We start from the raw sequence: 144,179 nt of genomic DNA, 5'->3' as shown, positions 1-144,179 counted from the left end.
GGTAACCCCGTCGAGCACATGCTCGATGGCGGCTCGTTGGAAAGGCATGGTGCCCTCCCAACACCCCCCACCAACCAAGCCGGAGTGAGGGCGCACACTCCCCGCGCCGCCGCCGCTGTTGTTGTTGTTGCTGTTGCTGTTGTTGCTGAACCGTGAGGAAGAGCTGCGGGGAGGTATTGGGAGGTCCTAAACTTCCTAACGGTGCCATACAATCACATTCTGGTGCAACGAAGAGTCAGAATTAATGGAAACGAGTCCTTAACTGACATAGACTAAGAATAACTAGCAAGATGTCCTATAGTTGTCTACGTGAGATGCGGTGGACCTGGATGCGACATTTAATGGGGGAAATAGGGGAAGGTCGGGTCTACAGAGTGTTGTTTACAGAAAATGGGACTAGGTAATGGGGGATTGGGGATAGTTGGGAAGTATGGAGGAAATAGGGGAATATTTACAAGCGGATATGGATGGATGCCAATCTCATATCCGCAACATTGCACCCATCTCTACCTCAGGGCGTCCCGACCCGATAAATTTTTACTTACTTTAGTGTGGCACTCAGATGTAGTTCCCTCTACTATTAACTCAACCCTGAGTGCGACAGTTTTACAGATGTTCACAAATGAGTAAATATGTCCCCCTGCGACGTTGCACCCTTCTCCTCACAGAAACACACCCACAGGATAACCGAATCGCGGAAAGAATCCTCAAACTAAACATACAGCCGGTAGGGAGCATCATTTACACAAGACTACACTGATATTTACACTACGATCCAGGACCTGTTCTTTGAGGAACACATGCAGATGTTATGCATAGAGAGAGCACGCATGCCAGCATCGATACACCAACCCACGAGTGCCCTGTGGCCTTACGGCCTTTAATAATGTGCAGAGCACCCCATCCAAGCACCAAAAGCACCACCCCATACACACAGTCAGCACCATCCGGTGCACCAATAAAGTGTTCATAGTCACCGGTGGTGTCGCAGCCGGCCGATGTTCTGCCGCTGGTCTTGCCTTCTCTTGGCCTTCTGGCTTCTTTAGGAATAAAGAAAGGCGCCAACCGCGTCCATTTCTAAATTGTGGCCGTCAGGGGGGCCAACTATAAGTGGTTCACCTGTATGGCATAGGTGCCACGTTGACCCAGAGGTCCATCAACGGGTGGTGCTTGCCCGCAAAAGAACTGCGGTCCATTGTGGGCGGCCACAAAAATTGCGGTCCATATGGTGTATCGATCCAGGCAGCAAGCAGCGAAAGTACAGGCCCACAACTGCGGAGCCAGCACCTCTCTCTCCTCTCTCTCTCTGCCCCAAAGCCAGATCCTCGGAGGTGGGAGACAAAAGAAACAAGTGAGTAAGGTGGTAAGGGCGCAAAAGTGCACGCAATACAAGGTAATGCACACTGGGGGCACATGGGAACCAGGTGAGACAGGTACGTTCCTACCGTACACACCCCCCCCCCCCCAACCAGGTAACCTACATTGCCCCTCCCTTACCCCTTACTGTATCCACAAAACACAACACTACCCATAAACATCTACTTTACACCTCAACAAACGTCCCTACTGTCTTCCCCGTTCCTCCCATAAACCAAATTCGTCTTCTCTCCCTCCTAACCAATCAAATTTGCCATTTCCAACTCAACATCAAAATTTGCCATCTCCAATTCAACATCAAAATTTGCCATCACCAATTCATCATCAGTCCCTCCTAAGGAGGGAGAGATGGAATCACCCCAATGTCTCATCCACGTCGTGATGCGTCTCACAAATCCACACAGCAATTCTCCTTTCCTGCAACACAAAACAAAGGAACACAGGTGTGGAGTCATCATCATCACCTCAGGTAAGTGGCTGCGTATGGTGCGACAGGTTCATCAATCCTAACTATTTCCTAAATGACTTTAACAACTTTACATTACCCGGGGTCTTTCCCTGCCAATCCATTGGCCAACTTACACTCTGGGTTCTAAAAACCAATTCCCATTGACCAAACTGTGGTGCTTCTCAATTTGGGGTCTCACTCCCCCGATTCATCTCCCGGTGCCCTCGCACAATTTCTGGGCTGTGACGTGTAGGCACTAACGGCTCCCAGAGCCCACCTGCGGCCTCACCTGGCCGACATCCTCACAGTGGTGGAGTGCCCAAACCAACTACACACACTAACAGGCTACACGCCCAGCCATTTCCACAACACTAATGCACCCATCCACCATACCATTCTGCAACCGCACCACAAATGCCAATATCCAACCACAATTTACCTATACCCTCTACCTAACACTTACACTACCCGCCCCGGGTACTCGTGAAAGGGGTCCACTCTTCCCCCATCCACACCTTCGCACCATGCACACCACTCCGTACCACTTACTCCAACTCTCTCCACACCACTCATTCCAATACTCCATGTATTCCACACACGTGTACTTGCACACCTGTGCTCTCATACTTGGTGCCGCCTGCACCCTTCTCTCCCCCAAGCGCATTCGCGCTGATCCACACACTCACTACTCATACACTGCTCCACACACCTGTCCAGTTCTCACACAGCATCATCTCATCTAACTACTCCCCTCTGAAACTTGCGCTTCCCAGTCGTCCCTTTAAACTATTGCGCTCCCTCGTCATTATCATCCACACTAAACTACCTGCGTCCCCACTACAGGTATCCTTGTCACTAACTAACCTTAACGTTACCTAATGTCATCTTCTAGGTCCCTACACACAATATCCTAACCCACCCGGGCTAGTTTTCACTGCCATACACCCCATAATCTATAGCGCATTTGCCCCCGCTCATGGGAAGGGTGGCAGGGATGCCACCCTTACCCACCGGGCCCATCGCTCATCAATTCCCCAGTCCTCTGGCACTAATAAGCCCCGCTTATTCAGAAGTACTGGGTCCCGCCTCGGCATCTAAAGCCGAGGCAATCCACGGGGGCGCCTGCTCGCCGGTGTAAGGCCTTATCCGGTCGGCGTGGACGATCCGAGGGAGGGCTCGTGGCCCCATTTTGATTTTTACTACCACGTCACAGACTTGCGACAGGACGACCCCCGGGCCTTGCCAGGGAGAGGTGAGTTTCGGGCACCTACCCTTCCTCCTCCGGGGATTGAAGAACCAAATCTTCATCCCCGGAGTGTACTGACTCCCCTGGCTCCGGTGGTCGTACCTGCGCTTCATCTTTTCCCCCGCCAGATGGAGTTGGCGGCGGGCGAAGGCATGGACTAGCTCCATGCCTTCCTCTAGGTGACGTGCGTACCCCTCCCTCGGCGGGTTAACCACTGTCTCTGGCACGGGACCGCATAGCAAGTCGGCGGGAGCCCGTAACTCCCGCCCATACATAAGCAACGCTGGACTGCATGCGGTGGCCCCGTGCTGGCTGGTTCGGTAGGCCATGAGCAAATAAGGGAGATGTTCATCCCAGTCATCCTGACGGGTGGCGGTGAACAGTGCCAGTTGTTGGATTAAAGTTCGGTTGAATCTTTCCACCATCCCGTCAGATTGAGGTCTTAAAGGCGTTGTTCTTGTTTTCCGAATTGACAGGAGACTGCACACATCTTTTAGCAATTTGCTCTCAAAATTTCGTCCCTGGTCGGTGTGCAACTCCTGTGGAATCCCATGCCGGCACACAAATCCTTCCACGAAGGCCTGCGCTACCACCCCTGCTTCTTGGTTGGGGAGGGCGTAGGCCTCCGGCGACTTGGTGAAGTAGTCCATCACAACGAGGATGTACTTATTACCTAGGCGGGTGCGGGGTAGTGGGCCTAGGATATCCATGGCTACCCGCTCTAGGGGGGCCCCCACCTGGTGTAATTGAAGGGGGGCCCTCATCCTCCGTGCTGGTCCCTTTTTGGCAGTACAGGCGTCGCATCTCCGACACCAGTCCTGTATGTCGCGCCCCATATTCACCCAATAAAACCTCCGGCGTACCTGCGATGTCGTCTTTGTCCTGCCCAAATGGCCGCCGGGGTGGGTACCATGCACCTGTTGCAATATATCGGTCTTAAATTTATTTGGGACTACCACCAGCCAGGAAGTTTTATCAGAGGGAACCTCCACCCACTTGCGATACAAGATGTTATCTTTCAATTCCAGGGTTTTCCACTGAGCCCAATATGCCTTGGTCTGTGCCCCGAGGGGGGTGACCTCTTCCCCATTAGGTCTTTGCCCCAATCTCACCCATTCGTGCACCGGCCCCAGTACGGGGTCCTCCCGCTGGGCCGCGCTCCAAGCCAAAGTTCCGAATTCCTCATCTGCGGTTAGTGGCAAAATTGGCCCTCTCACCCGGGTTGCCCGGACGACGAGAATCGGGGCAGAATCGCCCAATTGCTCCCTCTCCTCGTGTCTCGCACAAAATTTACAGTTTTCCCCCAGACAAGGACGCCGAGAGAGTGCGTCCGCATTACCATGGGCCTTCCCGGCCCTATGGGCCACATCAAAATCGTACTGCTGCAACTTTTCCAACCACCTTGCAATTTGGCCCTCCGGTTCTTTGAACCGAAGGAGCCATTGCAAGGAGGAATGGTCAGTTCTAACCAAAAATTTCCGCCCGTACAGGCACGTGTGGAAATGGTTCATGGCAGCCAGCATAGCCAATAACTCTTTGCGAGTGACACAATAATTTCGCTCGGGCCTACTTAAGGCCCGACTATAGTAACCAATCACTCTCTCCACGCCCTCCTGTGTCTGAGACAAAACTGCGCCCAATCCTTCCTGGCTCGCATCCGTGTCCAGGGTAAATGCCCCGTTGCTAGTGGGGTAAGCTAGAAGGGGTGCGGATGTTAGACACCCCTTCAATTTTTGGAAGGCCTCGTGGCACTCCCGTGTCCAATTAAATCGCGTCCCCTTCTCCGTAAGCCGGTGGAGGGGACGGGCCAACTCCGCAAATTTCGCCACAAAGCGCCGGTAGTAGGAGCAGAGTCCCAAAAATCCCCGCACCTCTTTGATGGTACGTGGTGCGGGCCACTCCTCTACCGCTTTAATTTTGTCTGGGTCCGTTTTTACCCCGTCGCAACCGATGACGTGGCCTAAATAGGCCACCTCCTTGGCAAACAAGGTGCACTTACTCGGGTTCAGCTTCAACCCTGCCTGTCTGAGGCACCCGAACACCTGGTCCAAATTAGCTACTGCCTGGGGGAACGTTTTGGCATGTACTAGGACGTCATCCAGGTACACCAGGCATGATTGCCATGGCATGCCGCCTAGTACATGTTCCATCAATCTTTCAAAGGTGGCGGGGGCGTTACACAAACCAAACGGCATCACAGTAAACTGATACAGTCCCTTACCTGTGGAGAATGCCGTTTTCTCCTTCCCTGCCCTATCCATCTCCACCTGCCAATACCCACTCTTGAGGTCCAAAGTTGAGAACCAATTTGAGCCCGCAACGGCATTGAGGGTGTCATCAATCCTTGGCAGGGGATATGAGTCCTTGAGTGTCACATTGTTTAGCTGGCGATAGTCCACGCAGAACCGCGTGGTCCCATCCTTCTTTTTGACCAGCACAACAGGTGACATCGAAGGACTTCCCGAGGGCTCGATCACGCCTGCGTCGAGCATTTTTTCAACCTGCTCGTCAGCTTCCGCCCTCTTGCTCCAAGGGAGCCGTCGGGCGGCCTGACGAATAGGCCGGGCCTCACCGGTGTGGATCTGATGTTTCACCAGGCCCGTACGTCCAATATCCTCGGTGGACAGGGAGAAGAGGTCCAAATGGGACCCAACCAGTTTGTGTAAGGCCTCCCTCTGGGTACCTCCCAATTCTACGCTACTACGATTTACCATCTCGCAAATGGGATCGGGCCAATTCCTACTTCTTATTGAAGGCTCCCCCCGGGGCCGGCTCGGCTGGACGTTCTCGCCCCTCACTGTCGCGACTTCCTCAACTGGGGTGCAGCCAGCTACCCTCGTGCCCCTTACTATAGTGCGTGGTTCTGTACTTATATTTATTACTCGGACGGCCACTACCGGTCCGTCCGTTTTTACAAGGGTGCAGCCCATGATTAAACCCGGTATGGACTGCGCTGCCACCGGTTCGACCAGGCCGCAGGACTCCTGCCATGTTGGGCGAGCTGCCCACCGGGCCGGCACTATCGCCTCGGCCCTTGGGGGATTGGTCACGGCCTCGGAAGCCTCCAGCTCCGCTCTCTCGGCCGTGCTCACTCCCCCTAACGGCAGCTCTTCTACTCCCACCTGCAGGATCCCCCGGCACAAGTCGATTTTACAACCGCTGGCAGTCAACAAATCCAACCCTATTAAGCATGGGTCGCACACCTCCACCACCCAAACATCTATCTCCCTCCTTACCGACCCTAACTTGAGGGTCACAGAACCACGCCCTATGATCGGGGCCGTTACCCCGGTAGCAAGTTGCAAACTATAATTTTGCAGGCGCTGGATCTTATCCCAGCCACCTGCGCTCGAATCAAGGACCACAGGGCTGATGATCGTGGCGCTAGCTCCTGTGTCCACTACGGCGTCTACCCCCACGCCGGCAATTTTGCATCTGATTGTCAGGCTACCGGTTCCAATCTGGCCACAATAAATGACCTGTCGCGTCAATGAGGGCTCTCCTCCATCCTCTTCTGCCGAACACCGCCCTACGTGCCCGACACCTTCTAGTTTCCCGGGGTCTGGCGGGTGGGGTGTCTGGGGTCGGCTAACCCGCTCCCCCCTGGGTGGAGTTGAGGACCTCAACCGCCGGGGATCATCCCGGCGCGTGGCTCGACAGTGCCGCGCCAGGTGACCCAGACGGTTGCAAGTATAGCACCTCACCTGATAAGGTGCTTGTCTCCGGAATTCCAAATTTCCCCCCCTGAAGGTCCGAATTGGATTACCCGCTCGTGGTCCACCGCGGGCCACCTCCGGGGCCGCCTGCCATGGTCCAGGTCCCGCCAGGCGCTGGTCCACCAGCCTCCGGACCATGCCCGCCAGGTCAGGACTCACGTCGGGGGCGGGCCCCCTAAGGGGTCCGCCCTCCATCGGGGGTCCCACCTGGCGGACCGCCATTGCGTGACGCTCGCTCCCCCGGGCCAGGGGCCTCGCTGCTTCCCAACGGGCTGCAGCGTCAGCCGCCTGGCTCAGAGTCTGCGGGCGCCACATGGCGAGCTGTTGCCGGAGCTCAATATCCGGGAGGGCCTGGATAAAATGGTCCAGCGCCAGGCTTTCCCGGGAATCCGCTGCCATGCTAGCATGTGCGATCCCCACTGCGCGGCGAATGTCGTGGGCAAGTTCCCCGATGGCTTCCTGGGGCTTGCGTTTTCGCAGCGCGAGCTGAGCTTTAACAAGCTTGCTCTGCTGTTCAATGCCGAATCGATTAATTAGGGCGTCGCGGAGGGCTGGCAGGGTGAGAGCACCCGGTGGTAATGCCGTCAGCACCTCCGCCGCCGCGCCACGCAATGCGGCCACCAGGTGTACTCCACCTTCGTCCTCACCCCAACCGTTGCCCTTACACACACAGTCAAACTGCGCCAGGTACGCGCGTAGATCACTCTTGCCGTCATACGGCGCGAGTGGGACCTTGTGGGACCACCTCGTATGCGAGTCGTTGCCCGCCTGCCGGACCCCATGCGTCGCCCCTTGCGGGGTCAGCGCGGGGCCGAACCGGCCGGGCCCCCACAGTACATTACCCCCAAGGGGCTCCCGTGCCTCCCCTGTCCCTCTAAAAACTACCCCTGTTGGTGTCGATGCATGGGTCACACTTCCGCAACCCACTACCCATTCCATACCACCACAACCTTGCTCACTCACACCTCGCACCTCTCCCATCACCGGACCCTCTCGCTCGCACCCTCGTTCCATACCCTCCGGACCAGCCATACACCTCACTCTTGGCCTCACGAACATCCGGGTCTATCTCGACCCCCAAGCTTATTAAATCACCTGGCACATCATACGCACGACCATATTGGTCACCACTTACACCGGGTCCTCTTTCTCTTCGCTTCTCCTCCATCACCTGCGAATCCCTCATCCGGTTAATGAGCACATCATCACGATCCGAACACAGACTTTGGACCAATTATTTTACTTCCTCCTTTATCTCTTTCTTATCCTCTCTCCGTCGCTTCTTAATTTCGCTCACCCCTTCTTCCACTTCTTCTAATTTCTGCTTCACCTCCTTCATCTCCTCGTGTGCCCCCTTAAGTTCTTCCTCTAACTCCACCTTATTTTTTTCTATGTGCTCCCGCACCTCCCGCTCTTTAACCTCCATCACCTCTACCACCTTGTTCATTTTCCTCGTCAGGTCCTCATGTACCGTCTGACACTCTTTTTTAATTACCCCTACGTCCTTTTTCATCTCCTTCTGTGTCGATTTTAAACCCTCTATTTCCGCTGTGTTCTTCTTTACCTGGTCCCCCAACTCCTTTTGTCCCACTGTCAGTTGTTCTACTCCCAGCGTCAACTCCTCTATACCACCTTGCAATTTTACAGTCCCCTTTCTCACCTCCTTCTCCATGCGCTCCTTACAGTGCCTCACCTCCTCGCGCACTCCTCCGACCTCCTCACTCACACCTCTTCTGATCTCCTCTCCCATCACTTGCATCTCCTGCCCAGATGCCACCCTCATCTGCTCCATTTCCTCCCTGTGAGCATCCAATTTAGTTTCTACCCCCATTCTGACCCCCTCTATCTGCTGCCCCATTTTTTAAACTTCCCTTTCCGCTTGGTCCCTCATGTCCCTCAATTTGCCTTCCATACTGTTTTCTAACCCCTCTAACCCCTTTTGCATCCCTTCCATTTGATTCTCTTGAGCGGCCATTCTGTTTTCTACCCCCGTTAACTCATGTTTCACCCCTTCTATTTGATTCTCTTGAGCGGCCATTCTGTTTTCTACCCCCATTAACCCATTCTTTACCTCTTTTATCCCATTGTCTAACGCCTCACCGGTACCCCTCGCTTCGTCCCTCATTACCCCCAATTGCTCACTCTGAGCATCCATCCGGTTCCCCATTACCCCCATCATTCTGCTTTCCATTTCTTCGGTATTCTTGTCCATAAGGGCCTTCATTTGTATAAAAAAAAGGTTCAAATCCACCAACGGCGCTGCTACGGTCGCGGGCGCGGCAAAATTTGGTGTCGCTACACCCACGTGCGCGAGGACGCCACTTTGCGCGCCTGAAGCCTCATGCGCGAGGACGCCATTTTGTGAACCTGCCGCCCTCACTGCTTCGCTCTCCTCTTGTCCCTCAATTTGGTCCTGGATCGACCCTGCCTCACTCTCCTCTACTGGAACCCAGCCGTCTTGATCTGCCATAGCGCGACTTTCAAAATTCGGGTTTTTATTTTAAAACAAAACAAATTTCACACTGCTTGTAATTTTGAGCGCGTTAAGCGCGCTTCGGGTCCAATCTCACTCCTCGACACCAATTGTTACGGACACGGCTTAAGGTGTTATGATGGGCCGAGCGGAATGGCCGCCGTGTTCGCACAGTTTACCCGATTACCCCCAACAACTCCATTCCTCTTCCCTCAGATCGGCAGTCTGCTGCCTCCTCACTCTCTGAAGACCTGGACAAAATCACAGACTGGTCAAACAAGTGGAACATGTCTTTCAATCCTGACAAATCTCACACTCTTACTATGTCTCTCCGAAAAGATCGACTGGACAACCCTCCCATCTACTTTCTCAACAATCCTCTCCAAGAAGTTCTGTCGCTCAAGATTTTGGGTCTCACTATCTGCCATGATCTTTCTTGGGAAAACCACATTTCCAAGCTGGCCTCCAAAGCCAGTCGCCGACTGGGCATCCTCCGTCGTGCGAAGTCCTTCCTCGGCACACCTGAGCTCCTCACCACATACAAGGCTTTCATCCGCAGCTCAATGGAATACTGTTCTCCCCTATGGGCCGGTGCTCCTGCCTCACACCTAGCTCGGCTTCACGCTGTTGAAACCAAAGCTTTCAGAATTATTGGAATCTCCCGCGATGAAGCTATCTCTGAGGGCCTTTCACTCACTCACCGCAGGCAGGTAGGTGGTCTTTCTGTCTTCTACCGACTCCTCTCCGGCCTTGCACCCCCAGCTCTCTCTGTGCTCTGTCCCCCAAATATTCCTACAGGTCGCACAAGATCTGCCAGCAACCCTCTGATGGTTAAACTGCCGAAATCTCGGCTCTCTGCTCACCTTCACTCTTTCATTCCTCTTTTCTCCCGCCTCTGGAACAAACTCCCTCACTCCCTTCAATCCCACTCCTCCCTCCAGGTCTTTAAAACAGCTGTTCACCACCATCTCTTATCTTCCCCCATCCAAAACCTTGATCTTTTCTACCCCCGCTAATTCACCCCAGATCCACCTTGTTTGAAATTCCAACTTCTTTCCTGGAAGTCCTGGCAGTGTCCATATGTTTTATACCTCTCCCACCGCCCCCTTCCCACGCCCCCCCCCCCCCCCATAGCCCTCGCCCTCTCTCAGATCTCTCGATGTCTCCATGTCTCTCGGTCCCTGCTCTCAAATGTTGTGTTTGTGTCCTTCCCCTCTCTCCTCATCTTGTCTACCGCTCCCTATGTTATATGTTTTATGTGTCGGTTTGTCTTTCTGTGTGATTAATGTTCGCTCTTTCACGAGCCTCGATCTTGTATACAAAAAAAAAAAAAAAAAAAAAAAAAAAAAAAAACTCACCCGATTCCACCCGACGTTGACCAAGTCGCGCTATGCTAAATCAATGGTTTGGAAAGGACACAACGACTGGGACAAATGAAACGACACAAGGGGTACAGTTCTCAAGACCTCCGGAGGAGGATATAATTGGTGGTGGAGAAAAGGGGTAGATTACAAGGTATGAGGTAAAGCACAGAAGAGATAGGCACTTAGACACAATCTTATCTATCCCAGACAGACCACAGACAAACGGAACAAGACTGACTTACACAGGGATTGATGGCAGGGAAGGACAGGCAGTCGATAGCACAAGGTGCACCTTGGCTCAGGGGCAGAATCAAACACGGTCCGGTCCAGAGATGCGGGGAGGGATTGCAGCGCTCGGAGGTGGCGTCCTTCTCTCTCCAAGCTGAGGGCGCATCTGACGTCACCTCCCTCTTCCTGCGCATGCTCAGCGGGGAGTGACACGCCCTCGGCTCGTTGGCTCCGCCCCAGATGGGATCGGTCCGCCGCTTCTATTGGGTGCGGGGGGTTACCGGGCTCCGCCCTTGACGAGGAGCTGACAGCGAGCCCCTACTTGGTAACCCCATCGAGCACATGCTCGATGGCGGCTCGTTGGAAAGGCATGGTGCCCTCCCAACACCCCCCACCAACCAAGCCGGAGTGAGGGCGCACACTCCCCGCGCCGCCGCCGCTGTTGTTGTTGTTGCTGTTGCTGTTGTTGCTGAACCGTGAGGAAGACCTGCGGGGAGGTATTGGGAGGTCCTAAACTTCCTAACGGTGCCATACAATCACATTCTGGTGCAACGAAGAGTCAGAATTAATGGAAACGAGTCCTTAACTGACATAGACTAAGAATAACTAGCAAGATGTCCTATAGTTGTCTACGTGAGATGCGGTGGACCTGGATGCGACATTTAATGGGGGAAATAGGGGAAGGTCGGGTCTACAGAGTGTTGTTTACAGAAAATGGGACTAGGGAATGGGGGATTGGGGATAGTTGGGAAGTATGGAGGAAATAGGGGAATATTTACAAGCGGATATGGATGGATGCCAATCTCATATCTGCAACAATATATATATATATATATAATTATATATATATATATATATATATATATATATATATATATATATATATGTGTGTATATATATATATACAGACTTGGCATTTAATAAGGAATTTTTTTTTTTCTTGACTTGGGTTTACTTTCTGAACTCACTATATCAATCTGGTGAGTTTATTTTACCCTTCGGTGATGTCTTTGTTGAAAGAACCATGTCACTGATTGTCTTTCGCAGCAAGAAGTCAATAACAGGATTATATCACAGGTGGCGTGACAAAATGTACGGACAGGTACATTTGACAATTGGCTTCACAATCGGGTATATAAGGGTTGTTGCGTTCTGTATTAGTGGAAAACAACTGCTGCACGTCTACAAAAGTTATTGCCGCTTCCTCTGGAGATGGTCCGTCAACTTGACAATGCTGTTTGTCATGGAGTGGTGGCTTTACGAAATTCTGGCGTGAAACAGCATGCTATTGCTCGGCAGTATGGCATCACTCAAGGTCAGGTGTCAAACATCCTGAAACGAAATGCTCAGAGGGGTGTCCCTACTCCAATACCGAGGCCAGGACGTCCACGCAGAACCACAAGGAGAGATGATCGCCAGCTGTACCGGTTAGTCTGCAATGGCCGTACCAAGTCAGCTAATCGGCTTAGGGCTGAGTGGCAGCAACTGACAAATGTGCCTGTATCCAGAAGGCGAGTCAACCAACGACTGGTTCAAGCAGGCTATCGTGCCTGGCGTCCCCTGAGTAAGCCACGCCTGACCAGACAACACAGCCAGCGCCGATTGCAGTGGGGCAGAGAGCACCGTCAATGGCAGTGAGGACAATGGATCCACGTGACCTTCAGTGATGAGTCTAGATTTCTGGTCTATCGTCAAGATGGCCACGTCCGAGTGCACAGACAAGTGCATGAAGCCCACAACGAAGATTGTATCATGCCAAGAGTCCAAGCTGGAGGTGGTGGGGTGACCGTTTGGGCTGCTTTTCATGCAGGGGGCAAAACTGACCTGGTTGTTCTGAATGGAAACCTGAACCAGTTCAAGTACAGGGTCATTCTCGAAGAAACATTGCTTCCATTTGCTCGTGCAGCCTTTCGAGGAAACTTTGTCTTCCAAGATGACAATGCACGGCCTCATCATGCTCGCATGATCCAACACTTTCTTGCTGACCGTGGTGTAGAGCATATGGAGTGGCCTGCCGTGTCCCCTGATATGAATCCGATAGAGAACTTGTGGGCAGAATTAACGCGTCAAATCGACAACTTGGACCAGCAGCCTCCCTCTGTGCGTGAATTGCAGCAGACTATTGTCACTGCATGGCAAGCGATTCCTGTCCAAACCTTGGCAAATCTCTTGAACAGCATGCCTCGACGTGTACGTGCTCTCCTGAATGCTCGTGGGGGTTACACGAAGTACTGAACTGTAATTTTACTGTCCGTAATCCCAGTCATAATTTAGCTTTTGTTTTTGTTGAAAAAAAATTTGGCTAATGTGTAAAATAAAGAGATACTTCTGGAAAACGTACAGAAGTTTAACACAGTACTGTCCGTGAATTGAGTTCGATATCAGTTTACATCACTTTCAAGGATCAATTTATTTGCTTCGAATTGTCAAATGTGTTTTTTGTTTCTTTTAAAGGTCACATTAACACAATCTAGAATAATTTCAACATAATTCCAATGAACTTTTGGTTCTAAGTCATCTCGAAATGTAAGTTCACCCCCGCAAAAAAAAATTCCATATTAAATGCCAAGTCTGTATATATATATATATATATATATATATATATATATATATATATATATATATATATATATTTGTGGATATGAGAATCGTGTTTTTTTTTATTGTGTCGTAAATGGTAAAATATCACCCTCCTTCCTCCAGTTGTGTGTAAAGGTCAAAAGGGCGTCAGTTAGTTAGGTCATATACAATCACGTTAGCCAATCATAGATTTCCTCCTTGTTGGTAGTTTATTTCCTTATTCTATGTAGGTTAAGGCTGTGTCTTCCATTAATTGACACTCCATTGCACCGAATCAAATAAGAATAGCTCCCCTTCAATAATTACATTTCCCAGCCCAAACTCCCTCTCTGGGTAAAGCAGCTTCACAAGCGTGGGGTGCGCGCCCTCTCATTTCGCTGCAAATAGCGAATATGTGCTCCGTGCTCTGTTTGAGCAGGAGGGGCGGGGTCGCCGGGAACAGGCAAGCCCAGGGCGCGCCACGAGGGGCGGGGCTGTTCAGCCCCATGCCCAACTAAGGGAACAAGCCCGTAGCTCGCCACGAGGGCGCGCCGTTCGGCACCATGTCCAAATAAGGAGGCAAGCCCGTGGCATTGCCATTTAAGGTCACAGAGCACGGGGGGAGGGCGGTACCGAAACCGACGAGGGCGTGTCACACCCGCGCTTGAGGATGATATATGCGTGCGAAGATCGCGCAAGAGAGAGATGAGTGAGGGAGCCCCACGAGCAGTTCTGCAGAGGGAGTTCTGAAGTGAGAGTTCTGTGAAGGGAGTTGCTTGAAGGTTCATGAGAGGTGGATAAAGTAGGGACAAGGTCGGTGAGAAGGGTATGAACGAGAGGCGTGATCTAGCAAGACTGAGAGAGAGAGACGTGAGGGGGTGCCTGTATTGCGGCAATAGGCCGATACCCTCTAGGCCCTATTGCCGGTCGGTGAGACGCGAGGCTGTGTTTGCCGGGTTTTCGCCTCGACCCCAAAGCGTGGATCGCAGCGCGCGCTTGGAGCCGGACCTCAACGCCTACCATCTGCCTGGACCCTCCTCTGCCGTCCCAAACCATCCCTGCCTTTCCATCCTTTTGTCTACGTGAGTTTGTTCTGTGTGTCTTGTCCCTGGGAATAAGTTAAGCTTGTATAGTTAAGCTAGAAATTGCACTGTGTCCTTCTGGTCCGTCCCCCTTTCTACATTATTTTATTATCCTTCCTTCTTCCTTGGTTTCTTTCATTGTGTAAATAGTAATAATAAATAATAGTCGTATTTCCAACCTTTTGCCTTCGTCTTCTTCTTCTTCACATCCGTCGTCTTTGTCTTTTCCCCATTGAATACCTGTGGTACGATTTGGCCAACGTTTAAGGAATCGGGTCTAGTCATTGTTAATGGTTTGGGCCGCGGCTGCCATCCGCTCAGCAAATTACCATCTTATCCGCGGTCGCGAACGAAGCTGCTCACCGGCCTTTCCGGAGGTCGCGGTGCAGCTTCAGGGACCACGTCGGTCAGTAACAAGCGAGGGGACTAATCCCCCCTCAAAGGGGAACCATAGGCCGACGTTGGGTTCCGTAACAATTAGTGTCTGGGAGTGAGATACGGACCTGAAGCGCTTCGCGCGCTCAAATTACGAGTGGCCCGAAATTTTGTTTTATAAAATCCCAAATTGAGTCGTGCCATGGATGGTCAAGATGATCGGATGCCGGTGGGGGAATTAGAAGAGGGGTTAGGGGTAACCCAGGACCACAGGGAGGAAATGGAGGAGGGGAACAATGGTGAAGTGGTTGAGGAGGTATCAGGTGCACAAAATAGCGCCCTCGCGCACGTGGTTGGAGAGGTGCAAAATGGCGCCTCACACGAGCGCGTGGTAGCCGAGCCCGCTGTACCAGCGGGCTTTAACATGCAGCCGTTTAACATGCAGCAGTTCATGACACAATGCCTGGCGTACATGACCGAGCAGAGTGAAGAAAGGAATAAATTTAGCAGGGAAATGAAAGAAATGGAAAGCAGAATGAGGGACGAAGCGCGGGGTACCAGTGAGCAATTGAGAGACGGGTTAAATAATATGGGAAATAAATTTGAGGGATTCGGAAGCGGATTAGGGGACAAACTGGGGGGCATGGTTGGCCAAGCCAAAGAAATTAATGAGGAGTTGGCGAGGGGGCAAGCCGCATATGAGGTAAGGGAAGCGGAGAGGGACAGGGACCGCAGGTTGGGCGAGGGGGTCACATCGGTGCATGACGAGGTAATGCGGGTCGAGGAGCACTGGTTGGGCGAAGTGGAGAAAAGCGCGGGTAAAATGACGGGTATAGAGATCGCGACCCGGGGTATGGGGCAGCCGGCGACCGCTGAGGTAGGAGAGAAAATTTTATTAAAGCCAGCGGTCGTCGAGGTGAATAAAGAAAAAGAAATAATGTATATCGTTAAAATTGAAGAGACGACGGAGGTAGCCCAGGAATCGGAGGAAGGAATGGAAATTGCTCAAAGTCCATGCTCACATCACGATGCTGTGCTTAAAAATCCTTATAAATATTTGCAGGTGTTGGTGCAGGGAGGACGAAGAACCATGAAGGTGAGACGGGCTGTATATGGTGCCGGGAGATTTTGTAAGAGGGGGTTTGGCGCGAAGAGAATTGTCGCTCGATTGGGGTCAATATGGCACCCGGGCGTTGGTGAAGGGTCCCGTGTGGGTGGAAATGGCGCGCTTGTGGAAAAAAAGTGTGCAACGGAGAATGAGTTGGTGGTGGCGCGAGTGCGAGAGAGCACATCGGAGCGTGAGTGTGAAACCGAGTGTGAGCGAGAATGCAGGTCGGGGTGTTCGGGGTGTACGGAGTGTGACACAGGGAGTGAAAGCGATACGGAGTGTACGTGCGAGGGCGAGTGTGACACGGAGAGTAAAGTGGTGGTGGAACGTGTGCGAGGAAGCACACCTGAGTTGATGGTGGCGCGAGTGCGAGAGAGCACATCGGAGCGCGAGTGTGAAACCGAGTGCGAGCGAGAATGCACGTCGGGGTGTACGGAGTGCGACAAAGAGAGTGAGTTGGTGGTGGCGCGAGTGTGGGAGAGCCCATCGGAGCGCGAGAGTGGGTGGATGCAAGAGTGCACGCCCATGGTGAGTGGTACGGAGTACGTACCGAGTGAGGAGAGTGCGCAAGAAGGTGCGCGGGAGGTGTGGTGTGTAACAGGGAGTGCATTGGTGGAATGGACGGTGTGTGTGGAATGTACGGACGGCGTTGGAACGCCGGGCTTTGTGAGTGTGAAACGGGTCGCGTGGTGTGAGCATGCAAGTGAAGCATCGACGTTGACCGGGTTAGCAGTTAGGGCGACGGATAGCAGGCGCTCGGTGCGCGGAGCGCTTTGTTGGATGCGAAGCCTCGTGCGGATCGATGCTGCGTCGCCCCGCTTCGGAGCGTCGCGCACGATTCGGGCCTGGCCCCTCCCCGCATGGTCGAGTCCGGGCCTTGTCGGGCGAGGCGACCGGTGCGGTTCAAGGGCGAGTAGGAGGAAGCGGGACGGTGCCCCCTGGTGGGGACGGGGTTCCGACCGGGCGAGCCTCGGTCATCGGGCCCGGGACCGCAAGGTACCGCGCCGAGATGGTGTGTGGAATCTTGGCCCGACCAAACCACCTCCTCTGAACCGAAAGCCGGACGGATTCAACCTGCAGGCGACCAAACCACCCGCGTTCATTGCTCGGCTGTGCGAAGCCGGGCTTTGGGAATGTAACGATGCACCGAGGCTCAAGTTTAATGAACGGTGATGATGATAGTGTTTTTGACCCGAAATTTAGAAAAGTGAATAGAATTGGCAGTGATTGGAAATTTTTTGATTTGCAAGAATTGGATGAACAAAATTGATAGTGGTAGTGAGAGATGCCCGATGTGGTGGGATGGCAACTTTGCCATCTCTCACAGCGGGGGCAAAGGAGCACTAGTTATGGGGTTTATGGCAGTGAAAACTAGCCCGGGAGGGTTAGGATATAGTGTGTAGGGACCTAGAGATTGACCATAGGTAACGTTAAGGTTAGGTAGCAACATTGAACCGGTAGTGGGGACATAGAGAGGGTAGTTGGATGATAATGACGAGGGAGCGCAATAATGTAAGGGGCGACGGGGAAGCGCGAGTTTTAGCAGGGACCAGGTAGATTAGATGATGCCGTGTGAGTGTTGGAGGTGTATTCAGAAGTGTATTGTGAAAAGTGTATGAGTGAGTGTTGATATCGAGCAAATGAGGAATTGCTAGGCAATGCTCGGGAGAGATGTGTGTGTGACCGTGGGAGAATTTGGGTGCCTGAGGCAATGGTGTTTGAGAATCGAAGGTGTATGGAGCGTGGAAGTGTATGGAGCAGTGAGTGAGGAGCGATTGAGATTGCACAGGTGTGCAACTGAACAGGTGTATGGAGCAGTGTATGAGTGAGTGATGGTGATGTGTGCTGTGTTGACCAAATGGTCCAGGAAGGAAGGAGGGTGCAGGTGGCACCAGGTGAGATTGCACAGGTGTGCAACTGCAGGTGTATGGAGAATGGTTGTGTGGATTACATGGAGTGTGGAATATATGGAGTATGGAATGGATGGCCGTGGAGTGAGTATGGTGGAAACTGTGGAGTGGAGTGGATGGTGCGAAGGTGTGGATGGGGGAAAGGAGGATGGACCCCATCACGAATACCCGGGGAGGGTAGTCTAAGAGTTAGGTAGAGGGTACAGGTAAATTGTGGTTGGATATTGGCATCTGTGGTGTGTGGTGGAAGAATGATGGTTGAATGGGTGCATTAGTGTCGTGGAAATGGCTGGGCGTGTAGCCTGTTAGTGTGTGTAGTTGGTTTGGGCACTCCACCACTGTGAGGATGTCGGCCAGGTGAGGCCGCAGGTGGGCTCTGGGAGCCGGTAGAGTTGTGGATGGGGCCCGAGGATCCGGAGGACGGACCCGGGTAGCCCAGTGCCAGAGGGCACCGAGGGGTGACAGAGCCAGGAGGGGCCTTTCCCAGTTAGATAGGTTAGGGTGAGGAGCTAGGTAAGCTCGGGTGGCAACTACAGTGGTGGAGGTGTGCAGGTGGGTAGACCTGCTGGGAGAGCTACACGACCCAGTCCTGAAATTGTGCAAGGGCACAGGGAGTTGAATCGGGGGAGTGAGACCCCAAATTGAGGAAGCACCACAGTTTGGTCAATGGGAATTTGGTTCTTAAAACCGCATAGAGTAAGATGTCCAATGGTTTTGCAGGGAAAGACCCCGGGTAGTGTTAAGTGTATTAAAGTCATTTAGAGGATAGTTAGGATGGAAATCTCCTCGCACCATTTACATCCACTCACCTGAGGTGACGTACCTCCACACCATGCCAGGTTGTTTTTGCTATTTTTATTGTGCAAATGTTTGGAATGTGAGACGCATCATGACGTGGGTGTGACATTGTGCTTTGTTGTTCCATCTCTTCCTCCTTATGAGGATTGATAATGAATTGGGTGATGGCAAATTTTGAAGTAGTGGGAGTAAAGACGAATTTGGTGTAGGGGAAATATGGGGAAAACATGACGATAGCGACGAATTTGTAATGTGTAGATTTTGTACATATGGGGTAAGGGCAAGGGTAGTGTAGGTCACATGTGGGGGGGGGGGGCGTACGGTAGGGACGAGCTTTTCTCCGCTCCGTCTCCATACGCACCTCGCCTTGCATTGCCTTTATTGATGTGTACCCTTGTGACCCTACCCCTCGCTCACCTGTCTTTCCCCCCCCCCCCCCGTCTCCCCGTCTCCCACACGAGGACTGTGCGCCACTGGGCGCCGAGAGGAGCGTGCGTGAGTCCGCCATTGTGCGCCCGAAACTCTCGCAACCACAGCTGTCTGCATCGATGCACCACCTTATGGAACACATGTCTGTGGCTGAGCACCACTCATGGACCCCATGGGTTGGGGCATGGCCTCTCTGCTGGAACCGGCCATGAAGGCCCGACATCTTGCTGGCGGACCTTGATCACAGGGCACCGGTGCCACACAGGTGAACCATACATAGTCGGCCCCCTGTGGGCCATAAATAAAAGCAATGGACACGTTTTGAGCACTTTTATTATGTCCAAATAGGCCGCCAGCAAAGAAGATGACAACAACTGGAAGAACCATAGCCAGCAGAGGGAGCCGAAGAGGAAGACCAGCACCAGGGTTTGTTGGGTTCATTTTTTATTTAATAACTGTGGTGACTGTGCACCGATTGGTGCTTGATGGTGTTTTGGTGCGTTTTTGGGTGCTTCATGGTGCGTCGATGCAGAGCAGACTGTCTCCCCCCCAGAAAGAACAATCACAGGTCCTGGGTTACGTTTGGTAAATAAAATAGCGTCGTTGTAAATAATACTTCCCCATCGTAAATGTATAGTTTGAAGACAATTCCGCAATTCGGTTAGCTGTGGGCATGAGTCTGTTAGGCAGGGTGCAATGGAGCAGCGGGACATATTTATTTGTGTTTTAAAACTGTCACACTCAGGGTCAGGTTAAATGTAGAGGGAACTACACCTACGTGCCACACTAAAAGTAAAGGTAATAGGCCCGGGACGTGCCTAAGAGGAGGAGGGTGCAGTGTTGTGGATATGAGAATTGTGTTTTTTTGATTGTGTAGTAAATGGTAAAATATCACCCTCCTTCCTCCAGTTGTGTGTAAAGGTCAAAAGGGCGTCCCTTAGTTAGGTCATTTACAATCACGTTAGCCAATCATAGATTTCCTCCTTGTTGGTAGTTTATTTCCTTATTCTATGTAGGTTAAGGCTGTGTCTTCAATTAATTGACACTCCATTGCACCGAATCAAATAAGAATAGCTCCCCTTCAATAATTACATTTCCCAGCCCAAACTCCCTCTCTGGGTAAAGCAGCTTCACAAGCGTGGGGTGCGCGCCCTCTCATTTCGCTGCAAATAGCGAATATGTGCTCCGTGCTCTGTTTGAACAGGAGGGGCGGGGTCGCCGGGAAGAGGCAAGCCCAGGGCGCGCCACGAGGGACGGGGCTGTTCAGCCCCATGCCCAAATAAGGGAACAAGCCCGTAGCTCGCCACGAGGGGTGCGCCGTTCGGCGCCATGTCCAAATAAGTAGGCAAGCCCGTGGCATTGCCATATAAGGTCACAGAGCACGGGGGGAGGGCGGTACCGAAACCGACGAGGGCGTGTCACACCCGCGCTTGAGGATGATATATGCATGCGAAGATCGCGCAAGAGAGAGATGAGTGAGGGAGCCCCACGAGCAGTTCTGCAGAGGGAGTTCTGAAGTGAGAGTTCTGTGAAGGGAGTTGCTTGAAGGTTCATAGAGTTGGACAAAGTAGGTACAAGGTCGGTGAGAAGGCACGAACGAGAGGCGTGATCTAGCAAGACTGAGAGAGAGAGAGGCGTGAGGGGGTGCCTGTATTGCGGCAATAGGCCGATACCCTCTAGGCCCTATTGCCGGTCGGTGAGACGCAAGGCTGTGTTTGCCGGGTTTTCGCCTCAACCCCAAAGCGTGGATCGGAGCGCTCGCTTGGAGCCGGACCTCGACGCCTACCATCTGCCTGGACCCTCCTCTGCCGTCCCAAACCATCCCTGCCTTTCCATCCTTTTGTGTACGTGAGTTTATTCTGTGTGTCTTGTCCCTGGGAATAAGTTAAGCTTGTATAGTTAAGCTAGAAATTGCGCTGTGTCCTTCTGGTCCGTCCCCTTTTCTACATTATTTTATTATCCTTCCTTCTTCCTTGGTTTCTTTCATTGTGTAAATAGTAATAATAAATAACAGTCGTATTTCCAACCTTTTGCCTTCGTCTTCTTCTTCTTCACATCCGTCGTCTTTGTCTTTTCCCCATTGAATACCTGTGGCACGATTTGGCCAACGTTTAAGGAATCGGGTCTAGTCATTGTTAACGGTTCGGGCCGCGGCTGCCATCCGCTCGGCAAATTACCATCTTATCCGCGGTCGCGAACGAAGCTGCTCACCGGCCTTTCCGGAGGTCGCGGTGCAGCTTCAGGGACCACGTCGGTCAGTAACAAGTGAGGGGACTAATCCCCCCTCAAAGGGGAACCATAGGCCGACGTTGGGTTCCGTAACAATATATATATATATATATATATATATATATATATATATATATATATATATTGTTACGGAACCCAACGTCAGGTTTGTTACTGTATATATATATATATATATTGTTAATATATATATATTAACTGTTACTGTAAATATATATATTATTAACTTCGTCAATATATTGTTACTGTAAATATATATATATATATATATATATATATATATATATATATATATATATATATATATATATATATATATATATATATATATATATATATACATATATATATATATATATATATATATATATATATATATATATATATATATATATATATATATATATATATATATATATATATATATATATATATATATATACAGTTATATATATATATATATATATATATATATATATATATATATATATATATATATATATATATATATATATATACAGTTATATATATATATATACAGTTATATATATATATATATATATATATATATATATATATATATATATATATATATATATATATATATATATAATATTCTGTCGTGCGGACACTCTCAGTTAAGACAGAGCGTCCACGGATGGATTCGAGCTTAATGAGGCGTTTCCAATTGATGGCAGATCATACATGAGACGGAATGAAGAATGCCGCTTACCTTCACGGTCCGATGTCTTCAACCTGAAAATCAATAAATCAAACCAAAACGTATTTAAAATGTACAACGAGAAATATTTATTACGGACCCGATAACAAAGGTTGCGACAGAAGAACTAAAAGCGAGGTGGGGATCCCACTCACAGACTTCATATACAAAACAATGGGAGAATGAATCAAAGGAACCGTTGTTTGCGCATCTGTGCTTATCTGTCTGGATGTGGTGTCCGTCAGGAATTGTCTGGTTGTGCAGCTCTTTCGTCCAATGCAGCTCCGGTTGGCACGAACTGCCTGGTCATTGGCGTGGAGCGACCCTCGGCGCATCTGTTCGTCAGCGCTCCAACCGCAAACCTCACTCGTCGTTGGTATGCGAACGCAGGGGAAGAGAATCGTCGACGCTGGTCTCCCCACCAAAGTCCAAAGGCAAGAACAGGTCCAGCATGAAGGGACAGTCCAGAGCAAGACACAAAGGGAAGAGAGAAGCGGAGGCGAAGACAGGCAGAGGCAAAGAGAGAAAATGTCGGTCAGCGAGTGTTTTTTACTGATCGTCTTCTGACGTCACTCTCTATCTCTCCCAATCAGTGCGTCGTTTACTCGTCACCTTTCGCGACTTTTTTCATCACCGACGCTTCTCCTCCAACTAGTGCATAGCTTGTTGGTAGTTCGTTTGCACCCTCTGCACTGATTGGCCGAGTGTCTTTTGTATCACGTCATTGTGTGGCGCGTTCTCCATCCTCCCTGCTCTCCAATCGGTGCTCCGGTTGTTGCTCGCCCCTCCCCCTCCCATCAACCACAAGCCTCCCTGGGCATCTCTCTCAGCCCGCCTGGTCAATGTTTGATCGCCATGGTGTACCACTGCGTGGCCGCTGACTGTTGTTTTTTCTGGTCAGTCTTATCGTCTTGTGGCAGAGGGGGAATTAATTACTCCCACCAGGGAGTAATGCATCCGATCATGTCCGTCCGTGTGTGTGTGTGTGTGTGTGTGTGTGTGTGTGTGTGTGTGTGTGTGTGTGTGCGCGTGCGTGCGTATGTGTGTTCGTATGTTCGTGTGTTTGTGAACAAGATATCTGGAAAAGTTCTGAACGGATTTGGATGAAAGTTGGTGGGATGATTGCCCTTGGGATAAGGAAGAAGGGATTAGTTTTTGGTGAAGCTCAGGATATTATTCTGGATCCAGGAATTTTTTGAAAGATTTTTTACCATTGGAAGATAGGGCTCAGCAGCGGCCACCCACGGCGGGAGTATGCGCTCTACTGAGTGGCATTCTAGTTAATGTGCTAATAGGCCTATCTAATGTGTGTGATGTGCTGCCATACGGTACAAAGGAATGATCACCAGGTCTGACAAACAGGGGAATTAGCTTTGTCCCTGCAACTATTTAAACACGATCATCCTTGTATGATCACAGGTACACACTTGATCCGACAAACCGCCTAAACACAGAACTTGTTATATCGAGATTGTTCTAACTCGACAGACGAAGCATGATACCTTAGCAGATCTACCTAAATCTATATATGCCCTACTCACCAACATAACAATACATGCTATTTTTTGGAAAAATAAGTACATATTTACAGGATGCAATCTGGTGTCTAACAGATCACACAATCGGATCAAACTATCATTAATTTTTTTACAAATGATGAAATAATAATAAATAATAAATGTGGAAATATTTCATAAAAGATTAAGATCCACACCAAATAGTTATAACTATTATATTACAGAAATTCACTCTTAGAAGCCTGGTGATGGCTTCACGGTTAAGGTTGTTGGCTTATCATCTTAAACCCCTGAATTCAAGCGCCCATCATGCCAAAAGTAACACCAGGTCGGTTGATTCAGCTTGTCATCCTTCGGAGGTCGGGAAAATGACTACCAGCTCGGGGAAAAAAGTGAGCCATTTGAGTATCCTGTCTTTGAGTGTTTGAGTAGTGACCTGTGCAGGATTATGTCCCCTAGCCATTGAAAATGCCTTGGCTGCCTTATGTGCCTGATGGCACAAGGAGGACCATCCATCCAATTCCCTCTCCGGAATTACAGTCGGGCAGTAAAACTGTGAAACTCAAAAACAGTCAACATTTTCATTGATTCATTTTGATTAAATGGCTAAATGCAACACTCAATATATGAATGATCGTTTTAAGGCCTTTTTTCCCCGCTAGAGCAGGGGTTAGCCTTGCGGGCCCCTAATCCTCATGGTTCCCTTTTTGAGGCAATGTTTTTTTTATGGCCGGATGCCCTTCCTGACGCCAACCCTTAGTCGCCTCTGACGATGCGCAGGGATACGGTGTACCGATTCTACAGACTTGGCATTTAATATGGAATAATTTTTTTTCTTGACTTGGGTTTACTTTCTGAACTCAGTATATCAATCTGGTGAGTTTCTTTTACGCTTTGGTGATTTCTTTGTTAAAAGAACCATGTCACTGATTGTCTGTCACAGCAAGAAGTCAATAACAGGATTATATCACAGGTGGTGTGACAAAATGTACGGACAGGTACATTTGACGATTGGCTTCACAATCGGGTATATAAGGGTTGTTGCGTTCTGTATTAGTGGAAATTCAACTGCTGCACGTCTACAAAAGTTATTGCCTCTTCCCCTGGAGATGGTCCGTCAACATGACAATGCTATTTGTCATTTAATGGTGGCTTTACGAAATTCCGGCATGAAACAGCGTGCTATTGCTTGGCAGTATGGCATCACTCAAAGTCAGGTGTCAAAGATCCTGAAACGAAATGCTCAGAGGGGTGTGCGTACTCTAATACCGAGGCCAAGACGTCCCCACAGAACCACAAGGAGGGATGATCGCCAGCTGCACCGGTTAGTCCGCAATGGTCGTACCAAGTCAGCTAATCGGCTTAGGGCTGAGTGGCAGCAACTGACAAATGTGCCTGTATCCAGAAGACTAGTCGACCAACGACTGGTTCAAGCAGGCTATCGTGCCAGGCGTCCCCTGAGAAAGCCACGTCTGACCAGACAACACCGCCAGCGCTGATTGCAGTGGGCCAGAGAGCACCGTCAATGGCAGCCAGGACACTGGAATCACGTGATCTTCAGTGACGAGTCTAGATTTCTGGTCTATCGTCAAGATGGCCGCGTCCGAGTGCGCAGTCAAGTGCATGAAGCCTACAACGAAGATTGTATAGTGCCAAGAGTCCGAGCTGGAGGTGGTGGGGTGACCGTTTGGGCTGCTTTTCATGCAGGGGGCAAAACTGACCTGCTTGTTCTGAATGGAAACCTGAACCAATTCAAGCACAGGGCCATTCTGGAAGAAGCATTGCTTCCATTTGTTCGTGCAGCCTTTCGAGGAAACTTTGTCTTCCAAGATGACAATGCACGGCCTCATCGTGCTCGCATGATCCAACACTTTCTTGCTGACCGTGGTGTAGAGCATATGGAGTGGCCTGCCATGTCCCCGGATATGAATCCGATAGAGAACTTGTGGGCAGAATTAACGGGTCAAATCGACAACTTGGACCAGCAGCCTGCCTCTGTGCGTGAATTGCAGCAGGCTATTGTAACTGCATGGCAAGCGATTCCTGTCCAAACCTTGGCAAATCTCGTGAACAGCATGCCTCAACGTGTATGTGCTCTCCTGGATGCTCATGGGGGTTACACGAAGTACTGAACTGTAATTTTACTGTCCGTAATCCCAGTCGTAATTTAACTTTTGTTTTTGTTAAAAAAATTTTTGGCTAATGTGCAAAATAAAGAGATACTTCTGGAAAACGCACAGTGTTTAACACAGTACTGTCCATGAATTGAGTTCCATATCAGTTTACATAACTTTCAAGGATCAATTTATTTGCTTCGAAATGTCAAATGTGGTTTTTGTTTCTTTTAAAGGTCACATTAACAAAATCTGGAATAATTTCAACATAATTCCAATGAACTTTTGGTTCTAAGACATCTTGAAAAGTAAGTTCACTCCCACAAAAAAAATATTCCATATTAAGTGCCAAGTCTGTATATATACAGTATATTTCGAAATATTTATGATGAATTTTCCAGTGATCCTTAATCTGTATTTTCTCATTTGCATAGACTTAGATGGTCTGATTTAATGCCAAATTCCATATTAAATGCCAAGTCTGTAAATCGGGGTACACACCGGGATCATTCATCCCAGCAAGCTGGTACTCAATTTGCCGACCTCAGAAGGATGGCAGGCTCAGTCAACCCCCCGGCGTAAATTCACCGATCGACCGGGATTCGAACTCAGGATCCTAAGATCCAACACTCAAAATGTAGTACTATTTTAGAAGAAACTGCGCCATTCAAACATTTCAACTGTTTGAGTCCAAAATTATTTGACGACCAGCATTAAGGGTTGGGGCCCTTAAAGTAAGTTGAGTAAAGCATTGAGGTAGCATATTTATGGTTTCTGTTCCAAATCTTCACACTTGTAGATTCAAAATTCCAATCCTGTCTATCTAACCAAGTGACACTCAAGCCAGGATGATTCAAATATAATAGGACAAAGCACAGCATCAGAGATGATACTGAAAGTGTCTTATGCCTCAAAACTTGACCTCAAACATCTCAGTGTCGCAGGTTACTTTCGAGCAAGTGGTAATGGCTTCACGCCACTTATGCATGGTTCATCCAGCCATGCACTATACTTGATGCCTTGCCTCATCATGCCGTCAGAATTACAAGCCTTCAAATATGAGCTGCTGGATGCGAACAAACATTGTGTCGATAGGCTGTTCAATCTATTGAAATGAGCTTGTGAGCAGGCCTCAACATTGTGCCAATGCGTTTTTGTTGATTCACTGTGTCAAATTGTGCTGTGAGGATTTTTTTTTTTTTGTATACATAATCGAGGCTTGTGAAAGAGCTAACATTTATCACACAAACAAACCAAACAGACAAACAAACAAAGTATATAAAAAGGAAAGCGGTAGATAAGATGGGGAGAGAAGGGGAAGCACATAAACACAACATTTGAGAGCAGGGACATCTGGAATGTGTGGGAGGGAGAGGGCTTGGGGGGAGGCGGCATGGGAAGGGGGGGGGGGGGTGGGAGAAGTGTAACACAAGGACACCAAGGACTTCCAGGAAAGAAGTTGGTATTTCAAAAAAGTGGATTTGGGGTGAAATTAGCGGGGGTAGAAAAGATCAAGGTTTTGGGGGAAGATAAGAGATAGTGGTGAATAGCTGTTTTAAAGACCTGGAGGGAGGAGTGGGATTGAAGTGAGCGAGTTTGTTCCAGAGGTGGGAGAAAAGAGGAATGAAGGAGTGAAGGTGGGCAGAGAGTCCTGATTTTGGCAGTTTAACCATAAGATGGTTGCAGGCAGATCTTGTGCGACCTGTATGAATATTTGGTGGGACAGAGCCCAGAGAGAGCTGGAGGAGCAAGGCCGTAGAGGACTCGGTAGAAGACAGAAAGACCACCAACCTGCCTGTGGTGAGTAAGTGAAAGGCCCTCGGAGGTAGCTTCATCACGGGAGATTCCAATGATTGAGATTCTGAACGCTTTGGTTTCAACAGCGTGAAGACGAGCTAGGTGTGAGGCAGGAGCACCAGCCCCTAGGAGATTCGAACCTTTTGTCAATGATCACTGCCCAGAGGAGAGTGGGAGAGTAAGATTAGTTCATTTACTATTCACTCAGTCATTACTACCACCATCTTGCTATGTTGCTCAGATTTGTTTGCTTGCTTCCGCTCACTCAATCCAATATTTCGCTCTGTGCCCACATTCTGTCTTCTACTCTTGCACTCACACTCTCCCTTCTCCCCTCGTTTTATTTTTACAGTTCTTATTTCTCCAGCTCTGGCCTCCTGCTCCTTTTGAAAAGTTGAGTTTGTCCTCCAAATATGGTTCTTTACAACCGGGTATTTGCCACACTCTCTTCCCTGGTTTTGATTAGTCACACCTTTGAGTTCACACAGACGCCTTGTGTATCCACAGATGCTTGTATTAACCAATCGCACATGAAGGTGGGTTGGAGGTTAAACTTCAACCCAGTCTGTTTCTAAATATGCAAGCACATTACCATACATATAATGAACTACAAATAAGTTTTGCAAATCAAAAGATTTTTTAATTGCATGAAACACGAAAACATAATAATCTTTTCAAAACATTAAAACAAATATTACAATACAATTTTAAATGATGCATTTTGTGTGCCTCATTATACTAATTAAAAATTCATTTTGAATCATTACAGCTGCAACAGTTTTTTGTTACAATGCCTTCAAACATATTGGCTGCCTAACTTCAAGATAAGAATTCCCTAATGGGAATATTCAGTTGCATTTAAAATATATGCAAATGTATTTGAGCACAATGTCATTTGCTACCCCCACATGATTTAATAGTGCAACACACAATGTAAAACATTTCTACACAATGATTCGGTGGAAATTTTTGCAAGAGAAAGGACAAGAGGGAGGAAGTGATAATGGCAGTTCTTGTTACTAAATATTTTATGAAAAAATCATATACAGGGTGAGTAATAAGCAATGTCCAAATGGGAATTTTTATCTGTTGGTTATGTTGTGTATGTTTCAGATAACTAATAGAGATGGCTCACCATATGAGGTATAAACCATCAGAAAAAGTGCAACTTTTGTGGGGCTATTGAAAGATGCCTAATAACTTTAGATGAGCTTCAACACAATGTGCGTACACAATATGCAGCAATCACACCACAAATCCTCCAGAACGTGAGAGCACAATTGGAACACCTCTTGTAAGATTTGTAAAATTTATTTTTTATTTTGCCTGCAGAAAAAAGCAGAGAATTTCCATGATGTAGGTCTCAACTAATCAAAGATTATTTGCTCAAATAAAATAATTTTCAGGCTATTCACAACAAGTTTTATCTAAATATAAGTCCATGATCAAAAGGCAAGCCCTCCCCAAATAAACACTCAATTCGCTAAAGAAAATAATCTACAAATAATGGAAACTTTTAATTTCTCCACAAACTTTGTGATGTTTTGAAGGGTTACAGTCTTAAATATTGAATATTTCTTAAATCTCATTTCTTAAGTCTTAAATAGTCTTAAATATTTATAAATATTGTATATTGAATATTTCTTAAATATTGAATAGTATTCTTAAATATTTAGTTTTAAATATTGTCACGCGATTGCCCTCGGTTAATACGGTGGGATCACGGATGGCCAAACGAACTTTAATGGAAGCGTTTATTCAATGACGGATTTGACTATGCTAGCATGGGAGGAAGAAGGAAAAGGAAGAAGCGGAGAGCTCTTACCTGACGCGTCCCGAGCAGTCTTCAACCCTGCAAATTAAGGAATCAAACCAAAACGGGGTTTTGAATAGAAAGGGAAAATATTACAAGGGTTTATTCAAAATAAATATCAGGACAGGGAAACGCGACGATAAGAACTAAATCCTAAATCGGGATCCCGCACACCTCACTTCACATACAAGACAAGGGAAATCAGTAAATAAAAGAATCGTTGTTTGTGCGTTTGTGGATGCGAGCTTATCTGCGTCTGGCAGTGTGAGGGGTCATCTGGCTCGAGCGCGTCATCCGATGCAGCTCTGGCTGGTGCGAACTGCCTGGCCCTCGGCGCACCCGCTCGTCAGCGCTCCAACGCAAACCTCACTCGTCGTTCGTCGTTCGCACACCAATGCAAGGAAGAGAATCAACGGCGTTCCTTCTCTCCACCATCTTCTGAACTGCTCATTCCTTCACCAGGTCCGAAGCAAGAGAAGGCCAAATGGAAAGGGACAGTCAGGAGCAAGAGGCCAAGGGAAGAAAAGTGAGGGAAGAGAGCAAAGAAACAAAATGCCGGCGAGCGAGTCGTTCTTGTCACGCCCGGTCTCACGTCAGCCCTTTCTCTCTCCCAACCAGTGCCTCCTTTCTTTGTGGTCTTTCGCACGTTCTGACATCACCGGTGCTTGTACGTCCATCAGCGACCTGCTTCTAAGTAATCGTTTTGCGCCTTCCGCACTGATTGACCCGAATGTTCGCGCCTTCCGCACTGATTGGCCGATGTGTCAACGGTCGGTGGCCAAGGTGTCAATAGTCAGTGGCCAATCAGTGTGCCGCTCCTTTAACTTTCTTACCCTCCAATCACGGGGAAACTTTTTGTCCCTTCCCCGACCAATTACACGTTCTCCTGGGCGTGGCTCCAGCCTGCCTGGCATGATGTATGTTGGCGTACTGCGTGGCTGCTGCCTGTTGGCTCTTCCAAAGTCATTGTGGCGGCAGGGGAATTATTGAATGTGTGGTGCGCTAATGGGCCTATCTAATGTCCATGGGATGTCTTGCCATAAGGGACACTGGGATGCTCACAGAGAGAACGACACACAAGGGAATTTTACCCATAATCCCTGCACTAATTAGCATGCCCCGCCCCCTCATAACAGGGACAAAGATACAGCTTGATCCGACATTCCGGCGACAGAACTTATTACAGGTGAGGTTCCCTATCACGACAGCCGGACACCTACCTATGCAGATCTACCTGGATCTAGATATTCCACTACCCCTAATTCATAACAATATTGTTGACATTCACCAGTTCCAATCCAAATTTGAAATTACTTTACGATTACTTGAGAAACCATCTCAAGCTTCATGCCCCTGTGCAGTATTCAAAATTTACTTTCTTGTCAAAGATGGTACCAATTACAAAATGTAACAAGAAAAAGAGCAATCAGAGATTGCAAACCCTCGCGAGGATGTATTTTCAGTGGTTTTTAAGGCTTTTGTGTTGAAAAAAATATGGGGGCCGCACCACGTGATCGATGACGTCATCATTAATTTTTTTTTCTCCACCAATTTATGCCTACATCCGCTCTAGAAATTTCATCTTGATCGGATGAAGTTTTGTACATGTCGAATTATGACGTCATAATTGAGGCACCTATGACATCATCATTAGCATATTTTATTCCCCATGGAGAGTTCTTTACAATGAGCCATGTCTCAGTTGTTTATATTCAGTGCTTTCGGAGATATAGAGGGGCAAATTTTTTCGGTTTTTCCAAGATGGCGGCCGAACCACGTGACCGATGACGTCATCATTATATACTTTTTCTCCACCAATTTATGCCTACATGACGCTCAAGAAATTGCATCTTGATAGGATGAATTTTTTAACTTGTCGAATTATGACGTCATAATGGAGGCACCAATGACATCATCATTAACATATTTTATTCCCCATGGAGAGTTCTTTTCAATGAGCCCTGTCTCAATTTTTAGCCGCGTCGCAGACGCTGCTCATAGAGTGCCCTCTGCTGTTGTTGTTCTTCTTCTTCTTCTTCTGCTTCTTCTTCTTGTTCTTGCAGAGAAGACAAAACCTCAAAGCTCCACCCATTCTGGGAACCATAGCTCCACCCATTGTGGGAGAGGCTTCATATAAACAAATATCCACCATTTTATTAACTCGCATAGCTTTGAGGCCTGTTTGTAGGCCCGTGGTGTCTTCCTCTCTCACACAGTTTTATTTCAAATCAAATTCGATATATCATTTCATTTTTCACAGTCGCTAACATAGTTTTAGACTCGGTTGAAAAAAAACGGGAAGAAAATCCGATGAAAGTTGCCCTTTATAGAACGAAATGAATTCTCAAAGGCCTGTAACTTCAAGTCCATTGAGATATATTTTTTTTAAATTGCGGCATGGTCAGTCATACACCGCCCGAAATAACAGACGGGAAAATGCCGAGATATATTAAAAATTCGTCCATTTGATGACAATCGTTACGATGAAATATTTAATTTATACGTCGTCACAATAATGTGGAGAGAGGAGCATAGCTTCATTCACGTGTCGCCACACACGGGAAATTGCCGAGATATATTTTCACTTTGCACAAAAATAACATCAAGTAATCGAATCAATAGGAATGTCCTGTGCCTATAACATCGACGTTATAGGCACAGCTGCATCTAGGCATTGTGTAACATCGACGTGGCTTTTGTTTTAATTAAAACTTTTTGTACTTGTTCTATTCAGTGCTTTCCGAGATATAGAGGTGCAAATTTTTTGGCTTTTCCAAGATGGCGGCCAAACCACGTGACCCATGACATCATAATTATCATAAAAAAATTATAGAGGTGGAGTTGCACCTATGGTGAAAATTTCCTGTCGATCGGACCATCGGTTGCAGAGAAAATCATATTTATTCTGTGCGGACAAACAGACAAACGGACTCAAATGCAATACGTTCTCCTCAGGCGAGGGTAATAATAATATGAATGAATGAATGATCGTTTTAAGGCCATTTTTCCCCGCTAGAGTGGGGGTTGGCCTTGCAGGCCCCATGACCTCATGGGGCCCTGTTTGAGGCAATGTTTTTATGGCCAGATGCCCTTCCTGACGCCAACCCTTAGTCGCCTCTTGCGATGTGCAGGGATACGGTGTACCTATTCTAGGTCGGGGTACACACCGTGGTCATTAATCCCAGCAAGCTGGTACTTAATTTGCCGACCTCGGAGGGATGAACAGGCTGAGTCAACCACCCTGGATGTTAATTCAGCGATTGACCGGGATTTGAACTCAGGATTCTAGGCATCCCAAGCTAGCGCCCTCACCGCTAAGCCAACACCAGGTTTGTGTGACTAATTATGAGGGTGAAATTTAACCTTTATTGTACAAAACTCAAAACCGCAACACTACCCCTCTCCCTCGTCAGACTCGTCCCCAAGTCGAATCTAACAAAAAAAATGGATTGACCGGTTTTGAGAATGATCTGGAAAATTACTTTTACTTTTACATGTGACATATAGATGTGGTTCCCCCTAACATTTACTCTAACCCGTGTATGCGACAGTTTTAAAACACTAAATATGTACCACCTATTGCGTTGAGTAGCTACTCCAACAGAATCACGCCCACAATTAACCAAATCCGGAATTTGTCAAACTAAACATGTAGCCGGTGGGCAGCATTTTATATACAAGCACAAAAAAACTTAACCTTATTTACACTTCTATGACCCAGGACCTGTCCTTTTTGGGAAGAAGATTGGAGGGGAGAGAAAGCACAGCAAAATACACAAAACACACTCAAACTTTCACATTTGCTGCTTGCTTCTTGCATCTTGCTTCTTGCATCTTCTGTGTGCATATATCAACCGGCTAGCCCCCGGACTGGCATACACGCCATTCCTGCTCTTCAGGGCTAACTAAACTTACAAATCTTCTCTTCCCTAGCACACCATAATAAAAACACACAAATAATTCGTTTACTGTATTTCTCTGCCAGGCAGGGCCAACCCTATGTGGTCCGACTGCGTGACATTGATGCCACTCAAAACAAGTGGTCCAAAGATGCAAGGTGAATTTGCAGCAAGGTACTGCACAGCAGAGGTGTAAGGCCACAAGACCTGTGGTCCATAAGTGTAATATGTGCAGCGAAGAGTTTGTGGCAGCTAGGTGCTGCACGGGTGCAGCAAAGTTACAACACAAGGATATGGCAGCAAAGTGCTTCGCAGTTCGGCTGCACAGATGTAGCAAGGTGCAGCAAGATGCTGCACAGGTCGATGGTGCTGCACAGTTCCACCTCCAAAATGGTCCTGGGGTGGGGGGAGAGACAAAGCACGACCAGCAAAGCGGAAAGGGCACAAAGGTACACAAAAACACAAGGTAATGCAGCGTGAGGGGCGCGGAAGAGCGAGCAGAGCAGGCTCGTCCCTATCCGTCTGTACCGCCCCCCCCCCCCCCCCAACGTCGGCTTACATTACCCTAGCCCTTCCTTGTATTTACAAATTCGTCTCTACGTCTTGTCTCCCATGTCCCCCTCTAATCCAAATTCGTCTCCCAATCCCTCCACGGAAGGAAGGAATGGAACAAACACAATGTCTCATTACGTCATGATGCGTCTTACTACTCAACAGTTCACAAAGCCTTGGTGTGGAGCTTCGTCCTCCTTGGTGAATGACTGTGGATGGCGCGAAGAGATTTCTCTCATCCTAACTACACTACTGACATTTTACTTTTAAACTACCCGGGGTCGTACCCTGCCAATCGGCCTTCTTTAAACTATGTGGTTCTAAAAACCGAATTCCCATTGCCCACTCTGTGGTGCCATCCGAATTTGGGTCTCACTCCCCAATTTTTCTCACTGTGCCCTTGCACAATTTCGGGGCTGGGTCGTGTGGCTCCACTAGCAGGCCCAACTACCTGCGCACCTCCGCCACTGAAGTCGTCACCCGAGCTTACCTGCTCCTGCGACTACCTAAACTGGGGAAGGCCCCTCCTGGCACTTTACCCCCTGATGCCCACAATGGCATTGGGCAACCCGGGTCCTTCCCTTGGATCCTCGGGCCCCCCTCAACAACTCACAACTACCCTAACTGGCTCCCAGAGCCTACCTGCGGCCTCACCTGGCCGACAAACTACCAGTGGCGGAGTGCCTCAATAACCATACGCACCAATTAAACCACTCCCAGACATTCCATATACTCATGCACCCTCCAAAGCACTACTTGGCCACTACCTGCACCACAGGTGTCAATATCCACACAAATTTTGCCTATGCCCTCCATCTGGCTTTACACTACCTCCCCCCCACCCCCGGGCTTTCGCGAATGGGTTGCACTCTTCCCCCATTCAATCCTTCGCACCATGCATTCCACACCTTTTATTTCCACACCAAGCATTCCACACCATTTATTTGCACACCAAGCATTCCACACTGCTTATTCACATACACCATTTATCTCGCACACCTTTAATCTCGCACACCTTTTGGGCTCACACAACTTTTCCTCGCACACCTTTTGTGCTCACACACCTTTTGTCTCGCACACCTCAAACACAATTACTTTTATTCTCAACAACACAACTCCTCACACACAGCATCATCTATATAACTGGTTTTCCCCTAAAACTCGTGCTTCCCCGTCGTCCCATTACACTAAGCACTCCCTTCGTCATTAACAACCATCTAAACTACATACGTCCCCACTATAGTACAGTGTCACTACTTAACTCTCATGTCCCTAAAGCCCTCTAGTTCCGCTAACATTATCCTAGCCCTCCCTCGGCTAGCTTCGGTGCCCCATGGTGGCAACCATCGTTGGCCCCCCATGTGCCTATCACTGCCATCCCCCTAATCTAATGCTCATGGGCCCTGACGTGTGAGGAATGGGCAAACTACCATTCCTCCACATAGGGTACATTATCCTCATCAGTCCGCTACACTTGAGCCTCTCCGTGTGGGAATACATTGTTATGACTCGACCTCGAAAGGCTGAGCGACCCATTCGGTTGGTTTGTCGCCTGTATGGGGTGTCCGTCCGGCATTTTCGAACCAGGGGAGGAGGCATGGATGGGCCGAGGTGCAGGGGCCCATCTCGGCGCGGGGCCTCGCGGTCCCACGCACGATGACCCAACCGCCCATGGTCGGTGCACCGCACTCGCCAAGGTGCGTGGCTCTGAACTCTCATACCTCCCCTTGAACCTCGCCGATTGCCTTTACCGCCACGGCGCGGCACCAACCATACAGGGCGGGGTCCGGCACGGGTCGTGCATGGTGGTCCTTGTGAAACCACAGCACCGCCGATCCCGGCCGGTCCCTGCCGCACACAACTCACTGAGGGCTCACGTCGGCTATCCGTCACGCTAAACGCTTCCCCGGTCGGTGTCGATGCTTGAGCCACGTTCTCACCACTCGCGACCCACTCCGCACTCGCACACCGAGGCGTCCCTGCGCCTCCCATATATTCTGTTACACACTCTTCTTCTACGCACTCAGGTGTGCATTCTTTCTCGCACAACGTACTCGCACATGCACACCTAGGCGCACTCGCACCCCTCACACACTTCATTACGCACTCTTCTTCCGCACACTCTGTAACACTCCCGGGTGTGCACTCCTGCACACACTCTACAACACGCTCTTGTGTGCACTCCTGCACACTCTCTGTAACACCCCCGGGTGTGCACTCCTGCACACCCAATCCTCGCACACTTTTTTTCCCCACTCTCGGGTGTGCACACTCTCGTTGCAATCTCCGTCATTGCACACTCTGGCACACACTTTTCTCGCACACACCCGCGCTCCGGTGCACACTTTTTTCTCACACGCGCGCCAGTCGCCCTCGTACACCGCACAATGGACCTTCCCCGACCGCCCGGGTTTCGTTTCTTTCCGCCAAAGCGCACCAAAACCCTTTTTGTGCCAAACACATTCGCGCCATTAATTCTACTCACCTTGGGGGCCTCTTTTTCTGCCAGCACCTGCAAACTTTCCATTTGGTTAGCAAGCACGACATCACGATGCAAATACAAACTTTGTGCGCATCCCATTACCTTCTCCCGCGATTCATTTCCCATTTCTCCCGTCTCTTCAGCCCCAATTGTTTCTGCAATTTCCATTATTTATTTGACGACCGCCGGCGCGCATAAAAAATTTTCATCCAATTCGGCGACCGTCGGTTCTTTTACACCCCGCGTCGCGATTTCTATACCCCCGGTCAACTTAGCTGCGCTCTGCTCTGCCTCGCTCTCCACGCATTCCTCACACCGCGTCACCTCGTCGTGTCCCATTGTGACCTCTCGCTCAACCTGCGCCCAATGTCCTCCCCCATTTATTTTATTTCCCGGATGTATTTGTCCCCCATTTCCTTCATTTGATTACTTTGAGCATCCATTTGTTTTTCCAATCGATCCGCCTCCAGTCTTATGGATGCCTGTATTTGAGCTAAAAGTTCTTCGAGGTTAATCCCAACTTGCACAGCTGGCCCGGCTTCTGCTGCCACGTGTGAGGCGCCGCCATTTCTACCCCTGCTGCCGCCCCCTCTTCGGCTTCCTCCATTGCCAGCTGTCCCTCTCGGTCCTGGGTTATCAAAATACCTCTACCTCATCTTCTACCCGCACCGGCATTCGACCGCCTTGGCTTGCCATGGTACGAATACAATTTGGCTTTTACTACTAAATTTAAATTTAATCCACTCGTAATTTTGAGTTTGTGAAGCACACTCCAGGTCCAATCCCACTCCCCGACACCAATTGTTACGGCCAATATGTACAATTGGTCTCCAAAATTTTGGTGTCCAAAAATTTTGCCCAGGGTTCCAAATCCCCACTCCTGACTACCAATTGTTACGGCCAATATGTACAATTAGTGTCCAAAATCTTTTCCCAGGGTTCCAAATCCCACTCCTGACTACCAATTGTTACGGTTTTCCACCGCCCTTCTTACCCTTACCAAGGGGGGATTAAGCCCCTTGTTCTTTCTGGGCCGGCGTAACCGATACTTGAAACGCCCCTCCCGGGCAAACGCAAGGTAGGGTTTCGGGATATGCAATATAATTTCGGGATATAATAATAATATGCAACTGATTAAAAAAAAAAGATGTTTAAAAAAAAACATATTAGCCAAACCATGGAGAATTTTTTTAACAAAACGTACATGATGATTGGATGGAAAATGCGGCCGGCATTCCGAAAATTATCTTTTCTGTTGGCATACCCCATGCCAATGGTGTTTTATGTATCAAGAACTAGTAATATGCATCCAAAACGATTCTTGACCATGTGGTGGAACGTCGACCGAGGCCATGAATTTTTTTCTTCTACCCTCACCTTTTCACCATTGTTCGCTCTTAAATTTGCTTTCTCTGCAATCGCTTGAGCAATTGACACAAAGCTTTCAACATAGGAGTGCCCTACCTATGGTTTTTTTTTAAACAAAGTTACATGATTATTGAATGGAAAATGCTGCAGGCATGTGTTGCAGGGTTTTCACGTATCAGGAATAATCGACCTCGCTTCACTCAGCATCGGCCAAAATTTCTGGGTACATTCACAATTTGTTTTCAATGCTTCACCTAAATAATATTATTATTCTTATGTCAATGAATAACACCAATTTATATTTTCTATTGTACTATATTCAATGTCTGGAGGCTGATACTTTTGCCCTTTGTAATCTGACATCTCTCTCACGTTTTCTCTTTCTCTCTCTCTCGCTCTCTCTTATTACACAATTAAAGGTTTGCTATGTGACACTAGCACTCTTCATTCAGAGTATGAGGGAAATGCAATACTTTAATACCACAAAATAGCTTATTATTTTTTGTTGCAGGTCTAAAAGAGCTCTGAATTGTTGGTGTTTTTGTGGTTCTTGGTGGTTGATTTTTGAACTGTGCACCCATTAGTCAGACAGCTGCTGGATGTCACCAACATTGGTCGCTTGACTTCATCCACAACACAAACATAATATGGCCGCCATCTTGGTTTTCTTGTGGGCCAAAGACATCAGGCCTGTAGGCCTCTGCTGATTATACATTGCCTAGGTTTGTTGCGTCAGATTTCCATTGGCTTTGTTTGGGTCAAGTGTTACTGACAAAGCGGACCCAGAAAAATCTAATCATATGTCGAATAAAAATTATTAGTAAGTTTTAATCAAGCACATCAGCATGCATGGTACGTGGCTCCCTAAAAAAATGGTGTTACGTAATTTTTGAACAGCCCCATATTGGGGTTAAACAATCCGTGACCGTGTGACGAATCAGCTCGTTCTGATATAACCATGGCAGAGGTTGTCATGGATGAGAGGTGTTCAGTTAATCTTTGACTAGCACTTTAAATGTGAGTTTACCAATCAGCCCATTATCGCATTTTGTCGAGGTTGTGATCACAGCGCAGTCATTCTTGTTAAATTAAGTATAATACACTACATATCCCAAAGTATGTGGACACCCCTTCTAATTTGTGGATTCAGCTGTTTCAGCCACACCCACTGCTGACAGGCATATAAAATCAGGCATGCAGCCATGCAATCTTCATAGACAAACATTGGCAGTAGAATGGGCCGTACTGAAGAGCTCAGTGACTTTCAACGTGGCACCGTCATAGGATGCCACCTTTCCAACAAGTCAGTTCGTCAAATTTCTGCCCTGCTAGAGCTGCCTCGGTCAACTGTAAGTGCTGTTATTGTGAAGTGGAAACGTCTCGGAGCAACAACAGCTCAGCCGAAAAGTGGTAGGCCACACAAGCTCACAGAACGGGACCGCTGAGTGCTGAAGCATGTAGCGCATAAAAATCGTCTGTCCTCAGTTGCAACACTGACTACCGAGTTCCAAACTGCCTCTGGAAGCAACGACAGCACAACAACTGTTCGTCGGGAGCTTCATGAAATGGGTTTCCATGGCTGAGCAGCCACACACAAGCCTAAGACCACCATGCGAAATGCCAAGCGTCGGCTGGAGTGGTGTAAAGCTCGCCGCCATTGGACTCTGGAGCAGTGAAAACGCATTCTCTAGAGTGATGAATCACGCTTCACCATCTGGCAGTCCGACGGATGAATCTGGGTTTGGCAGATGCCAGGAGAACGCTACCTGCCCGAATGCATAGTGCCAAATATAAAGTTTGGTGGAGGAGGAATAATGGTCTGCGGCTGTTTTTATTGGTTCGGGCTCGGCCCCTTAGTTCTAGTGAAGGGAAAACTTAATGCGACCACATACAATGACATTGTAGATGATTGTGTGCTTCCAACTTTGTGGCAACAGTTTGGGGAAGGCCCTTTCCTGTTTCAGCATGACAATGCCCCCATGCACAAAGTGAAGTCCATACAGAAATGGTTTCTCGAGATCGGTGTGGAAGAACATGATGGGCCTGCACAGAGCTCTGACCTTAACGCGATTGAACACCTTTTGCGGTGAATTGGAACACCGACTGCGAGCCAGGCCTAATCGCCCAACATCAGTGCCCGACCTCGCTCATGCCCTTGTGGCTGAATGGAAGCAAATCCCCACAGCAATGTTCCAACATCTAGTGGAAAGCATTCCCAGAAGAGTGGAGGCTGTTATAGCAGCAAAGGGGGGTACCAACTCCATATTAATGCCCATGATTTTGGAATGAGATGTTCGACGAGCACAAACGGGTGTGATGTTCGGGTGTCCACATACTTTTGGCCATGTAGTGTATATAACGTTCACAGTTGAATACTACCAGATGGGACATCCAAATTAACATCCCTTCTGATGAATGACATACTCAATGATGCACTCTGTCTTGTAAATCACCAGGATCCCTTCTGATGAATGACATACTCACAAATGCACCCTGTCTTGTAAATCACCAGGATAACAAAATGTAGTCATACTCAATCCAATCACAAATCAAATCTAGACTATATAACTCTATAGCTACTACTCATAGTCTTAATACAACTACAATGACTACTACTACTACTTTACTACTACTACTACTACTACTACTACTACTACTACTACTTTAATGGCACCAATTATTCTCAGCAACTTGTGGAAAGCTTCTTCCTGTCATCCCAAAGATTGTTAGTAAATGACGATGAATAAATTACACAGTATTGTTCATTTCAATCACTGACACTTGCATCAAAGTATTTAACCTCATCAGCATGATGGTGGAAGAGATCAAGTGCCCTTATACTATGACCCAATTGCGCTGCATTTCATTGTCTTTCACCAGTACTGATCTTGTTATTCCCGCCAGGGAGTAATGCATTCGCTCGTGTCTGTGTGTGTGTGTGTGTGTGTGTGTGTGTGTGTGTGTGTGTGTGTGTGTGTGTGTGTGTGTGTGTGTGTTCGTGTGTTTGTGAACAAGATATCTGGAAAAGTTCTAAACGGATTTGGATGAAAGTTGGTGGGATGATTGCTCTTGGGATAAGGAAGAATTGATAAGTTTTTGGTGAAGCTCACGATATTATTCCGGATCCAGGAATTTTTTGGGGGATTTTTTTTTCTGTTTTCCTTTAAAAACCATTTTCTCTGCAATAATTGGACCGATTGAGAGCAAATTTTCACCATAGGAGGGAATCGGTCTGTAGAATATTTTAATGGTAATTATGACGTCAAAGGTCACGTGGTTCGGCCGCCATATTGTTTTGAGTGAAAAACACTAAAATCAAATTTTCTCCAAAACGCCTTAACAGATCGAGGCCAAACTTTGCAGGCCCAATCGCATACCCATGACGAACAAACAATTCAGTGAGCATGATGTGATGCATCACATGGTTTCAGAATTATGACGTTTTTAAGCACAAACCTTTAAAACCTAGCTCCTCCCTCATTTGTGATCCAATCGAGGAGAAACTTCACAGATCTGTTCAGCATATCAGTCTACTAAAACATCCTTTTGGAATTTGCGAAAGGTCACGTGGTTTGGCAGACATCGTTAATTAAACGCAAATAATATAAACATTTATATCTCTTTAACCACTTAATTGATCGACGTGAAACTTCATACTGTAGGAGAAGTCATGAGGATTAACAAGTGTGCAAAATTTCAAGATGATTGGATGTACGGTCTGGAAGCTAGAAGTTGTTATTGCGTGAAGAAGAAGAGTCTTCGACTGTGGACGATTAATTATTTATCACATGTACAGACTTGCAGGCATCGTTTGACACAATCTCCCGGGTTAATTTGAACCTCAAATAAAATTATAATTCCAGGTTTGTCAATGGCTGAGGTATATTAACAAACGAATAAAACAGATTTGGCAAAATTCCAACTTTTTTTTTTAAAGATCGCATATTCACCCAGGGTTGAGAGGCTGAAGAAGAAGAAACCTCACATGGGCTTCCCAGACCAATTAAATAATTCTGGTTCTGGCTCTGCAATTTTCAGGTTTATTACTCCCGTGAGGGAGTAATGCATTCGATCGTGTCTGTCCGTGTGTGTGTGTGTGTGTGTGTGTGTTCATATGTTCAAGTGTTCGTGTGTTTGTGAACAAGATATCTGGAAAAGTTCTGAATGGATTTGGATGAATGTTGGTGGGATGATTGCCCTTGGGATAAGGAAGAATTGATTCGTTTTTGGTGAAGCTCAGGATATTATTCCGGATCCAGGAATTTTTTTGGGGAATTGTTTTGGGAAATATTTTTTCTGTTTTACTACATTAAAGCTTTCATTCTTATTCTGAAATGATGTTTTTCTCCTCTAATTCCGAGATATATCAAAATAATTCTCTGACAGTTCGGGCCTACTTTCTTTTTCATTTATTGTTTTGGGGAGAGGGGATGTTAAACAAAATTTATTTTCCAACTAAACCCAGGGCGGGAGTATGCGCTCTACTGAGTGGCGTTCTAATTTCCTATGAGAAACTGAAAACTGCAAGCAATTTTGTTGCACTATGAAAATTTCACACCTGACCAATTGAAAAAAGTTCAAATCATTAAATTTCAAAGGTGCAATTTTTTAATCTAGAGATCAATAATTGCAAGAGAAAATTGGGCATTCCTAAAGTATACAAAAATTCTCTTGTAGAGTATTCCAATATGTGTATTCCAATTATTATTCCTCCATCATACGTGACATTGCACAATTTTGTCCTAAATGATTTGATTTCATACACATTATTGACTACATTGCAATAAAATCATTTTAATAAGATTTTTTATTTTTTATTGCAGCTGTCTAAAACTTTTTCAATTTGTAAGGCATTCTCAGAAGGACCGTTTTATGGGAATGTAATATCCGTGGCGTTTGTGTGTAAAAAGCCTTTAAGGAACATCACACGCCAATAAAAGGGGAGAAAAATTACATCACATTTATTCGATTAGCACGATGCAATCCTCATAATATGTGCATTCAATAAAATGTTGAAATTTTCCAGTAATATAGTCAGGTGCTGGCAAGAAAAGTCTGAGTTTGAGTTCCTGAAGTTTAAGATTGAATTTGAATCAAACACTTCCGAGCCCAAATTTGAACCTGAGTTCTTAAAAAAAACTGTGTGTAGTTAATTTGAATGGACCTGTTTATTTCCATGAAGTACTTGCGCAAATAATTTTGAATTCTCAAATGCAGGAAGACTTCAACATGCAAATATAAATGAGATTGATTGGGTGATGTGACATGCGATCTTGCATCATGGTTTTGTAGTTTTGCAAGCTGTCTGCAAATAAATCATAAAAATGCCAATATGGTACAGGATTCAAAACTACTACAAAAGAGGGGCTCGTGTCTCTGAAAGCTAATGCATGGCCAGCAGACAAGATAAACAATGTCCTTTTGCTCTTATGAAGGCCTAATTATACTCCAAATATCCGTTAAAATAGAGGCAGTGAATGGACGATATCCAATTTTCCCCAAATGGCCATAACCCAGGATCTTGCATCAGCTGGCATGGTAAACCTAGTGAGGGTAGCAAACAACTATGCTGGAAGTATAAAGCACATCTAGACACCCAAGTGCATTAGTCCCCAATAATGAAGCCAGGAAAACAACTTCCAAAGCAAGCCATTGGTGGCAGTCGTGCAGAAGCAAAATAGGTGGTAGTTCAGAGAAGTGTTGCAGATGGATTAGGACACACTGATCAATCACAGCAATCGAGGAGTCTTGTTTAAACACTTTGTGAATATTAGATGAAATAACCTTAATGAAGACTGTAAAGAGAAACAAAAGCATGCCATTGCCTCATAGAACCGAGGTAGGGTTCATAAGTATGTGTGATTGGAACAAACACAAAGAGAACATGCAAAAACAGGGAATTGCATTATTTATTTCAAGAATAGGGCATGTGTCCCAACATCTATTTGGAGAACATTATACCAGGCTGAGATACTTGTGATGATAATACCCTCGTTGAAAATCTGTGACTGGGGTATCATTGGTCCTTGTGAAACGAGATGGGAAGGCAAATGAGAATTCTACAATGCACACGGAATACTGACAACAGGAGGAGAAGGTCAACACTGATACGGAGTGGCATTGGTGTTAAAGCCGAGACAAAACAAGCTTTCTTGACATTTAATCGAAAGTCTTCTGGTATGATGATATGATACCTAAAGTCTCCTGGTATGATCTCCATGATACTAAATGTGAGATGAAAAATCAAAATTGTTGCAGTTACAATTGTACAAGTATCTATTTGAGATTGGAAGTAAGAGCATCTAAGAAGAAAATTCACGAGTTTTATAATGACCTACAGAAAACCAAGCAATACGTTTTGACTCTTCATGTGTTTATTGGTGAAGGAGAAAGAAATAGGCAAAATTTAGATTTGGAGAGGAAAATGAAAGAGAAGAAGCACTATTCAATTTATACTTAAGTAACAATTAGTGATAATGAATACAAAATGACAACAACGAAAGGTGGATTTTGTACTTGCGAAACGCAGATGTGAATTAAGTGTGCCATATAGTAAATAATTTGCGACCAACATTAGATCGGATCATAAGTTAGTGTTGGCAACAAGAAGAACGAGGCTGAGAACAGCTGAAAAAGGTGCCATAACTGTGATCTTTGATCTGGAAAGGTTGAAAGAGCCAGGAAAGAGTATGAATTAGGCATGCAGTAAAAAAAAAAAAATCATTGCTTTTATCAAGAAATAACGATTTTAGCTGTGACTATTAGAGTGTCTGAACAGGTGAGGGGCTCTAAGAGCAAAATGAAAGAACCAAGGTGGATAGATGATACACAGTAGCAAAAATACGTTTAAAAAAAACAAAAACTATCTGGACCTGAACCAAAAACTAATCGGCTTGTTATTGTCATCTAAGCAACTCATCCACCAAGTTTTGTCATAATGTGTCCATATCTTTTTCAAATATCGTGCTTTCTATCGTTTTTGCCCCATCTATCAAAGGTCAAGAATCACGTTAAAAAAATATATACTCGGATCAGGATCTGGGTCCAGATCTTGACTAAAACCAAGAATAGTGTGTGTCCACCCTCAGGAGAGCCAGGAAACAATATCTCTCCGTTCTCAAGACCGAACTCTCTTATCTGTCTCCCTCTTCCAAATCCTGGTGGCGTCTGGTCAAATCCGTTTCTGGTGTTTGTTCCCCCTCCATCCCCTCCCTTACCTCAAACGGCTACACAGCTGACTCCGCACGTGAAAAAGCTGAATGCCTCAACTCTGTGTTTGCCTCTAAATCTTGTGTCCCAAACCCATCCCTCTCTGTACCCACCATACCCAGTCGTACCCTGCTGCTCCTGGACTCCGTGTCCTTTCCTCCTGACAAGGTGGAAAAGTTTCTGTCAACCCTCGACTCTGATTCTGCAACTGGACCCGACGGCATCAGCCCACGGGTCCTAAAATCCTGCTCTGCTGCTCTATCTCACCCTCTCTCTGTTCTCTTCACCCTCTCCTTTGCTCAAGGTCAACTGCCATCTGCTTGGAAATCAGCCAACATCACCGCTTTGCACAAAAAAGGTGCAAAAACAGATCCTAGCAACTACAGACCAATCAGCCTTCTCCCAATTATCAGCAAAGTCATGGAATCCATCATTGCTTCGGATATGAAATCTTTCCTCTTCTCCAATGTCTTGATCTCTGATCATCAATTTGGTTTCAGACCAGGTCACTCTACTCTGGACATGCTGCTTCTGCTGTCTCAACAATGGATGGAGGTCCTCAATGCCAACAGGAAATTAGAGCTGTCTCCCTCGACATATCACGTGCCTTCGACACGGTCTGGCACCCCGCTCTGCTCACCAAACTCTCCTCCTTTGGTATCCATGGAAATCTCCACGCATGGCTGGCGGACTTCCTCTCTAGTCGTCGTCAACGTGTGGCCCTGAATGGGTTTCTCTCATCTCCTCTTCCTGTTCAGGCTGGAGTTCCCCAAGGCAGTGTTCTGGGCCCCGTGCTTTTTCTGGTCTTCATCAATGATCTCTCTGACTCTCTCGAAAATCCTCTCTATCTCTTTGCTGATGACTCCACTCTCTGCCGCTCCATTCCTCTTCCCTCAGATCGGCAGTCTGCTGCCTCCTCACTCTCTGAAGACCTGGACAAAATCACAGACTGGTCAAACAAGTGGAACATGTCTTTCAATCCTGACAAATCTCACACTCTTACTATGTCTCTCCGAAAAGATCGACTGGACAACCCTCCCATCTACTTTCTCAACAATCCTCTCCAAGAAGTTCTGTCGCTCAAGATTTTGGGTCTCACTATCTGCCATGATCTTTCTTGGGAAAACCACATTTCCAAGCTGGCCTCCAAAGCCAGTCGCCGACTGGGCATCCTCCGTCATGCGAAGTCCTTCCTCGGCACACCTGAGCTCCTCACCACATACAAGGCTTTCATCCGCAGCTCAATGGAATACTGTTCTCCCCTATGGACCGGTGCTCCTGCCTCACACCTAGCTCGGCTTCACGCTGTTGAAACCAAAGCTTTCAGAATTATTGGAATCTCCCGCGATGAAGCTAACTCCAGGGGCCTTTCACTCACTCACCGCAGGCAGGTTGGTGGTCTTTCCGTCTTCTACCGACTCCTCTCTGGCCTTGCCCCCCCCCCCCCCAGCTCTCTCTGGGCTCTGTCCCCCAAATATTCCTACAGGTCGCACAAGATCTGCCTGCAACCCTCTTATGGTTAAACTGCCAAAATCAAGACTCTCTGCTCACCTTCAGTCCTTCATTCCTCTTTTCTCCTGCCTCTGGAACAAACTCCCTCACTCTCTTCAATCCCACTCCACCCTCCAGGTCTTTAAAACAGCTGTTCACCACCATCTCTTATCTTCCCTCATCCAAAACCTTGATCGTTTCTACCCTCGCTAATTTCACCCAAAATCCTACACTTTTTTGAAATACCAACTTCTGTCCTGGAAGTCCTTGGTGTCCTTGTGTTTTATACTTCTCCCCACCCCCCCCCCCCCCACCCCCCTTCCCACGCCTCCTCCCCCCAAGCCCTCTCGCTCCCACATATCTCTCTGCTCTCAAATGTTGTGTTTGTGTGCTTCCCCTTCTCTCCCCATCTTGTCTTCCGCTCCCTCTTTTTATATATTTTGTTTGTCTGGTTGATTTGTTTGTGAAATAAATGTTAGCTCTTTCACGAGCCTCGATTTAGTATACAAAAAAAAAAAAAAAAATTTGTGATGAACAGTGATCGTAAATCAATAAATGTGGACAAATTCTGATCATTTACTCGAGATTCACCTATAGAAATGAAAGCCATTCGGCACATAACGTGGACATCGCAGGATGCGTGTCCACGTTATGTGCGGTATTACAACTTCGGTGTCAGCATGACGTGCCGAATATGATAGCTTAAATTTACCTAAACACACATTTTTATTCATGGAGACAAATTATTTTTGCCTCACCAAATGAAAAGCAGTACTTCATGAGAGAAACTCAGTAGAGAACAATATCGGGACGATGTTGATCTTCACAATGGCGCGTAACGCGTCAGGACGAGCCAACCAAGAGAGGCATGAGGAAAATTAAACAGAAAAGCCATGAACTTCTGCACAATATATCGTAAAAATTCATGCAATTTGTTTAGAGTTTTAACAAAACTTTCCTTTCGGTAATAAAGTAGATTCATACTTCTTACCTTGCAGGTCTTTATTCAACTGAAAACATTCAAATACTGGTTAAAGTGAAGAATGATCGGACGACGGCGAGCTCCGCGAGTCGCAATTGTAAACTCGGTTTCACACGTCACGCTAGTGAGGAGACACGGACACGCAGACGAATGCTGAGCTTGCCGGAGAATGATCGTTTGCAAGCGCGCGTAGGCCTATGTGGTCTTATTGTTTTCACCGAGCAGGAAACTTGGTAAACAAGCATGATTTTCCGAAGACGGCGATCTATCGTTCGGATGAGGAGAGAGTGATACGCACGTGACGGGGCTGACACGAAAATTGCGAAGAATTTTATTTGTCCATATTTTTTTTTTCCGATCACAACATTGACCTCCTCTTTTTCTCTTCTTGTTTTCCCACTTATTTTCAATAAATAAGGCCATATTTGGGACGGAAATTTAAGGAAACAATATCAGCCTTGGCTCCCCCATTTTCTCTGTTGCAACGGACACCAAGCGTTATGTGCGAATCTTGTTTTTTCTGGCGGACCTACAACGCATTGGAAACTTGACTGTTGAACACAAAACATGATCAACACATAGTAGTGACATCCAGTTTTATTTTAAAGAGTAACTACATTAAAAATAATCAACAGGAACGACACATGCAATGAGAAAAACATTTTAAAGAGCACAAATGTAACTTTTCTTTTTATTATAAAGGCCATTTTTTGACGTACTTACGTATATTCATATTATAAAAATCATAATTAAAATCATTTGTATTGCTGGTTTCTACAGGTCCACCAAGGTGTCTGCCTTCACATCTGACAATTAGTTTTGTATCTAGGCACCTCATTTTTATTTTCTGGGGGAATTCATGCAAGCATAGTAAAGTGTACCCACTATCTGAGCCATTCATTTCAGATATGAAATCTTTCCTCTTCTCCAATGGCTTGATCTCTGATCATCAATTTGGTTTCAGACTTGGTCACTCTACTCTGGACATGCTGCTTCTGCTTTCTCAACAATGGATGGAGGTTCTCAATGCCAAACAGGAAATTAGAGCTGTCTCCCTTGACATATCACGTGCCTTCGATACGGTCTGGCACCCCACTCTGCTCACCAAATTCTCCTAGTTTGGTAACCATGGAAATCTCCACGCATGGCTGGCACACTTCCTCTCTAGTCGTAGTCAACGTGTGGCCCTGAATGGGTTTCTCTCATGTCCTCTTCCTGTTCAGGCTGGAGTTCCCCAAGGCAGTGTTCTGGGCCCTGTGCTTTTTCTGGTCTTCATCAATGATCTCTCTGACTCTCTTGAAAATCCTCTCTATCTCTTTGATGATGACTCTACTCTCTGTCGATCCATTCCTCATCCCTCAGATCGACAGTCTGCAGCCTCCTCACTCTCTGCAGACCTGGACAAAATCACAGACTGGGCAAACAAGTGGAACATGTCTTTCAATCCTGACAAATCTCACACTCTTATGATGTCTCTCCGAAAAGACCGGCTGGACAACCCTCTCATCCACTTTCTGAATAATCCTCTCCAAGAAGTTGTGTCACTCAAGCTTTTGGGTCTCACTATCTGCCATGAACTATCCTGGGAAAACCACATTTCAAATCTGGCCTCCAAAACCAGTCGCCGACTGGGCATCCTCTGTCGTGTGAAGTCCTTCCTTGGCACACCTGAGCTCCTCACCACATACAAGGCTTTCATCCGCAGCTCAATGGAATACTGCTCTCCCCTCTGGGCTGGTGCTCCTGCCTCACACCTAGCTCGTCTTCACGCTGTTGAAACCAAAGCGTTCAGAATCAATGGAATCTCCCGCGATGAAGCTAACTCCAAGGGCCTTTCACTCACTCATCGCAGGCAGGTTGGTGGTCTTTCCGTCTTCTACCGACTCCTCTCTGGCCTTGCCCCCCAGCTCTCTCTGGGCTCTTTCCCCCAAATATTCCTACTGGTCGCACAAGATCTGCCTGCAACCCTCTTAAGGTTAAACTGCCAAAATCAAGACTCTCTGCTCACCTTCACTCCTTCATCCCTCTTTTCTCCCGCCTCTGGAACAAACTCCCTCACTCTCTTCAATCCGACGCCACCCTCCAGGTCTTTAAAACAGATTTTCACCATCATCTCTTATCTTCGCCCATCCAAAACCTTGATCTTTTCTACCCCCGCTAATTTCACCCCAAATCCACTTTTTTGAAATACCAACTTCAGTCCTGGAAGTCCTTGGTGTCCTTGTATTTTATACTTCTCCCACCCCCCACCCCTTCCCACGTCTCCTCCTCCCAAGCCCTCTCCCTCCCACACATCTCCCTGCTCTCAAATGTTATGTTTGTGTGCTTCCCTTTCTCTCCCCATCTTGTCTTCCGCTCCCTCTTTTTATATATTTTGTTTGTCTGGTTGATTTGTTTATGAAATAAATGTTAGCTCTTTCACGAGCCTCGATTTCAGTATACAAAAGAAGAAAAAAAATTCTCCCCTCTCACCCCTCCTCCTCAAAGCGTCCTCTTCCCCACTTCCTCTCCCTTCCAACTCTTACCTCCATCTCCTCCAACCCTCTTCCTCGCTCTGCCCCCGCCCCTCAAACAACACCTCAACTCATCAGTACCTCATCTAATCACCATCAAACCTTTTGTCCTCCTCATCCTTCCCTTTCTCCTTGCTCTTCTGAAATATCTGACAATTAACAGCTCTCCCTACCTCCTCCTCCTCCTCTCCCTCAACTTATCCTACCCCTCCCTGTCCTGTATCCGATGCTCATCCTTCCTCTTCCTTAACGGTGTGGACCTCAAACATCGGGGGCCTTCGCTCAAACCTGACTGATCTCTCCATACAGGTTGCTTCTGACAAACCAGACTTAATCTGTTCACAGAAACTTTCCTCCTTCAAGATGTCTCTGATTCCTTAATATCTCTCCCTGGATACTCCCTCCTCCGGTAGGATAGACCCGAACCTCGTCCTGGAGGTGGGGTTGCTATCTTTATCAAAAACGCTTCCTCACTCTCCCTGCACTTCCCGATCTCCACCTCACCCCCAGGAGTACCTCTGTCTGCGGTTTCCCCTTTGCTCCCACCTTTTGTTCATATGTGTGTTGCACCGTCCACCAAACAGTGATGACTCTATCTACATCTCACTGTCTGATAACATGGACCAACCTCTATCGACTCATCTCTTCCTCATATGTGGTGATTTCAACTGTCATCATGCTAGCTGTCTGGGTGTGGGTACCTCCCACACCAGCAATAGCACCTCAGCAAAGTACTTCTGCGACCAACGTGGACTCACACAATCTGTCAATTTCCCAATCCAGATCTCAGTCAACGGAGCATCTTCTCTTCTAGACTTGTTTCTGACAAACTTCCCGACAAATGTCTGCTGCTCTTCTTCTGCTCCAATCAGTTCATCTGACCATATGCTTGTTAAAGTGGACATCTCTCTGGTCATTCTCAGAGAGCCTCCTCAGCGTCGACAAGTCTGGCATTTAACTCAGGCTGACTGGCACCGTCTTCAAGCAGCCATCAATCATCTGGACTAGTCTCCCATTTCTACTGCCTCTGACATCAACTCATCCTGGGAATTCTTCCAAAGTAAATTGCTCTTTCTCATGCACAGATTGATCCCATCTCGTCTTCAGTTGTCATACCCTTCCTCCCATCCATGGTACACGGAATCTTGTGGTGAGGCAGTTGCCCTGAAATAACTTGCCATCACCTCCTGGAAGGAAAATCCAATGGAAGGGGAATCTCATTTCCTTTCACAAAGTCTGGAACAAGTGTGTGTCTTCCCTCAGGAGAGCCAGGAAACACTATCTCTCTACTCTCAAGACTGAACTCTCAAACCTGTCTCCCTCTTCCAAATCCTGGTGGCGTCTGGTGAAATCTGTTTCTGGTGTTTGTTTCCCCTCCATCCCCTCCCTTACCTCAAATGGCTACACAGCTGACCCCGCACGTGAAAAAGCTGAATGCCTCAACTCTGTGTTTGCCTCAAAATCTTGTGTCCCAAACCCATCTCTCTCTGTACCCACCGTACCCAGTCGAACCCGGCTGCTCCTGGACTCTGTGTCCTTCTCTCCTGACAAGGTGGAGAAGTTTCTGTCAAACCTCGACTCTGATTCCGCAAATGGACCAGATGGCATCAGCCCACGGGTCCTAAAATCCTGCTCTGCCGCTCTTTCACACCCTCTCTTTTGCTCAAGATCATCTGCCATCAGCTTGGAAATCAGCCAACATTACCGCTTCACACAAAAAGGTGCAAAAACAGATCCTTGCAACTACAGACCAATCAGCCTGCTCCCAATTATCAACAATGTCATGGAATCCATCATTGCTTCAGATATCAAATCCTTCCTCTTCTCCAATGGCTTGATCTTGGATTATCAATTTGGATTCAGACCAGGTCATTATACTCTGGACATGCTGCTTCTGCTGTCTCAACAATGGATGGAGGTCCTCAATGCCAAACAGGAAATCAGAGCTGTCTCCCTTGACATATCACGTGCCTTCGATACGGTCATCCCGCTCTGCTCACCAAACTATCCTCCTATGGTATCCATGGAAATCTCAACACATGGCTTGCGGACTTCCTCATCTGGTCGTAGTCAACTTGTGGCCCTGAATGGATTTCTCTCATCTCCCCTTCCTGTTCAGGCTGGAGAGCCCCAAGGCAGTGTTCTGGGCCCTGTGCTTTTTCTGGTCTTCATCAATGATCTCTCTGACTCTCTGGAAAACCCTCTGTATCTCTTTGCTGATGACTCCACTCTGTGCCGCTCCATTCCTCATCCCTCAGATCGGCAGTTTGCAGCCTCCTCACTCTCTGCAGACCTGGACAAAATCACAGACTGGTCAAACAAGTGGAACATGTCTTTCAATCATGACAAATCTCACACTCGTACTATGTCTCTCCGAAAAGAACGACTGGACAACCCTCCCAGCTACTTTCTCACCAATCCTCTCCAATAAGTTATATCACTCAAGCTCTTGGGTCTCACTATCTGCCATGATCTTTCCTGGGAAAAACACATTTCCAAGCTGGCCTCCAAAGCCAGTTTCCGCCTGGGCATCCTCCGTCGTGCGAAGTCCTTCCTTGGCACACCTGAGCTCTTCACCACATATAAGGCTTTTATCTGCAGCTCAATGGAATACTGTTCTTCCCTCTGGGCTGGTGCTCCTGCCTCACACCTAGCTCGGCTTCACGCTGTTGAAACCAAAGCTTTCAGAATCATTGGAATCTCCCGGGACGAAACTAACTCAGAGGGCCTTTCACTCACTCACCACAGGCAGCTTGGTGATCTTTCTGTCTTCTGCCGACTCCTCTCCGGCTTTGCTCCCCCAGCTCTCTCTGTGCTCTGTCCCCCATATATTCCTACAGGTCGGACAAGATCTGCCAGCAACTCTCTTATCGTTAAACTTCCCATATCAAGACTCTCTATTCACCATCACTCTTGCATTCCTCTTTTCTTCCGCCTCTGGAACAAACTCCCTCACTCTCTTCAATCCCACTCCTCCCTCCAGGTCTTTAAAACAGCTGTTCACCACCATATCTTATCTTCCCCCATCCAAAACCTTGATCTTTTCTACCCCTGTTAATTTCACCCCAGATCTACTTTTTTGAAATACCGACTTCTTTCTTTGAAGTCCGAGCAGTGTCCTTGTGTTTTATACCTCTCCCACCCCCGGCCCCTCCCCCCCTTCCCCCAAGCCCTCTACCTCCCACGGATCTCCAGATGTCCCTGTTCGCTACTGTTTTACGTGTGTGCTTCCCTCTTTCCCCATCTTGTCTCCCGCTCCCTTTATTATGTCTTATGTGTCCAATTGTTATTTTTGTCATTAATGTTAGCTCTTCCCTGAGCTTCGGTCTTGTATACAAAAAAAAAAAAAATACGAAGAATAAACGGTGGAAGAACATTTTGAAGAGCAGTTCAATAAGCAGAATACATTAATATTGAAGAAAAGGATATTTTAGAAGCTTTATTGTACAACCGAGGGAGAGGAGAGGCATCAAGCAGGACAGAAGCACACAGTAAAGGTAACGAATGAAAAATGAATGAATGAATGATCGTTTTAAGGCCATTTTCCCCGCTAGAGCGGGGGTTAGCCTGGTTCCCTGTTTGAGGCAATGTTTTTATGGCCGGATGCCCTTCTTGACGCCAACCCTTGGTCACGCTCTTACGATGCGCAGGGATACGGTGTACCTATTCTAAATCGGGGTACACACCGTGATCATTCATCCCAGCAAGGTGGTACTCAATTTGCCGACCTCGGGAGGCATCAAGCAGGACAGAAGCACACAGTAAAGGTTACAGTACAACAAAATTTACAAACATGTACAAGTGCTCTTCCACAATCTTCAACTTTATCAAAAATGAATCAGAATAGGTGAAAAGATTGATAAATGTGGGATAAACATGGTGAAGAAAGGCATATAACAGAAATAATTTGGATGAAGGAAGATGGAATACTGGTGCAAAACAGAATATGGTGGAAAGACCTCATTCAGCTTCAGCATTGTTGATGACCTGACAGACAGGAATCAAAGAAGAAGAGAAAAGGTACTAATCAGCATAATATTTGTGATTTGAGCCTAACATTTTGGTATCATGATGTAATGTATATACGGTCCTCAAATGATAAAACCAAACAAGCCATCCTCCACCACCAAGATATTGAGAAGTCTTCTCCACATTCGACTCAGGCTGACATTTAAGGAAAATGGTGATACAACCTGATTTTAAATTTCAAACTATAAAATCTGCATCTTCAACACAATGGGTGGCATGACATAAAAATTACATCGTTGAAAATAGATTGTACAGTAGAATGTGCCTTTGACTTAGCATATAAATTTTACTCTCCTCCTGGTACCATAGTCCTTCGCCTTTATCTCGAGTCTCCCGCACTTCCTCCTAATTTCCCCATTTTTCATTAAATATATATACGGAAATCTTCTTGGTGTATGGAATTAAAGGTGTTCAGGATATATTGAAAGGTGTTTCACTTGGTCTTTCAGATAACATGTTGTTAAACCTGAATTAACACCTTTTAAAAGGGCTAGCCTTATGAACAATATTTTATGTTTAAGAGGGGAAAATCTATATTATATAACAGGAGTGTCTGTCCGTCCATCCCTGAACTACTCTATCAGTTTTGGGGCTAGCCTCTCCATACCTGTGGAATGTTTTGGGGTCCCAGCTGGTGTCCTGAGGTGGGTGGGAGGTTTCATAAATTCCACAATACAATTACGATTTTGACTTTCAATCCATACGAAGCTGCACCCTATCTGGATGTAAACACATTCATCGGTTTGGCAGAAACATTCGCTGGTTTGATAATATCTCAATACACTTGCGATTTTGAGTTTCCACCCAAACGACGCTGCTTTTATCCATCTTGGATAATTCCTTACCAACTTCATGGTAAACCGTCTTTGTTGAGGCAACTTTAGAGTTGAGTAACAGCCTAGAAGCAACGGTTCAGTGAAAAGAAAAGGAAGGAAGAATATTGCAATGTGATGTTTGCGACTGATGTTAAAAATTTCATGGACTGCAACAAGAAAAAATAAATCCATCCTTTGAATAAATTAGACCACTACGTATATTTGAAGCGCCGATGGTAAAACAAAAACTGTCATCTTTTGGACATCATGCATGCAGAAAACCAAAGTCTGGAGAAATCAACCATGTTGGGAATGTTTGAGGGAAGAAAAGGGGAAGGCGCAGCCCTTGTATGCACTGGATGTATGGGGTATAGGCTGAAACCATGCTTTATCTACCAGAGCTTTGGGAAGCAGTGCAGGATAGGGATGTTTGGAGAAATCTGATCATGAAGGTCAGCAGAAGTCAGCCACAACTTGACGTTACTGGATAACTATTATTATGCAAACTGTAAGCCTGTTGTTCTTGCTGGGATAGATATTATTTTCTTTCCAACAAATATTGTCACTCATACTTATTGGAGGCCACTGTAACAATAAACGTGAAACTGCATAGGAATGTCTCAAGTTGTTAGACGTAGTGCAAATCTATTAAATACACTGATTCATTAAAAGGCTTCACAGCAATTTTGATCTGTGTATTTATTTCAAATAAATTTGAAAGATCTTCTCTGAAACTTCTGAACTGATCAATACTGAATATCACATTCATATATTGACTGGAGTCCTTCATGTTTGCAAAGGAGAGGGAGAAGAAGAAGGAGCTCTGCTAAGGAAAATGACCAGCAAAAGCCATTCAAAATAGACCATTTTTACCTCCGCCACCGAAGGTAGATGGAGGTTACGTTTTCACCCCTGTCTGTTTGTCTGTATGTTCGTTTGCGAACAAGATATCTCAAAAAGTTGTGGACGCATTCTAACGAAATTTGGCAGAGAGGTAGTGTATGTGACAAGGATGAAATGATTAGATTTTGGTGAACATCCGGATTTGGATCCGGCTAGTATTTTTTAAGTGATTCTTCACCATTGGGAGATAGGGCCAAAACCGACATATAGCAGGATATCTCAAAACGTTATGGACGGATTTGGATGAAACTTGGTGGAGAGGTTAGCAGTGTGACATGACCGAATCGATTCGATTTTGGTGAAGATCTGAATGTGGATTCGGCTACAATAATTATTTAATTTTTTTAAGTGATTCTTCACCATTGAGAGATAGGGCCAAAACCGACATATAATATGATATTTTAAAAAGTTATGGACGAGTTATGACTAAACTTGGTGGAGGAGTTGGTTAGGTGACAAGAACAAGCCGATTAAATTTTAGTTCATAGTCAGGTTCACTATGTCAATAAATTATATTTCGTTCAAAATCATGGTAGATTAGCAAAGCTATACATTTTTGGAAAGGTTATAGCATAAGGAAACTAAAAATCAATGTTTACATTTGAAGAGATACCTGTATGGCGGCCATTTTGGATTTTCAAAATGGCCACTGTCAAATACATATTTTGTTCTATTTCTGCCTCTAATTACCCTAAAAACTTTTTAAAATATACTAAACCTACATTTTCAGGGACAAGGAATCCAATGAAAGTATCAAATGAGTGCTATGGGGAATGGTAAGACACGAATCAAAGGTTTTGAATTGCAAAATACTGTCTTTATATTCGCGATAAGTTGCATAATCAAATACATGTTATCATTTTGTACAAGCAGTTAATAACATCAAAATGTGTCACAATAATTCATATCACCAAACATACACAGGCAGTCAGCAAAATCATATATACACATGCAGTCAGTATAACTTCACATCTACACAGGCAGTCAATGACAAAATATACACAGGCAGTCAATGGCATCAAACATACACGATTACAGAATATGCCATTTAGAGTTCGTCATCACTGTCCTGTGTGTCGTATCCGACAATATAGTCCGCATCGTTTTCACAGTCCGTTCCACACAATCAAAGGTCGGTCAAATTGATTGGCAAATCGAATTGGTCGAATGGTCAAATGGTCGATCGAAGCGATTGGTCGAATGGTCGAATTGGTCGAATGGAATTGGTCGATTGGTCGAATTGGTCGAATTGGTCGAATCGAATTGGTCGGAATTGGCAAATGTAAACATTGATTTTCAGATTTTCCATATAATAACGTTTCCAAAAATGTATAGGTTTGCTAATCTACCATGATTTTGAACGAAAAAACATCGTGAACCTGACTATCAGGTCCGAATCCAGATCCGGCCTATCAGTGGGGAACAAAACACAAACTGTTTAGCCTGGCGGATGTATGCGCTCTACCGAGTGCCGTTCTAGTTCAACATGGGGAAGTCGAAGGATCTTGATGGAGAAAACTGGAATGTGTAGGATATTGGTCAAAGTTATTATGATTTTAACACTTGTGGCTACGTCACATAAATCGTTCCTTCACAACTAAGTAGGCATCCATAAGCAACTGAGATTAATAGCAATTTCAACAAGAAAACCCACTTTTTTATAGGTATATTGTTATGCCTTTTTCAAAAATGCAAAATTTTAAGGTGTCTCATTGTTTTGTCTTCAAAATCTCGGTGTTTCTCTCGGAAAATAAAGTGAGGTGCATGTGTATATCATCATGTACTGTGCTTGTGTCAAGTTCGAATAAAATGGGACATGCATGTCCGATAAATAGTTGGGGACATGATAAAGTAACAAAATGGCCGCCAGTTTGCCATCTTGGATCTGACCTTGAAAGAAAATGACGTCCATATGTAAGCTGCCATTCATTACCTGTATGCCAAGTTTGAAAAACATCGGTAAATGCATGTCCGAGAGATGGTTGAGGACGTGTTCAACATCGGGTTTTTCTACAACTAAAATGGCCGCCAGGCGGCCATCTTTCATCGCGTCGTGAAACAAAATGATGTGCATATGTATGCCCTCATATATTGCCTGTGTCCCAAGTATGAATAAAATACGTCAACACATCTCCGAGATATTGTTGTGGACAGACGGACGGACGAGACCCATCCTTAAGCCCCCATTCGGACTAAGTCGGGACTGGCTAATAATATGTTGTCAGCTACAAGGATATCTCATAGGTTGCATTTGAAGCTCTGTTGTCAGACATGTATTGACACACTGACTAGAAACTCTCACACTATGCACGCTGTGCACTATGCATATATTGCTCTAATCGGCCGGGCAGAACCATGCCAAGTGAAATGATGAAGCTCGTCAGGACAGCTTGGTTCGTGTTGATATATTGAGTGGTTCAGTTCACTCAGTTGGAGGACTGACTGACATGTGCCCTGAATAATTATGGATACTCCAAGTTAATTTACACACTTAAAAATATAGAAAACTACAGCCTTATCTCTCTGAATATCGCCAGATGCTTTAAAACTAATTGCCATGTTTAAACTGCAAAATAAAAGGTGAGCTATTGCTGGCTCCCTGGGCAGGTTCCAATTTCCTTCTCTCAACTACAAGGGAAACTAAATCAGCAGCAGTGCTATCTGCTGCACTCACAGCAATGATGCAACCAGCACAACGCACTGTAAACAGCCAACTCCAATTTTGCTGGTCTATCTCCAAAATGTGGTCACACCTGACGTCCATATGGTCAAATGGTCGATCGAAGCGAAAACATGTTTACAGTCACGTGAAAAAGTAAGTACACCCCATGTAAAGTTTTGACTTTTTCAACATATTTCAACATACAGCTATTTGATCTTCATTTCAACAATATTGACAGATAAAGGTGATATAACATAACAAATATCATGAAACATTTACATTTTGTAGTCCATTGTATAATTTAAATAAACATAAATGCAAATTTCACATGTGGAAAAAGTAAGTACACCCCTACATTTATCACTACTTCAAATACCTAAACTTAGAATCAGTTGCACCAGCTCAGGTGCAAATGATTAGAACATCGTCAGAGAGGATCTTGGAGGAACCTGTCTTATTTAAACCTCAGACATTTAGTTTGGTTTGCTCTTTGTTGTTGAAGTGTGCGGCGTCACCATGCCTAGATCAAAAGAGCTCAATGAGGCCTTCAGAAAGAAGGGTATAGATGCCTACGAGTCTGGGAAGGGATTTAAAAAGATCTCCAAACAATTTGAAATCAATCATTCGACTGTCCGGAAGATCATCTACAAGTGGAGAAGATTCCAAACCACTGCCAACTTGTTCAGGCCAGGCCGCCACAGCAAGTTCAGCCCGAGAGCAGACCGCAAGATGCTGAAAGAAGTCTCTAAGAACCCCAGAATGTCAACACGGGACCTACAGGTAGCTCTTGCCACTGTTGATGTCAAAATGCACGAGTCTACCATTAGAAAGAGGCTGCACAAATTTGATCTACCTGGGAGGTGTGCCAGGAGGAAACCTTTGCTGTCGAGAAAGAACATCAGGGCAAGGCGAAAGTTTGCCAATGAACACCAAGGCAAAGACCAGCACTTCTGGAACAATGTGCTCTGGACAGATGAGTCAAAGGTAGAGCTATTTGGCCACAGTACCAGAAGACATGTTTGGCGAAAACCAAAGACAGCATTTGACCACAAGAACCTGATACCAACTGTAAAGCATGGTGGTGGAAATATTATGGTTTGGGGCAGCTTTGCTGCATCAGGGCCTGGTCAGCTCACCATCATATAATCCACTATGAATTCTTCATTGTACCAGAGGGTACTTGAGGATAATGTGAGGCCATCTGTCGGAAAGTTGAAGCTCAACCGAAGGTGGACCTTGCAACATGACAATGACCCTAAACATACCAGTAAATCCACCAAGGAATGGCTGAAAAGAAAGAAATGGAGGGTTCTGGAATGGCCAGGTCAAAGCCCGGATCTAAATCCCATCGAGATGTTGTGGGGGGGGGGGGGGGGGGGTTGAAACGAGCTGTGCATGCAAAAAACCCCTCAAACATCGCACAGCTGAAAGAATTCTGCATGGAGGAGTGGGCAAAAATTTCTCCCAGTCGATGTCAGAGACTGGTAGACAGTTATAAGAAACGCCTACTTGAGGTTGTTTCTGCCAAAGGCAGGCAATACCACCTATTAGGGCCAAGGGTGTACTTACTTTTTACACCTGCGAAATTTGCATTTATGTTTATTTAAATTATATAATGGACTACAAAATGTAAATGTTTCATGATATTTGTTATATTATATCACCTTTATCTCTCAATATTGTTGAAATGAAGATCAAATAGCTGTATGTTGAAATATGTTGAAAAAGTCAAAACTTTCCATGTGGTGTACTTACTTTTTCACGTGAATGTATTTGGGTTGATCCCACCCTATTGAATGTGATCTTTCAATCTATTAGATTTTTAGCCCACCCTCAGCGCAGCAGCAGATGGGGTTTTGCAATCACGTGTATGTGTGAGGTTGCGGATCCGCCGTTGGGAGAGGTCCTGGGCTGAAAGGGTCGAAAACCTCGAGGCAGAACGGTGCCCAGCTGATGATCCATGCAGTCGGGAAACTAGTCAATTGCTGACAGCTTAAGTTTCTTGCTTTAGGTAGAGAAACTATGTTTTGAGGTTTACAATTTAAATAAAGTTGAATATGGGATGTTGTGAAATTAACATCATTTACAGAAATCCTTTAAATTATTTATATTTAAGTTTAGGAACAACCAATACTGTACAATTAATTAAATGCATTTTGAAATATGTATTGAAAAAGAGAAATAAGAATTGAAAATCATAAGAGATGGAATTGTGAGGAACAAAAATAAAAAAACAAGGTGTGTGTTTGTGTGTGTGTGTGTGTATGTATATCTATATATATATATATATATATATATATATGTGTGTGTGTGTGTGTGTGTGTGTGTGTGTGTGTGTGTGTGTGTGTGTGTGTATATATATATATATATATATATATATATATATGTGTGTGTGTGTGTGTGTGTGTGTGTGTGATCGGGCCGTAACGTTTTCAGCATTTAAATTTTGTCATCAAATTTTCATCAAAGCTTTATCATGATAATACGGAGAAGGTAAATTATTAATTTTATCACAAGGTCAAAGGTCAGCATCACATAAAATCATCAACTTTCATCCCATTGACCTGAAATTTCAATTTACCATTTGGGTTTTGTCATAAAACTTACAACAAAGCTTTGTTTTGATAATATGGAGAGGACAATTTAATAATTTTCTCAAAAGGTCAAAAAGTTAAAGGTTAGTGTCACCTAAAATCATAAATTTTCATCCAATTGACATGAAATTTCAATTTACCATTTGAGTTTTGTTATCAAATTTTCAAGAAAGCTTTATTATGAGAATATGGAGAAAGCAAATTAATAATTTGGTCAAAGAGTCAAAAGGTCAAATGTCAGTGTCACTTAAAATCGCCAATTTTCATCCGATTAACCTAAATTTTAAGAATTTGCATATTGGGCCACTGATTTGGTTTACCTATCAAAAGCTAGAAGCTGATTGTTTTTTTTAGATCAAAAGGTCAAAGGTCAATGTTGCATAAAATTGTCAATTTTTTATGCAAATGACCTGACATTTTAAGAATTTGCATATTGGGTCACAGAATTGGTTCACCTATCAAAAGCTAGAAGCTGATTGTTTTTTTTAGATCAAAAGGTCAAAGGTCAATGTTGCATAAAATTGTCAATTTTTTATTCAAATGACCTGACATTTTAAGAATTTGCATATTGGGCCACTGATTTGGTTCACCTATCAAAAGCTAGAAGCTGATTGTTTTTTTTAGATCAAAAGGTCAAAGGTCAATGTTGCATAAAATTGTCAATTTTTTATGCAAATGACCTGACATTTTAAGAATTTGCATATTGGGTCACAGAATTGGTTCACCAATGAAAAGCTCGAAGCTGATTTAAAAAAAAAATTTTTTTTACATCTAAAGCTCTGTCAAGGCTGCATAAAATCATTAATTTTCATTTTGTATTTTTTAAACCGTTTTCGTTATTTTGAGCACATTGAAGAAGAAGAAGACATCTGTATACAAACGGACGTGGACGGGTTTTGGATTTTCAAATGCTTTCTAGTTGTCATTTTTTCAGTTTCTGCCTCCATTAAACTTCTGAATTATTTATTCCAAGCAATTTCAATTAACGAGACTGCTTGAAATACACAGCATCATTGCATGTGGAAATTTGTGTCCATATCTTTTGTCTGTCTGACAAAGTATGTCCAATTTCCTTCATGCTAAATATACACTTAACCACAAATAAATTAACCAACAACTTTTAACATGTGAGGTCATTATGGATTCCTCGTTCAGAAATTGCTCAAGCATGTGCATGCAAGCATGGCTAATGAGGAAAGAAACCGAATCTGGAAATTGGAAGGGCAAAAAGTAATGTTACGTTTGTCGTAACCTGAATTGATTGATCCTGTAAATGCACATGTAAATTAAATCTTCTATGGAGTCTAGATGTTCGTCTGCACATGGCCATTGCCAATACCCTTTGTAAAATTGACCACCCCTGTGGTCTAAGTTAGTTAAGGAATTGCTCAGCATTACATAACACCAATTGAGTTGGATCATGCCATTAAGATGGTCAAGGGTGGACTCAGACTTTGATTCCAAACTCATCACAGTGTAATTTCTGGGACAATTACAGTACTTATGCTTACCGAAAGATGATGGGGGGACTGAACATGAAAAGTGCTATTGTTTTACAATGGTAAATCATATATGCAAATAATTACCAATAAATAAAAGCTGACCCTATGTACTCTTGCCTCATAATCATCTTTTGACCTCAAATCAAAATTTCTTGAGTACATAGCAATAATATCAAATTTGACTTCACTGTTCCAATACATATGGAGGGCACTGTATGTCACGTTTTGAACAGATAAAATCACCTGTATCAAGGCGTGGTTTGTTGCTATTGTCCTGGAAATTGACACAAGCTTCTTCCATGTCATTTTTTGGAAAACGTATTTTAATAAATATTATATTTCTGATTCCTCAAATTACTTGTGCAATTTTAAGCAGGTCAATAAGACATTTTGTTAAACTACATGGACATTTTGTATTTCATTCAATCATGTGCATCTTTCAGCAGGATGTTTGGGATGGGTGGGAGAGGAGCAGTTGAAGGAGTATCCTCACTGGATGCGTTGTGCTATTGAATGTGTTGTGCTGGTTCATTTCTGTGGTTGTTATTCTGGTGAAGCGGTATTCCCACTGGAGGTTAGGGCAGGAATTTGGCCAAGGTTTCTGAACACAATGGCTTATTCCAGCAAGACGCAGTGACATCTTGAATGTCCACCAGCAAATTCTGGCAGATGGGTCCCCAGCTTAACGTCCCATATCATGTATGTATAACGCAGCCATTGGTGTAATGTGCAGTCTGCAAAGCACCATGATGGCATTTAATAATTGCGTTGGGAATCGAACCCAATTGGCAACTCAAAGGAGAGTACGCTCTACTTCTGGGCTCTACTATGAGCCGATACGTACGTAGGACGTAATGTAGAATATACAGTGCCTTCAGAAAGTATTCACATCCCTTAACTCTTTCATATTTTGTTGTGTTACAGCCCGAATTTAAAATTGAGTTAATTGAGATTTTTTTGTCCTGCATTTTAAATCTATTAAATTGAGATTTTTTTGTCCTGCATTTAAAATCTATTAAATTGAGATTTTTTGTCCTGCATTTAAAAGCTATTAAATTGAGATTTTTTGTCCTGCATTTAAAATCTATTAAATTGAGATTTTTTGTCCTGCATTTAAAATCTATTAAATTGAGATTTTTTGTCCTGCATTTAAAATCGATTAAATTGAGATTTTTTGTCCTGCATTTAAAATCTATTAAATTGAGATTTTTTGTCCTGCATTTAAAATCTATTAAATTGAAATTTTTTGTCCTGCATTTAAAATCTATTAAATTGAAATTTTTTGTCCTGCATTTAAAATCGATTAAATTGAGATTTTTTGTCCTGCATTTAAAATCTATTAAATTGAATTTTTTGTCCTGCATTTAAAATCTATTAAATTGAGATTTTTTGTCCTGCATTTAAAATCTATTAAATTGAAATTTTTTGTCCTGCATTTAAAATCGATTAAATTGAGATTTTTTGTCCTGCATTTAAAATCTATTAAATTGAGATTTTTTGTCCTGCATTTAAAATCTATTAAATTGAGATTTTTTGTCCTGCATTTAAAATCTATTAAATTGAGATTTTTTGTCCTGCATTTAAAATCTATGAAATTGAAATTTTTTGTCCTGCATTTAAAATCGATTAAATTGAGATTTTTTGTCCTGCATTTAAAATCTATTAAATTGAATTTTTTTGTCACAGATCTACACAAAATACCCCATAATGTCAAAGTGAAAACATGTTTTTAGAAATCTTCACAAATTAATTAAAAACTAGAACGGCACTCAGTGGAGAGCATACCCCCGCCAGGTGAACAGTTTACGTTTTGTATCCCAAAGTAGACCAGAAATTCACAATACAGAATCACATTTAATCAAAATCATCCGTCAACAACTTTTTCAGATATCCTGCTGCATATCGTTTTTGACCCGGTCTCAAAATGGTGAAGAATCACTTAATAAAATTAAATAATCCTCATATCCGAATCCATATTCAGATCTTCATCAAAATAGAATCGATTAGTCCTTGTCTCTCACACACAACCTCTCCACCAAGTTTCGGCCAAATCTGTCCACAACTTTTTGTGACATCCTGCTTTGTATAGTTTTTGACCCTATCTCCCAATGGTGAAGAATTACTTAAAAATTAAATAATTGTCATATCCTATCCGAATCCACATTCAGATCTTCACCAAAATTGATTCCAATCGTCCTTGTCAGACACCCGCCCTCTCCACCAAGTTTCGTCCATATCCGTCCGCAACTTTTTGAGATATCCTGCTATGTATCATTTTTGGCCTAAAAATGCACATAATAGAACTTCCCAATGGTGAAGAATTACTTTAAAAATTCTACTAGCCAGATCCGAATCCGGATCTTCACCAAAATCTAATAATGTCGTCCTTGTCACAAACGGTACATCTCTGCCAAATTTCGTCTGGATCTGTCCACAACTTTTTGACATCTTGTTCAAAAACGGACAAACAAACAGACAGGTTTGAAAACATAACATTCATCTACCTTTGGTGGCAGAGGTAATGAAAAGCTGAAATGTCTCGAGTCAACAAGTATTTAAACCCTTTGCTATGACACTCCAAATTGAGCTCAGGTGCATCCAATTTCCTTTGATTATTCTTGAGATGTCTCCATAATCAGATTGGAGTACACCTGTGGCCAATTCAATTAATTTCACGTGATTTAGAAAGAAACACACCTTTCTATATATAAGGTCCCACAGTTGGCAGTGCATGTCAGAGCATAAACTCTACCTTGACGTCCAAGTAACTGTCTGTAGAACTCCGAGATAGAATTGTGAGGAGGCATAGATCTGGGGAAGGGTATAAAACAATTTCTCGAGTGTTGAAAGTTACCAAGAGCACAAGTGAACTCCATTATTAGGAAATGGAAAGAATATAAAGCTCCCAAAGTCTTCCTAGAGCTGGCCGTCTGACCAAACTGAGCAACCGGGCAAGAAGGACCTTGGTCAGGGAAGTGAACAAGAACCCAATGGCCACTCTAACAGAACTACAGAGTTTCTTGGCTGAGATTGGAGAACCTGCTGGAAGGACAACAGTCTCCGCAGCACTTCACACATACAGGCTTTATGGGAGAGGTTTGAAACAGGGAGGGGGGGAGGGGGAGGGGGTAGGGAGAAGGGGAGGGGAAGGGGCAGGTGGGGGGGAGGGAGAGGGGTTTTGAACTTACTGATTCCATCCTTTATTATGCGCACACACAGACAACTCGCGTTTATATATATATATATAGATTATGATTGGTTTTCATACTACAGCTGGGCAATAGAGTAAGGAATTTGGGCTGGTATGCATTTAATTATTGCCATTTTAACATGCAAGTATGGGTAACTGACGTTACGTAACTGACGTTACGCTCCTTTTTGCTAAGTGTTAGGTTAATGTAAGATCATATAATTGAAAAACCCCAAGTAAGTTGTATTTAGAGTCTTAGACCTTTGCACCAGTACAGATAGAACATTAACCAGGGTGCCACAGAAGCTCTTGCCTGGTTAGTGGTTACCTGGTTGTCCAGGGCAAGTAAAAGTTAAATTCAAGCAAGTACTTCTTTCAGCGAAGTAAACTACTTGCCTAATTTGAGTTGAAGTAGAAGTTGGGAGCATGATTCAGAACTGGTCTGAATGGAATTTATCCCAGAATACACATATTTATTATTTGAATATTTCCAACATCAATTTAAAGGTGCTTTTTTCCTTCTTTCTTCAGGTGATTTGTTTATGAAGAACTCACAAAAGAGAAGTGTCGCCATGCATTAACTACTGTTGGAGCTGAAAGCTTTCTCATTATTTTGTCATGATGATAGAAGATCTCATCCTCACTTTCAGGCCACTTCCAATACTTTCCAGCAGGTACCATCACAGATACTTCATATTCAGACTTCACCTTCTTCACATCCCCAGGATAGTGTAAGCCATCGTATTCCACCTCTAACCAGTCGCCAGCTGTAATGTCAGAGGATGGCGTTGATGTGTACCCATCAAAGGTGATGAAGCTGGTTGCTGTCATTCCATCCTTCATTTCCATGTGATGTACCTTCGACATACCTGGAATTTTGTGTGCACTTGAGAACACTTGTTCAAATGGTTCTCTTCGATGTGCAATTTCTTCTTCTGTCAGATGATAGACTGTCACTGTCATGCCCTCTGCAGCTTTTGTGAAGCCAAGAGCATCAACTACAGTGTTCTTGCGAGATTTTACCTTGTTCCAGACAAATCTCTTCACACTTCCACCAATCCCATCGACGACTCCTTTTCCATGGCTGGTTGCAAAGAAATTCCAGTGAATCTTCTTCTTGTGCTTCACTCCAAGAGCTTCCAATGCTGCAGCCATATTGTGATCTTTGAATTGTGAAGATGGTCCATCAGATCAAATTGTTACCCGACTTACAGCAGCAGGGAGATAATCGAGAATCTTATCGATGAAAGGGACTACTGTGTCCTTGGTGTGTGTTAAGTTGTCAGATGCAATGACACTTTTAGTGAATGATCCAGAATGCCAGACTGCTGATGTAAATAATCTCACCTGGCTCTGTCGCCAGTGAGCACTCTGAATTTCATCTTGCTGTATGCAGGTGTAATTCTCTGCAAAATCCACCTGAACGAGAGCATGAGAGGGGTCATAATTTGAAGATTTTGAGCGGTCTTTCATTTCTTTCCAAGCCTGAGACTGACATGTCGGTATGTAGCGGTGCTCCAGAAACTGAGGGGTTAGATCAGCAACATATAGATGTAGTTCATGAGAGGTGCCTTCTTCCACACACTTACTGAGTCTGCCTTGGTCATCTGCTTTCCAGATGTTCCACCTGGTCATGACTGTATCTTTCTTTGTGTAGTGACCCAAGAATCCCCTACCATCTTTACATTGCTCTCAGTTATTCAGTTCTTGGTTGCTTGTGCACAAATTAGGGTCTCAGCAAACTGATTGGAGTAAGAAGGGACACCAGCGTCTACTTTGTGCAACGCTTCTACAGCCATGGAAAAGTTTTCATGATACAAAGGCACACATTATGTGGCAATTTTTTGCTTCGCTTCATGTTTTGTGGGTGCAATTGAGCAAACTTGGTCTTTCCTACTTTGATGTTTGGGTATTCATCCACACACATAGCGTAAGGCTCCTTTACTGAAGAGGTGAGATGCGTAATCTGTTCTTTACTTTTACTTCCATCTTGCTTTCGCACTGTGATTACATACAGTATTTTCTTCCTGGAGCTTGTCTGTTGAGATCTTCTCTCTGATATAAATTCTCAACAAGCTGTATTGTTTCTTGAGGCAATGCACAGGAACTTGTGGAGAGTTCGGAAGTAGAAGGTGTAGGCAATTCATTGTCTGTGAGTTGGGATGAAAATAACTTGCGTATTATTGCCTTTTTGGGACGTGGGGTGTTTGGAAGGCCTCTTTAGGCTCTTTCTACAGCTTTCCACAGGGCTGGCAAGCTTATGTATCCGTGATGTAGTGGAGTTGTGGAATTACGATCGTCAAGATTCATCATTTTTCGAGCTCTACATTTTGCTACTCGTGACTTCCCACCTTCACGTCGTCCTTTCATTTTCTTGGCCTGCAACGCTTTTCGTAGCAGGCTTAACTTCTCCTTCTGTCTTTCTCTCCCACACCTTACTTGCTCTTTATTTCTCTCCTTGTACTCGTCATACTTTCCTTCTTCTTTCAGCTTTTCTCACCATTGTCGCTGTTTTTCTGCATCAGTTAGTGGCATAATTCTGCAATTGAAATAACAGTGAAATTAATTTAAATTCCACAATGTAGAATTCTATTTTTCCCCTATTCATTTAAGAGATAGAATCTAGACTTAAATTTATCAAAAGGAACAAACTGTGGAGAGACATGTAAAAAAATGAAACTGCAGCCTCTGTATTATATCCATGATATCTTCACAATAGTTCTTCACAATAGCTCTTAGTCTTTGAAGTTACGTTTTGAGCTTATAACAATGTCATTTCATGTTCATTCTTTTACATGAAGATTTGAAAAACAGGTACATGAAAATTTAATTCTTAAAGCTCATTGACACATTTTCTAATATACACACAAGAGTGTTGCAAAATTGTTGTGTTTGAAATCTACTTGGACAGTTGTACTTGCAAAGAAAGAATTATCTTACAGAAATACATAAACCTATGACTACCACAGTACCTTTGTGTTCTTCTATCAAACACTGCCAAATTAACAAAAGACTTTTAAAGTTTTACTGTTTAGTCATAAATAATTAACTACAAATGTAAAGTGTTAATGATACATGTGTTTGCTGAGACAATAGCACATGGTGAAAGTGACCCTAGGTTAACCCCAAGGAAGCAATATACTGCCCTCTAGTGATGGAAAGGGTGGGACATTCAAAACCCAACAGATGAAGATCATGGTTTTAATAGTAGGCAAGGAATTTCTGGTAACTGACATTACAGATTGGTAACTGATGCTACGGTAACTGATGTTACACATTTTACTGAGCTCATTTAAACAAAGATAAACCCATGTTCACTCCACATTCAGGCTGGTTTGGGAGGGGATTGACTATAGAGGAAAAATATCAAGTACCATCAAATATGGTACCATCAAAATATCAAGTACCATCAATGGCTGTGTCATAAATAATAAAAAAGTATATTTCTAGTAACTGACGTTACATTAGTACACGTTATATTTCAATATATTTTGTCGCTGTCAAGAAATTGTATCACCTAATTTTTGTTATCTGTTTAATAACCTGTCTCATGAAGAAACTAAAACTCAAACAAGTTACATAATTAGATACACAGTATGGCAGAAATGCAGGTAGCAAGTTGTACATCAATATTATTATTTTGACTTCCAGAATTTTGGCATAATTTGGTGACCATTTTGAAAACAAAAATGGCCGCCTTATGTCTGGTAACTGCTAAATTTGAAACTTCAACTTATACACTATTGATCCATGTCAGGCATTTAAACCAAATGACAACATTAAATTTTTGTAGTGGTGTCACACATTGTATGGAATTGCCCCAAAGCTGATACAGACATGCCCAAAAAGACTCAAACCTGTAATCGCTGCCAAAGGCGCTTCTACAAAGTATTGACTAAAGGAGTTGAATACTTATGTAAATTAGATATTTCTGTATTTCATTTTAAATAAATTTGTAAAGATTTCTAAAAACATGTTTTAGCTTTGTCACTCTGGAGTATTTTGTGAAGATCGATGACAAAAAATTAGCTTTAATCAATTTTAAGGGGAGGCAAGGACAAATAATAATGTTTCGGAGGGGCGGGAGAGAACAAAGATAGGATTGAGACAGATTCGGCAGGGAGAGGTTGAGACTTGCGGAGGCGTAGGGGTTGAGAACTTTTTGTGAGGGAGGGAGGATGAGGAATCGTGGTGAGAGGAGGGGTGGGGGAATGAGTCGAGGGAGTTTGAATGATTGATGTGGGGAGAGGATTGAAACTTTTGGGTTGGGATGGAGAGGTTGAGGACTCAGGGTTTTGGAGAGTGGGTTGATTATTTCGGGTTTGGGATGGGGCTTGATTACTTGGGTTCGTGAAGTGCGGGTGGGAGGGGGGTAAATTGAGGACTTGAAGTCACAATTTACAACGCGTGGATGTTCCATGGATCCCTGCTCGTACTAATACAGTGCCTTCAGAAAGTATTCACACCCCCTTGAATTTTTCACATTTTATTGTGCTACAGCCTGAATTTAATTGTTCACAGAAGCATAAAAATGAACTAGAGCATTGTGACTGTGTCACCAATATGCCTACGCATAGTACCTGCCTGTGATAACGGATAGATGCACTGGTTCACTGTCCTAAAAATAAACAAGTTTGATTTAAATCCCTTCAGCTGTTTTCACCAGATAGGACAGGTTTCACATCGATCGGTGAAGTTGTTTCGGAGAAGGGTTTTTTTATTTATGACTGCTTTCGAGTTAATATGGCTGCCACACGTGACATATGACCTTTAAAATGTACACTCTGCATATGTATGGGTAGAGGATCACGTGTGTGAAGTTTTGTGTTGATCGGATAAGGTTCGTTTTTCTACACAATATGGCTGCCAGACCACGTGACCTACGACGTCGTCATTTTCAAACTATATGCAGCAATGGTGTTAGATGACATATTTAAATTTCGCATCGATCGGGTAAGAAGTTTCAGAGATATAATTATTTAATATTTTCCTTCAATCCAATATGGCTGCAGCACCATGTGACCAATGATGTTTTTGTGATAATCTTTTAATCGCCATGACTAGTCAATGACACACGAAAAATTTCGAGTCAATCAATTTGGTGGTTTGGGAGAAGATGATTTTTTAAGATTTTAGGTTAAATCCAATATTGCTGCCAAACCATGAGACTGATGTCATAAATTTAATATTTCAATACAAATGGGTCATAGATCATGTACTTAACAATTTCAGATTTTTAATATAAGTAATTTGATTAAAACATTTTTGGCTGATGTACCACTTCATCGATGATGTCATCATTATCATGCTTTTGTTCACCATTGGGAGTACTTGACCATGTGCCAAGTTTTAAATTTTTCCAATTTTTCGGTTTCCGAGAAATAATTCATTAATTTTTTTGCGTTTAATCCAATATAGCTGCCATACTACGTGACCTATGACGTCACAATTATCAAAAGAACATTCTGCATGGGTGTCACTCCTACCCTGAAAGTTCCGCATCAATCGGAGATGTGGTTGTTGAGAAAAACGAGGTTTAGCCCATACAGACGGACGGACGGACAACCTGAAAATGTAATGCCTCCGGCCACCTTATGAGGCGGAGACATAAAAAATATTATTCTCGCATTTGTATGAATGATGCATACAAGAATGTTAATGGTGATCGACCATTTTCCTTTCAGCGTTGTGTGTCTTCTAGTAGTTGGAAGGTGGGCCCTCAAGTGGTCTTTCAAGTTTGATCGACTTTAAAACAATAATATCAGCAATCACAACAACATCCCAAATGATCCCACAGCCTTGAGGAATTTTGAATTTGAAAACGGCTCCCGTATATCTGGTCGCACCTTATCGCAGGGATTAACCAATATTTGTCTTCCATAATTACGTCGAAAGGCCATCCCGACCTTCTCAGATAATGCGGGAATCGAAAATACCCACCCTGTACACTATAGCCTCCACCCAAGTGGGGTATATGTTCAGATCGGGTGTGCGCCGCCCTTTATTGGCATCTCTGACGTCATTTTTACGCAAGGGAGAGTACGTCGTTTAATTTGATGCCATTACTTGTGTCGTTTTCTGTTTGCTACACAGAGGTTCCTATTAAACGAGTATCTCTCTGGGTTTCGCATACAAATCAAATGTTTTTTCCACTTGCAGCAGTCGTGCCAAGTAACAATTCCAACGGCAATATTTCTCGTCCTGCGGACATTGGACACACGATGATTCCTGGGCCGCGCGCTCCGCATGCTTCTCGCCTGTTGCGGGAGGGCGGTCTGTTGTGCAGGATCCGATGCCATCTCACTTATTAACAGAGTCCCAAGCGTGTGCGGTTAAATGCTGTTCAGGCCAGTGTAAATTTTATCTGAAATTAGAATTTGTTCACCGTGCTGTGAACGTGAAAAAAAAATGGCGGGGGCGGAGGTGGGTGATATGAGGTGCTGAAACGAGAATGCTCTGGTGCATTAGCTGCTGTCCGGGCTAAGCTTTTTAATAGGGCATTTCCTGGAAGAGGCAGTAATTTAATGTACAATGTCAGAGACAAAAGGGATTGATAATCTTTGGGACAATGGAGGGGATGTGCAGGCCGGGTTCGGGGTTGGGAGCGGGAGGGACATACCCGGCAGTGGTTAAGAATAATAAGTAAATGAAGCGAAACGAGACGACCGAGGAATGAGGGAAAGGGGGGAGCAAATGGTTCGAGCTGCGTCCTGGAGATACGGCCGGTGAGAGGTAAAGTCAAGCGGGCTCGCTCCCAAAGCAAACGGCAAGAGATTAACAACGGAGTGTGTGTGAGTTGGTGCCAGGCTTTGCTTGGGTCTTTGAGCCATTGGCAAGTTAAATGGGCTGGCGTTAATGGTGTTTGCCAAGGGATCACCCTTCCCGGGACCGTACAAAAACAGTCGTAAAGCGGGCATACTGGGCGAAGGAGGGCTGCCAGGGCACTCGCTTGTCCTGCTCCGCAATGCATCACACGCGGTGTGCCCCCTGCAATCGCAGCTTCGCGCACCGAGGAGCGCAACGTTTCAAACGTCACGTGCCCCAGCCAAGGCTTTCGCGTAACAGGAGACATTATTAGGTCACCCGCAGAAAGTAGCATCATGATCAGGTGATTAACCCTACCCCGAATGAAGATGCGCACAATGAACGAAAACGCATTGGGAAATTAGAAAGGTAATCAAAGAGATTGAAACAAGAAAAGTAACAGCGTTTTCGATAGCATCAGCTGGAACTCAAATAGATGGCCGGGAAGGAATTAAGAGAAACAATTGACTGATTCGTCGACCAGAGGAATAATTGGAGAGATAACCCAGGGCGACCTGGAGAGAAACGCTCTCCGTTGTTCATGCGCCATCAATTGGCGAGAGAAGATGCGCAATGATGTCCATGGTTGTTGCGGTTTTTCCTGCAACAAGGAGGGCTAAAGTGCAGGGGGACATTCGTTTCTGATTGTGAACGCAGTGGACAAGGGGCGTACAAGGAAACTGCGCGGTTTGAGGATTCGGAGTCTGTGACAAGGGAGTGGTGGTTCGGTGGTGGAGTGGTATGGGGGAGGCTTGCAGAGACGAGCAATGAACAAATATATTCGGTGCCCTGGTGTGAACGGTTCTCGTCGTTATTTATATAGCTTGTTGGTTCAGATTCCACCTCCAGTTGGTTTCAGTTGCGCGTGTCGGTGAGAATATCAACCTTGTCCCATGGAATCAATTGTCAAAATTTCTCAAACTCACACTTGGAGCTTTTGATTAAAAACTGCGCCATAGGGTACAGCGAGATGTACGTCAAAATCATCCGAAGGCTTATTTCCGACACACGCTAGGGGTTCGGCCGTTAGCAATTCTTCTGCACACCATCAACCGACTTTGGAAAAGACTGTTGAGCAAACTATCAAGCTCACCTTTCTAAGAAGCATGGAATATATCCTGGGATGTTTATGCCTAATGAGCAGCCTGTTCACGATGCTCAGAACCCCACGCTCTATGTGAAATGCTCTAAAAGTAAAAAATTTGCATTTTCTTTTGCGTCTGTCTCTCTCTCTCTCTTTCTCTCTCTCTCTCTCTCTCTCTCTCTCTCTCTCTCTCTCTCTCTCTCTCTCTCTCTCTCTCCTTCTCTCTCCTTCTCTCTCCTTTCTCTCTCTTTCTCTCTCTCTCTCTCTCTCTATTTGCCTCTCTCTGTGTCTTTCTCTGTCTATCTCTCTTTTCACCTCCTCTCTCCACATCATCTCTCCACATCATCGCTGCCCTTCGAGCAATCTTTCCTCTTTTCATTTTCTCTCTAATCTATTTTCTTCAATTCTGGAACCGTTTCTTACTTGGGTGCATCTCTTCGATGCTTCAGTGTCTGGAAAGAACAAAGGAATGCCTGTAGCCATGTGCAGTGTTTGCCATGAGCAATTTCATTTATTTTGGCCTTTTTTTGGCTCTTGCGATTTTTTAATTCTCTCCTTTGTTTTGTGGCGGTTTTATGAAACAAACTGTCTGTGGAGCATCCGTCAAAGCACCAGTGAGTTTGGTACGTGGAGTTGCACATACTGTCAATGCACGCATTGCATTACTGCTGAACAATGTTGCTGTAACACTGTAATCACATCGTTTTTCATCTGACAACCTGCCGGTTCACCAGGTGAGTGCAGACCGTGTCCACGTAGAGGATGAAAATGTGAGCGATTTAATACACCATGTTGGACCTCTCCGATTTAATACTTTCTTAATAGCTCAGGAGTACCAAGCAGTTTAAGTTATAGGCAGAGGAAGAAATCATAACACCAAAATATTGTCGCGCAATTCCGGTTAACACCAGAGTCGCGGATAGCCTAAACGGTCTTATTCGGAGGCAACTACCCAAACACAGGTTCGGCTATATGTCGCGGGGGAGGAAGAAGGAAAATGGAGGCTGCTGCAAAAGCTTACCTTCAGTGCACCGACGTAGCTCCGGTCCTGTAAGGGGTTTAACTCAAGCGGGCACAGGTGTAACAGGGAATAGAAAACAATACAAGGGTTTATTACAAATAAAAGCAAGGACAGCAAAAAGCATGCGCAGGTAACAAATATCCTAATCGGGACGTCCCCACACGACAGATTTCAGAAACGAGACGAAGGGATATGAATTAATAAAAAGAACACGTTTGTTGTGTAATTGGGAAAGGTAATGTAGTGTGCAGTCTTATCTGTCTGTAGTCTCGCATGTACACGGCCCCGCTCGGCCACCACCAGGCCCCGCTCCACGCTCCAATCGTTTGCACACGAGGTAGGCCCCGTTCCAAGCTCCGATCCTCTCGCCTCCCAGGAGGTCCGTGCACCAGGCACCACGCGTCCAACGCAGGCCAGCGAGCTCCACACATGGTCGACCCTCAACTCGAGCATGAACACAGAACGACGAAGAATGGCAAAGGGGGGAAGAGAGCACGAGTCCACTGCACGCCAAGTGCCGCTTCAAGCCAAGTTCAAGCCAACGAAGCAACTCTCACAATTCTCTCCCTGTCCGAACTCCACTGCTGGCCAACTCCTCTGCTTGCCAACTCCTCTCACTCCACTGCGTCCTAATACTCACTGCCAGAAGCAACTGCTCTGAACCAACTACTGCGCAACTCCTCTGCACCAACTGCCGTGCAATTGCTCTCTCGGCGCAAGACCCACTGCCAGACGCAACTGCTCTGAACCAACTCGCTCTCGAAAGTCCTGCCGCCCCTCGTATCACTCCATGGCGGTGACGTCAGCCTTGGCGCGGCACCCAATAAGTGGCCTCCACCGAATCACAGGCCTGTGGTGTGGTCATAGCATGTGGCACTCGAGGTTGATAGGCCTGTCGGAGGTGTAAATGGTGGCGGCCATTATCGGCGGTGTCCTGGCCTGGTTTCCTTTTGCCGGTTCTCTTTCACAGTCGTGTCAGGGAAGGGCGTTATTTAATGTTGTACTAGGGACCTATCTATGGTTTCTACAGGGTATGCATGCCAAAAGGGACAAAGGTTTGGCTAACCAGGTGAGGACACACAGGGGCACTACTCTTTAATCCCTAACTCTACTTAAAAGATGAACCTCCTGGTAGGTTCACAAGTATACATCTTAACCCGACAAACACCTACACATACTAAATTAAAGGTACATAGTGGGTTCTAGCTATCGCAACATCTCGAAGCATGGTACCTATTCAGATCTAGCTGCTCTACATATTGCTCGACCCCGCCAGACATAACAATATATTTTACCTTATGCATTTATTATTATTTAATAATATTTTCCCCATGCAATCATAAGCAAATATGAAACGTGTGAAATGCAAAAATAAAAATACCACCAATGAACCGAAATGATGATTATAGTAAATGTAAAATGAATAAATAATGACAAGAAATATGTCGTGCATAGCACAATACTTACAAAATCCCTAAAACACATTGTTGACCTTTGGTCTATGTTGACCTTTTGGCCAAAGTTGGCCTCCAAAATAATTAGTGGTTGAATTCAGTGGCCTGAAATGCAAATCTTCCTCAAATGTCATCAATCAGATGAAAATTGAGGATTTTAGAAATTTGACAATGTTGTTGACCTTCTACCTATGTTGACCTTTTGACCTTTTGATCTCAATATCAATAGGCTTCTTCCTTTTGGCCAACTCTATAATTTGGTGAAGTTTCAAAAAGATCGGTTTAAAATTGTAACCTGTACTTGATTAACATTCAAAAAGACAGACGGACAAACAGATAGAATGAAAAATCACTCGTATAGCAACACTTGGCAAAAGAGAAACAAAGTAGAATGGCACTCAATAGAGCATCCCATTGACCCCAAAAATAATTAGTGGTTGAATTCAGTGACCTAATATGCAAATTGTCTTCAAATTTTTAGTTAATCGGATGAAATTTGACAAGTTTTAGAATTTTGTCCTTTGTTGACCTTTTCTCCTATGCTGATCTCAAAAATAGTTGGTGGTTGAATTCAGTTGCCTGATATGAAAACCTATTCAAATTTCAAGTCAATCGGATGAAAATTGAGGATTTTCGAAATTTGATAAAAAGTGGTTGACATTTTGGCCTATGTTGACCTTTTGGCCTATGCTGATCTCAAAATAGTTGGTGGTTAAAAAATAGTTGGTGAGCCGATATGTAAATCCTATTCAAATTTAAAGTCAATCGGATGAAAATTGAGGATTTTAGAAATTTGAAAAAAAGTGGTTGACCTATGGCCTATGTTGACCTTTTGATCTCAAACATATATAGGATTTTGTCGGACCACAATCTCTACCGTTTGGTGAAGTTTTGTGAAGATCGGTTTAAAATTGTGACCTGTAGCGAAGTATAAGTGAGCAGACAAAAACATACACACACACACACACACACACACACACACACACACACACACACACACACACACACACACACACACACACACACACACACACACACACACACACATACAACACACACATACAACACACACACACAACACACACACACACACACACACACACACACACACACACACATTCCCACACTTCACAACAACCCCGCTTTCACATTATTATTTTTTTCTCTCCATCAATTTATCACGAGATGATGCTCAAAAAAATTCATCCTGATCGGATGAAGTGTTGTACTTATCGAATTATGACGTCATAATGGAGGCACATATGACATAATTCACAAGGCTTATTCTCCATGGATAGTTCTTTGCAATGAGATATGTCTCAATCTTTTCCACTCAGGGCTTTTGGAGATATAGAGATGTAAAAAATTTCGGTTTTCCCAAGATGACGGCCATACCACGTGACCTGTGATGTCATAATTATCCTTAAAAGCTTATTCATGCCCAGGCGCACCTATGGTGAAAATTTCATGTCAATCTTTGCAATGACTGCAGAGAAAGCGGTTTTAAAAAGAAAATATACCTGAAATTGCAGAGCCAGAATTCTTTATTTGGTCTGAGAAGCCAACGTGAGGTTTCTTCTTCCTCAGCCATTTACAACTCTGTCAAATGCGATCAAGTTAAATAAAAGTCAGAATTTGGCCAAATCTGTTTTAGTCGTTTGTTAATATACCTCAGCTATTGACAAATCTTAAATTATAATTTTATTTGAGGTTAAAATTACCGCGTGAGATCGTGTCCAACGAATGCCTCAGTCTGTACATGTGATAAATAAATTAATCGTCCACAATCGAGACTCTTCTTCTTCACGCTATAACAACGTCTAGCTTCCAGACCGTACATCCAATCATCTTGAAATTTTGCACACTTGCTACTCTTCATGACTTCTACTACAGTATGAAGTTTCACATCGATCAATGAAGCGGTTCAAGAGATATAAATGTTTTGTATTATCTGCGTTTAATTAACGATATCTGGCAACCCTGGTGACCTGTCGCAATTTCCAAAAGGATATTATAGTAGACTGATATGCTGAACACATCTGTGACGTTTTCCCTCGATTGGATCAAAAATGAGGGAGGAGCTAGGTTTTAAAGGTTTATGCTTAAAAACATCATAACTATGAAACCATGTGACGCATGACGTCATGCTCACTGACTTTTTTGTTCGTCATGGGTATGTGATTCTGTCTGCAAAGTTTGGCCTCAATCTGTTCAGGCGTTTTGGAGAAAATTGGATTTTAGTGTTTTTCACTAAAAACAATATGGTGGTCGAACCACGTGACCTGTGACGTCATAATTACCATAAAAATATTATACAGACCGAGTCCCTCCTATGGTGAAAATTTTCTCTCAATCGGTCGTTATTGCAGAGAAAATGTTTTTTAAAGGAAATTACTCATTAAAATGGCAGTAGAATGGCATTAAAATGGCCTGGTAAGAAAAATGTTGTGTTTCTTCTTCTTTCAACAATAAAGACTTCTAGCTTCGAGACCGTACAACCAATCATGTTGAAACTTTAGACACTTGTTCTGCTTGATGAGAGCTACATTGCATTAAAAATTCAAGTCGATCAATGCAGTGGTTCAAGAGTTAGACACTTTTTAGGATTTTCCTTCAATTATTTATTGCGGCCAAACCATGTGACTTATCAAAACGTCTCAAGTATGATTGAAACCTCTCCGCATGGGGAACATTTGTGTAAAGTCTCCACTCGATATCTTCACAAATTATAGAGAAGATAGCATTTTTAGTTTATGCTTAAAAACGTTATAACTCTGAAACTATGTGACACATGACGTCATGATCGGTCGACTTTCTGTTCGTCATGGGTATGTGATTATGCATGCCAAGTTTGGGCTCGATCTGTTCAGGCGTTGCGGAGAAAAAGGGGTTTTCGTGTTTTTCACGAAAAACAATATGGCGGCAGAACCATGTGACGTATGACTTCGAAAAAAATTTCATTCTGAGTTTTTTTTAACTAAGGATCTGGGGGAAAAAAATCATTTTCGTGGGAGCAAAGATGTGTTTCACGAATTCTAACGTCTTCACGTTAGCATTTTTAATATACTAAATAAACATGTTTTTTGTTCCCATTGCAGAGTTCTTTAGAAAGAGCCATTACTCAAATTTTTCCATTGAGCCGTTTCGGAGATATTGAGGGGCAAATTTGAAGGTGTTTTACAAGATGGCGCTCATACCACGTGCCCTATGACGTCATAATTAGCATAAAAAAATTATACGAGCCTAGCCGATCATTTGATGAAAATTTCCTGTCAATCCGACCAACGGTTGCTGAGAAACTTAATTATGAAGTTTTCGGAGGTGCAAAATAGGGTGGAAGAATGATAAGAAAAACTTTGGGAATAATAATAGGTTACTCTCCATGAAAACTAATTAGACCCAGCCAAAGATCGGAACAGCCCTGAACCCCATCCAGCTCGTGTTCGGCCTCTGTCTGCACTTGTCTCAAAAATATATTGGTGATGTTTGGCGACGACAGCTCAGCAATGTACGTACTTAGTGTCGTTGCCTGTTAAACAACTTGTCGCTTGCAAGGCTTAATAAATTTTATATCAGGCTCCCCTTTTTAAACCCTGTTAGTTTTACTGATATTACTCCTACAGGGTTTTCTGACCACTTTTAGCCCTCAGAGCATACTTCGCATTTGTCTTTTAATATTTCTCTTTTAAATGATTCCTTTTTTAAACTATCTTTTAGTGTAGCAGCATAGCAAACCTGTTGTGCATTTTGTGATACAAGCACCAAATTTGGCACAAATGTACATTAATATGTTGCGAACATTTTCAGATATTGGGCCACTTGAAATTCCGTAATTTTCTTTTTCAAATTTTTTCAAATTTCGTAATTTCAAATTTTTCGGGTGACACCGTCACAATTTCGGTCTTCGAGGCCGGCCGATATAGTGGGGCGGCTTAGCCCAAATATTCAAAATAATTGTGCATTTTGTGATACAAGCACCAAATTTGGCACAAATGTACATTAATATGTTGCGAACATTGTGTGGTCAGCAATGAAGACGAGAGTCTGAATTACATGTATGCAAAAGACCTTGTGAACCAGTGAAGCAAATACACGGGTAAGCATGAATTAAATCTAGGGCATGATATAATTTCCATGATGTTTACCTCTACACTCAATGGTGGAAGGAGGTAATGTTTTGATCCCAGCTTGTTTGTATGTCTGTTTGTCTGTTAGTCCACAAAATTCCAGACAAAGCTTGTAGTAGTGGTAGTTGTAGTGGTAGTGGTGATAACAGAAATTGTTATATAGAACTGAACTTATATTATTATTATATGCAGAAAATAACTTCATTTCTATATGCCCTGCAGTGGACAGGTTAATTGGTTTATGCACTGAAGGGGTCACCCTGGTGTGCACTGCTGTGTTCTGTCTCACTGAGTTGTTCAGGTATGATGTACTCAGCACAAGCTTCCGGTCGGCCCGGAGGTGGGGGTGCGGGGCCTGTCACGGAACGTCAAAACAAACGGCCTGCCGGGGCCGCCCAAAAGTCGGGCGTGAGGGGCGCGTCCACTAATGGAACGCCTCTCGCTTCCCAGATCGAGGGCCACGTGGTCAGGAGAACCTCGTCCCTTCCGGTCACACTTTGCCTATCGGCCGGCCTCGAAGACCGAAATTGTGATGGTGTCACCCGAAAAATTTGAAATTACGAAATTTGAAAAAATTTGAAAAAAAAAATTACGGAATTTCAAGTGGCCCAATATCTGAAAATGTTCGCAACATATTAGTGTACATTTGTGCCAAATTTGGTGCTTGTATCACAAAATGCACAATTCTTTTGAATATTTGGGCTAAGCCGCCCCACTATTTTACGAATTTCTGGCTTCGGATTCTAGAATCACGAAATGATTTCACCAATCTTTGCCAATGGTGGGATTATGTAAAAGCACAAATCCGAGTCTTCTGCCAGAAATATAGGAATAATTTCACTAATGTAAAGCAAGCCAGGATATGCATTTTAAAGAAACAAATTCTTGACTTGCAAGAAGATACGACTAACATTGATGAGTATGTACGATGCCATCGGCTTCACGAGAAACAAACCCTACTGAATGTTTTAACTAAAGATGATGCTCTCGGAGTGCTAACACGAATCCGAGTAAAAGGTGTATCCACCATAGAAACTTGTAAAGACTTTTTTAGCTTTGAAAAAGCTGCGAAGTCTAATCGTTCGCTGCCAAGCCTACGTTCAAGTGATGGACAAGTTATTGAAGAGAATGCTCAGTTGAAGTGTTTCATCAGAGACTTTTTAAAGAATGTTTTTACCACAAAGAAAAGTAATGATCAAGAAATGTTTAATTTTACCCAAAATCTACCCCAATTAGAAGGATCACAGCAGCGCTCTCTAGAACAAGATTTTACAGTAAATGAACTTTTAATCGCTGTTAATAGCCATAATGATCATAAAGCACCTGACTTTGATGGTTTACCTGTTGAATTTTACAAAATATTCTGGGACTTGCTCGGTCCGACACTTTTAGATGTTTTTAAGTATCGTTCACAAGTGTTTTTTTACCTCTAAGTTGTCACCGTGCAATTGTGTGCCTTATCCCGAAGAAAGGAGACTTACAGTCTTTACAAAATTGGCGGCCTATCTCTCTGCTTTGTGCGGATTACAAAATTCTTTCCAAAATCCTTGTAAACCGCATAAAGCCCCTTCTTAGTTTTTTAATACACTTTGATCAATCCTTCTGTATTTTTAATCGGTCTATTCATGATAATATTTTTTCGATTCGGGACTTGTGGGATGTCTGTGCTGCACAAAAACAGAATGCTGGCCTGTTTTTACTTGACCAAGAGCAAGCATTTGATACTATTAGCCATGAATATGTTTTTCATACTTTAAAACAGTTTGGTTTTGGGGAAGCCTTTATTTCTCATGTCTCATTGCTGTACAATCATGTTTTTAACATAATTAAAGTCAATAACAATTGATGTGCACCACTAACGGTTGAAAGAGGAGTCCGCCAAGGGTGTCCTTTATCCGGCATTCTCTACTCTATCTGCATTGAACCTCGACTAATTTGCCTTCGTGCCAGCTTACCAGGTTTGCCTGTGATGCCAACCGAAAGGCCAATTGTCACCTCAGCATATGCTGATGATGTGTGTGTTGTGGTGCGTAGCAGTGATGATGTCACCATGCTACTAAACAATTTGGAAAAGTTTTCTTCGGCATGCACAGCTGCAGTAAATTGGAACAAATGCAAAGCTTTATGGATTGGCCATACCCCTGCTGTTGGTTTGTCCTCTCTTCCCAGAGGCTTGCAGTGGGAGAAGGAAGGCATCCATTATCTAGGTGTGTACATTGGCACTCTAGCTTTCATGGCAAAGAACTGGATTCATGCAGTTAATAAAATTGATAACAGACGAGAGAAGTGGAGAGGAATAGTATCTACATTGTCGTACAGAGGACGTGCCTTAGTAATTAATAATGTAGTGGCTTCCTTGTGGCTCAAAATGATTGCTTTGCGCCCTCCTGAAGCACTGTTGTTGACCATCCAGAACAATCTGCTTGATTTATTCTGGGGCGGAAAGCATTGGGTCAAGCCTGAAGTCCTTTACCTTCCATTAGCAGAAGGTGGCCATGGTCTCATTGACATTGTCAGCCGACTCATGACTTTTCGAGTCACCACTGTTCACCGTTTTCTTTTTCTCACTTCGCTGCCATGGTGGTGTGGAAGAGTTCTATTTCTTAATAGAAGAAGAACGGAAGACTCCACTTGTTCTTATATTCGGTTTATTTAACTCAAAGGGAAGGGTAGGGAATTATGAACTGATGCAAGGTAAAATACCATACTAAATGAACTATACTTTAACAAAGCTTTGTTTGGCCGGTCGTGGCATGATCTTCTCCTGTGCCTGTAGATCTTCCTTCATTCCTTCGTCCAGCGCAGCTTCGTGTGTTTCGAAGTCCCACTTTTACCTTTTAATATCAATGTTCACTCCTTATAAGGTAAGGAATGTGCGTCTCCGAGCCGTCTCAGACAGAGACACTCTGGTTCTTCTCTTGGCGCTTTGTGAGACACATCTTAGACAGTTCTTATCAGTTGGGATAATTAAGCACCTTTTACTCTGCCTTTGTAGGTCAATTCTTGACCTGTCCATTGCAAGCCTTTTCTCAAGGGAGGAAAACACATTTTGCCAGAGGAAAGAATATATAAATAATTATATATTCCTCCACACCTACCCAGAGATATATTAAATAATATATATTCCTCCACAATTCCTCATTTTTTTTCTTTTTGTTTAAATTAAACATTAATCTAAACATCAACCTATTTAATATTCGACCCACAAATTTGGTAATCCCATTTTCCCATTCATTAAGGCATTCCCCATCATTCTGGAAGAATATGATCACAAAGCATTTCTCTTTCCATATTAATAATGCAATTCACTTCATTTGCATAAAGCATATAACACTTCACTTTTACCAAAACCCAATAATTTCAATTCACCATTAAAATAATAAAACATCTGCAACATTCGGCAATACGTTTGCTCTAACACAAATGTTGACTTTTTATTAAAAAGAAGGGGCTGATCAGTCGTGTTCGAAATTCAAGTATGAAACATTTTCTTCTGATGTCTTCATAGCACCTACACTATTTTGCATAGGATTTTCCGCTGTTGTGATAGCTGGGCAGAGTCACAAACTGACCCTGCTTTTGCATCTACCATTCTTGCCACTCTTGCTGTGAGCCAAAGTAGATTTGAACAAGGCCTTCATCCAATTGTCGTTGACTTGCCTCCTCACTCATCATGAGTATGGAGCAAGTGTTGATGTGATGTTGGTTTGACCAGCAAGATGTGGAACAGGGATGCCGGATGCATCCGCAATGATGATGTTGGGACCATGGTACTCAAGTTGTCCATGGTCCATACCAGGAGCAACCAGCAGACTTGTGCACAGCTGTTGTGAAGAAAAGGCACAGCCGCTCGCTTGTAGCTCCATGCTGGCTCCCCGGAAGTTGGTGAAGTAATAACACCCGTCACCGCATCCCGTGGAAGTTGCAGGTAAACTGTCGTCGTCCTGCCATTGCTGACGTAATGAATGTAGGTGAACAAAGTAGGCGATCGCCCTTCTTTCATATGTTGCAGTGTGATCGAGGCCAATGATCACATGTCTCCCTTGGTGAAGGGAAGCATCCATCTCCAAGTTACAAAGGAGAATGTCTTCATCATTCTTTGAGAAGGAGGGTGTATGCCAAGATTAACTTCATTTTAGCCACAAATTTCATTTTCGAACTTCTTTCCAGATGTCGTTATCACTCCATTTGAAATGGGACCTGGTCTTTCCTTTACTCAGCCACATTTATATCTGCTCACCACACAGATTGAATCAGATGGGGTACATTGTAACATGAAATCAGTACATTTTAACTAATCATGTATATCTTATAACAGCTTCACACAAATAATATTCAAATCAGGTATATGTTTTATACTACTAAACTAAGAATAACATCCACAATTTCTTTCAGGTTCATATAATTCAAAAATTAAACTCATGTAGTTATTTTAACACTACTCAAAGAAATAAATGCATTATTAGTTGAGTGTATATAAGTAAAATCACAAACAGGATTATCTAATTCCCAACAAATCTTGCAAACAGCAAACTATGCATAATGTCTTATTAGCATAGTCCTTCTCACTTTTTCTTTTAATAATGTAACTTATGGTGATATGAGTTCACTAACTCATAAAACGGACACAATTCACAATGGTTTGTTATGCCCTTATCTTAGCTTTACTGTACTCATTTGCAACATCACTTGATTCAATCTCTTAATCTCAGCATTTATGTTGCCATCAAAGTCTTCCTCTTGTGGTTCCACATGTATGTCCTCATTTGTTGCTTCATATATTTCTGCATGTGGTGCTTCATGCACTATCATAGTATTATTTGTTATCTTATTCAAACCCATCGTTACTAAGGCTTTCAAGCAAGCCACTACTAAACCTATTACCAAGATAACTACTAGTCCAACAAACAAGTATTGGAGTATCTTAGCTGCCACCCATCCGAATGTGTTTTCCAACCATGCAAAGGCACCCCCTTTCACATAATCGTGATATCTTGCTCCCTCTTGTCTGATTGTATCGGCTATGTTATAAATGTCTCCCTAATTATCAGGTATATATGTACAACAATCTGTACCAATCACTGCGCATGTACCTCCTTTTTCTGCTAACAGAATGCCATACGATTTTGTAAGGCCATGGTTCTTGTCGCTGCCAGCTCACTTGTAAGGTTTGTCAATCCACTTGCCGTTTTATTTGCCATTGTTTCTATAGCCAATGCCATTTGCCGTAGCTCATGGCCTGCCTTCCAGGTTCCATAAAATGGAAATACTACCATTCCAACCCATTCTCCCATACTAACAGTTCTTTTCTGCCTAGCATGTAGGATGCGCATTGGTGACTCTGTTAACAAGCGCATGTGTGGAAGTACAAACCCAAGAAAGCACGATCCTGACCATGCCAGTGGGAGATACGCATACGCCTTGTGTCCACATATAAAATATGTATTATTATAGGTCCATGTAGTATCTGTCATCCACGTTCCTTCCCAATCCAAAGATATAATCTTTAAGCTGGTGTCCTTTACTGGGACAAGCAATCTTATATAGCCCAATTCGTAACTATACTGGTGGCAGGTGGAGTTTCCCATAAACTTATTATTCTCCTTGGTTCAATGTCGGACGAAACATAGGAGCCCTTTCATTTGTTGTTGAATAGTTACGGAAGGGGGCATAACTTAATTGTTATATTTAGGCCTATAACTGTCTGCAAATGCCTCACATTAATAACCCCCTTTGTCCCAATCAACATCCCCTAGCATCATCGCCATTGGTAAATAAGGTATTGTTGCTATCAACCTCTGTGGGAAGCGACTACATAATTCATCCCAATCAAAAGGAACTGCCTCCAATGGTACTCCGTTCTCACTAGAATGTGGCATTTATGTGCATATCCAACAATTACTTTAATTTGCTATATCAGCCCTTGTGTGGGCTAAATGTAAAAAAGTTTTTTTTTTTTTTTTTTTTTTTTTTTTTTGTATACAAGATCGAGGCTCGTGAAAGAGCGAACATTAATCACACAGAAAGACAAACCGACACATAAAACATATAACATCGGGAGCGGTAGACAAGATGGGGAGAGAGGGGGAAGGACACAAACACAACATTTGAGAGCAGGGACCGAGAGACATGGAGACATCGAGAGATCTGAGAGAGGGCGAGGGCTTTGGGGGGGGGGGCATGGGAAGGGGGCGGTGGGAGAGGTATAAAACATATGGACACTGCCAGGACTTCCAGGAAAGAAGTTGGAATTTCAAACAAGGTGGATCTGGGGTGAATTAGCGGGGGTAGAAAAGATCAAGGTTTTGGATGGGGGAAGATAAGAGATGGTGGTGAACAGCTGTTTTAAAGACCTGGAGGGAGGAGTGGGATTGAAGGGAGTGAGGGAGTTTGTTCCAGAGGCGGGAGAAAAGAGGAATGAAAGAGTGAAGGTGAGCAGAGAGCCGAGATTTCGGCAGTTTAACCATCAGAGGGTTGCTGGCAGATCTTGTGCGACCTGTAGGAATATTTGGGGGACAGAGCACAGAGAGAGCTGGGGGTGCAAGGCCGGAGAGGAGTCGGTAGAAGACAGAAAGACCACCTACCTGCCTGTGGTGAGTGAGTGAAAGGCCCTCAGAGATAGCTTCATCGTGGGAGATTCCAATAATTCTGAAAGCTTTGGTTTCAACAGCGTGAAGCCGAGCTAGGTGTGAGGCAGGAGCACCGGCCCATAGGGGAGAACAGGGGAGAATTAATCATAGGGGAGAATTAATCCCGTGTAATCCATTGGGTTCTAAAGGTGTGTCCCTATCTTCCATCAAACTTCTCCTTTGTTTATGTCATACTGCATAATCATATATTTGTATGTCGGCCACCAATGTTGCATTTTGTTCTTTCATTACCCCGAAGTAATGCATGCAACACAGAGTCCCCACTACTAGAGACCTCATTCCTAGGATGAATATCAGCATTTTCAAGGAGTATCTGAAGTAGAAGTCTTTGTTTTCCCCTGATTTGTCGCCTTGTCTTGATAAGGTCTTTCCCTTTGTCCCACCTGTATCCATCTGTAAAACATTTAAGCTATCCCTTGTATATGTTCATACCTATAACATAATTATATGTCAATGACCTTCAACATTATATATCAAACTAACAAGCTTCCGAAAGGGTAAATAAAGGAAACCCCTTAATATTTAGCATAAATCTGATTACTTGCCTTACCCTGCTCCCCCTATCTCCCGGGGTCCATATTTGTCTCTATTCTTAGCAACTACCTATGGTCTGTCAATTCGTTCCAAAATACCACAACCAAAGGTTTTAACCAAAGCTCTACCAAACTATTTCCAATGTGAACTCAAAATACTAGTGAAACAATCAATTCAAAGAATTAACTTCAAAGGGTCAACAAATTCATTTTAGAAACAGATCTAATTTCCTTTCTATTGCTATAAGGAAGAACAATAGTTCTTATAAGTCTTTGTAATATCTCATGTAATTTATCCAGCATCGAAGAATTTATTTACTATCCATTCCCCTTCTGTTTACCAGTAACTTTGTTTACACTCCATAACTTAATTTGATAAATCCCATGTGTACAGCTACCACTTATTGAACCCCTATTTTTTGTAGAAAATATCCAAATAAGTGGTTTTACGCCCCCTTAACCGCTGCTCATCCATGTCTTGCGCCTAGTGAATACTACTAACACCTGTATGCCAATATAGGTGTGCCAGATTAACAACATATGTTGCAGGAACACGTAACATCGCGTTCTGAGTTTAAATAACGTAACAGTGCATTCATGTCTGTCCCTTGGTTTTAAGATGCACAATGCATTCTGTTTTAAAACTTACAATAGTTTAATTCAGCAAAATTTTCTTTACTATCTGCCCATATCATCTATGCCTAAAACATATCCGTAGATACAGCACAATTTATATGCTGATTAAAGTCAAGTTTATATACGTCAAAATCCATGAGCAGAGTACTCTGGGAAGTCAGTATAAGACCTCTTCCAAATTTGGCTAATTTTGTACTCCCTCATCTTTTATGAAGCTCATATCCATAAATAGCTTTTTATTCTCATATAAATTCTATCTAACAACGGAATCCCAAAACTCCTCACAATTTTACTATTAATTAATGGCTGCTCATAACCCAGCACATCAAATCTGTATCTTCCATCTCCCTTAACAAAAGAGATAATGTTCATAATCAAATTATATTTCTATTTGAATTTACGAATTCTCTGGATATTTAATCCCATCCACATGAAACAATCTATCTCCAGACAAGGCACACTGTCGGTGTCAACAATCTTGTAAGATTGATACACAAAAAACAAAAACACTAACATTGACACACAAAAATACCCACACACACATGCATTATGCGTATTTGTGTGCGTTGGAACCATTATTTACAGATCAGGATGGGTATCAATTTTATTGCAATTTCATAAAATTTGTCCTTCAACTGTATAAATGCTAATACACAAATGGACGAAAAAGCTTATTCTTAGAAAACTCCTATGATGTCACATTGAAATTACCCTTTCAGTTCCCACAATAATTTATACAAATTTGACTACACACCCATTTACATGTCAGTCGTCCACTGACCTATCAATCATGCGGAGCAATAGTCTGAAATTCCCACCTGATCGTCATGTGACTCTTGTCACTTGGTTTCCCAAAAAAATGCAAAGCAATTGTTCCAAAGTTTTGTAAATTTAAAAATTTTGTGCCCAACATCAAAGATCCAATGTCGGCATTTGATCAATTAATTACTATTTTGCTAACAAGCCAAAAAAGTAAAAACCATCCTTGCTCCGAAAACTTTTCAGACACAAGAAGCGTCAACAGTTATTCATATTGGTCTAGTGGTTTAATCTGTTGAGGCCAATCATCATTTGGGATTTGCCGCAATGAAGGCCTAATCGTTATTTGAGGTACCTGTAAGCACTGGTACCCTTAATCTTGGTTTACCCTATGAACTTGTCTTCCTGTTGGCATACGGACATCTTCTTCTCCAATGTCCCATCTCTCCACACTTGAAACACCGGTTTATGTCGGTGCCTGGTCTGTGCACCTGTGCACTTGTATTGCTGGTCTGCATCTCTACATCCCTGAGTTGCCACTGCAATCTCTCGTTATCTCCTGAAACACGAAAAAATTCTCTGTACTGTTCTCTTTGGGGAGACAAATGGGAATCAGATGAGACAACTGTCACTTTTATTCCTATGTTCGAGGGCAGTTGTGCATCTATCTTCTTCAATGTATCCTGTATCGTCGTTGTTTTAAGTTCTAGGTCCATTATCCGTTCTTGCTGTTCCCTTGCCCTGGCTTCAACATCCCAATAATGGAATGCAAGCCAGTCTACTGTTAAATCCTGATGCTTCCTGGCCTTCAATTCTTGTCGTACTCTCTCCAATCGACTTCGCTCAAATGTACCATCTCTTGGAAACTCCTTAGCATGTCCCTTTGTCCACAAATACCAATTTTCAACCTCTCTAATAGCCTCTGCACCATAACGGTCGTACATATAATATGCACAAGTACCTTTGTTTGGAATATCTGGTTGTCCTGTATTCTTACAGGCTCCATTCCCCATTCTGCTTGTATGTGAATATCACTCAGTAGTCGTTCAATGTACTAGGTAAATTACTAGGATCTGTGCCTTGGAATACACCTGTACACACCTGTACTATATGTACTGTAAATAAAATCTACTAGGGTTTGTTCTACTTTTTATCAAAGTAGTGTTGGATGCGCAATTTCCTAGCTTATTTCCTATAAGCTTGACTCCGTAGTCTCCCAGGAAGTGTCTCACCACCTTTGCAATTGATGACTTCAAATGATTGCCAGAGAGTCGCCCTTTCCTGTGGCTTGTCCACACCCCAATCGCACTGCTCGGTGTTGTAGTTGGGTCAAATGGATCAGTAAAATGGGTCAGCAGGTTTGCCGTCCTGTTGAGGGGGAATCAAACAGAAAATAACCACATATATATAACATCACTATATAAACTCACCACCTTGCTCTATTCTCCCAAGGTTGTCTTCACAATAATGTCTCACAAATAGCTCAAAAGTTCTTCCTTTGAGACTTCACCTTTATCAAGCAATCAATCAATTCAATTAAATCAATTCATCAATCAGATAACACTATACCTAAGCCATTCCCAATGTTGCCAGAACAGTTCCATCCACTGATGGAGATATATGATCATCGGTCGTCACCTTTGACCTATACCTTTTGTCAATTGACAAATCACCGTTCTGCCTCTGGATCATATCTGACCTATTGTTCAATCTTGTCTGGTTAATATATCACAAATTCAAGTTTAGCAACCACTGAAGGCAACCCAACCCTTCATTTGTGAAATAGTCAGCCAAGATCAATCAAACAGGTATGAGACAGGTCACTGAGAAAATGTCCCAATTTAAATGGTACCCAAACTTCTTGACAATTAAAATTTCATAAAACTCCTGAAGTGTTCTACCAATAAATGACAATTAATCCACACTATTTGCCAATTATAATTCGAGCATGCTAAAATTTTGACACTTTATTTAACCCTATTACTTGTCATGCCTCATTAATCTTACAGGACTCAAAGGTTGTCCTCTAAGCCCGTGCAATCATTTTACACCGAAAACCTCATGATCGTATTCCTGTCAATAATAACATCATGATTTTAAAATCATCATCATAATCATCTATTTAAAAAACAAACATTTCAAAAAATAAGAAGACACCAATACAGGGCTTTGTGCATCTTTAGATGCTATGTGGACTCCGCCCACCGACCACATTTAATTAAAACAATTAAACATTTCAAAAAAAATAAGAAGAAGACGTCAATACAGGGCTTTGTGCATCTCTAGATGCTATGTGGATTTCGCCCACCGACCACATTTAATTCAAAAAATAAGCAAGACAGGGCTTTGTGCATCTTTACATGCTATGTGGATTTCGCCCACCGACCACATTGAATTCAAAAAAATAAGCAAGACAGGGCTTTGTGCATCTTTACATGCTATGTGGATTTCGCCCACCGACCACATTGAATTCAAAAAAATAAGCAAGACAGGGCTTTGTGCATCTTTACATGCTATGTGGATTTCGCCCAAAACATCATGAATGTTCATTCTTTGATAAGTAGGTAACTCTATGGGATGTCATTTCATGTTTTCTATCTAACGGGTATTGATTTGGGACATAATTCATTAAGACCCGCTCAAGCAAGGGGGGTCTGTGGCGAATAAAAGGCGATGGGTTTATACTTTGTGTTAAAACGTAGGGCAGTGTAATCTTTAAGCCAAGTTGCCATTGGTTACCTGACAGGAGTAATTTCCCTGTCAGTGGATTAAGGGGTCTTACTCCTATTGAGAGGAGTGGTCCCAACTGTATGACCATGCATTGTGGCCCTTCGGGGGCATGATGCATGTGTTTGAATGACCATGTGCTTCCCCCTCGGGGTTGAGGCGCATGTGTATTGTTATGGGGACAGCCTTGTTGACGTTGTGCCTTGGCCAAGGGGTCAAGGTGCACGTCCGAGGCTGTTCGAATGCTTGACTTTTTACCTTTTTTCATTGTAAAAAAGGCAGGCCTTGACTGGGGCCCTAAAACAGTTGCTCGTGGCACCTCGTGGCGCAGAGGTGCGCAGAGGTGCATGGCTTTAAATGACCATGCATTGTGCCTGTATGGAGTGAGTCAGGCGAGGCAGCAAATGCTTCCGGGGAACAGCTAATCGCCAGTGTTGTTGTTGTTGTTGTTTTTACTCATTTTATTTCTTCTTCTAATCTCCCTGCATTACCTGTCCTCCCCTTTCCCCCACCCTCTTTCCATCACCCCCCCCCTCCCCCTCGAACCTTTATTGCAGCTTGTCCCAGCTTGTCTTTGTACCTTCATTCACCCATTATTCTTCCTACCCTGTCTTCCACCCCCCCTCCCCTCATTCCTCTGTGCCCCTTCCTCACTCATTCCCTCCATTCATACCTTTTTGCCTCCTTCATTCCTTCCCTCTACCCTTGTGCCCCCTCTACCCTAACCCTGGTTCTGGCCCTAATCCCCTCCCATCGCACCACCCCTTTTCCCCTCCCTTCCCAACCCCCCCCCCCCCCCCACCACCCTTTCACCATATTCCCGCTCTGCAATATGATGGTTGCACAGTACTCCTTTCCATATTTAAATCCCGATCAGGAAAATATACAGTTTACAGGATTTTTCTTTTTTTTCGGCCGCCATCTTGGATGACGGCTCAGATTTATCCGATTAGTCTACAAAATGATGACAAGCGATCCCATATTACTGGGATGTAGGATCTATGAAGAACAATCATTGAATGTACATTTGAAAATTTGAAAATGGCTGGCATGCTTGATTTCAACAAGGAACTTTTTCTCATGGACCTGCAACATGTTGACATCTCCTCATTGCCTCTGTTCTACCAAGACCTGCTGCAAGCCTGGCAGCCTCTCGTGGTGCACCGAGATATGCCTCATGACAACACCAACAACTTCCTCGACGAGCCTATCTTTTACAATGCAGTTTTTCCCAACATACCTCAATCACGTGCTTATGTGCAATGTTTCACAAGTTCTTGTGTGCATGTCATACGAGACCTGAGGAATAACCGGAATGAAACATGGCACTCAGCAGGACATATTGCAACTGCTGTTGGAATCTGCTTTGTAAGAGCTGTAAGAGCTCCCAGCTTATTCAAGAAGTATTGCATACCTTCAGAGGACTGGGACTCCATTTTGATGCCAGCAACAATGACCCTGCAATGCATGTTCTCTCCCTTCATCAAGTGCAAATATCATCAGCTGCATTAACAGAATGTGTGTGCCTGTCATCCTCTCCACTTCCTAGTGCTGTAAAAAAGTGCCTGTACCACCTCTGTGTTGCCATTCGGCATCCTTATATTACGTGTGCAAGGATAGATTTGGATCCCGATGGATAGGGATGATACCGCCGGGGTCTCCCCCTTGCCCACACTATGCCCCGCCGATTGTAAAACGTACTGGTGATATCTCTTGAAGAATTGTACATATGATTTTACCTACCAATGTTTTTTTACACCGTTTTAGTGTTTTAAATCCTGTTTCATTCCCATTTTGTATGGCCTCTGAAGATTTACATCATGCTTATGTTGACTGTGCAAGGCTGACCCCACTTTTTACTTTGTTGTCGCAATTGTGCTGCCATCTGAATGTTTTTTTTCTTTATGTATGTTCATTTTTGGTTTGCCATTGAATCCTAAAAATGCTGCTGTATCTGTGCTCACCAATTTTTTAATAGCTGAAGGGAAGCTAGCAATTTATAAAACAAGGAAAGCTAAACTTCTTGCCAACCCTGATACTGGCTACATTGTTTTGTAAGGCCCTTTCCGTGGCCACGCTACGTGCAGACATTTATTTTTACCAAAACTTAAATAATTTCGATCTTTTAAGCAAAAATGGTGTTACAGGAACGTACTGTGTAAAATAGTCTATAATGATCTCACCTTTTCATTTTAAAGGTGCACCTGTACTATTTTATATATTTTTATTTTTAACCTTCCTTTTATGATTGTTGTTCGTTGGCTATGCCTAAATGTTTTTTTCTAACCTTCTTTAAATAAAGCTATACAAAAGTCAAAGTCTCTCTCTGTCTCTCGCCCCCTGCTGACCATTGTGATTTGGGTGTGGCGTCATTGCCGCCATATGCAGCTGCTCTGTTTTGTGGTGAGTCGTCAGTGTATTGTTTTTGTCCCTACAGCCCCCCCCCCCCATCCTTTCTCTCCTTTCCTGTTACATCCTATGTGCCTCTGGCATTTCGTTCTCCGGTTTTTGAACTCCTTTGTGTTCGGGAGAGAGAAAGATTGAGAGCGGGCCTATTTTGGGTGTGGCCTACCCATTTTGACGACACTTTGTAAGCCTTGCTTATGTTTATAATGTGTTTTTGGTTTCCATTTTAGCTTGATTTATGTAGTTTTGATACCTTCTTGTCAGGTTCGGACAAGAAGGGGGCGATAATATCGCCGACATGGCGAATGTACACTCTCGATGTGATGGTTTCGAGGGTTTAACCCGGAAGCACACGTTTGTGTACGTTCCTCCCGATGGAGTTCCTGTAGAGGACATTATCCTCGCAGTTGGGAATATTATTGGCGATGAAAATAGATGAAAATATACGTGCTGCATAACGTATGAATCAAAAAGTAGTCGTTTTAGTTTCAGACGATGAACTCGTCCATCATGTAAGTGCCGGAATCACCACAGAAAGTAGTCATTTTATGATGGCGTCGCCGATGCTGACTCCCGTGACGAGAGTTGTTATATACAACGCACCTCCGTTTATTTATAATGACAGAATTATGGCCGTGTTATCACTTTATGGTAAAATGATGTCCAGGATCTCTACAATTCCTCTTGGCTGTCGGAATGAAGGTGTTGAACACGTCATAAGTTTCCGAAGGCAGGTGTACATGGTCCTACCAGACCGTGGGGACTATACGGGCCTCAATATATCGTTCAAAATAAACTTCGAGGACAAGAACTACCAGCTGTATGCATCGTCCACCACCTTAACGTGTTTTCAGTGCGGAGCGATTAAAAGGGAACGGACATTTAAAACAGTTTTGTCCCAAAGCCTCGTGTGTCAGGTGTGGCAAAAAGGTCACACTGATGCGGTGTGTAAGGAGGAGGTTACCATGACTCCACGAATTAACATTCCTATTGGGAAGGAGGTTAATGTTACTCCACAAATTAACATTCCCAGCGAAGAGGAGGTTAACGTTACTTCAATTAACATTCCTAATGAGGAGGAGGTTACCGGTACTCCACAAATTAACATTCCCAACGAGGAGGAGGTAAACGTTAATGCACCCCTTAATGTTCCCAACGAGGGTGAAACCAGCGGCTCAATCGCCAATGTTATGTCGCCACGGCAAAGCGTTCCTATGGATACCGAATCTAAATTGGTGACGAGTAAACGAAGAGCACCTGATGAGTCGTTTACACCAGGTGCTGTTAAAAAGGTTGTGCTCGATGTGCAGACCTTCCGTGCGGAAACTCTTCAGGATACTCCTGAAATCTCAGTGCAAAATGTGGACCAAATAAATGAAACGGAACACCTGGAGAAGTGTAACGGGATTCAAACGGTACAACAAATGCTTCCATTACCCACACGGATGAGAGTGATGATGTAAATATGGCTGACAGTGAGTCAGTGAATGACACGTCATCGATCCGACCACATGAAGGTGATTAAACTATGGTCCAACATAAATATGCCCATTTCGCAAATGAGGGTTTAAATACAAATCCACAGGAGTGTGGAAACAAAGATTTGACTCCATTTGAGGAAAGTGGGTCAGTCTGCCGATGTTTCCCAAACCCAGCACTCAGGACCCCCCAGACGCTGGCATACTTGTTCATAAAACAGGAATGGCTGAGGGTATTGACCCAGACCCCAGTGGGGCAATGCCCGACTTATCGGAATCAGAAGAGGAGGTGGATGTGACGGTTGTATCACAATCAATGTTAGATCAGCCCAAGTCCCTCCTCATCCTGTTGTCTCCTTTCTCAATAAAACGTACAGACAACGGAATGTTGTCATTTTTGATCATTTCCCCGACTTGGCTTACTTTATTCACGCTGCAAAACTGGTCCTAAAAAAATCTGAGGAACTAAACCGAACAAAATCACAGTATTGACTAAAGAAAATAATAACAAAGGCAACGTCTGAGTATTCTCAGCTTCAGACAAAATTCACCAACAAATAATGAAGACACTCACTCTTGCAACACTTAATATAAATGGTGGTGGGGCGAGTAACATCCGCCAGATCCAAGTAAATAGTTTATTCAAACGGAAACAAGTTGATGTGATCTGACTGCAGGAAACTCATATCATTGAGAAGGTTGAACATGACTGGAGCAGCATTTTTAAAGGTAAATGCTTCTTCAGTAACATGTCGTCTGTATCTGCTGGTGTTGGGTTCTTGTTAAAACCAGGACTTGTACCTGACTCTTGCCTCTTTCAGGAGGTGATAAAGGGCCGGTTTGCTTCCCTGGAACTGGTGATTAATAACCTAAAATTCATTATTTTTAATGTATATGCACCAAGTGAAAGTACTGACTGTAAAACCTTCTTTACTGTCGTGGTAAACCATTCAAAATTGTTTGACCTCAATCAGTGCATATGCATGGGGGGTGATTTCAATTGCACGTTTGAGCCCAAATTGGACAGAGAGTCACCAGAACCACATCCCGAAGTCCATGGTGACCTCTCCCATTTCCTTTCCGTCGTGGGTTTTCTTGATGTATGGCGCTTGATACACCCAAATGACGAACAGTACACAATACACATGGTGTTGATGTTCCAATGGTCAAGTGTCCTTAGCGAGGCTTGACAGATGGTACATCACCCCACGTTTTAGGAATATGATAACCTTCTCGAATATTGTCCCCTCTATCTTCTCTGACCACCACATGGTCACTATGGGCCTATCCTTTCCTCAGTTTAAGCATACTAGTGCCAATTGGAAATTTAATACTTGTCTTTTGGATGAGGCCTTTTTTGAGGAAGCCTTTCGCAATCTATGGATAGCAGTAGTTGAAAAAAAGCCCCTTTTTGCTTCCATGAACCTATGGTGGGACAATATGAAAACCCATATAAGGCTGTTTTGTCACCAGTTTAATTCATATGTCACTCATGAAAGTCGAGTCCACACTGGCTCGGTTAGAAACTGAAATTCTAAAACTGGAGAACAAACTTGCGAAACAAGAGAATGAGGCAAACTATAAGTTACTCCTTGAAAGAAAGACCCAACTTGGAGAACTATTGCAGGAGAAAGCTGCAGGATTATTCGTTAGATTAAGAGTAAAAAATATTAGAGTATCAGATAGCCTAAGCAAATCCTTTTTCCACCTTAAATTCGAAACTAAGCATGTTCAGCTTATTTTATCAGTTATGGACCCCAGTGAAAATGTAATTGCAAATTCTGATGGGTAAAAAGTACTATTAGAAAGTACTATTCAGAACTGTTTGCAAAAAAATATGTTTATGACGATAAGATGAAACTCTTTACCTCCCATCTCCCATCCATGACTGAGACTCAACATCTGGAGCTGGATGTGCCGTTAACCCTTCCTGAATTGGAATGTGCTCTGGTTGAAATGGATTCTGGAAAAGCTCTAGGAATTGATGGCCTACCAGTTGAGTGTTACTTGGAATTTTGGGACCTTTTAGGTCCAGAACTCTTAAATGTAATCGAAGAATCCCTGCAAACTGGTGCAATGCCATTAAGCCTAAGAAGAGCAGTGGTGAGTCTCCTCCCAAAGTCAGGAGATCTCCGGCGGATGGAGAATTGGAGACCAGTTTCAGTATTGTGCACCGATTACAAACTGTTTTCAAAAGCGATGGCAAATCGTCTGAAGAAAGTCATTGGTGATCTGGTCTTACCCGATCAGACTTTCTGCATCCCCAGTCGATCCATTTATGACAACATGTTTTTGGTTCGGGATTTAATGGACACTTACCACGATCAAAATGATTTTGGCACAATTTTTCTAGACCTTGAAAAAGCCTTTGACAGTATTGATCATGTTTTTTGTGGCGTGTTCTGGAAGCATGCGGCGGTGGGGTTAACTTCAGAGCCTTCATATCTCTATTGTACACTGACATCTCTAGTGTAATTAAAGTAAACAATGAACTCGTTTCGCCCATACAGGTTGAGAGAGGGGTACGGCAGGGTTGCCGAGTCTCAAGGTTGCTTTTTGCATTAGCAATGGAACCATTACTTTGTATGCTCAGGGAGAATATCTCTGGCCTGACGTGTTTCCCAAGGAGTCCACCATTGACTATATCAGCTTAGGCAGATGATGTGTGCGTCTTAATCAGAAACAACCAAGATATTGATGTTCTTGATAAATCATTGAGAACCTTTTTCCAGGCTTCTTCCCTGAAAGTTAATTTGAGGAAAAGCAAAGCTATTTTGGTGCCATACCTTAATAGTTGCCTCCCTGTCTCGACACAGCTGCCTCCTCTTCCAGAAAGTTTAGAATAGAAGGCAGATGGTATCGACTACCTTGGTGTGTCCCTGGGTTCCGCACAATTTATTTAAAAAAATTGGGAGGGCTTGATTGGAGAAATGGAGAGGAGGTTGAACCTGTGGAGAAGAGCCCTACCTCACCTTTCATTTAAGGGTCGTGTCGTAGTTTCCAATAACTTGGTTTCTGCAACTTTATGGCATCGATATATTTGCCGACAACCACCTGAAGTGCTGCTTAGAATGATCCAGGCCAAACTTGTAGACCTTTTTTGGGGAGGCCATCATTGGTTGCAGCCAAACGTAATATGCCATACTCCATCTGAAGGAGGCCAAGGCCTTGTTCACGTGAAATCCCGCGTCATGTCCTTTCGCTTGTGCTCCATTCAGCGCCTTCTATATGTTGAGCACCTGCCAAACTACCCATTGGCCTGTTAGTCAGGTTCACTATGTCAATAAATTATATTTCGTTCAAAATCATGGTAGATTAGCAAACCTATACATTTTTGGAAAGGTTATAGCATAAGGAAACTAAAAATCAATGTTTACATTTGGAGAGATACCTGTATGGCGGCCATTTTGGATTTTCCAAATGGCCACTGTAAAATACATATTTTGTTCTATTTCTGCCTCTAATTACCCTAAAAACTTTTTAAAATATACTAAACCTATATTTTCAGGGACAAGGAATCCAATGAAAGTATCAAATTAGTGCTATGGGGAATGGTAAGACACGAATCAAAGGTTTTGAATTGCAAAATACTGTCTTTATATTCGCGATAAGTTGCATAATCAAATACATGTTATCATTTTGTACAGGCAGTTAATAACATCAAAATGTGTCACAATAATTCATATCACCAAACATACACAGGCAGTCAGCAAAATCATATATACACATGCAGTCAGTATAACTTCACATCTACACAGGCAGTCAATGACAAAATATACACAGGCAGTCAATGGCATCAAACATACACAATTACAGAATATGCCATTTAGAGTTCGTCATCACTGTCCTGTGTGTCGTATCCGACAATATAGTCCGCATCGTTTTCACAGTCCGTTCCACACAAGCAAAGGTCGGTCAAATTGATTGGCAAATCGAATTGGTCGAACGAATCGAATTCGATGAATCGAATCGAATCGATCGAATTGGTCGAATGGTCGATCGAAGCGATTGGTCGAATGGTCGAATTGGTCGAATGGAATTGGTCGAATCGAATTGGTCGGAATTGGCAAATGTAAACATTGATTTTCAGATTTTCCATGTAATAACGTTTCCAAAAATGTATAGGTTTGCTAATCTACCATGATTTTGAACGAAAAAACATAGTGAACCTGACTATGTCATGTTTTCATATTTTGCAACAGGCGGGCAGACTGTGTTATGATCTTGAAGTATTCCTGACCCACCTCAAGTATGTGGATACATCAACACTCCCTATATTCTACCAGAGCCTTCTCAATACCTGGAAAGGTCTTACAGTGAGACGCAAAGTGGACACATACTCCCCAGGGATGTTCGAAGTTGAACCTCTGTTTTCAACCATCTCTTCCCGAATGTATTTAAGAGCCGTGATTTGTGCCAATGCTTCATTGATGCAGGCATGACCAAAGTATGGCACCTACGTACGGCCAAACTCTGGTGTAGGGTAGAAGACTGGGGAAGAAATTTCAAATACGACAGGAATTCGGTCCCAGAGGACAATCGGCTGAATAATGAGGAAAGTCGTACAAAAAGGTCATCAGCTACGGTTATTATGGACTCAGAATACACATGGACATCCTGATGGGTCATATTTCTCGAAACTGATTTTTGACTGCTCCCTCAGAGAACTTCCACCTGTTAGCACAGGGACAAATGAATTACAAACTGCAAGCAGCAAGAGCCTGTATAAGTGTTGTGTATCTCTAATTCTCGGTGTTTCTCCATTAAACAGAGCAGCACGCTGGAAGAGACTACTCCCTGCCGCCCCCCCCCCCCCCCCCCCCCACTGAACCTGTATGGGAAGCGAAGTATTGTAAGCAAATCGCCAAAAGAATATGAGATCTCCAGTGGCGCATTGCCGACTGCATCATCCCCATGCAACATATATGTGAGGAATTTTGCCTCAATATCTGCATGCTGCCCCTTTTGCTCTGTAACTGAGGATGTATTTCATTTTTCATTGGATGTGAAAGACTTTCCATTATTTAACTGGTTAAACTTGGTGTCACACAAAATGAATTTCAGATTTACTTTTCGTTCCTTTATTTTTGGGTTCAAAAAGGAACGTCAACATGACAAAAGGTATGAGAACTGTTGTGTTTTTTTGTAGCTACAGCAAAACTTGCTACATTCTTGTCCAGAAAAGAGAAGCGTAACGGTAAACCGCCTCACCAATGTAACGTCATGACGATTTTCACTGCGCTTGTTTCTGCAAGGTTAGAACTTGAATTTAATTTTTCCAAAACCATAGCTGGTCTTGATGTGTTTGTGGAAAAATGGTATTTGTAAAATGTCTGTGAAGTTTGCCAAAATGAGTTGGTATTATGTTTTTCTTAAATAATCAAATCTTTCTATATTTTCGTAGCATTGCTTTATTTTATGTTTGTGTAAAAATGAACTGATTAATTGTTAAACTCTCGTTGTTTCCTCGCTTTCATATTCTCTCCTGTTTTGTTGGGATTTTTTATTTGTAAATTGTACATACACACACTTATAATTTTGTAATAAAAGGACCTGAAAAGTCTCTCTCTATCTCTCTCTCCCCTCACCCCCCCCCCCCCTCTCTCTCGTTACCTCTCCTACCCTCTCTGTCTCTCCCACTCTCTCTCCCTCCTCCTCCTCTTTCTGTCTCTCTCCCTCTCTCTCTCTCTCCCTCTGCCTTCCTCTCTCTCTATCTCCCCTCCCCCCCCCGAACTCTCCACTCTCCACCTCTCTCTCTCTCTTTCTCTCTAAACCCCCCTCTCTCACTCTCTCTCCTCTCGCTGTCACTCCCAATCTCTCTCCCTCCCACCCCCCTCTCTATCTCCCGTCCTCTCTCACTCTCTATCTCCTCCTCTCTCTCTTTCTCGCCCCCCCCAAACCCCCTCTCTCTCTCTCTCGCATGTAAAATACTCTACAGAGCATCCGTGCCACTGAAGCATCTTCTTGAGGAAGGGTTATACTGAATAGTTTGCTATTGCCTCCCAGTAGTAGTTACGGCAGGAATCTGGAATTTAGCCATGGTGTTGACGATAACTCGCCTACTCTTCACGAAGGACTCTGTGGGGTCTTTAACATCCACAGACTAATACCGGCCGACGGCACGCCGCTTAACATCAATCGGAGGGACGGCACACATTGATGATTCACCACGCCTGTGAAACACTGGGATAATGGTTTATACCTAGGTAAAGAATAACCTCCAGGCCATTCTGTCAACAAGGCCATAATATAGGGTCCTCGCAATTTGTATGAGAATTACAAAGTGTTGTGGAATTGTAAATAAAACGTACGATCAGTTGCAATTTTTTCCAGTTGAGTGTAGTTGATCACTGTTGTTGCGCATGCAGCCTATGGCTGCTGGTTGCATCATTTTCTGGAATTGCGGCTGTGCCAACCAGTAAGCTGTTACTCATTTTTGCTGACATCGGAAGGATGGCAGGATGAGTGAACCCACCTGGTGTTATTTAAGCGGCACATGGGCTCAAACTGAAGACCCTAAGATTGTAAGGCAGCCACCTCAAACGTTAAGGAAACACCAGGCTTTATTGGTCACTATTGACTGCCTAAACTAAAAGGAAAAATATCCATATCAGCATAGATTATGAAAAAATACGAGTGGGAATAGCGAGGCCTCAGGGTTAGAAAATGAAATATTCAAATCTCATTATAGCAACGTCAGAAGTGAAAATCGCACGTAATTTGATTTCACTGCGGAAGTTCCGCAGAAGGCGCACAGATTATTGTCCAGTGAGAAAAAGGCGAATGGAATGAGTGGAATAAAAACATTAGAATTAGAAAAAAATACGGCTGGACGTCTGAGGTGTGAGGAGCATCTTCAAAGGTCTGAAGTGAAAATCTGAAGTTTTCGCCAAGAGTAAGCGATGTTCAAGCGAACGTCCAGGTTTCCGTGAGAAAGTGTAAGAGCAACAGCATCACATCTGTGTCTCTTCATATGGCATGGATTCTTCTATAGCCTATGTTAACTGCTTCACATGTATGTAATATAAATATAGTGCCAACTTGTTCTTTCGGGTGCAGCAAACACCCCGTGTTAGAAAAATATTCGGCAAGAGGACATTTTATGTGTTCAATAAAGCATGGCCTTTCCCGTTTCTGGCCCAGTCATTTCGCGTGATTCCAATGATTCTATTTTTAATCTTGCACATTTTTGTCCTTCCATTCCTTAGCCTGATCAGCTGGAAACTGGTTGAAGCATCTGTTGCTTCTCTTCACTGCAAGATTCCATGAACTGAACTCGGCGGAGACTACTGGTGCTGTCTCTGAGAGCCCTTTCATATCAGCCAGGGACACAGGGCCCAATCTTGTGTAATTTGTGTGATCGTATATTGTCAGCCATGGCAAAATTGCAGCAAATGATTTTAGGTGTAGATGCAATTTCCCATCTCAGTCAGCCCTTAAGAAGTCCCATAAGGATTCCAACCATTCTCATGGATGTTATCTATAGCATGAAGTTTGAGTTTTTACAGTGTTCTTCGTGAAAGTCTTTTATGCATCCACTGAACTTGTCATTCCCGATTCATTCGGTGTACCCGCTCTTCCAGGAGCCTCTACTATGGATTCAAAAAGAAGACCGATAGTGTAACAACGGCGTAGCCAAGCTTGGATCTGCTGAGTGGAGGATCCACTGTCCCCCTGTCATGTGACCAGATCCTCAGCTCTGATTGGTGGACATTTGTGAGGGACATACAAATGCTGTTCCAGACGGCATTGCCCTACTGGCTACGCCTTAAAAAATATGGCTGCTGAACCACGTGACTGATGACGTCATTTGTTATGTATTGCATGGGATTAAACAGGAAGGTGGATATAAAAGAGGCGGGGCATACTGCTTGGCAGAGGAAGCTGGGCCTACACTGGGGGCTTGTGGTTATCCCGGCTGCACAATAAACGACCGATGGTGCACTCAAACTGTCTTCCCAGCCTGATACATTACATGGCGACGAGGATCGGATTCTGGTGAGCGCATGCAAAGCAAGCTGAGCTATTGCAGTTAGCTGTTGGCCTACCAACTCGTTATTTCACAGCATACGCTACTTGAGCACCATGTCCTACGGCCGGATTGACGAGTTCAACCCGCGCGAAGGAAGCTGGGAGGCGTACATTGAGCGTCTGCAGTATTACTACCAAGCTAACGACATCGAGGATGATGCCAGAAGAAAGTAATCCTGATGTCGGTATGCGGCAGCGAGACGTTTACTATTCTGAAGAATCTCGCCATGCCCAGGACCACGATGGATTTAACACACGCCAAGCTTGTGGCAGCAATGAAGGAGCACTGCGAACCTACACCCTCAGTCATTGTGAGTCGATTCGATTTTTACATGTCGCCAAACCTCAACGCAGTCCATTTCGGCATTCATATCTCACCTGAAACACCTTGCCCAGCATTGCCAGTTTGGTGCTACATTAGACGACATGCTAAGGGACTTGCTCGTAGTGGGAGTGGAGCAAGATCGGATTCGCCGGCGCCTACTTGCTGAACGGACTCTGACATTTTCCAGTGCAAAGGACATTGCTATTGCAATGGAGTGTGCAGACAAAAATGCTGCAGATATTGCACGCTCCATCACTTACCAGCCTAGAGCTGACCTGTCATCTGTCAACCGGGTGGGACAACATCCGACCAGAAAATCCAACGCCAAAACACCTGGAAACTTCTTGGCAGCTGGTGCTGACAAATGTTTCCGCTGCAATGGGGAGCATTCTGCCACTACGTGCTACAGGCTTCCAAGCCAGCAACTGTACTGCAGCACCTCCTCGTGAGATACCCGGACATCTTCAATGATGAACTCGGGACATTGAAGGGCTTCACTGCCAAGCTCAACGTTGAGAAAGATGTGAAGCCAATTTTCTGCAAAGCACGCCCAGTCCCTCTCGCATTGCAAGAAAAAGTTGACGCAGAATTAGCCAGACTGGAAAAGTTAGGTATCATTGAGTCAGTTCAGTACTCAAATTGGGCTGCTCCAGTTGTTCCTGTTGTGAAGGCAGACAGATCGATATGCCTTTGCGGGGATTACAAAATGTCGATCAACAAATGTTCCACCTTGGACAAATATCCCATACCAAGGATCGATGACTTATATGCAAAACTGAGCGGAGGACAGTCCTTCACCAAGCTCGACATGAGATCGGCCTACCTACAAGTCGTTCTGGATGAGGATTCCAAAGAATATCTCACCATCAACACGCATCAGGGGCTCTACAGATACAACCGCTTGAGTTTTGGTGTCAAATCGGCGCCAGGAATCTACCAACGTTGTATGGATAGCCTGTTCGCTGCTGAACCACACGTTGTTGTTTACCAAGACGACATCCTAGTCACTGGCCGCTCAGAGCTTCATCATCTGGACAACCTCAAACGTGTTCTACGTATTATTTCCGACTCCGGACTATGCCTGCGGAGAGACAAGTGCGAGTTCATGGTCCCGTCGCTGACCTAGTGGGCCATCGTATCGACGCCGAAGGCTTACATCCCACAGAAGAGAAGATCAGAGCAATCAAAGACGCCCCTGCTCCGACCAACATCACTGAACTCAAGGCTTACATTGGCATGCTGCAGTATTACAGCAGGTATATCCCAAACATTGCTACCATGCTTGGCCCACTGTATTGCCTGTTAAAAAAAGGCATCAGCTGGAAATGGGACATTCCGGAGTCAGCAGCCTTCCAGAAGTCAAAAGACATGCTGCGGTCTTCAAATGTGCTAGTTCACTACAACCCAGACAAAGACATGGTCCTGTCGTGTGATGCGACTCAGTACGGGGTTGGTGCTGTTCTGTCACACATAATGCCAGATCGCACAGAGAGACCAATAGCATTCGCATCTTGTACACTGTCTCCTGCTGAGAAGAACTACAGTCAGCTGGACAAAGAAGGACTCGGCATTGTATTCGGAGTTAAGAAATTTCACCAGTACGTTTTCAGTCGGCATATCGCGATTTACACGGACCACAAGCCACTGATTAGTTTGTTGGGTCCATCAAAGGCTACCTCAGAGGTCTTACCACCTCAGATCATGCGCTGGTCACTTTCACTCTTGGCTTATGATTACGATATTACGTACAGACCTGGCTCCACAATTTCAAATGCAGACGCCATGAGTCGCCTACCACTTCCGGACACAGTGTTTGACCCCCCTGTACCTGGCAGCGTGATATCTCTGATGGACTTTTTGAATGACAACCCAATTGATGCCAACCAGATACGGACCTACACCAGGCGTGACCCACTTCTTTCCAAGGTCATTCGTGCTACTGGGCATGGGTGGGGCCTTCTACACGATGCTGACCCTGAATTGAATTCTTACAAGGTCAGGCAAAATGAACTAAGTGTCGAGAACGGCTGCTTGCTGTGGAGATGCCGAGTGGTCATTCCCCCAAACTTGCGCACAAAAATTTTGGACCAGCTTCACGATTGTCATCCAGGCATTGTAAGAATGAAATCGCTGGCAAGGAACTATGTCTGGTGGCCCCACCTCGACTCTGACATCGAACAGTGTGTGAAACATTGTTATCCATGCCAAAGCAGTCGAAACGCCCCTGCTAAGACACCACTACACCCCTGGGAATGGCCCACTGAACCATGGCAGAGGATTCAGCTTGACTATGCTGGACCCATCGAAGGCCGTATGATCCTTGTTGTTACGGACGCTCACACTAAATGGATCGACGCCTATGTAACACATACAGCAACTTCGCACGTTACCATAGAGAGGCTGCGCCAGTGCTTTGCCACTCAAGGTTTGCCACGCTTGATAGTCATGGACAATGGGACCTGTTTCTCAAGTTCTGAATTCACTGAATTCACCCGCCCGGAATGGTATAATTCACAAGTTTGTGAGCCCACACCATCAAGCTTCAAATGGACTATCTGAAATCTCTGTGAGTTTCGTCAAGTCTGGTCTAAGTAAGATACCCGGCGGAAGCCTTCAGACAAGACTATCACGTGTGCTTTTCGCTCACCACATCACTCCCCACACAACAACAGGGGTGACTCCGGTTGAGCTACTGATGAAACGACGTTTGCGTACACGACTGGATTGTCTAAGACCAGATGTGGTGTCGGTTGTGTATCAAAATCAGTGGAAACAGAGACTTCACCATGACAAACATGTTGTACAGCGCTCTATAAAGGTCGGGGACCCGGTGCTTGTGAGAAACTTTGGTCGCGGAATGGTTTGGTTACCAGGGCGGGTTCACAAAAATGAGGGACCATTGTCCTACGTTATCAAACTAGAGGACAATCGAGTCGTCCGGAGGCACCTTGATCATGTCCGGTATCGGTCCTGTGATCCTGTCATTTTCACAAAGGATATCTCGCCACTTCCTGAACCTGTGAACAGCGACATTGTTGCCGCAGATGGTACTGCACCACTCCCTGAGGCTGAACCCCATAACGCTGTTGCAGCACCACCAGTGGGGCCGTGTGGCGGCTTTGCACCCCGACGATCATCCAGAGTTCAAAAGGCGCCTACTCGCCTTGACTTGTAGCTAATATTCTTGTATGCATTTTGCATTCTATTTTCAATTTCAATTCAATTTTCGCATTCAATTTTGCATTTGCAATTTCGTATGTCTGTATTTTTGTATGCATTGGTATGCTTTTCACTGTTATTTTCACATTGGTATTTTCACTGATAATGGGAGGGGGGGGGGGAGATGTTATGTATTGCATGGGATTAAACCGGAAGGTGGATATAAAAGAGGCGGGGCATACGGCTTGGCAGAGGAAGCTGGGCCTCGACTGGGGGCTTGTGGTTTTCCCGGCTGCGCAATAAACGACCGATGGTGCACTCAAACTGTCTTCCCAGCCTGATACATTACATCATTGTACACCGCTCCTTTCCTATGCCATCTCCAGGCATTGCAAATCGTCATTGCCGGGCACCAAAGGGGGCTCGGCAGTGACGCACGCTGAAAGAGAGTACTCAGTTTTCACTCTGGTTGTTGTACACCGCTCCTTTCCTATGCCATCTCCAGGCATTGCAAATCGTCATTGCCGGGCACCAAAGGGGGCTCGGCAGTGACGCACGCTGAAAGAGAGTACTCAGTTTTCACTCTGGTTTCTTGTTGTACACCGCTCCTTTCCTATGCCATCTCCAGGCATTGCAAATCGTCATTGCCGGGCACCAAAGGGGGCTCGGCAGTGACGCACGCTGAAAGAGAGTACTCAGTTTTCACTCTGGTTGTTTTCTTGCTTTCTTTCTTGGTTGTCCGGACGATATCTCAGCCATCCTTTGAGCTAGGAAGCTGAAATTTCGGCACAGTAGTGAGCAAGTCCTTTGTCAAAAACGGTATTTTTTGTTTTTTGAATAATCAATTAATTGAGGAGTTATTTAATTATTAGCGTTTAATTAAGTACTTATTTAATTAATTAAATTTCATTTCTCTTCTGACCATTATTAACTCAGGCACCTTTTGAGTTAGGAAGCTGATATTTGGACATGCCAATGACCAGGTGATTTGGCTGCAAAGGATATTTTTGATTTATTAATTAATCAATTAATCGATTAATTATTTAATTATTCGATTAATGACAAAAAAATTTTTTTTTTTAAAGTTACAGATTCTGATGAAATAGTGGTAGTTTATGTGTTCTCTGACCAAATTGATTAATAATTTAATTTTTTTATGATTATTATTTATTTATTTTCATTATTAATCATTTATTTATTTTCTTTCTCATTTGGCCAATATCTCAGGCACCTTTTGAGCTGGGAAGCTAATATTTGGACATGAGTGACCAAGTGATGTGGCTATCAAGGATATTTTTGATTTATTGATTAATCATTTCATCTATTAATTATTTATTGATTAATCGATTAATTATTTATTGAGTAATCAATTAATTATTTAATTTTTTATAAATGACTTATTTAATTAAATTTCTAAAAGATACATCTTCGGATGAAGCACTACTGGTTTAGTTATGCGATTAGCCAATTGATTATGAAAATATTTTGTGATAATCTTTTATTGATTTTAATTATACAATTAATCAATCAATTAGTGTACACCTCTCCCTCCCAATGCAGCCTCAATGAGCTGCACTGCGGTATTGCCGGGCGCCGGAGGCGCCCCGGCAATGCCGCGCTGCAGCATATTTAATTATTTGGCATGGGGCGGTGTACTTTGAATGTATTTGTACTTGTTTGTTTGTTTGTTTTCTTGGTTGTCCGGGCGATATCTCAGCCATCCTTCAAGCTAAGAAGCTGAAATTTCGGCACAATAGTGAGCAAGTCCTTTGTCAAAAACGGTATTTTTTGTTTTTTGATTAATCAATTAATTGAGGAGTTATTTAATTATTAGCGTTTAATGAAGTACTTATTTAATTATTTAAATTTCATTTCTCTTCTGACCATTAACTCAGGCACCTTTTGAGTTAGGAAGCTGATATTTGGACATGCCAATGACCAGGTGATTTGGCTGCAAATGCTATTTTTGATTTATTAATTAATCAATTAATCGATTAATTATTTAATTATTCGATTAATGACCAAAAAATCTTTTTTTTTATAGTTACAGATTCTGATGAAATAGTGGTAGTTTATGTGTTCTCTGACCAAATTGATTAATAATTTAATTTTTTTATGATTATTATTTATTTATTTTCATTATTAATCATTTATTTATTTTCTTTCTCATTTGGCCAATATCTCAGGCACCGTTTGAGCTGGGAAGCTAATATTTGGACATGAGTGACCAAGTGATGTGGCTATCAAGGATATTTTTGATTTATTGATTAATCATTTAATTGCTTAATTATTTATTGATTAATTGATTAATTATTTATTGATTAATCAATTAATTATTTAATTTTTATTAATGACATTTAATAAAATTTCTAAAAGATAGGTCTTCGGATGAAGCACTTCTGGTTTAGTTATGCTATTAGCCAATTGATTAAGAAAATATTTTGTGATAATCTTTTATTGATTTTAATTATACAATTAATCAATCAATTAGCGAACACCTCTTCCTCCCAATGCAGCCTCTATGAGGTGCACTGCGGTATTGCCGGGCGCCAGAGGCGCCCCGGCAATGCTGCGCTGTAGGATATTTCATTATTTGGCATGGGGGCGGTGTACTTTGAATGTATGTGTACTTGTTGTACACCGCTCCTTTCCTATGCCATCTCCAGGCATTGCAAATCGTCATTGCCGGGCACCAAAGGGGGCTCGGCAGTGACGCACGCTGAAAGAGAGTACTCAGTTTTCACTCTGGTTTCTTGTTTGTTTGTTTGTTTTCTTGGTTGTCCGGGCGATATCTCAGCCATCCTTCAAGCTAAGAAGCTGAAATTTCGGCACAATAGTGAGCAAGTCCTTTGTCAAAAACGGTATTTTTTGTTTTTTGATTAATCAATTAATTGAGGAGTTATTTAATTATTAGCGTTTAATGAAGTACTTATTTAATTATTTAAATTTCATTTCTCTTCTGACCATTAACTCAGGCACCTTTTGAGTTAGGAAGCTGATATTTGGACATGCCAATGACCAGGTGATTTGGCTGCAAATGCTATTTTTGATTTATTAATTAATCAATTAATCGATTAATTATTTAATTATTCGATTAATGACCAAAAAATCTTTTTTTTTATAGTTACAGATTCTGATGAAATAGTGGTAGTTTATGTGTTCTCTGACCAAATTGATTAATAATTTAATTTTTTTATGATTATTATTTATTTATTTTCATTATTAATCATTTATTTATTTTCTTTCTCATTTGGCCAATATCTCAGGCACCGTTTGAGCTGGGAAGCTAATATTTGGACATGAGTGACCAAGTGATGTGGCTATCAAGGATATTTTTGATTTATTGATTAATCATTTAATTGCTTAATTATTTATTGATTAATTGATTAATTATTTATTGATTAATCAATTAATTATTTAATTTTTATTAATGACATTTAATAAAATTTCTAAAAGATAGGTCTTCGGATGAAGCACTTCTGGTTTAGTTATGCTATTAGCCAATTGATTAAGAAAATATTTTGTGATAATCTTTTATTGATTTTAATTATACAATTAATCAATCAATTAGCGAACACCTCTTCCTCCCAATGCAGCCTCTATGAGGTGCACTGCGGTATTGCCGGGCGCCAGAGGCGCCCCGGCAATGCTGCGCTGTAGGATATTTCATTATTTGGCATGGGGGCGGTGTACTTTGAATGTATGTGTACTTGTTTGTTTGTTTTCTTGGTTGTCCGGACGATATCTCAGCCATCCTTTGAGCTAGGAAGCTGAAATTTCGGCACAGTAGTGAGCAAGTCCTTTGTCAAATACGGTATTTTTTGTTTTTTGAATAATCAATTAATTGAGGAGTTATTTAATTATTAGCGTTTAATTAAGTACTTATTTAATTAATTAAATTTCATTTCTCTTCTGACCATTATTAACTCAGGCACCTTTTGAGTTAGGAAGCTGATATTTGGACATGCCAATGACCAGGTGATTTGGCTGCAAAGGATATTTTTGATTTATTAATTAATCAATTAATCGATTAATTATTTAATTATTCGATTAATGACAAAAAAAACTCTTTTTTTAAAGTTACAGATTCTGATGAAATAGTGGTAGTTTATGTGTTCTCTGACCAAATTGATTAATAATTTAATTTTTTTATGATTATTATTTATTTATTTTCATTATTAATCATTTATTTATTTTCTTTCTCATTTGGCCAATATCTCAGGCACCTTTTGAGCTGGGAAGCTAATATTTTGACATGAGTGACCAAGTGATGTGGCTATCAAGGATATTTTTGATTTATTGATTAATCATTTCATCTATTAATTATTTATTGATTAATCGATTAATTATTTATTGAGTAATCAATTAATTATTTAATTTTTTATAAATGACTTATTTAATTAAATTTCTAAAAGATACATCTTCGGATGAAGCACTAGTGGTTTAGTTATGCGATTAGCCAATTGATTATGAAAATATTTTGTGATAATCTTTTATTGATTTTAATTATACAATTAATCAATCAATTAGTGTACACGTCTCCCTCCCAATGCAGCCTCAATGAGCTGCACTGCGGTATTGCCGGGCGCCTGAGGCGCCCCGGCAATGCCGCGCTGCAGCATATTTAATTATTTGGCATGGGGCGGTGTACTTTGAATGTATTTGTACTTGTCTTTTATTGATTTTAATTATACAATTAATCAATCAATTAGTGTACACCTCTCCCTCCCAATGCAGCCTTAATGAGCTGCACTGCGGTATTGCCGGGCGCCGGAGGCGCCCCGGCAATGCCGCGCTGCAGCATATTTAATTATTTGGCATGGGGCGGTGTACTTTGAATGTATGTGTACTTGTTCATTTATTTTTTCTTGACCAATTTATCCCGAGATCACGCTCAAGAAATTCCATGCTGATCGGATCAAGCGTTCAACTTTACCGTTCCCCTTATTATGTATTTTGTGTCTGTTTGATTTTTTTTGTATGATAGATGTTAGCTCTTTCACGAGCTTCGATCCTGTATACAACGTCCTGTATATCACCCCCCCCCCCCTCCCCCCAAGATGAATCGTACTAAAATATGCAATTTGGTGTCTGTCTGATGAATTCTCACTCAAAATGCATTTGATGTCATCTAAATGTCTTTTTATGGTGAATTCAAATATGGCATTGATTTTTTGTTATATTCATATTCACTCTGAAACATAAAAAATGAAAGAAAACCGAACCACTTGGGAACGCCCCTAAAAATTCTGCCCCATACCTCAAAGCCGATGACGTAATCCATGTGACGTCACCTCCAGAACGCAGCTCTCTCGCAAGCATGCTCCACGTGCATTTGCTTGATACAAATAGAACACTTATTTTAACTCCGATTTACATTCTGTTTCCACTTTTAGTGAGAAGTAGGGGTCTGTGCAACCATTCATAAACTTTATTTGGTGCAAATCAGATAATGTTTAGCCGAGTTACCACAGACCGTGAGTTGTTAATTATATAATTCACACAGTTGAATGCGTGCAGGTCGCTCCACGAGCAGGTCGCTCCATCTTGCGGGCTTAACGAGGCGAGGCGTGACACACGTGTCTCAGCATACCTTGGATCAAGATCAAGCAAATAAAAAGTAGCGTACGTACAAATTACACGGAACGGATCGAGGGCCGAAGCATATCGAATCGAGATGGCATGGACTTCGGTCTGGAGGTGACGTCATACGTCATGTGATCTGGTAGCAGTGAAATTCGGGGTTTTTTATGGCGGGGCTTAGCAGGGTGCAAGAGCGCTATAAAGGAAAGGAAAAAAAATTAGCGATTACCTATTACAAGAAATCGATTTCTATTTTTAAAAAACTGATACTCATACAAATAAGTCAAAAATGTTCTGCATTTCTGTGCACCTTTAACCATTAGGCCAGATTTTAAAAAAAGAGTTGGTGGTCGTCCCCGCCCGACCCTACGAACCACACCCGACCCGAAACTTTTTTTATTTTGAAAAAAATCATTAAAAAACGATCTTTTCACAGTCAAATTTGGCGCCGTTCTGCATCGCACGCGCAGTGCGTGCTGCGCAGAGCAAGTGCCTCGGGCAACTTCCCCCATTTTACGTTAGCCATTCATGGCGGCTATTGTGTGAGATTTTTCCCGCTGAAATCTATTGATTCGTGCTGCTATGGACACCATTCTCTACAGCTGTGGAAGTGTGTTCACGGAGATCAACAATGGTGATGACGATCCTGAACAGGATACCAGACTCGGTGATCTTTATGTTCGAGCCAATCTGAACTGTGCTTCCCCTATAGAACCAGCGTACTACTCTGCTGGCTATGAAATGCTCTGCATCCACTGTGGTACTGAGGAGAATTTGGTCGAAAAGGCAGGGCAATACCCTCAATGTAACATTTGTACTGCAAAGCCAGTACCAAAGCGTGGCAGAAATCTTGTTCAACCTGCTCGATAGTTTCAAGGTGCCGAGGGCATGGTGTTTATCTGTTTTTCCGATGTCATGGTGGATATACATGTACAGGTGTCTTGCCCTTTCACTACCAAGCTCAGCTAGGACGTTCAACATCATCCAAAATCACACAAACACTGTGTTTCATAGAGATTTGGGCAATGTCTGTAAATCTGTGAGATGAATGAAGAAATTAAATCGTTTTGAGGAGAAAGGAGTCTTTATTTCATATTTTTCCATGTCAACAAAACTCAATGGAAAGTAGGGAAAAACAAAAAAACAAAAAAAAAACTCCCTCCCTACCCGAACTTTTGAGAAAAAAGGACGATCACCAACTCTTTTTTTTATCTGGCCTTATGATTATGGGATTACCGTTATTATATAGTGACATAAAAATTTAAAATAGATTCACAGGATCGGTGAGACGGGATCACTTTATTTTTAATACCGGTACTACCGGTTATTGTAGTTATTATTTTATTGTACCATTTGAATTGGCCATATAAAAACGCCATAAGGTGGAACGACGGCTCAAGCTAATATATATATATATATATATATATATATATATATACACACCTTCCCAATGTGGTAACAGGCGATAAAAACGGGATTTGCTCCAGGTTTTTTTTTTTTTTTTTGCAGTCTAAATGGCATCGACAATCTAAATCAACATTGATTAAGCTAATGTGAAAATAACACGGAGTCCTCCTGCGATACAACGGAGGATCCTGAAGCGCCATGCGTCATACCCTCGTCCACCATCACCGGAAGCGGCGATCCTACACGGTAAATGTTTACGAAGAAAATGTACATCGCGCGACCTTCGAACTTCTGGCGAGGGAAGCAAATGAAGTCACCACGACCTTTACTGTATGACCTGTAGTCCATACCGGTAATGATAAGTAACAACCGAATATATCGGCGATTTTGACAAGTGGCCACACACGACACCTAGGCCCAAATTTTAGTGGCCAATTTGAGTGGCCCGGGGCAGACCGCCCTCTCTTAATACGCCAGTGCTTTACAATGAGATGGTATTCAATTTCGGAGTTTTTCGGTTTTTTCAAAGATGGCGCCAGTACCACGTGACCTATGATGTCATAATTTTCATTTTAAAAATCCACCATAGGACTAGGAGCGATGTCGTGTCAATCGAACCAACGGTTTGCAGAGAAAGCTATTTTTTTAGGGAATAAACCCGCAAAATGCTGTTGGAAGGGACATGCACATGCACACATACATACACACATACACTGGACGGACAGACAAACGTTGTCCCAGACGGCATTGCCCTATGGGCTACGGGCAACGCCATAAAGAAAGAAAATCACCCAACATTTAAGTGCCAGCTTGTCCACAGCAGTACAGAGTTCTTCGTGTTTTTACCTCTACCTTCTGGAAAGTGCTGAGTTACACATTGCAGAAGATTCTTAAGGTCCATGTCATTGTAATCGTAATCTTGTTCAGCCAGCCAACATTATGAGCATTTGCCGCTTGATACGCAACAGTGCTTCATATGTCAGTATGTGTGTGCAAACTGCGTGATAGTAGGCTTTTCCTTCCAGCATGGTCTCAGTCGTCTTTGCAGCATACACATCTGATTCTCTCCACATGTCATCAAGTCCTGCATTCTCCATATATTGGTCAATGGCTTTCAAATAGTTGAAACACAGATGGACGCCTCTCCTGAGAAAGATCACATCTTTGTATTCTGGCTTGGCCCAAAGCAGCTCCTTGCTATACAGTGGTTGATTAAATGTGATGATGGTATGCTTCTGACCTTCTGCTTTAGTGATGCTTGCAAATCCACCTGGAGTAAAGAGTCAACATCTGCACAAGTTCAGGAGGTTACTCCCAATTTCAGATGCAAACCAAAGAAATACACCCTGCATTCTAGAACTCCTGGGGTGCGGATGTAAATCCAAGTGCAGCACAGCAAGCTGCACATGTTGCAGGAAAGGCCTGAAGTGCAGCCCCACATTGTCATGTGGTTATTATGCGACTAACTATAGCAATCGAGATGGCCAGTACACTTTCATTTTACATGTTAAATCCTCAGTGTCATAATGTTTCATCTTTCTGTGCACAAAACCTATTAATTGATGTGATAATTGTTGCAGTCTGCACGATTTTCCGCATCTCACCAAGAGGTGTATCTATCTATATATCCCTATTTGTGAACGTCTGTTTGTTCGGTTGTGCCTCATGGACAGCCTATAGTGACTTAGAGAGGGAAGTGAGGGTCAATGGTGGGTAACTTTTCACGCAAAAAACATGGGGGCGTTCCCAAGGGACGTGGCTTCCTCTGACTATAAAAAGCCCACTACAAATAAACAGAATATCAAAACTAAATTGCGTGACAGACTTTATTTTCTGGGCAACACCAGGTAACTCTACTAGTTTACAAATAAACGTAAATTTACAAATAAACATAAATTTACAAATAAACGTACATTTTACAAATAAACTTTACATTGAATTTGTGATTATTAAATTTGTGATTTAATTATTTGTATTTATTTAATTTTATTCAATTTATGAATCTGTGATTTTTATTGTGATTTTTGTTTGTGAATTTCATTGGAATTTGGGATTAAATGTTTATTGTCCCCCATCGCACCGCGGAGTGAAAGGGGGACTATGGTTTTCCCCTCCGTACGTGTGTGCGTCCGTCCGTCCGTCCGTGCGTGTATCCGTCCGTCCGTCCGTGCGTGCGTGCGGATGTGCGTGCGTGCGTAAGCGAAGAACCGAATTCTAATTTGGTGTGTGGGTGCAACTAGGCATAAGGAAGAACGCTATTGAAAATTGGGTCGCCACGTCAAACGCCAAGATGGCCACCACCATATATATGTCTGAACCTTGTGAGCAAAATATCTTGAAAAATAAACCAACTACTAACTTCTAATCTGGTGTGTGGGTGTATCTACGCATAAGGAAGAACGCTATTGAAAATTGGGTCGCCACGTCAAAATCCAAGATGGCCACCACCATATACATGTCTGAACCTTGTGAGCGAAATATCTTGAAAAATAAAGGAAGTACCAACTTCTAATCTGGTGTGTCGGTGTATCTACGCATAAGGAAGAAGGCTGTTTAAAATTGGGTCGCCACGTCAAAATCCAAGATAGCCGCCGCCATGTATATGTCTGAACCTTGTGAGCTGAATATCCTGAAAAATAAGCGAAGTACCAACTTCTAATCTGGTGTGTGGGTGTATCTAGGCATAAGGAAGAACGCTATTGAAAATTGGGTCGCCACGTACAAATCCAAGATGGCCGCCACCATGTATGTCTAAACCTTGTGAGCGAAATATCTTGAAATATAAACGAACTACTAACTTCTAATCTGGTGTGTGGGTGTATCTATACATAAGGAAGAACGCTATTGAAAATTGGGTCGCCACGTCAAAATCCAAGATGGCCGCCTTGCGTCTTCCACTTTGTCAACTCACAGCACTTCACCGACAGGGGACCTAGGCGTAACGCTTGTTGAATTTGTTATCGGATTTTCGCCACTTAAGTGTTTGCAATGGCTCTAGCAACCCTTAAAGCATAATATTCCTGTATTCATTTTATCAAAAAATATCATTTATATGTCTAGCAATGCATAATTGATAAAATGTAAAATTTGACTTCATTTGACCCTTTTGACCTTGAAAATGACCTTCAACGTCCAATTCAGAGGTGGCATATGCTCACATCAAGTTCAACATCCCATGCCTTATCGAACTAGCATGGAATTTTGCTATTAATCGAGAAGTGCTATCCTTGGCACAAAAAACTTTTTTGCAGATCTACTATTTTATGCTGTCTCGGAAATATTCAGCATTTTTCAGCATTTATACTTAACATTACTTGCTGCATCATCAGCAAACATAATATATCTCCAATAAAGTCATGCAAAACAGAATTGCTTCTTCGATAACCCTAACTCCACTCTTCAAGATCCGAACTATAACTCTGCAATATTAGATCTTTTTCAATGCTTGTGATAATACGCATGTGAGATCAATGTTACATAGAGCAGGGGTGAGGACACAGCCTTGGCTAAGGTTATTATTAATGTCAAAGGAATCACCATTCCAGGCAATGCTACTTTAAATTCCATGCACTTGAAGAAGTTTCTGAATGATGTTTAGCAACCCAACAGGGCCCTCTAATTAAAGAGCACACCACTCAGAGAGTATACCTGTTCACTGAGTGATAAGCATTCAGTAGATCAATTAAGACAATATGGAGATCTTGATTTTGCTCAAAACACTTCTCCTGAATCTGATGAGCAACAAACAACATTTCACTCATGGACGTCATTTCTCTGGAAACTACACTGAGACTCAGGCAGTAATTCCTCAACTGAAGAAAGATTAGGTGGCAAAGGATACTTGCTGAAAAACACAATACTGTAGTATATTCATGCGGTAGTTGTCAGCAATCAGAAAATAATTTTTCTTGCATCAGGTGATGATATTTCCTAACTTCCAGCCCTGGAGAGGCTGCTTCTCATCGCACATGTCTGTTATATCTAAAACATCGTCGTACTTCACTGGATACTTTAGGACCCAGTGGATTACTATAAAGTTTGGTGGAGATACGTTGCCCATTGTATCTCCACCACACTTTAGTACTTCATTGGGTTTCTATGAACATCAAGGATTTTTCCATTTTTGAGAAGGCTCACAACCTTCATGAATTTAGTAAATTATGGAGTGGAGGGAGGCCTGGTCAATCTTCACTGGTCGCTGTTCAATTATGATCAGGGCATTGATGTGTATTTATGCCTCCACCCCCGAAGGTGGCCGGAGGCATTATGTTTTCGGGTTGTCCATCCGTACGGGCTAAACCTCGTTTTTCTCAGCAACCATATGTACGATTGAGATGAAACTTTCAGGGTGGAAGTGACACCCATGCAGAATATTTTTATGATAATTGTGGTGTCATTTGTCACTTGGTATGGCATCCATATTGGATTAAACGCAAATAATTAAAAAAATTATTTCTCAGAAACTGCTGAGTGGAAAAATTTGAAATTGGCACATTGTCAAGTACTCCCAATGGAGAACAAAAGCGTGATAATGATAACATCATAGGTGAAGTGGTATGCCAGCCAAAAATATTTTTATCGAAATCCTTATCCTAAAAATCTGAAATTGCATGCACATGATCTATGACCCATTTGTATTGAAATATTAAATTTATGACATCATAGGTCACATGGTTTGGCAGCCATATTGGATTGAAGGAAAATATTAAATAATTATATCTTTGAAACCGCTCACCCTATCAATGCTAAATTTTACAAATATCATCTAACAGCACTGTTGCATATAGTTTGAAAATGATGATGTCGTAGGTCACGTGGTTTCTCAGCCGTCTTGGATAGAAAAAGGAACCTTATCCGATCAACACGAAACTTCAGAAACGTGATTCCCTACCCATACATATGCAGAGCGTACATTTGTAAAGGTCATATGTCATGTGGTATGGCAGCCATATTAGCTTGAAAGCCGATATTAAAAAAATTCCCTTCTCTGAAACTGCTTCACCGATCGATGTGAAACCTGTCATGGCTGGTGAAAATGTGATACATGAAAACAGGTGAAGGGATTTAAATCAAACTTGTTGATTTTTAGGACAGTGAACGAGGGAATCTACCCATTGTGGGACATTGCAGAGGCATATTGGTGGCACAGTCGCATTGTTCTCGTTTGTAATTGTGATCAGCAAATTCTTGGATTTTCTTGCTCGTTCCTTGTACCACTAAATTTTCATCTGGTGTACGGATGACTGTGTGTCATGTTGTTTTAGGCATTGATCTCACCTATAGCTTGATAGAGTTTTTGGTACACAAAATAGGGGAAAATGGGTTTTTGCTACACATGGAAGAGCATACTGACAGAGGGCAAACATTTTGAGTTGTTATTTAAAAATGAATGAAGTTCTGCTCAGTGTTGGTATTATACATTTCTTTCTCCTTGACATAATCTCAAAGATTATGATAAGGAGGTCATAAAGACAAGAACGATAAGGATATGTTGACAGGAATAAAGGAATATGTAATCCTCATCTTAAATATACCTTGGACTGTCAAATGACATTCACTCAATTTATCAAGAGAGCACATTGCAGGATGCAAGATTGGTACACTTGTTAATTTCACTCCATTTGTCCCTCACCAGAGTTTCTCTGTTCATATTTCATAATGATGTATAATAATTATCACAGAGGGGTGACGGCCTACACTAGGCAAGCATGGGTTAAACACTTTGTGCAAATGCTTGGATGTCAGCAACTAATAGAGTGGTATCAATTCACGGAACATACAGTGGAAAGTTTTGTTAATAAGCCTGTGCATCACAACGAAGAGGCTTGTTCCAAATGTACACATGTACACCCCATATTAAGTGTGCATACGTGCATACTGTTACAGTGTTACATACATACATAAATACATACATACCTACTGTTACATGCATAAATACAGTTACATACATACATACATACATACATACATAATGTTACATACATAAATAGTTACATGCATACATGCATACATACATGCATGCTGTTACATACATACATACCGATGCATACATACTGTAACATACATACATACATACTTATACATACACACAGTACATACAGACAAACTGATACATACATATTGTTACATTTGTAGGGGATAGGGATACCATAGACCAGGTAGAGTGCATAATTTAGCATGCTCCTTATATTGCGATGAAGAAGAATAACCACCATGTAATAAGTAGGTAATTTGTATTAGCACGGATGTCGTGTCAGGTGTATCTTCGTCCCCATTACGAGGAGTGGGGTATGTTAATTAGCTCAGGGATTATGGGTAATTTATCCCCTGTATGTCGTTACCTCTGTAATTTATTTCCTATGTCCCTTTTGGCACCACACCATAGACACTAGCCAATCACACCCATTTAAACACCCTAATTAAAAACCTACCGGTAGCCAGGACATTGAGCGCTGCCACATGGCAGTGATTGGTCGAGGTTTTGATTGGCACAAGGCCGTGGTAAGATGGGACTTGCTGATAGGAGCAGGGAAGGGCTGGTAGGAAGCGACTCTCTAATTGGCAAAGCTCCCCAGATTACGTCAGAGCCTGGATGATAAAATAACGCATCAGCGGACATTTTTCTCTCTCTTCTTCTTCGCTTTTTGCTCTAGCGGACATTTTTTCTCTTCTCCTTGTCTCCTCACTCTGACCGACCCTGTCTGACCGACCCCTCATGTGCCTTGTCATACTAAAGACGATAGCGAACGGTCGCGATTCCCTCTTGCACTTTTTCTCGCCTGGACCTCATACGAACGGTGGCATTTTTTCTCTCGGGCTCAAGGGAGCGATCATGAACGGCCATGTTTGGAGATCTTGCTGGTGGTCATGAGGAAGAAGAGCCGCGGCTTTCCAAACAAGAGCGACGGGTGGACAAGCACTGCTGGCTCGCTGCAGCGCGACACACAGCGAGGCCTGGTTCCCACCAACGAACATGCGGTTCATGCCAACGAACGTGCGGTTCCTGCCAACGAACGTGCGGTTCATGCCAACGAACATGCGGTTCATGCCAACGAACATGCGGTTCCTGCCAACGAACGTGTGGTTCATGCCAACGAATATGCGGTTCATGCCAACGTACGTGCGGTTCCTGCCAACGAACATGCGGTTTATGCCAACGAACGTGCGGTTCCTGCCAACGAACGTGCGGTTCCTGCCAAGGCCCCAGTCGATTTCCACGATTATTGACTAGACCCCACCTGTGATCAGAGTTAAGTGCACACAGACGCCTATTTAATTTCAGTTATTTTGCCCTTTCGTCTGTCTTTGGATCTGTTTGTAGGGACGTCCCATTTAGGAATTTAGTATCGCGCATTATCTTTGCACCAGCATTTATTTAAATAAACATGTTATTTTTGTACATTTTAAATGCGTTTTCGTTTGAGTTATTTTTTTCAGGTGTGGAGACGTCGAGTGGAAAGCCGTTCAGGTAAGGCTCTGGTTCCTCCCCCTCCCGCATGTTCCCCACATGTATTCTCCGCCATTTGAACAGAACGCCTCGGAGTAACACCTCATTTGGTCATCCGTGCTACCCTAAGGTGTTCACCAAGGGTAGTTGTAACTGTTGTTGAAGCAAATATTATTATTATGAATTCCTGTGGCGGCTGGGCGCTGTATTAGCATTCTGGCACTTCCACCTTCTTCATGCCATACCGTTTTGTCTGCGACGAACGAAATAATTGATCGGCTCCATTTTTGATGTTTTCTCTTTAATACCCGACCCTTGGATAGAGGTAAGCTGAATCTCAATGTGTTGTTGAACCTCTTGAAGTAACTTTCGGCAAATTATTGTATTGTGTGGATGCAAATGTATTGTAGTAGGTTTTGTGTAAATCGTATTGCAAGTTCGTTATGCCGCCAAAATTAACGGCATGTACTGAATGACCATATTTTTCCTTTACAGTTTTTACGTGAATTAAAGACACACTTTTTGAAACCAAGACAAGTCTCGTGACTTCTGAGGATTTATAGACATAAAGTGTGATAACCGCCACAGTAGTCACGCAACAATATATAATACATACATATGCACATACATACTGACACATACACACATACATACCGTTACATACATACTGTTACAAACATTCATACTGTTACATATGCTGTTACATACATACATACTGTACATACATACATGCATGCATACTGTTATGTTTGTGGGAAAGGGGGTAATAGTTTGATGAAGGCCTGATATGCTATGTGTGTTTATGTAGTTGGAGAAATTTCCCCGTATGGAAATGTGTGTTTAGCATAGGATGTGCGTTGAGCTATTTATTTTGTGTTGCCTGTGAAGGAATGCGCGTTGAGTGATTTATAAGAGTTAGATTCAGGTGTTCTGTCTTAACCCCCCCCCCCCTTTGTGGAGCTGGGTAGCGGGCGGTTCTAGTGCTAGGTAGCGAGGGTCTAGAGATTGTCTTCACTGCACCCAGATGCTTTCCACTTGGTCTCTTTTTCGGATCTGTTTTTCATGCTCCAGCAGCTCACTCTGACCACCACTCAATTTTGTGTTGTGTGTGTGTGTGTGTGTGTGTGTGTGTGTGTGTGTGTGTGTGACCAAGTCAGAAATTAGTATAGTTGTCTTGTTTGTCTACTGGGATTCGTGTTCACCATGTTCTGTTCAACAAATTATTTATTTATTTAGTGAAGACCAATTTGCTTTTTGTTGCCTCCATTTTATCACTTGAGTGATGCAGTTAATTTGGGATTCCTGGAAGGCTAAATACATAGTTATCCTGTATTAAACCTGGCGTGGTAATAGACCCCACTCAATCACAGGTTGGCGACAACCACTCAACGATGGTTTGTACAAAATAGTGATAGTTTGGCAATCAATCACGTCTCAGCTTCTAACTGCAATAGTAACTGCTTCAGGTGTGGTGGTTTCCTGTCTGGAGGTTGCCATCCATGAAAAATTACATATATATTAAATATACAGGGTGGGCCAATTTAAAGGTAAATAAAACTTAAAATTGTAATTCGACGCCAGTGAATAATACAAAAGATTTTTTACATGAAATGTGTGTACAACTAGTGGCCCGTTGGCTCGTTGGATCAAATTTTCATTGGTCTTCACGGCCATGTAGAATACTTGCCTGCTGTACTGCTTGAGCATTACCTTGCCTTTCACCAAGCTCACATGTCCTTGGGCCAGGGTGGGAGGAGGAAGTTGCATTAAATCTTTTACTCACAACAACCCTTTCCCTTAAGTCACAATAAGCATTATACATTCGTTACAATTTTTGCCAATGATACTACTATTAATATTGTTGTTCATTTTAGTGTTAAATAATATATGCTTTGTGTTACGGGGTCCTCCCCTATTTACCTGGTCTCGGTGACCTCCGAACCTCGAGGGGAGCCCCGGCAGAGAAATATGTTATCCTTGGGGAAATCAATCAGATCATTAAGGAGACCACACCAAGGGTTATGAATGAACAAGGATATATTCACAATCCCAAACACATAAAGGGTGAATACATCAATTCACAATTACAATCACAATATTTGAGATGGTACCACCTTATATATCCCTCTAACCCAACTCATGCCACTTCCCCCCCAATGTCTCTGGACTCCTCCAAGGTGACGTCGAGTCGCTCCGGCGATCATCGGATCAATGGCCGCTCAAAGTCAATTGAGGCTTGGACGAGTGAAACAACCCCGAGATCACATGATCCAGTTCCCGCACAATGGCGGTGGTATTGGCGCTTTCCCAAGACACTCCAAACATGCACGTACACCGTGCAGCCGCAAACCGCACCATCTCCTTCAAAGGCCGCTGGTGCGCACACACGTCCTTGACAACCCACCGAGGAAGGCGAACCCAGCAGACGCGGCAACCTTATTCTGCGAACGCCGCGCAACGCGCGCGAGTCCCAATGGCGGCGGGCTTGTACTTGCGGCGAACTTATGCGATGAGGGTTCATCCGAATCCGACGTCGACGTCGATCTGACACGCAGATGTGAACAGTCCCAGCGATCACAACGCTGAAGGCAGGACTTCCTTTATAGGCTCAACCGCACCGTCTCCTTCGACAATGCTCGCTACGGAGCTTCAACCACCACGTCTCTTTTCGATCTCCTCCCACCTCCTTTTCTTCGCTCCACCTCTTCTGGTCTCAATCCGGATTTCCAGCCACATTTTACCAAGAGCGCTTTTAAATCTTTTACTCACAACAACCCTTTCCCTTAAGTCACAATAAGCATACCATCTATAACGCTTCGAACCAGCAACAATACTCATAGCCACAATCATTAAGGCCGAGTCCGTAACACTTCCCCCCTTCAGGAAAGAAAGTTTGACCACCGCGAAAACTTTCTTTGCAGGCCAATTTGTCAACAAACCACCTATTGCCTCCTGATAGCACTTTTTCCCCGGGAGGCCGAGCTGAGTATTCCCTACATGGACGCCTTTAGGAACGTGAAGTTCACGGTTAGTCCGTGCAGGAACGTTTACTACATGGACGCCTTTAGGAACGTGGCGTTCACGGTTAATCCATGTAGGAAAGTTCACTACCTGGACGCCTTTAGGAACGTGGCGTTCACGGTTGATCCATGTAGGAATTTTGGCTCGGCTGCTCTGCAGCATTCAGTGCTTCACCTCTTTCTAACTTCCCTAAGATTCACGGTTGGACCACCTGTCACTGTAGTCACGTGAATAACGGTCTCCTTCTCGGCCGCTATCCTGATAGTCGACCTTTTCTGTAAACCCCTCGACGCCGACGAAATGCCTTCCCTACTGTTATGGTCCGACCCTCCAACTCCTGGTTATTCAGATCCTTTTCTGCATTTCTGGCGTCCTTTGAGTTTTCAAATGTGACAAAGCCAAACCCTCTTGACTTTTGGCTCTCCCTGTCTTTTATCAGCAGCACTTCCAGAAGCAGTCCATATTGGTTGAAGGTTGACTCCAGCACCTCTTCCTTTGTTTTGAAGTTCAGTCCACCTACAAAAAGCTTGCCAACTTTGCCTCCATCCCTGACTGGTGTGGTGTTATTTCCCATCTCTGACTTTTTCACAACCATCAGGTTACTAGAAACTTGAACCCCGGCCAAATCATTCCCAACCACAACTGATACTCCATCTACAGGAAGAGTGGCTTGTAACCCCACGGTGACCGGTCCTGACACCAAATCAGACTCTAGATTGATGACATGAAGGGGAGCGCTAACCCAGCCACCAATCCCTTGTAACCGAACACTTTCACCAGTTGCTGTACTCTCAGACAATGGCAAAATGCCTTCAAGCATTAAGGATTGATGTGCTCCTGTGTCCCTCAATACTCTAACAGGTCTTGGGTTAGTCGAGTCTCCCTCCAGTGAGACAAACCCCTCATAAATAAATGGTTGGTAACTCTTCTGCGGGCGATTTCTCACGTTTGCCATCGCATTCGGTGTTGTACTAGTCAGACTCCGCTCCTGATTTTCCTTTCCCAAAGCATGACAGTGGGACATCAAGTGTCCTGGTTTATGGCAAAAAGCGCAAGTAGGAGAACCTCGTGGTCTGCCTCGAGGCCCACGGAGGATACGTCTGCCTTGAAACCGTTGACTTCTGACCTCGAGAAGTCGTGATATCAGAGTGGTCCTCCTCTCGAGGCCACCCCCATGAATTTTCGTTCTCCGCCCCTCCCGTACCATAGCTCCCCTGGCTAAGTCTAGGCGAGAAGTTAGGGTTGCGGAACCCCATCCTGTGGGTTAAGGCATAGTCATCTGCCAAGGTCGCTCCCTCATACAACTTTGGTACTTTCCTTTCCTCCAGGTGTATTTTAATGTCCTCGTGGACAAACTGTTGGAATTCCTCCACCAGGATCAATTGTCGCAATAGTTCGAAGTCTTTCCCAACTCCTTTTGAATCGCACCACCTATCAAACATGGTTTCTTTCAATCTGGCAAACTCCACGTGGGTCTCACTCTCCCTCCTCCTGGCATTCCAGAATTTTTGCCGGTAAGCTTCCGGGACCAATTCATAGGCTTTGAGAATGTGTTTCTTCAATACCTCGTAATCTGCACACTGGTCAATCGGTAAAGCCGAATAAATCTCTTGAGCTTTACCCACCAGAACAGTTTGCACTAGTATGGACCAGTACTCCTCAGGCCAGTTTAACTGTCGAGCCACTTTCTCAAAGTGTGGAAAAAAACTTGGCTACCTCCTTCTCATTGAAGGGTGGGACCAGCCTCACATGTCTGCCAACATCCCAGGTGTTCTGACTTGGTATCGAACCAGTCAGCAGGGATGGTACCTCTCCCCGTTCTCTCATTAACTCCAGCTCCTTGACTTTAATTTCCTGCTGACGCGCCAACTCACGGTCCTTTAACTCCCTTTCGGCTCTTCTCTCCTCTGCTTCGAGTTCTCTTGCAGCTCTCCTTTCCTCTGCTTTTTTCTCTTCTAACCTTTCCTGGAGTTCTCTTTCCAGTGCTTTTTCCCTTTCCCGGCTCCGTAATTGCATCTCCAGTTTCCGGAGCTCCACATTTTCTTGTTCTTCTGGTAACCAATCCCAGGCTACCTCTTCCCATGCTTTTAATCCCACCATAGATTGTATCACCACTGTCTGCAACTCTGCCTTCTTCATATTAGTTCAGACCTCCAAGCTAAAATGTTTGGCCAATTTCCAGAGGTCCGATTTTACTAACGCTCTGAACTGTGCTTCACTCGGGGTCACCGTAAACTTCTCTGCGTCAAACGGAATAGTGACTACTGGTAACACCTGTTAACCTTCATACAAGAAATTTCTAACAAACAAAAACAAAAGTATTATTATTTTTTTGTTGTTGTTGTTCTTGTTTGTTTTTGGAAAAAATTTGGGAATGTTGGAAAAAGTTCCAAACTTGGGAATTCTTTCCTGGACTAAATTTAGGAATTTTTTTAGATCCAGGACGCAGACCCAATTGCGAGTCCACGAATATCAATTTGGACGAGCCCCCAATTCTGGTACAGGGTCCTCCCCTATTTACCTGGTCTCGGTGACCGAACCTTGAGGGGATCCCCGGCAGAGAAATATGTTATCCTTGGGGAAATCAATCATATCATTAAGGAGACCACACCAAGGGTTATGAACGAACAAGGATATACTCACAATCCCAAACACATAAAGGGTGAATACATCAATTCACAATTACAATCACAATATTTGAGATGGTACCACCTTATATATCCCTCTAACCCAACTCGCGGCACTTCCCCCCCCCAATGTCTCTGGACTCCTCCTAGGCGACGTCGAGTCGCTCCGGCGATCGTTGGATCAATGGCCGCTCAAAGTCAATTGAGGCTTGGACGAGTGAAACAACCCTGAGATCATGTGATCCATTTCCCGCACAATGGCGGTGGTATGGGTGCTTTCCCAAGACACTCCAAACATGCACGTACACTGTGCAGCCGCAAACCGCACCGTCTCCTTCAAAGGCCGCTGGCGCGCACACACGTCCTTGACAACCCACCGAGGAAGGCGAACCCAGCAGACGCGGCAACCTTATTCTGTGATTGCCGCGCAACGCGCACGAGTCCCAATGGCGGCGGGCTTGTACTTGCGGCGAACTTATGCGACAAGGGTTCATCCGAATCCGACGTCGACGTCGATCTGACACGCAGATGTGAACAGTCCCAGTGATCACAACGCTGAAGGCAGGACTTCCATTATAGGCTCAACCGCACCGTCTCCTTCGACAATGCTCGCTACGGAGCTTCAACCACCACGTCTCTTGTCGATCTCCTCCCACCTCCTTTTCTTCGCTCCACCTCTTCCAGTCTCGATCCGGATTTCCGGCCACATTTTACCAAGAGCGCTTTTAAATCTTTTACTCACAACAACCCTTTCCCTTAAGTCACAATAAGCATACTATCTATAACGCTTCGAACCAGCAACAATACTCATAACCACGATCATTAAGGCCGAGTCCGTAACATTTGTTACAATGTTTTTTTGTTTTTGTTATTTCTTTTGTAATTAGAATGTCATGGTGTGGAGGGACGTATTAAGCTCCTCAATACACCTTAACCTGGTGTGCATTTAAAACATGGGAATGCTTCTCGATTATTTGTAGTTAATTCGTCTAATCAAATCAGGGGATCATGGTGATAATTTTCGTGTATCGCATTCCAAACCGGAAACCTCGAGAAGAATGCCACAAAAAACATGCCTCACCACACAACTCATCCATTCGTAGTTGATCGTAAAGCGCCATTAATTAAACTAAGTCATCAATATTTCGTCCCTTCTGTTGGATACATTTTCTTGTATGCGGCAACAGGTAATGCATCACTTCCTGAGGGCATCTTGTGTAGCTCCTGATATAATCTGAATAAATGCATCCATCAAATCAGCAGTTGTGGTTGGTTTCAATAGAAACACTCTCCCTTTGACCTGTCCCATGAACTAGAATGGCACTCAGGAGAGAGCATACATACCTCCGCCTGGTGAACAGTTTACATTTTGTATCCCACAAGTAGGCCGGATCTGGATTCGGACCTGAACCAAAATGTAATCGGGTTTTTCTTGTCATCTACCCAACTCATCCACAAAGTTTATTCATAACTCGTCCATAACTTTTTAAAATATCATATTATATATCACTTTTCACCTGATCTCTCAATGGTGAAGAATCACTTATAAATTAAATAAGCCTTGTAGCCAAATCCATATTCAGATCTTCACCAAAATCGAAATGATTAGTCCTTTTAACACACCCAACCTCTCCACCAAGTTTCGGCAAAACCGTCCACAACTTTGTTAGATATCCTGCACTATATATCGTTTTTGGCCCTATCTCCAAATGGTGAAGAATCACTTAAAAAATTAAATAATTCTCATATCCGAATCCATATTCAGATCTTGACCAAAATCGAATATATTTGTCCATGTCACACACCCAACCTCTCCACCATGTTTCATCCAAATCCGTCCACAACTTTTTGAGATATCCTCCCCACGTGTTGACGTACAACGTCCTATTTCCAACATATACACGCACAACGTCTATATCTGCCTAGATGGTATCGTTTTTTGGCCCTATCTTCCAATGGGGAAGAATCACTTTAAAAATTCTACTAGTCGGATCCGAATCCGGATCTTCACCAAATTCGAATCATTTCGTCCTTGTCACACATCTCTCTGCTATCTCTCTCTCTGCCAAATTTCGTCTGAATCTGTCCACAACTTTTTGAGATATCTTGTTCAAAAATGGACAGACAAACAGATACTATTATTAATTTCCCCTGGCAGCAATATCAGGAGCCCACCCACTTTTTACGAAGCCCCCCCCCACTTTCCCTAAGCCCCACCCACTTGCCGTAAGCCCCACCCACTTTTATAAACCCCACCCACTATTACATCATTTCCAGTTAAGCCTTGCCCAGGCTTGCCTCGAGATTGTCTCAGGGAATTTCCACAAAGTAAACCACACCCACCATTCTTATATAAAGGTTGGAAACATAGGCAAAATTTAAACAACTTTCTGCTTCTCTTGAGAATGGACGACTGTGCTGAGCTTGAATGGGATGACTTTGGACTTATTTGGAGTCCTTCTACCTGTGTGGAACTAAACCTTCAAATTGATGAACTGGATTCAAACCTCTTATCAATGGAGGTAAGAGTTTCTTTTAATATTCACAGAGTTTGATTTATACATATCATAATCTTGTATTAAATTAATACATTGTTATTTTCTCTCACAGGAAATAGTATCTGAGATACAAAATGAAAATACTGCTTTTACCACAACATGGGGTGAAATTATTGGTTTGCTTGAAGACCTTTTGAACAACCATGACCCACAGAACGAGTTCTACCTTGATAATCCAGCCAAAGACAAAGCCAAAGACAAAGCCAAATCCAGAAAAATCCAGCCAAATCCAGCCAAATACAGCCATTATACCTTGGAGACTCACTAAATTTGGGAAAAACATATGTGTTCTGCCTAGATCAGTGGTTCCTAACCTGGGTTCGACTGAACCCCAGGGGTTCAGTGAGCCAGTCTCAGGGCTTTGGCGGAGGTCCTCCAAAACGCATTGCAATTAGTTTTTTAGTTTTTTTTTTTAGTTTTGTATCAATTTTGAATCTGTGTAATTACGCTTATTATTGATATTATTAATATTTTGCTATGTATGTTACAAACGAATGGAAATGTTATTTGTAATTGTATTCCCATCCCTTTCATGGTTTCTCTGGTCTGTGTTTAAGATAAGTTGTTTCACACTGACTGTAGTAAGTTGAATCAATGAGCAACTTGCTAATTATTCTGTTGATGGTGCTTACTTGCTTACTGGATTTTGGACTTTGCAGGCGTTTGGAAATTCCAGTGAATAGCCTCGATTAGCTTGCCGTGTGCCGTGCGTCATTGTTCGCGCCTTACTTTGGAGTTACTGATTAATTGAAAAGTAAGTTGGAAATGTTTGTGGATATGCAGGGCAGGTTCAGAGTTATATTAAAGTCAAAAGTGGATGGTGATTATAAAATATGATTGAATTACTCAGAAAATTAGGTGGAGGTGATATAACTCCTTCAGTCGCAATTCACATCTAACAATTCGCAGGTTTCTATGTAATATTATAATGGGATTTGAGGTGACATAGAGTTAAGTAGATAACAAATCCCGTCATCTTAACTATAAGTTATGTTTTCTTCGTTAAAATTTCTCAGTTTTCAGAGAGGTACTGATTATATTTAAGCATGTTCCTTTTTTTATTTTTGTCATATAATTATTTGCCCGAACTCAATTAAGATCAGTTTGTTACTTTAAAAAAAAAATTTTTTGCAGTATGTCGAGCAAAAAAAGGAAGTGGTCGGAGGATTACGTGCGGTACGGGTTCACGTGTTTGATGGAACGGGACGGAAGTCAACGTCCTCAATGCATGCTTTGCAATGTCAAGTTGAGCAACTCCAACCTAGCACCAGCAAAACTATGGGAACACTTCAAAAAACTGCACGGCGAGCGGCAGTACAAAGACGCAACGCTGGATGAATTCAAATTGAAAAGAGTCCGATTCGACGCAAGTGCTACCTTGCCCACTCTCGGCTTCATTCCAATTGACAAACCGATCCTCACCGCGTCATATGAAGTTGCGTACCTGATCGCAAAGCAGGGCAAATCGCACACCGTTGGCGAGACACTCATCAAACTGGCCGCGTTGAAGATGGCCAACATCCTGCTGGGAAAAGCTGCTGAAAACAAGTTGTCTCTCGTTCCACTCTCAAATGACACCATCAGATGCAGAATCGACGACATGAGCGATGACATCCTCGCCCAGGTAGTTGCAGATTTTGTCGCGAGCCCGCCGAAATTCAGCCTTCAACTCGATGAGACCACCGCCATTTCGGATTTGAGCCAGATCATCTTATTTTTGCGTTATGTCAAAGGAGACGAGATCAAGGAAGACTTTCTGTTCTGCAAGCCCCTCACAACAACGACGAAGGCAGCTGATGTGAAGAAGCTTGTGGACGACTTCTTCAGAAGCAACGGCCTCTCGTGGAACATGGTGTCTGCAGTTTGCTTGGACGGAGCTCCAGCCATGCTGGGATGCAACTCTGGTTTTGGAGCGCTGGTGAAGGCTGATGCACCATACATCATCGTCACGCACTGCGTCCTTAACAGACATGCGCTGGCATCAAAAACCCTGCCTCCAAAACTGGCCAATGTTCTGAAAATTGTCGTTGAAACTGTGAATTATGTGCGAAGCCGTGCTCTGAATCATCACATCTTCAAAGAGCTGTGCAATGAAATCGGCTCTGAATTCGAAGTCCTTCTTTACCACTCTAACGTTCAATGGTTATCACGAGGGAAGGTAGTGAGCCATGTTTTTGCCTTGCGTGTAGAATTAGCCCTGTTTTTGCGAGAACACCAGCATTGCCATGCAACGCACTTCCAAGAGTCAGAGTTCATCCTTGCCTTGGCATACTTGGCTGACATCTTCGACGCACTCAATCATCTCAATTGCCAGATGCAGGGCAGTGGAGTGAATGTCATCGAATCTGAAGAAAAGCTGAGCGTTTTCCAAAAGAAGTTACCGTTGTGGAGGCAGCGAACAGAGAACGACAACTTCGCAAACTTTTCGCTACTGGACGAGTGCGTGAGCTGGATCGAAGATGAGTCTGAAGTTGGAGACACTGCTGTACCGGGGGAGCTGAAGCAAGCGATCGCCACGCACTTGGATGAGCTGGGAAAGTCATTCGACGGCTACTTCCCTGACCAAGAGCAATACCCAGCATGGGTGCGGCAGCCGTTTACTTTCGACGTTGCAACGGCAGATGTCAATGAACAATAGCTCGACGACCTCATCGAACTTCAGCAGAGCCAGACTCAACAACAACCCTTCGGCACAACAACGCTCTCAACGTTTTGGTGCCGCCAAATGGAAGGGTATCCACACATAGCTAAAATTGCCCTTGAGATCCTCACGCCGTTCGTTACAACATATCTCTGCGAGCATGCTTTCTCGAAACTGGTGGACATTAAAACAAAGAAAAGGAGTAGGCTTGCATGCGAAAATGATTTGAGGGTGGCCCTTGCCAAAACAAAACCACGCATTTCCCAGATCGCCTCCCGAAAAGAAGAACAGAAAACGCATTAAGATGCAATTCTTCTTATTTTTTTGGTCAAATTTGAGGGGTTCCGCGAGTGTTCGGTGGGTTTCGTTAGGGTTTGGCGCCTTTAAAAATGTTAAGAACCACTGGCCTATATGGTTTCAATACCTACCTTGGAGACTCACTAAATTTGGGAAAGACATATTATGAGTTCTGTCTGGATGGTTCTAACTGTGGAGCCTACCGTGGAGACTCACTAAATTTGGGTAAAACACATTATGAGTTCTGCCTGGATGGTTCTAACTGTGGAGCCTAACATTCTTCTAACATTGGAGTTCTAACATTGGAGACCCACTCAATTTAATAAAATCAGGAAAAGGGTTTTGCCTTGGAGACTTTGAAAACTGGTTTCATTTTGGAGTCTCTGCCTGTGGGGTCTATCTTGGAGACTCTTCCTATCTTGGAGACTCTGTTTATGGATTACGCAAAGAACACTCTGCTCCATAGTTTTCACGTTACGTTATTAGCTCAACAGCGATATCTAAACCAAGAGTTAAATTATAATGCAATATTTGTCAATATTTTAGATGTTGATGCCTGTGCTAAAAGGATGGATCTTATCAGAGAGATAAAACATGATCAGATATTTATTGGATGTATGAATGATTTTCTTAAATTCAATAAACTTAACTTTAATACTATAAAAATAGAAGTTTTAAAAAAAACTACTGTAAAGGGCAAAGCCAGCCCCATGCAGTGGAGTAGGGACCAAAAGGAGGGACTGGACTGTGATTTGGTATCAGAGACTAAAAATGAATGATGGTGAAACGAGCAAAGCGAATTGAGCTATTATGAGTTTTTAGGCTATGGTACCAAATCACGGGCCAGTCCCTCCTTTTGGTCCCTATTATCGTGCTCTGCATGACGTCTTCTTGTTTGTCCGCACAGAATAAATATGATTTTCTCTGCAACCGTTGGTCCGATTGTAAGGAAGTTTTCACTGTAGGTGCAGCTTCACAGGCAGAATTTTTTAATGATAATTATGACGTCATAGGTCACGTGGTATGGGCGCCATCTTGGGAAAATCGATAAAACCTTGCATCTCTATATCTCCGAAAGCACTGCATAGAAAAAAAATGAGACATGGCTCATTGTAAAGAACTCTCCATGTGGAATAACATATGTTAATGAAGATGTCATAGGTGCCCCCATTATGACGTCATAATTGGACAAGTACAAAACTTCATCAGATCAAGATGAAATTTATTGAGCATCATCTAGGGATAAATTGGAGGAGAAAAATAATAATGATGACGTCATCAGTCACGTGGTTCGGCCGCCATATTTGTTTTAACACAAAAGCTTTAAAAAACACTGAAAACACATTCTGGTGAGAGTCTGCCATCTCTGATTGCTCTTTCTCGTTCACATTTTGTAATGACGATTATCTTTCACACTCATACCTTTATTATTTTGTAAACAGATACATGAGATGTGGGGAATCTTCTCTGAAATGCTCTCTGCATTCTCCTCCAATACTTTGTTTCAATGTACGTGCCACAAATAAACACGTGATGGGAAATAGTGCCATTATTTTAAATTCCTGGCAAAATTTGTGTCACAGGTAATGGAAGGAGATTGGAAATGTATTCACACCATTTTTACTAAGAAAATAGCAGCATGATCAAATATTGCCCTTTTTATGGTCCTCTCTGTATTTCACGTTTCCATTCTGTAGTTTGACCACTTGGCTTATTGTAGAGCTTTTTCACATTTCCAGCCAATTTATGGACAACCTGGATGAGTAGACAAATTGATATGGCATTGCGTAAGCACAATACAAAACTTGTTGAGACAGCTTCTTGATTCTTGTAAACAAGTTCCTCCTTCTGAAGCACAAAATATCTAACTGTGTTGGCATGAAAAGTTGTTGAGATATTACCATTGCTATAGAACAGAGGAAAGTAACTCATGAAATATATTGTGTGGTAAATAAGGCGGGTAAGGCTATAATCTCGCAACTACCAGGGCAGCAGTAGCTTATAGATATGGCGTTTATGGGGCTCTGTATGTTGCAGTGAATGAGAGCAGCTTTATTTATTTATTTATTTTTATTTTGAAATGCTGATAGATACTTGCACACAGCAAAAAGCAGGTGGTAATTCCCACCAATATGTCTATGGCATCAATTTACAGTAATTCTCTGTGAAATCCCTTGTTCAGCAAAATTCAAAAATGGTCATAAATGAATTATGTGGAGCACTTTGATGAATCAATGCTGGTGTTTGGCCTTTATTAGATGTGTATAAGAGGTCCCTTTCTACTCGGCTAATGTGATTTCAGTTGTGGCTTGTCATTATGACACCAAGTTAAATTCTGAGAGGAAAACATTTTCCTCCAGCTCAGTCGTTGCAACCACATCCAGTGCATCAACAGCACCAGGAAAAAGACTTGTCTGCTGCAATAATGGCTTGGGGAAATGCAATTGTCAAGAAGAGTTTTAGAGAAGTGATACTCTACTGATTATAAATGTGGTCCAAATTCAAATTTTCAGCATCATTAATTATATTTGTGGGATAAATGAAGGAATCTTTATAATGACCCTTTATGTAAACAAGTGAAGGATTCTGTGTAGGTGAAGGATCATTAAATTTGCGACTCAACTGTAAACTGTCGGGTTGTTGTTTCACAGGAAGGGCATTGCATCACAAAGTGCATGTCCTTTTGATGAATGATAAGCTCGCTATCCCATCTTCTAGCAGTAGTTGGTGGGCATATAAGATCCCACGAAGAGTAGGCAAGTTATTTCAGGTACACTGTTCAAATTCGAAAATTCCTGTAATCATTACACATATATCAAGCTTGGCTAACTGGTTCATGAGACCTGGGCCAAAAACTTTCTATAGCCAATACCACATGAATGTGAGAATATTTGGGGCTGTTAAAGAAAGAGTAGCGATCTAAAAAGTTCACTACAAGATTCATAGGTGGCAGTGGCTGTTTGAATCAAAATGTGCTGCATAGTTTTCAAACCATGCTGACTTCTGAAATCAAGGGAGGCATTTCACTTCCCTAAAAGGGTTTTGAATACAGACATAACCAGCATCACGCTAGCGCACACCTGTGTGCCCACATGCCACACATGGACACACCAACACCACGAAGCTAGCTGACATCAGCTCCAAGGCTGTTACGCTGACCGCAGGCCAGTGCTGGCTCACCCACCTGGAATCAGCCCAGGCTGCGATCGCAGAGCAGAGAGATTATCTATATATCCCAGAGCCATTTGCTTCAGCACGAGTGGGGAGCACCAAAAGCAGACAGCAGTTTGCAAAAAATGCTTTCAAAGCATTCGCAGGAAAGCTTGCGTTTTTGGGGGGGTTATTTGCAGAAGCATGAGAAACTGCTGACGATTCCAATTTATCACCCTGATCGTTGACGGTGTTTGTTTTTAATGAGATAAGGTTATTGTTAGAACATACCTTTTCCACATATACCAGGGATAAGGTAGTAATATGCACCTTGAGGAAACGTGCACTCCAAGGAATCTTCATATCTTGAATTTTGAATCTTGAAGCCAGTAGCAATGATACTTTGAAATTGATCTCGGAATAATGGATATGGCTTAGTAGATCAATAAAATATTGACAGACACGGCCCATCTATCCCAAGACAGGATTGAATTTGAAAGTTCTTAAAGAGGTCCGCATACCTATATGCAGGTGTTGGGTATATACACATACTCGTGTGTGTGTGTGTGTGTGTGTGTGTGTGTGTGTGTGTGTGTGTGTGTGTGCGTGCGTGTGTGTGTGTGTGTGTGTGTGTGTGTGTGTGTGTGTGTGTGTGTGTGTGTGTATGTATGTATGTATATATATATATATATATATATATATATATATATATATATATAATTATATATATATATATATATATATATATATATATATATATATATATATATATATATATATTGTTACGGACACGACTTATTAAGATGTTATGCTGGGCCGAGCGGAATGGCCGCCGTGTTCGCACAAGTTACCCGATTATTCTCGAACCTTGGCCGAGTCGCGCTACGCTAAATCAATTGAGGAAAGGACACAACGGCTGGGTTTAAAATGACACGACACCAGGGGTACGGTTCTCAAGACCTCCGGAGGAGGTTATAATATTGCGGAAGGTTAGATTACAGGGATGAGAGGGACAGCATAGAAAGATAGGCACTTAATTACGGTCTTATAGTAGCCCCGACAGACGACAGATAAACAGGACAAAACTGACTCACACGGGGATTGATGGCAAGGAAAGCGGGTAGTCGATGGCTCAAAGTGCACTCTTGGCTCAGGGACAGAATCGACCCGGTCCGGTCCAGAGATGCGGGAGGTCTCACAGCGCTCGAGGTGGCGTCTGGTTCTCTCTTTCGTGGCTGAGGCGCATCTGACGTCACGTCCGGTAGGCTGCGTATATCCGGCGGGGAGTGACACGCCCTCGGCTAGTTAGCTCCGCCCCAGATGGAATTGGTCCGCCCTTCTCATTGGGTGCGGGGGGGTTACCGGGCTCCGCCCTTGACGAGGAGCTGACAGCGAGCCCCTTCGTGGTAACCCCGTCGGAGCGCATGGTCAATGGCGGCTAACCAAGCCGGTGTAAGGACGCACACTCCCCGCACGCCGTTGTTGTAGTTGTTGTTTCATGGGGAAGATGGGAGGAGGTATGGGGAGGTCCTAAACTCACTACTGGTGCCATACAATCACATTCTGGTGCAACGAAGAGTCAGAATTAATGGAAACGAGTCCTTAACTGACATAGACTAAGAATAACTAGCAAGAGGTCCGAAAGTTGTCTACGTGAGATGCGGTGGACCTGGGCACGACATTTAATGGGGGAAAAAGGGGAAGGTCGGTTCTACAGAGTGTTATTTACAGGCAATGGGACTAGGGAATGGGGGATTGGGGATAGTTGGGGGGTATTGGGGAAATAGGGGAATATTTACAAGCGGATATGGAGGCCAAGTCCCATATCCGCAACAATATATATATATATATATATATATATATATATATATATATATATATATATATATATATATATATATAAGTTCAAAACACACCTGGTCACAAGTGTGCCGCACTGACTGGGTCCTCAGTCGAGGTCCTCAGAATCATCCCGTTTCGGCCCTTCAACCTCGATACAGTCAGCTAAGGTGGGCCAGCAGGGGCACATACACATCCACATGCAGCAACGGCACCTGGATGCGTACATACCCCCACCCCCAGCCAGTGCGAACAACAACAACAACAACACCTCCACATCCAGAATCCACAGCACCAAACAACCATGGTGGAACACTCAAACACCCACCTTTATACCCTTCACCACTCACCAACAAAACACTCCAGATCATTCATACACACACATGCACACCCATACACACACATACACACAGAACACCAACCAAACAACCACCTACACTTACATCATACACCACTCAACACACAAAAACACACACTCATGCAAAAATTAATTCATGCAAAAACACACATCCTCACCCACTCACTCATATACACAAAATAAGAAATAATAATAGAAACAAAAAAGAAAAGAAAAACCACACACAACCAACCTACACCGTTCGACGTGCCTCCATAAACCTCCTCCATATCCAAAATGAGCCTTTCAAGGCAACCTGGGCCAACTTGTCACACATCCTCCTTCTTTCTGTCCCACACACTCCCAGCCTAGCAAAAAATGCAGAAAAGGAATTGACAATATACCCTCTACACCCCACCTCAAATGGCTGACACGAAACGCGCCAACCCTTCTCCTGGCACTCTGCCTCCAGCTCACTGTACTTTCCTCTCTTCCTGTCGTGCACCTTTGGGTGGTCCAAAAATTTGAAGATTGGATTTTCATTTCACCACAAGCCTGCCCCTATTCCTATTGAAGAAATTTGTTTGTGGTGAAAATTTGAGCTTGATTGGACAATATTTAGAGGTTGCTCAAAATGTTGACAAATTTTAATGATTAATAAGATGCAGAATTTTTAGCATCATACATCAATTCATAGATAATTATCTATTTTCAATTACTCAAATTATTTATTATTGTTGGCTTGCACTTGTCTTCAATGGTATGACCAAGAGATTATGCAAAAGCACTGGCCACAAACATAGCACGCCGATCTGAGAGATTTACTCTGTCCATAGTTGCCACTATTGCTGGAGTGATCACCGTGATGGGAGCCTTTTTCGCCTGTTTGGCAGAAGATGCACTTTGGAGTTTGAATTCATTGTCCCCTGAATCGGAGCTTTCAATCTCAGACTCATCATCATCATCAACCACAGCCGATGTTGATGGAACAGATTGCATTGCTGTTGGAGTCTCAGCAGCATGTTTCTTCTTTCTTTTATCTTCATTCTCAAGCCTGATACGCTTTCTGTTCTCCTTCACTGCCAGAGTGTTGTCCACAGATCCCATACGTGAACTTGAGGGATCCTCACACTGCATGATAAGAAATGCTTTGTCTTCTTCATTCGTCATTTTCTCAAGCGCATCATTTGGTGAGATATCGAAGAGGGATTGAAGATCATCTTTGAACGTCTGCTCCTTCACTCTATAGTTTTCGAATGTCTTGGTTCTGTTTTTCTTTACCAGTTTGTAGGCATCATACAACTTCAAAAGTTGGCGCTCACAGGAATCTACTCTCTGCACTGGAATTTGTGCTTTCTCCCAGTATGCACACACAGCTTGCACACTAAGTTTGGCACTTTCACGAACTGTATGGTGTTCTTGTATGTGATGGTACACCATTTTCTGCAATGTGTGTCCTTTGGTTGGTAGTCCCCCACATATTATTTCCTTTTCAGACTTGCCCAGCAACCAAACTGTGGAAGAGCTGCGAGGTTCTGCCATCTGAAAAAAACAGGATAAACTAAAAATGTTATTTTTTGAGCAACCTCTAAATAAGTTCCAATTGACCTCACATTTGGTTCATATGATCTTTATAAACATAGGTATAAGGGCAGCCTTGTGGAGCATGGATTTTTAATAGTATTAAATATTACATATATCTGTGGACCACCCAAGTGCACCTCCTTCATGTTCTCTTCCCAAGGTACCGACAACTCCCCTAAGATGACCTGTCTTGTTGCACTTGACCAAATGACAATGTCAGGCCGCAACCTTGTCACACAGATCTCCTCTGGGAATACCAATTGTGGCTTTAGGTCTGCCACCACCTGCCAATCACAAGCATCTGACAGCCCTCTTGCTTTCCACCTCCTCCTCTTTCCACCTCTTACCACTTCGCCCTCTTTGACAAACCACACCTCTCCCCCATCAGTCTCCTTCTCCACTCTTCTCTCTCTCGATCTCAGCACCTCTTGTTGCACCATCTGCACCACCACCGCCAGCAACTGATCATGTCGCCACCTGTATCTTCCTGCTGCCAATGCGACTGAGCATGCACTCAGTGCATGCTGCACCGTTCCCACACCTCCACACAAATAACATCTCTCCTCCTGCAACAACCCCCACAATCTCAAGTTTACTGGTGACGGAAGCACATCATACGTTGCCCCCAAGAGGAAATTCCACAATATTGGCTCATCCTCCAAATCTCTTGCCACTTCATTATCCTCACCCACACACCTTCCCACTTAGTCCAAGCACCTTGCTGTGCCTGACCGACTGCTTTCACATATCTCCCCTCCTCTTCCTTTCTTCTCAACTCCCTCTAAACCATCTTCCTCCTCTCTTTCACACATGCCTTTCCCCATCGCTCATGCTCCATCCACCCCAAGCCATGCTTCCCATGCTGTACCATCCCGATGACCTCCTCCAGTTGCAACCGCTCCTCCATCTCGTTCACCTCTGCTCTTGCATTCCACTTCCGACTTCCCTTCTTCTCTGGGAGAGCATTCTTTACCACTGCATCACTTGAATCCCGCAACATCATGAACTCCGCATCCTCACCACCTTAAACTCCTCGGTTAATGATGTCAAGGGAAACTGGAGTTTTCCACCCTGACCATAAAAGGCAATGTTCGTCAAACAGCGTGACACTCCCAACCAGCTCCTCACAAACTCACTCACCACAACCTCCATCCTCTCTACATGCCCAATTGCAATATCATACATCATCAATGGCCACAATACTCGTGTATATATATATATATATATATATATATATATATATATATACAGTGGAACCTTGACTTACGAGTTTAATTCGTTCTGTGACCGAGCTCGTAACTCAAATTGCTCGTATCTCAAATCAAATTTCCCCATTGAAATGCATTGAAATGCTATTAATCCGTTCCAGCCCGCCAAAAACCACACCAATTTTTTTTTAAATATACAGTATATATAAAAATATCTCGCGCTTTATATTTCACCTGTATGCAGCATACAAGCTGGCAGGATGGCCTGGACTGGAGGTACGCACACTTGACTCTAAAGTCTAAACTGTCCAGCCTGGGTTTGAATCCCGACCTAGCTATAACCTGTCATGGGTGAATCACAGGCAGGGTGATTCATCAATGTGTGTACCGCTAAACTGGGCGCCCCGTTTGCGTCCCATTAGTTGTTGGATGTTAAGGATCTCACCGTGTTTTCCACAAAGAGAAGGCGAGCTATCGCCGGCACTCTGAACAAGTTGTGGCCTGGCATGCTCTTCTCCTCTGCTGTTATACGTCCTCCTCGGCACCTCGCTCATGTTTTTCGACGATTGCGTGTTTTATATCCAAGCACATCATCCTCTTCTTCTTCTCAGTACCGTGTTTTCCACAAAGAGAAGGCGAGCTATCGCCGGCACTCTGAACAAGTTGACGGCAGAGATACTGTACGTGCACGTCAAGATAACCACGTGACCGGAACCCACCTGGCGGCGTAAACTCAAAATAACCGAAATGCGAAAACTAAAATGCAGCGCTATACTACGACAGAGATACTGTACGTGCACGGCAAGATAACCACGTGACCGGGTGGCGAAAGCTCGTAACTCGGATCTCGGCTCGCATCTCAAAGCAATAAACCGCCCGAGCGACGGCTCGTATCTCGAAAAACTCGTAAGTTGGGGCACTCGTAAGACAAGGTTTTTTTTTTTTTTTTTTTTTTTGTATACAAGATCGAGGCTCGTGAAAGAGCGAACATTAATCACACAGAAAGACAAACAGACACATAAAACAAATAACATCGGGAGCGGTAGACAAGATGGGGAGAGAGGGGGAAGGATACAAACACAACATTTGAGAGCAGGGACCGAGAGACATGGAGACATCGAGAGATCTGTGGGAGGGAGAGGGCTTTGGGGGGGAGGCATGTGAAGGGGGGGAGGCATGTGAAGGGGGGGAGGCATGTGAAGGGGGGGGGGGTGGGAGAGGTATAAACATATGGACACTGCCAGGATTTCCAGGAAATAAGTTGGAATTTCAAACAAGGTGGATCTGGGGTGAATTAGTGGGGGTAGAAAAGATCAAGGTTATGGATGGGGGAAGATAAGAGATGGTGGTGAACAGCTGTTTTAAAGACCTGGAGGGAGGAGAGGGATTGAAGGGAGTGTGGGAGTTTGTTCCACAGGCGGGAGAAAAGAGGAATGAAAGAGTGAAGGTGAGCAGAGAGCCGAGATTTCGGCAGTTTAACCATCAGAGGGTTGCTGGCAGATCTTGTGCGACCTGTAGGAATATTTGGGGGACAGAGCACAGAGAGAGCTGGGGGAGCAAGGCCGGAGAGGAGTCGGTAGAAGACAGAAAGACCACCTACCTGCCTGCGGTGAGTGAGTGAAAGGCCCTCAGAGATAGCTTCATCGCGGGAGATTCCAATGATTTTGAAAGCTTTGGATTCAACAGCGTGAAGCCGAGCCAGGTGTGAGGCAGGAGCACCAGCCCATAGGGGAGAACAGTATTCCATTGAGCTGCGGATGAAAGCCTTGTAAGTGGTGAGGAGCTCAGGTGTGCCGAGGAAGGACTTCGCACGACGGAGGATGCCCAGTCGGCGACTGGCTTTGGAGGCCAGCTTGGAAATGTGGTTTTCCCAAGAAAGATCATGGCAGATAGTGAGACCCAAAAGCTTGAGTGACAGAACTTCTTGGAGAGGATTGTTGAGAAAGTAGATGGGAGGGTTGTCCAGTCGATCTTTTCGGAGAGACATAGTAAGAGAGTGAGATTTGGCAGGATTGAAAGACATGTTCCACTTGTTTGACCAGTCTGTGATTTTGTCCAGGTCTTCAGAGAGTGAGGAGGCTGCAGACTGCCGATCTGAGGGAAGAGGAATGGAGCGGCAGAGAGTGGAGTCATCAGCAAAGAGATAGAGAGGATTTTCCAGAGAGTCAGAGAGATCATTGATAAAGACCAGAAAAAGCACAGGGCCCAGCACACTTCCTTGGGGAACTCCAGCCTGAACAGGAAGGGGAGATGAGAGAAATCCATTCAGGGCCACACGTTGACTACGACCAGAGAGGAAGTCCGCAAGCCATGCATGGAGATTTCCATGGATACCATAGGAGGAGAGTTTGGTGAGCAGAGCTGGGTGCCAGACCGTATCAAAGGCCCTTGATATGTCAAGGGAGACAGCTCTGATTTCCTGTTTGGCATTGAGGACCTCCATCCATTGTTGAGACAGCAGAAGCAGCATGTCCAGAGTAGAGTGACCTGGTCTGAAACCAAATTGATGATCAGAGATCAAGCCATTGGAGAAGAGGAAAGATTTCATATCCGAAGCAATGATGGATTCCATGACTTTGCTGATAATTGGGAGCAGGCTGATTGGTCTGTAGTTGCAAGGATCTGTTTTTGCACCTTTTTTGTGTAAAGCGGTAATGTTAGCTGATTTCCAGGATGCTGGCAGATGACCTTGAGCAAAAGATAGGGTGAAAAGAACAGAGAGAGGGTGAGATAGAGCGGCAGAGCAGGATTTTAAGACCCGTGGGCTGATGCCGTCTGGTCCAGTTGCAGAATCAGAGTCGAGGTTTGACAAAAACTCCTCCACCTTGTCAGGAGAGAAGGACACAGAGTCCAGGAGCAGTTGGGTTCGACTGGGAAAGGTGGGAACAGAGAGAGATGGGTTTGGGACTAAGGATTTCGAGGCGAACACAGAGTTGAGGCATTCGGCTTTGTCACGTGCGATGTCAACTGTGTGGCCATTTGAGGTAAGGGAGGGGATGGAGGGGGAACAAACACCAGAAACGGATTTGACCAGACGCCACCAGGATTTGGAGGAAGGAGACAGGTTTGAGAGTTCATTCTTGAGTGAGGAGAGATAGTGCTTCCTGGCACTCCTGAGGGTAGACACACGCTTGTTCCGAGCTTGGTGGAAGGAACTGAGATTTCCTTCAGTTGGATTAGCCTTCCAAGAGGCAAAGGCAAGTTGTTTCAGGGCAACTGCCTCACCACAAGATTCAGTGTACCATGGACGGGAGGAAGGGTAAGACAATTGAAGGCGAGATGGGATAAATCTGTGCATGAGAGAGATCAGTTTGCTTTGGAAGAATTCCCAGGAAGAATTGATGTCAGAGGCAGTGGAGATGGGAGACCAATCCAGACGATTGATGGCTGCTTGAAGACCGTCCCAGTCGGCCTGAGTGAAATGCCAGACTCGTCGACGCTGAGGAGGCTCTCTGAGAATGGCCAGAGAGATGTCCACTTTGACAAGCACATGATCAGAAGAACCGATTGGAGCAGAAGAAGAGCAGCAGACATTAGCAGGGAAGTTTGTCATAACCAAGTCTAGAAGAGAAGATACTCCATTGGCTGAGATCCGGGTCGGGAAATTGACAGATTGTGTCAATCCCAGTGAGTCACAGAAGTCCTTTGCTGAGGTGCCATGACTAGTGAGAGAGGAACCCACACCCAACCAGGTGGCATGATGACAGTTGAAGTCACCACATATGAGGAAGAGAGAGTTGGGATGAGTGGATAGAAGTTGGTCCATGTTGTCA

Source organism: Myxine glutinosa, chromosome 4 (assembly GCF_964187855.1).
Source record: "Myxine glutinosa chromosome 4, kmMyxGlut1.1, whole genome shotgun sequence".
NCBI lineage: Eukaryota > Metazoa > Chordata > Myxini > Myxiniformes > Myxinidae > Myxine > Myxine glutinosa.
This window is presented reverse-complemented; position numbering follows the sequence as displayed.